At 41.5% G+C, this 144,179-nt stretch overlaps 2 protein-coding genes across 5 annotated transcripts in view; both read left to right on the top strand.

Moving 5' to 3' along the window:
- PTDSS2 (phosphatidylserine synthase 2) overlaps window positions 1-32,763 on the top strand; it is a 38,465-nt gene extending 5,702 nt beyond the window's left edge. For 2 of the 3 annotated variants that reach the window (XM_060262904.1, XM_060262903.1), the window contains exons 3-13: window positions 1,675-1,776; window positions 8,924-9,006; window positions 14,007-14,074; window positions 15,549-15,683; window positions 17,917-17,967; window positions 24,209-24,322; window positions 25,260-25,378; window positions 25,631-25,745; window positions 26,975-27,120; window positions 29,765-29,950; window positions 30,540-32,763. In XM_060262904.1, coding sequence (XP_060118887.1) covers window positions 1,675-1,776; window positions 8,924-9,006; window positions 14,007-14,074; window positions 15,549-15,683; window positions 17,917-17,967; window positions 24,209-24,322; window positions 25,260-25,378; window positions 25,631-25,745; window positions 26,975-27,120; window positions 29,765-29,950; window positions 30,540-30,684 — 1,264 coding nt within the window. In that variant the 3' untranslated portion in view covers window positions 30,685-32,763. The remainder of the gene's footprint in view (window positions 1-1,674; window positions 1,777-8,923; window positions 9,007-14,006; window positions 14,075-15,548; window positions 15,684-17,916; window positions 17,968-24,208; window positions 24,323-25,259; window positions 25,379-25,630; window positions 25,746-26,974; window positions 27,121-29,764; window positions 29,951-30,539) is intronic. The other variant, XM_060262905.1, reaches the window with a different exon arrangement.
- A 25,529-nt stretch (window positions 32,764-58,292) lies between these two features.
- SYT12 (synaptotagmin 12) lies at window positions 58,293-132,520 on the top strand. 2 transcript variants are annotated; one of them, XM_060262906.1, is made up of 8 exons: window positions 58,293-58,932; window positions 76,914-76,975; window positions 78,191-78,384; window positions 82,225-82,614; window positions 115,952-116,167; window positions 118,488-118,608; window positions 120,833-120,966; window positions 130,520-132,520. In XM_060262906.1, exons 2-8 carry the CDS (start codon window positions 76,942-76,944, stop codon window positions 130,691-130,693), a joined length of 1,263 nt encoding a protein of 420 aa, XP_060118889.1. In that variant the 5' UTR covers window positions 58,293-58,932; window positions 76,914-76,941; the 3' UTR covers window positions 130,694-132,520. The 2 variants fall into 2 exon arrangements, with proteins under 2 accessions (XP_060118889.1, XP_060118890.1); XM_060262907.1 differs by having other exon boundaries at window positions 58,841-58,947; window positions 76,927-76,975.
- The last annotated feature ends 11,659 nt before the right edge of the window (window positions 132,521-144,179 follow it).

Genomic DNA, 144,179 nt, shown 5'->3' with positions numbered 1-144,179 from the left:
ATAATGTGCCATTCAGCAACACAATTAATACATTAATAAGCAGTTAAAACAAATTAAAACAGTTACACAAACGTAGAGCTGGTGGCATTGAAACTCCAAAACTTTTTAGTGCTGGTTAGTTTAAAGTTTGCCCCATTAATTGCTGATTATGTTTTTTAGTTTGTAATTGCTTTTCATTATGGCCTGACCAATGCAGTGCACAGCGGGGAATGTGATATCTTGCTATTTGGATGATATGCCTCTGTTAATACATCCCAAGATTGCATTAGTCGTTTTTGTTGCTGCATCACTTTGGTTGTTCATATTTAACTTACAGTCCACCCATACCTCAAAATCTTGTTCACACAGTGTATCCCTCATCCGGTATGTTCCTCATTTTTGTTACCCAGATGTAGAATTTGACACTTATCCTTGTTAAATTGCAACTTGTTCACTTCCACCCACTTTTCTAGCATGTTCGGATTTCGTTGAATTCTGTCTTTTCTTTTCTGGCATGTTTGCTGCGCCCTCCAATTTGGTGTCATCTGCAAATTTAATGAGTAGCGCCTCCACACCCTCATCCAGATAATTAATAAAAATATTGAAAAGTACTGGGACCAAAACCAAGCCCTGTGGCACCCCACTGGACACTTCCCTCCATTCAGATGAAATGCCAGTGACAAGCTACTCATTGAGTGTGGTTCTCCAACCAGTTCCCTTATCCTAGAGTCCAGTCCACTGTTCCCTAGTTTATTCATCAAAACATCATGGGGAACCCTGTCAAAAGCTTTACTGAAATCCTGGTAAACAACATCAACAGCATTCCCTCAATCCAGTAAGCTCATCACTCAAAGAAGGAAATAAGGTTGGTCTGGCACAACCTGTTGGGGACAAATCCATGCTGACTTCCCCAGATCACCAAGTTGTCCTTTAGGTGCTTTCAGATTGATCCCAGAGCCAGTTTGGTGTAGTGGTTAAGTGTGCGGACTCTTATCTGGGAGAACTGGGTTTGATTCCTTGCTCCTCCACTTGCAGCTGCTGGAATGGCCTTGGGTCAGCCATAGCTCTTGCAGAGTTGTCCTTGAAAGGGTGGCTTTCAGCCCCATCCCCCTCACAGGGTGTCTGTTGTGGGAGAGGAAGGTAAATGAAATTGTGAACCACTCTGAGATTCGGAGTGGAGGATGGGATGTAAATCTAATATCTTCTTTAAAATCTGTTCTAGTATCTTCTCTGGGACAGAGGTCTGATTGACTGGCCTGTAGTTTCCTGGGAGATCTGTCCTTCCTTTTTTTGAAAATTGGGATAATATCTGCCCTCTTCCAATCTTGTGATACATCTCCCATCCTCCAAGAGATCTGGAAGATTGATTCCGTTTGTGGTTGGTTATTGGTTCAGCCACGAACCAACATGAATTGCATTTTCCTGGTTTGTGTTCATCCCTAATATGATTTTAAAAACCCAAACCCTGGTAACTATGCTGTGGGTTATTAAGGCTGACGATGGTAGAGAGCTTTGCTCTGAATTTTTATTTTTTTGGCTGATGGTTATAATTATTTTTGTTTGCATTTCTGTGTAAGCCACCTTGAACTTGGGCAGGACAGTATATAATAACTACTTTCGACCTGGAAAAAATACTGAGCCATCTGTTAATAGAACTAAAATATTTTGTTGACTTTCTTTTGTTCTGTCTACCAGGCAAGCGCACACCTTAACAGTCCTGTTTATCCTTACCTGTACCCTGGGATATGTGACCTTACTTGAAGAAACCCCACAGAATACAACCTACAACACAAAAAGGTAAAAAAAAAAAAAAGTTTCTTAACACAGTGCAGTAAAACCTTTGTATTGCCAACTTCTTCATTAGCTGTTAATATTTAGAAGCATCACTTGTCATTTTAGTATTCTTTTGCAGTAATTTCCTGGTCTTATTTCTAAATATATTACAAATCATGTAAAAGTATAGGTTGATTTTAATCACAAGGCAGGAGAGACCAATATAAATCAAAGATTTCTATATATGTGGATACTTACTAACTAAAAATGTATACAGAATTTGCTACTAATATAAAATCAATTTGAAACCAAGGCTTTTTACACTCTGAGAGGGGCTGAATCTGTGCAAAAGAGATGGGCTTCACTTGAACCAAAATGGAACCAGATAGGTGCTCGTTAATATAAAAAAAGTAAAAGCTGGTATAAACCTCTTCAAAGTGTTGATCTCTTAATCTTCAAAGTGCTGATCTGCTTGTTACTAAAATTGGCCTTCCTAACAAGGTATTGGAGGGTAAAACACCAGTGCTGAGTGGATGGTGGGTGGGCCAGGGTATGTGGATTACTTTGGTAAGTAAATAGAACAGGGTCTCCTGAAGAAGAGTCAGCACATCAGTTGCAAAAGGAGGTCTTTCCTTACCTAACTTTGTGGAATCCTAGAAGTAGTTATTTACTTTATTGATAATATATTAACAAGCACATAAATAAGGATCAGAAGATGTAATGTACTTCCAAAAAGCTTTTGAAAATGTTTCACTAAATGTTCCCAAATAGTAGCCATACAGTAAGAGAGTGGGTATTATTAATTAATTAAACAGAATGCAGAGCGTAAAGTACATGAACAGTTTTTGCAGTGGAGGGAAGTAAGCAGTGGGGTCTTAAGGGGGTGAGTAGTGAAGTGGTCACATTTCTGGATAATATCAACTTGTCCATGACATTAAAAGCTGAAATTGACTGGAGAAGAGTTCCAAAGGATCTCTCCAAATTGGGTGAGTAGGGAACAATATGGCAGGCAAAGCAATATAAGTAAGTGTAAAATGATGCACCTTGGGATGACAAAGGAAGTTTTAAAAATATATATTTTTATATATTACACAGTGCATAATTCATATATGGAACTTACTGCCACAAGTTATGGAGATAATGTAGCTTAAATGGCTATAACAAGGTTATTTAGACAAATTCATGGAGGATAGGTCCATCACTGGGTATTAGTTGTGATGGCCAACTTCTTTCCTTGAAATCGGTATGTGTTTGAATGACTAGTTGCTTGGGGTGAGACAGCAGAAGGCATCTGTCCTCTGCTGTGGGTCTTGAGGAGTATATGGTCAGAAACAGTGTAAAACAGAGTGCTGGACTAGATGGACCACTTATCTGATCCAGCATAGATGCGCTTGCATTCTTACATTCTTGCACTGCTTGATTTCAAATGCACTCATGATTGCAAATAGAGTATAATGACCTGCAGCAGGCACAACACGTTTTTAAAGGTGTCAGTTGGAATCAACACTAAAAAGTGTGGCTTCTGTCTAGAGCTACTTTTCTGATCTGTCTCTTCACCTTTGTCATTGAACTGCCAGAAGCAAGAATTGATTCTATTGGCTGGACAGACTATAATTATTATTTTGATTGCAGTGTGTCCTTTCATTTCTTCATGTTAGGAGTAATAGGATTTAAGATTACCACTCTTGAGTAAACAGAATTGTCAGTATATCTCCGGTTAGATTTACAAGTTCTCTAGATATTGACCAAGTCTTGAAACTAGTGGGTTCAGAGGACTGATGTAATTTTGATAGTAGGCATATTAATATTTTATTCCACTTTCAAAATGTATTAGTTGCATCTAAATATGATGTAAACTTTTGAATTTGAAATGTGCACATCTACTTATTGTATTGTGCTGATTGTCTGTATTAGGCCTAGCCTGAGGAAGTCACAACAACATATTGTGCTTTAGGGTAAGGTAGTGCCCTGTGCAAGCACCAGTCGTTTCTGGGGTGGCATTGCTTTCACAACGTTTTCACGGCAGACTTTTCTATGGGGTGGTTTGCCATTGCCTTTCCCAGTCATCTACACTTTCCCCCCAGCAAGCTGGGTACTCATTTTACCGACCTCGGAAGGATGAAAGGCTGAGTTAACCTCGAGTCGGCTACCTGAACCTAGCTTCCACTGGGATCGAACTCAGGTTGTGAGCAGAGCTTAGGATTGCAGTACTCCAGCTTTACCACTCTGCACCATGGGACTTTAGGGACTATTTTGTTGAGAATAAACTGGAACAGGTTCTCTATACTTGTGGGGTGAGGTGAGGGACTAAAACTCAGTTGCAAAATAAATGGACTGCATATATTCATTCCTGGACATTTCAAAAGATTTTCAGCTGCGTTTGTACCCTTCTAGGACCAGTGAAGTCAGTGGATGTAAAAGGGTATAATTTTGCTTTGGATTTGCACTGTTTGGCTATCAAGATCTTAAGCACCATTTCCACTTCAATCATGGGCTCTGTGTGCCATTGATTTAAAGCACTTTCTGCTAGTTGATTGCTGGATCTCATTTTGCTTATCTCACTTGTCATGCATGCATTAACTACTTTTATTCCTAAAACAGAAGATAAAAATAATTGCATCAAACTGAATTCACAATTAGTCTGAGGTTAGATTTAAATTTATCACATTAACGTGTTTCATTCTTAGCTGTAATCCTTCAGTACTGTTGAAGCTGAAGAGCTAAAAATAATCGATTACTCATTCTTCAAATTTCATGTTGGAAAACCTGTTTTCTTATTCATGAAAGAGTGTGGAGAGACAAACTTCAAAGTGTGACCTAAATAAAAATGCCACAGAGATGGCATCTTGAAATATTTAGTGAGCCTCACAAACTCTGCCTATTTGTGGGTGGGGAATGGTTGAGTATTAAGTTTCTGAAAATCAGCATCACTCTTAAGATTACAGGCAAGAGCCTCAGACCCATCATTAGAAGACTTATTAGTGTCCAGATGTAAAGATGGGTGGAGGAGACTCTGTTAATAACCACCCCAGTGCTCATCACTTCCAAGTCCTAACCCCTCAAGGGGGAACTTCTAATGGTAGGGCATTGCTGAGAGTGGAGGGTATGCTTGAAGTGTTCTGTCTCTGTTAAAAGGGTTACAAGTTTGTATTTGTGGTATTTGTACAAGATGTTTTATAGTTCTAAACAAGCTCACACTATTTTGAGCATTTTGTATCTGTGTGACATTTGTTACAAGCTCTACCCCTTATGTGCGCATGGCATCTGAGGCAGCATATTTCAGCTCTTACTATTTTAGCTTATGAAATTTACATATTTCAGTTTATTTCAGCCATGTTAGTCCCAAAGTGGCCTAAAATTCAAATACTGGCAACAGTTGTTGCCCTCAAAATAATTTGACTGTAGCAGAGTTTTGCATTTGGAGAGTATAATATAGTGAGTTCAAAGCATCGAGGAGACGAGGTAAAAGTGATAACAGCTCTTTAGTAGAAGCAGCATGGTGAGGGCCACTCCAACAAGACTGGGGAAAGGGCCTACTGGCCAAACCTATATACGAGGGGTGGCCAGTGGTAGCTCTCCAGATTTTTTTTTGCCTACAACTCCCATCAGCCCCAGCCAGCATGGCCAATGGCTGGGGCTGATGGGAGTTGTAGGCAAAAAACATCTGGAGAGCTACCATTGGCCACCCCTGCTATATACAACTCTCGGTTCTCGCGCAAGCATGCCATTGGTTCCTTCAAACAGGCAGGGAACCTGGGATTGGAGTAGGGCAGCAGGTACTGGGATCCTACTGTCCATTGTTCCCAAGTCCCCAAGCTCTGCTCTCCTGGCTCCAATGAGCCTGGCAGGAATCTATACTTCAATCCTATACATAACAGAGACTTGTTTTGCCTTTGCGGGCTTGTGCCTTCATCCTTGGTCGAAGCATGTTCAGCTCTACCAAACCTCCTGCTGATTTGGCTGCTGCAGGTAATGTGGCTGTTCTTTCTGCTCATCCTAGGAGTTGATATTGGAAGGGAAGCTTCCGTAGGCCAAGCTGTTGACTGCCATTTCTCATCCTTTTAGCTGCTGAAAACAAAAAGACTTTTGGGTGGACAATGATTAAAATTCTCTTAAGTCTCTTGCTGGCCTATACTTTTTGATAGCTACTACTGAAAGTGTTGCAGAAGCCTGCAACATTGGTTTGACAAAAATGAACACAAGTGCCAAGCAGAGGTGGAAAGTTGTTATCTGTACATAGCAATTAATCCTTTATATTAATAAAGCTGTAGGAGTATTGGTCAAAGGGAGCTTTCCCATTGGATGACGCCTGTGCTTCATAAACCACTAGTCTATCATGCATCAGTCACCACCTCTGGGTTCCCATCGGCTGACTCCCCTGTCCCTTGCAGGCCTGGAAACACTGGACAAACTGCCAAAACAGTCTTATCTCAAAGACAGAAACTCTGTGTCTGGCTGCTTGCTCCTGTTCAGCAGACGCCCTCCCCCATGACACCCAGTGTGACTTAGCAGTTGCCAACTCGAGGTTGGCAAACTCTTGGAGATTTGAGGGTGGTGCCTGGAGAGGTAAGGGTTTGAGGAGAGGTGGAACCTCAGACAGGTACAACATGGGCTTCACCATCCAAATCAGCCATTTTTTCCTGGGGGACCAGTTGCCAATCTCCAGGTGAGTGAAGGAGAACCCCAGGTCCCGTGATAAACCAGCCTCCAATAATTACAGAGATGAACAAAATGTAAGCAACTCTAAAATACAATCAACACATATTCTCAACACTATAATTTCACAAATACACCAGACACAATGCTCCGCAAAAAGGACAATTGATGGAACAAAAACCCAATTACAAAAATCTCAAAGTATCTTAAAAGGACTCAGTCCGATATTTTCAAACCAGAAATGTTAAGTCAAAATACTCCAAGAGTGCAGCAAAGCACTAGAAATGTCGAGTCAAGTCCTCCAAAAGTGCTGCAAAGCACTAATATATTCAAAGTGCAGCATTACACATTGTATCCTTAGTGTGATGGGGTAAGTACTAAGTTGTCCCCATTTCACTGACGCGTCTTCCAGCTTAATTTTAAGACTTCAGAACATGGCAAGAAAGCTTGAAAGCACCTAACACTCTCTGGTACAACAAGGATTTAGTTCACAAGGCTTTAGCTGTCGCACCAGAGAGTGCATTGACTCCAGGCTCCCCACATCATGTCAAGGTGCTCTTTCTGTGAGGCTTCTTTGTTCTCTTTTGGTTTGTTCTGTGTGTGGGTAGAAGAGATGTGGCTGTATCAGCATGGGCTGGCTGTTTCCATCTGTCTATCATGGTGTTGGTATTGGTACACTGTGCTGTGATTGGGTTGCTGTGGACACTGGTGCAGTTATTCTTGCCCTTTGAACCCTGGTAATGCTACACTGGTGATGATTTGGGTTCTTAGGATGGAGCTGTGCAACAGCTGTTGCAGGGTGCTTTGATCAGATTAGAATGCCTGTTCTCTCACTTTCACTAGCACTCCTTCACCTCAGGCAATGCCCAAACAGAATTGTTCAGTAGTGTATTTTTATAGAGACTATAAATTAATACAGAATGGTTCCGGGGGGGGTTGCTTTTTAATAAAGGGAATGGGTCTGTGGACTATAGTACTGCATAAAGTGTGTTATCCATTTGCTACTTGTATTACTCTCACTGCATTGTTTTCTACTTACGTAATATATTTTTGTTTCAGATTTCTATAATGCTAGTCCATTTATATTGCTTATTAGATGTTTCCTGTTGATTTCATGACTTACATTAATTGCAAGAACTGTGTAATTTTCCTTGCATCTCAGTGGGAAAGGTGGACTATAAATAAGTTAATAAATCAGCAACAATAGACTGTGTGGCTTCTGTATAGGATGTATTTAGATAACTTGGTTGATTTTCTCCAAGAGTTGATTCAGATGTTCAGAAATAGCACATTTCACTGTATAAGAACTTTAGAGTCCAGATTAGATTACAGTTTTGAATGTTCAGCTATATAGAGAACTCCACATGTGTGGAAAACTGCATTTCTCTATATACATTATACTGTTGCCAAGATTGCCACATATCCTGCCAGGCAGATTACACCGGAAGTTCCTGGGTGAAACTGAGATTCACAGGCTCATTGAGAATTCTTGGAACTAGAGCGTGGTATTGGTCTCAGCCCCTCCCCCCTGCTGTTTTTCCTAATACAAATTGACTTTGTGGAATATCTTTTTCCTGTTAGGGAACTAGATGTCCAACCTTCAGTATACATGTTTCCCTGACAAGATAAACAGTGGCCCCTCAGTTATGCAGGAGCACCATACAATGTAATGGGCTTTGCCCTATTTCGTATTTCTTCATGGTTTGGAAAGGTGAATGGTTGACGAGAGATGTTCTAGGCTATGTAGAGTTCATTTTTACTGATTGCAGATGACCAAGAAAGCAGGTAATTAGAAGTCCACTATTGGTTGACCAGTAATGACCTTTCTAGACATGCAGTTAATGCTTGTTTTCGTCTACAAGCTACCTGAAACAATTTTAGCTTGTATCAAATTCCTACTTATACTCTTCAACCTAACAAGTTAAGGATGCCTGGCAGAATTCTGAGGGAAAGGGGTTCCAATGCCAAATTGACATTCAGGAAACATCTTTTAGTCATACGTTATGGGTCACTTAGAAGTTCTCCCTCTTCTGTGAGGCCACAGGTAGGAGTTATAGGAATTAAATGGTGAATGGGAAGAAACTCTGATCAGTCAGCTTGAGGCCCTTTATTCAACTCAACCTAGGAATAAGCTTGAGGCCCTTTATTCAACTCAACCTAGGAATAAGCTTTTGGTAAGCCTTTCTCTCCCTTCTCCCATCAACCTTTTTAAGAGTCAGTATTGTGTACCTGTATTTCAGAAGGATTTGAATGTTGCTTTGAATGAACACACAGGCAGAGTTCTCTCCCTTACTCTGTATTCTTGTCTTCTGAAACATACCAAACGGATTGTTAATTAATATGAACTAGAGTTATTCATGATACTTTGATATTAAGACAGCTCCTTGAAATTAATAGTCTTTTTAATTTAGATGTTGGATCAACATTCAGAAAGTACATAACAAATACCAAGTGACTTCGTCTTGTGAGGTCAGATGTACACTGAAGAGTGTTTTGTTCTCGATTTTTTTTCCAGAGGTATTGTTGCCAGCATTTTAGTCTTTTTGTGTTTTGGAGTCACTCAGGCTAAAGATGGGCCATTTTCAAGACCTCATCCAGGTAATCCAACATAACAAATATATACGAGACATATCTGCTAACATAATCTTAAGATTTGTATAACTATTAGGATAATTTGTTTAACATCACAGGCCCTTCAAGTACAATGTGATTTTATTAATTTACACTGTTAACTGGGCATAATTTGGAAAGCCCTCACCTGTATGAATGCCTAGATTTCATTTTCCAGACTAGCAGAGCCATGAGCTTTAATGGATTTAGAACAGTATAACTGTTTAGGATGGCTCTGTAAATTTTCTGTCTACCATTTCTTTCCTATATGGTAACTTAGAGGTATTAGCTGATTCCATTGTGTCCAGAGTCTTTCTCTATATAAGGCTGAGTGGCAGTTTAGCCAAACTCTAGCTTAAGTGATATGGAACTGCCCCTCTCAATGAAACATGTTCACAGAATATTGATTATGAGCTCTGGGTTTAGATATACCAACTCCTCAAAAGACTTGTTAGTCTGGAGTGAAAGTGCCAGGCTACCAATATGTATATTGACTATTCTTTTCTTAAGATCTCCATGGCAGGTTTCACAAAATAATTCCCTGCTGTAGACATATTGCTAAATATGTTTTGTGTAGGAAGATGAGAATATGCAACTGTTCACAAAATTCAGCCTACTCACTTTGGTGGGGGGGGGGTTTGTTTTTGTTTCTGGGTTTTGTTTTATTTTTTGCTATTATTAATTTTGCTATTGTTCATTCACTTAGATAATATTCTAGCCAGTCACTAAGCACAAACTTCATTCTGTGAACCATTTGGCAATGGTATACTGAGTGATAAGAGCCCACGTAGGTTTTGAAGACAAAAGCAGGGACAACAGTTTAGAAAATGCAAGTTTATTCTGACCTTTACTTCAGGAATTTGACCTTTTCTGTACATGTCTTCTGGGCAAGAGAACAAAAGAAACTGATTGGGTGGAATGAAGATATTTTGTAACTCCGGATGACTAAACCATCAGAATATGTTGAAAGGAACAAGTAGTCCATTTTTACTTAACCTGAATGACATGATTTTCTATAAATGCAAACATCTTGACAACTGCATAAACATGATTTCCAAGATTACTTGAAAAGTACAAAATAAACTGCTTTTCACAGTTCAGTTGCAAAAGGAATGTTTTAGTAATGCTATGTTCTAGAGAATTTACAGTGCAATCCGAAACAGAGTTACAGCAAGTCAGATGAAGTTAGTGGTCTAACACAGCTATAACTCTGTTTAGGATTGCGCTGTTAAAGTAGTAAAAAAACTTCCATCATGAGAGCAGAATAAGGGAGCCAACTGTCATTGTCAAGAAATAAATTCGTAGGAGAGCCAGTGTGGTGTAGTGGTTAAGAGCAGCAGACTAATCTGGAGAACCGGGTTTGATTCCTCACTCCTCCACATGAAGCCAGTTGGGTAACCTTGAGCCAGTCAGTTCTCTCAGAACTCTCTCAGCCCGACCTACCTCATAGGGTTTCTGTTGTGGGGAGAGGAAGGAGAGACTCCTTTGGTTGTGAAGGATGGGGTATAAAACCAACAATTCTTCTTAGTGAGTAACTAGAGCATATTTATAATGGGAAATCTCTTTATGAGATCATCATAAAATGAGGGGTTTGGAAATATGCAGGATACATAATTAGGTGTGATCTTAATGAAGATAATGTCCTGGTTTGAGAACATCTTGATACATCTTGCAGTGTTCCCTCAAAACTGAGTTAGTATGAGCTAACAGTTTTTTAGCCTCAAGCTCACACATTTTTGTCTTAGTTCAGGAAAAATGTCCCCAGAGCAAACTAATTTATGCAGTAGTTTATGAAGTAGAATTTTTGCTCACAAGACCCCACAGAGGGAGCATTGATTTTACAGCAACCTGAGCTACAATCTTTTTCCTTTTATGAGGAGCTACTGAAACTCTAATCCTACCATCAGAATTAATATGTTGTCAACTTAAAGTGAACTTCCTGACTCTTGGCCAGACTAGAACATATTCCTTAGGGAAAACCAGATCAGCTTGAAATGACTGATTTAGCAGCCTTACTCAAGTTGTTTTTTTTAAAGAAAGTATTTCAAAAAAGTGATAACTACAGCTTCTGTTAGATTAATCTTGTTCTTGCCTAAAAATCTTTTAATAAAAAAAAAGTCTTTGTCTACTGAAAATACTGGCAGAACATGTAGTATTGAGATTTCGAGAAGTCAGGTTTTCTCTATGAAAATGTAGCATTCACTAAAATATTAACCATATCAAAAGATGCTGATCAGTTAATTTCCTGTAAACTTGTCAGTGTTCTTTGAATTCCCTTTTACCAGTAGATTTGCTAATGCTTCCCTCACCTGACCATTTGTTGACTGTAACTCTGTTAATAGTGAACTTAGTTATCTCTTGGCTTCATGTATCATGGAAGAGGTATTCAGTAAATTAAGTAAAAATGAGTCATCTGACTATTTAGTCTATAAAATCCACACATTATTGATTTTATTAATTAAAATATGTACATCCCACCTTTCCTTTTGGCCCAGACTGTCTTTGTGCCAAATGTCCTGCATTTTATCATGCTTATGTGCAGTAGATCATTGTTTCTGATGGATATCTTAAATGTCTTTCTAGGGTAATTTCTGTTTTTGTTTTTTTTTAAAGTGATTGCACTGGAGTCGGTAACTAAATATTGTCTATAAGTTTTGTCATTAAATTTGTACAGGAGACATTACTGCAATATGGAGTCTTCCAGGTGTATTAGTCCTATTGCAGTGGGTTACTTATCTTTTAATTCTTTTTTTAAAAAAACCTATTATGTTGTAGAACATTCCCTTTCCTGTGGTATTTGAAGTTATTTGATCTTGAAGTGTTTAGTTCCTTAATTTATAGACCAGGCTTTATGGAGTACTTAGATATGCCACATGTACCTGTTAGATTGAATTTAGTCCTGGGGTTCTGTATAGTGAACCAGTTGTTCAATTTGTAATATAGGGAAGAAATGAAAAGTATTACGTTCTGTGGGAGGAATCTATCTCCTCCTCCTCCTTCCCCCCCAGTGCAGCTTGGGATTTTGAAAACTGTTTGAGGGTTTGAAGTCAAGGAACCTGGAGAAAAGTATAGCAAGCTGTTCTGTGTGGTCTGGAAAGTGCTGGGGAGGGAAGGAGAGAAATAGCAGCAGTTCAAATATGCAAGACTGCCTGTAGATCTTATGCATTTTGTTCTTTCTGTATGAGAACTATGATCCTAAAAGTGCTTAAATTCCATATATCTTGTATATTTTTATCCCAGCCTTGCAGGGAGGCACTTGCCTGGGCGTAATTTGTTTTTCAAGAATTAAATGTATCTGTGGACCATATATATATAATTCTCAACAGTCCCCTCTGTGTGCGGATACTTACTTCTGCAAACAGTGGGCACACTCTCCCCCAACAGTTTTTCTACAGACTTGGAGAACCCTTTTGAAATGGCCACTGCAAGAATCCAGGGCCCACTGCATTGACAGTGAGAGGTAGACTGGCTGATGATAGCCAGAGACAGAGAGAAGCAAAAACAGGACTGGAGTTAGGATTGGGGAGGATTCCTCCTGCAGTATGAATGGCTAAATAGCAGGATGAATCCTCCCAATCTGAGCTCCAGTTCTGCTTTTGCTTCCTCCCCTCTTCAACCATTTAAAGTCAATCCTGCCTCCTCTACAGCTAGAAGTTTATCCAAACCATTCAAGTAATACAATCAGCCACCTATGCAACATCTTTCTTTTAGGCGCATGTTAGATGGACATCCTGTTATACTCATTCCTCTTCTGCAAGTGGTGAGAAGTTCTCAGTGATAGCACAGATCCAAGTTAGTTCCCCTGGAGGGAGAGGATATGCCTTTGTAGCATTTGCTTTATTTACAGATATACAGGCACATGATAGGTGGGGGCAAAGAGACATTCCTACAGGGCAATTGGTCTGCTATCCCACTTCAAATCCTCAGATAGAGAGAGTTCAGTCTTGGACCCCGAGGCCAGCAAGGGTTCCTGCTTCTCTGTGTGTGTCTCCAATGCTGCATTTTCTTTGCACAGATATCTGCACACCAGTTCAGGGTGGTGCTGTTAAATCTGGGGTGTTTACCTTGGATGGTATTAAAAACACTGTATGTAAATGGATGATACTTTCAGAAGGATGGGGTCTAGAACACATTTGATTTTCATAACAGGGGAAACAACACAGCATTATTTAGTATTGAGATAGCACATTTCAAGTATTTAAAGTTCTCCTGTGTATTATCTCAACAAGCGTTCAACCATTCTTATAAAAAGGCCAGTACTATTTCTTCCACATTGCTGCTGAAATGAGAGGGGGGGAGAGAGGGAGGGAGGGAGATGCACCATCTCAGAATTAGTGTCTGATGTAATTAGTGTCTGATGTCTCACTGCTGACACTCTGTACCGAGAATCTGCCCTGTGTGTGGAGTCAGTTTTTACAAGACCAACCCAGTCAAGTGACAACTGAGAAACATTTACATCAAATGTGGTTTTCAAAGAAATATGTTAATTAAAAGCAACAATAACAGATATTACAAATAGAAGAATACAGAAATAACAAGAATGGTAACATTTAGAATTAACACATACAGAAACACACAAAACCACAAAACCAACAAGGAAACAAAAGGTTAAATGCTTTGCATACACTCTATGTACTGTACTGAGTGGGTCTCATCTCAGGAAGTGTATGTATTTAGTAACTACAAATCCTTCACTGCAGTTTCAAAAAAAATGTAATTACAACTTAAAACAAACTACAACACATTACACAATGTTTTGTTGTGGTTCCCAAACTGTAACATTCTATTTTGCAAGCACAATTCTTAGTGAGAAGTACTAATTGACCAAATAGTCTTGGCAAAGCGCTCACTTCACTCCTAAAAAGTTGTCTATTCTTTCCTCTTGAAGCTACGATCATTTCATAATTTGTATTAAATGGTTTGTTTTTATTTTTAAAAAATATTAGACCAGTTGTGTCTACATGTGCATTCTGATTTTGTTTCTCTAGCCTACTGGAGGTTCTGGCTGTGTGTCAGTGTTGTATATGAGCTTTTCCTCATCTTCATACTCTTTCAGGTAAGAAATTTAAAAACTGTATTTTAACACTGCTTTCTTAGATGTAGAGATCAAATCTGTCTATATTCTCCTTGTTGGTTAGTGCTGTGACCGCATTGCTCTGAGATTAATACATATGTACATTCTTTATTTATGATCCAAAGACCAAACAAGAGATTAATGAACTTCATATGATTTCCTTCTTCTTCGCCTCTGTGTTATCCTGTTGGAGGAGGAGGAGGTCCTCATGGTTCTTTCAGCCATACTGTTTCTCTTGTTCACAAGGCAAGGAGTAGGACTATTGACCTCCCACCCTGTTCTTTCTGGAATTCATGTAAACAGCAGCATTGCGAAGCTTCTGACAGAACCTTTTATTTTCCAGCAAGTTAGAATGGTTCTCCCTTCTCAGTTGATAAAATGTTTGTGATATTCTTGTATTGGGAGTCTCATAAATGGTCCTGTGACTTGTCAAATCTATGTTGGTGTATTATGGTTGAAAGAGAAATCTTTGTAGACTACTGGGAGGGCACTGGAGTCGTCATTTGTGTTTCAGCTATGGAAGCTCTTCTTAGAGAAAATACAGACAACCCAACACTGTGATATGCTGGCTAACGTATTAGTAAAAAAAATTATTAAAAGTATTTTTATCACAAATAAGCTGAAGGCTTATTTACTAATATGTAAATAAGCTTTGGGCAGCCAGATTTTATTCCATTGAAATGCCATCCAATTTTAATATCGTTTCTATGATAATGGACCACAAGATGAACTCCAGAGATCCTGCAGGCCTGGGAAAAATGTGCTGTCATGGTCTGTACCAGACAAAAATGGCTTGCTACCAGAAACTTTGTAATTAGCGATCTATCTCCAGTAAAGCCTTCCTTCTCACCTTATTGAACAGAGCCATGTTGCAAAGATTACATATAAGGCAAAGTTTTCTTCTTTTCCAGCTTGAAGCCTGTAACTGTAAGTATCAAGAAATGCCTTTAGCTCAGATTCTATACTGCTGCTGTCTGTTCATGCTGGGACAGAAAAATGCTTGCTTTTACACTGCACTTTACTAAACCCCTATGGCCCAGTGCTGGTTCATCCTCTTGGAGAAGATTTCACAGAGGGCAGGCCTCTTGTCTTCGAGCAGACCAGCATGTAGTTTGAGTAATGCATCCATGTCCTCTGAGGTAGGAATAGTAGCGAAAAGAAAATATGGTTAGGGTTGGGGTGCTAACCCTATTCTTCAGATCGGGGCATGATCAAACATATGCACAGTTGGATAAAATAACTGTTCTTTAAGAACACTGCATGAACACCTGACCTTTCTCAGTCTTTGAGTCAACAGTTTGAGTGTGTTAGTTCTACCATCTCTGTTAAAGAGAGCTCAAGAGCACAGTTGTCCATCTGCATTGACAGTTTCACACATTGTGTACTTATCCTGTCAAACTTTTGAACCTTCTCAGTGGTTTTTTTTTCCTTTCCCCTAATGCATATGTTTCTGCAGACAGTACAAGATGGAAGACTGTTCATGAAATTTATCGATCCAAATTTAGGAGTTCCCTTGCCAGAAAGAGACTATGGTGGAAATTGCCTTATATATGATCCAGGCAATGAGACTGATCCATTTCATAATATCTGGGTGAGAAACAGAAATAGAAATATTACTCCGTTATTAGCATTTTGTATTTTTATTGTATGTGTTTAGTAGTATTTATTCCACTATCATCCAACTTAATTTAGTCTCATGACCACTGTGGCTATGTACTGTAATTGTGCACGGCTTAGTGACTTCACTTGAAAATAAAGGAAAAGCAGGTTTCCAGCTCTTATATTTTCAGCATGTGGGCCGTGCCTGATTAAATACCTAAAGGTAGCTGAATAAATCTTCCATCAGTCAGACAAGAGGCTTCAGTGCCCTCTATAGCGCTTTACCCTTCTTGACCAGCAAAAGCAGCACATCATGTAAAATAATACAAACTATTTAATTTATTCAGGCTGTTGAATCTGCCTTTCCTTGATGCATAATTTTGATTTTTCTTTAATGCTGATTATATGTGCTGCTTATTCTACTAACTTCTGCACTCACCTTTGCCATTGACCAGATCATATTATCCCGTCCAGTGTAACCAAACTTCCTTCTTTTAGAGTTGGGGTAAATTATTTAATTGCTGTGTGCTTTCAAAATAGTCAAATGTAAATCTACTTGTGTTCTCTGTTTCTGTGAAAGCTTTCTGCAGAGTATTCTAGCTTTCCCGTGGCTTCTGTGGATGCCACTGCAAAACTAGAATACTCTGCCCCCTTTCCCTTGCTGAAGTGCTGGCTATATTTTGCTGTGAAGCAAATGCCCTAGCTCCCAGCTTCTCCCATTACCTGCTCAGGCGGAGGGCCTAAGACGAGTAAGAGAGATGCAGTCCTGCTCAAAAAGTGGGACAGAAGTAATTATTTGGGGGGAAGCTTGCCACCTTCTTCTTTCAGCAGCCAGGAGGCGCTGCCAAGACAGGACAGCATTTATAGCATGAGCCAGAAGCTGTACTTTGTTGGGTTGGAGTATGGGTAGGAGTCAATACATAGCTAGTCAGCTTTATTACTGCAAGCATAGTTGAGTAAAGATAAGGGTGCAGACTAAGGAAAATGAAACATGGAGAGGTTTTTAACCTACTTGAGAGTTATAGTCCTAATCTCCCTTCCTTGCAGGATGGGGGGCGGGGGTGGTGGTGTAAAGAGAATGCTGTCCTTTGTAGTAGGGTTGCCAGCTCCAGCTTGGGGAATTTGCAGAAATTGGGATGCTGCCTGTAGAGGACAGAGTGCAAGAAGGAGCTCAGCAGAGATGTGATACTGTAACTTCTGCTGTCTGAACCTCTGCAGTCTATAATCGGTTGTCATTCCAGGAGAACTCAGGCCCCACCTGAAGGTTGACAAACTAAGTAAAAAGTCCTTAACAAATCCAGACCTTGGCTTCTGGAACACAAAAGCTACTTAGCCAATTGGAAAGTATTAACATATCAAGGAGAGGCCACATTTTCACCCCTGATATACAAATAAGCCTTATCTGGCCAGCTAAAGCTATTACCAGCCTTGGTGTCTCCTCAAATCTGGTGGATCTCCACACAGGTTCTGGCCCATTTGCCCTCGTCTATCACGTTTGTTATCTGAAATTCCAAAGGTGTGCCTGGATTTAATATACAGCTTGAAATAAAAAGGAAAAAAAATCTAAACGTTAGTAGATTAGAACATGGACTCATTGTATCCAGGACTATAACTTTAGAGCACTCTTTAAAAAACAAACATATAATTGCAGAACCAAAATGGCTATTTATTACTTGTTTGTAGGTGAATATATGCTAATAGGTAAAATTCATTTTTAAGCATTTTACTCAGTGTTTAGATGTTGCATTCATAAAGCATGGTGTGATTAGCCAAAGTTGAACATTTCGTAATCTCACTTAACTTGAGTGGGAAGGATATTTAAGCATGTGTGGTTAACCCACATTGAAATTAAAGGGACTTCAAAAAGTTTACTGCTGGTTGGACCATGCCTGTTTTGTGGAAAATAAATTTCAGCATAAACTTTTTAGCATGAGAAAATGATTTATCTGAGGCTATCATTGGCGTAAAAGATCTGAAAGCTTGTCTTGTTTATCATTGCTGACTGTCTTCACATTTAAAGGACTTTTTGGTACATCATACGGTAGCTACACAGTGCAAAAGTTTTATTCTTCAATAATATTGGTTTTATTTGGCAGCTTGTAACTACTACAGATATTCAGCACTTGCAACTGTATTGGTTCCTGTTTCTCCAGCTCTCAAGATTTATTTTACTCAAGGAAATTGGGAATAATCTGTGTAACTTAATTTTTCTGCTTGAATTATAGGACAAACTAGATGGCTTTGTTCCTGCTCATTTTCTTGGCTGGTATCTAAAGGTAAAAATTGGTCCTTTCTGTGTTCAGCTATAGTTGGTTTTGAAAGCCTGACTCTTTTTCAATGTTTCCAGTGTTCAGAATGTAAGGCAGTCATCTGTTAAATAAATAAATGAAATTGTGTTTGTCCAATTTAAACTTTCTCACCATACTTGATCATTTAATTTCTTTCCTAAATAACATTCAGTCAACTTGTCTATTCTCACAGTTAATGTGTTTTCACTTTTGATGCAGAGAACTTAAAATAGTTGAACACCTTAAATCTATTTCCAGTTGCATAGTAAAAATGCTTTAGTATGTTTTCAATCAAATTGTTTTAGACAAGACAAATGCTTCTAAGCTATTATGACACTAACTCAAATGAGCTACACATGGAGTTGGATGCAGGGATTGTGAGTGCCCCTTTTATCACCAGAATTCATAGATATTGACCCATTATAATATTGCCAACGTTGATAAATCTAATGATAGCAGGTGTAATAAACTGCCCTTATTCAGTTGTTATGGGAGACCAACTAAAACGAATAGTGCTGTTTCAGTACTGCAGCAAGCTTCAAATGGGTGAAGAGCAGAAGTTTAGTCAAAAAATAACAATTGTTCCACTACAGCTTGCTCATTCCCCAAAAGAGGAGGTTGCGCAGGGGTTGTTAATTGCTCATATTCTTCTTATCCAGGAATTACTACTTAAGGAGTCTAATCCCAGCGTCTCTCAGCTGTGAATGAGATGCCTCTTGTAAGGGGGACATGTTAATAATCTGCCCCAAAAGAGATACCATTTTCTCCTGGTGTGATTTTTTTTTTTTTGCATTGTGTGTGTGTGCATGTATGAATAGATGTCACGGCCATCTTACTGAGACATGGAGGACATTCAGAAAAGTGGCTTAATGCAGCTTGCCTGTGCCACCTGGTCCTGGTAATCCATGGAGATTTCCCATCCAGGTACTTGCTCCCTAGTTTCCAAGATTTTACAAGCAGTGTTCCCTCTAAGCTGAGTTAGTGTGAGCTAGTTCACAGTTTTTTAGCCTCCAGCTCACACATTTTTGTCTTAGCTCAGGAAAAATGGCCCCAAAGCAAACTAGTTTATGCAGTAGCACATGACTTTACTCTCAGTAGCTCACAAAGTAGAATTTTTGCTCTCCACAGCTTAGAGCAGGGGTGTAAAATTTACAGCCCATAGGCCACACCTGGGGTTTTAATCAGGCCTGAGGATCTTTTCTCACCTGTCCTCCCCCTCCTGTCCATACCTGTTGAAGCTCTGAAGCTTGCTAAAGTTCCGAGTTCCTTCTGTGTTGTCTTTGCCTGCTTCAGCAGGAAGATCTTCGGGGATAGCAAAGCTGCAAAAAAAAATGTGGAGTGGATTTTCTCCCTCAGAGGTTGTCGGACATCTCTGTGGGTTATTCCTACTGTTCCTTCAGGGAGGCAGGAAACACTTTGGGAATAACCCACAGAGTTGTCCTCCGAACCTCTGAGGAGAAGGACCCCTCACGGTAAGTCCAATGGGCCGTTCCACTATGGTCTCTGGGCCCAGATTGACTTTGAGTCTGTCTGGGCCCAGGGGCCTTAATGGAAAATCCATTTTGTGTTTTCCTTGGAACTCCGTGCTACAATGTATTTCAATGGAGTGGAGCTCAAAGTAATTTCACTTTCCAGCGTTTGTATGGCCAGTTGAAGCTTGCTGGAGTGGTCTCCTTGCAAATAAAGGGTTGGTGCTTGAGTCAGCTTGTCTCTGCTGAATGGACCTGAGAACTGGTGCCTAGTTAGTATTCTAACCTGGGAATGCACAGCCAAAGGAGGATTGGCAGCCATTGCCAATCTAAGTACATCCCGGGATGGGGGGAGAAGCTTGCAGAGTTCACCCTTTTCATGTTTTCTTAGGCTCAGAGCATTTTATCTTTTTAGTTTATATTTTTAATTTCTGCTGAGATCCTTGTGCTTTTTTGATGTTTTATTTTTAAAATTGCATTGCCAAATCCCACTATTCCCCTGCCTTTCAATTTTAAATGAAATATCACAAGAGTTTTAATAATGTTTGTATGTTAAGTAAAAAAATAATATCTTTAATTGTGTTTGTATCCTTTGTAAAGTTTATATCTCTGCTACCTGGCATTACATTTTTCTTTTGTTTTTTTAAGTACAAGTTTTTGTTAGTTTTTAAGTATAAGAAAGATAGTAGGGAGATACAGAAGGGGAAAAAAGAGTGGGGTACAACAGAGAAATAGAAAAGCAAAAAATATGTCAGTTACATTTCTACAACAAAAGAAAATACCAAATTTCTTCTACCTGTAAGACTTTGAGTTTTGACCAAATATTACCATCAAATTCTACAGTCCTTTTGTAACTTTTTAAACTATTATACAATTCTAATACCTATGGTATAAATCTAAACTATTTATCTTTGATGCAACAAGGATCAAATCACTTATCAAAAAGAGAAAAACAAAGAGACAAAAGAGAACAAAACTAACTGAATGGTCTTAAAAATAAACATAAAAGTAAACATAAACATTAGGGTTTGTAGAATCTTTCGGGATCAAGTGCCGTGTTCTACTGGAGAAAGTTTTCCTTCCAGACGTTTCGTTCTCAGCTGCGGAGAACATCCTCAGTGGCGTTGCAGCCGGAGCAGGCGCTCAAACCTTCTTGGCTGCTGTCCACTCAATGCACAGCAGCCAAGAAGGTCTGAGCGCCTGCTCCGGCTGCAACGCCACTGAGGATGTTCTCCGCAGCTGAGAGCGAAACGTCTGGAAGGAAAACTTTCTCCAGTAGAACACGGCACTTGATCCCGAACGATTCTACAAACCCTAATGATGTTACCAGCCGTGAAAACCTGAAATCTTTGATAAACATAAACAGATATGAGTATATACTCTTTATGAAACTAACTTATTTGCTTCCAACAGGAGCTGAAAACAAAAGCACATTACTTTATCTGTGTCAGTATAAACAGGTTCCAAAGTTAGAAATCAGGAGTAGATCTTTGATATCATATAATAATTGTATTCTCTTCATTAATGTGAATTGAACATGACCAGCTATTTATCTAAGTTAATGATTAATTAATTCAAGAGTTATTTAGAAGCTTTTGGAGAGTATCTCCAACTATCATATTACTTTAAGAAAACGAGACTTGATAAACCATAATGACCTCATCCCCCACACATATTTATTTTTACCTAGGGAGAAAATAATACAATCTCTACAACACAATCTCTACTGAGTTACTCTGCTTAGATTATAAAGTATAAAACCTCCCGATTATAAAGTTCCAGCTTCCACTTCAAAATAACATATCAATTCCATTACGTTGTACCGTTGGTGACCAAATATAAAAACAGTTTATAATCCCTTCTTTTTAAAGACTTTCCAGGTTTTGATTTTTTTGACGCAATGTATGGCTTTTCCCCTCGGCACGCTCATCTGTTCTGCTGGGAACAATAAGGTCCACGCACAGTCACTTCCGCTTACAACAGTTTTGATAAATAGTGATTTCCACTCTTCATTTAAAACTGCATATGTCATCTCCATCTTGATTTCATCCAGCACATTTCCAGACTGTTGTTTATTCACTTTCCCCGACTCATTTGACAACTCTGGGATCTCTCAACGTTCCTGCTCATGTAGATTTTCAATTTTGCTATACTTCAGAAGAAAAGTTTCCACCCGCTTTTCTATTAACTCCGCTAGTAGACTGATTCCGTGCTTTATAGAAGATATGGTAGCAAGCTTTTCTATTAACTCTGCTAGTAGACTGATTCCGTGCTTTATAGAAGATATGGTAGCAAAAAAATCTTTTTTATCATCCACTTCATTTTGCCAAATCATCTTCCCGCAAGATTACTCTGTCCAATAGCAAAAGCCAATGAATAGCTCAGAATCCCAGTTAGTTTATCCTCCAGTTCTCCTCCTGCCATGTTTTTTTCTTACATTCCCCTTCAAGCTGCAGTGTTCCAATTGCAGTGTTAGTGTTCCAATTGTAGCTTAGGATAGCCAATTTGGTGTAGTGGTTAAGTGTGTATACTCTTGTCTGGGAGAACCGGGTTTGATTCCTCACTCCTCCACTTGCACCTGCTGGAATGGCCTTGGGTCAGCCATAGCTCTGGCAGAGGTTGTCCTTGAAAGGGCATCTGCTGGAAGAGCACTCTCAACCCCACCCACCTCACAGGGTGTCTGTTGTGGGGGAGGAAGATAAAGGAGATTGTGAGCCGCTCTGAGATTCGGAGTGGAGGGCGGGATATAAATCCAATATCTTATTATTATTCACTTATAAACCAAATCAATTTGAATATCTGTATTCCATCCAATTAAAAACGTGAAAGAAAAATATGCCAATTTTCAACAGTTCTTCTTTTAGAAGTCTCTCTTGTGGGGGAGGGGGAAATCCTCCTCCTCCCCCCTCCTTTTGAACAGTCCCGTTTGGTTTACGATAGGAATTCCATTAGTCGGTTAGATTTTAAAGTAAACTTACATGCATGGTAAAATTTCAGCCATTGCAGGAGAAAAGAAGATGCTTAGGAAAGTTGCTAAGACAAAGGAAAAGTCAGGCATTCACCTCTTGTTGCCATCATGGTAATCGTTGCAGTGGAGTATTGGGGCGACAGGAGACTCAGGGGCCACCGCCGTTCCCCCTGGCTCCTAACTGTCAGGGAACCCTTGCCTGGGTCCCCCTGGAGGTACCACAGCTGCGTCCCCCTGGAGGTACCACCCGATTCGGGGGGGGGGGCTGCTGAAGACAAGCTCCGCGGACTCCACCGAGGACGAAGCGCCGAAACCCAGAAGTAGCATTACATTTTGTGACATGCATGGCCCAGCGCCACAAAGTCCCAATTGTGTTAGATTTGGCCCTTGTAACTAATGAGTTTGACACCTGGTTTAGAGGACATATTGCTGACAAGATTAGGCTTGCCTGGGCTATCCAGGCCAGGGCCTCCTGGCATGATTTTAATAGGCAGAATAGCCAAATATCTAGTTTTTGAGATCTTCACAACCCCAAACATTCTGATCAACCTGAAGCAATTCACAGAACTATGACAAAAGCTTGCTAGCATATAGATTAGATTAGATTAGATTAGATTAGATTAGATTAGATAATTTTATTTGTATCCCGCCCTCCCCGCCGAAGCAGGCTCAGGGCGGCTAACAACATCATACAAATTTCAATTATACAAAGAAAGCAAAAAACACAAAATTACATTTAAGCATTAAAATTCTGATTAGGTTTAAAAATTAGTTAATTAAGTTAATAAAAGTGCTAATACTGTTCTTTTAGGATGGCGGTTATCATTAGCAATTTCTTTCTTCGTCAGCGAAAGCCAGTTGGAAGAATATGGGCTCAGTACAGGAACAACTACCCTCAAACGCATCTAAACTGAATCAGATGAGAGACTTTCCAGGCCCTCACACCTCTAAGTGAAACACATTTCCAAATATAGAGTTACATTGTCGCTTCTGTAGTTAAAATGATGCATATAGGTATAGAAAAATGCTTTATCTGTCAGGAATTGAAACCCTACATTCTAGCTTAGTCTTCATTGCAGCTTTGGGGACCCTTTTTGTTTTGTTTTTTTAAATATGGAGGTATTTTTTTAATTTGGAGTTTTGTATTCTCTCACTGACGCTTCATCTGGTAATGTTTAATAGATTCTGGTGCATTGGCACAGTGCACTACTATATTTTAGTCTTGTCAGCATGGATACTTAGCATTTCCCTCCCATAAGATTTGTTCTACTTGATACTTTTTGAAACCGCCTAGTGGTTAGCCTGTGGCTGCTTGCTGAAAGTCAAACCTTCCAGGTGATTTACTTATCAGACCTACTTCTGTGATACAGGGAGAGTGAGTGAGTGAGAGACTGGTCATTTCCTCCCTCCTTTTTGGAACACTGGTTAATGTCGTTTATGCCAATAGAAGAGAAAAACCTGTGTATGAGTTTTGCACTCAGATTTAAATACTTAAGATCTAGTTTTCTGGAAAGAGAAAGGACCTAAATCTGCATCCTGCTTGAAAATAAGTTCACCAGTTTATGGCACTGTCAGGCAGTTTAATGTCTTCTATTCCAGATTCATCTTCTATTCATTCATCTTCAAAGGAACATACGAATTTGGTGTACAGTCCTAATAGTCATGTAATTAACTATTGACTTTTAAGTTCAGTGAGAATTTTCTGTACCTTTTATACATTGTGTGTTGTCTACTTAAAGGGCTTAAATTTTGAGATAATCAGCAGGATTAATTGAGTGCTTTTTGTGTTCAGACACTTATGATTCGTGACTGGTGGATGTGTATGATCATCAGTGTAATGTTTGAATTTCTGGAGTACAGTCTAGAACATCAGCTTCCAAACTTCAGTGAATGTTGGTGGGACCATGTGAGTACTATCTCTGTAAAGAAACAAGAAGTTCAAGATGGCATTGTGGGTTGGGTTCTATGGAGCAGTTCTTCAAATGGAAGGGGTGTGTGTGTGTGTGTGAGGGGGTGATATTTTTGCTAATAACTCCCTTCCAGCTGTACACCTCAAGCTACCATCATTTTTTGGGTAATTCCTTGTTTTGCAGGAACATTTTGCAGATCATTTGGTCTGCAATGGGAAGATGGAGGTAGGGAAGTAGTACTGCAGACAAAAATCTTTTCCATCTGCAGAAATTCCTGCTGGATCCAACCCAGTGACTCTAATTGCTCCATTGGCAACCTGCTACAAGGCATTTAGTTACTAATTGCTGAAGAATTAGAGAGGAGGAAGCATAACTAAAATAGCTGAAGCAAAAGTTGCAAGCCAGGGGAAAGAACAGAGAGTTTATCCAGCAGTGATGGGGGAGGTGGTAGACCCGGTATGAGAAACTGGAACATTTAGAAGGAAGTTTCAGTGAAGTAGTCAGAAGTCCACACCTTAAGATTTTATACAAATACTATAGTGAGTTAATATAGAACATGAGAGACTGACCATAGCATTCCTTTACTGTTATAGCAAAAACTAAACTAATGCTAAAGGATTTAATTGATAAGAAGTGATAGACAAGTTTTGTGGAACGGAATTGGAGGGTTCAGTAATTTCAGTACAGAATCTCAGTGTTCAACATATTCTTTTCTGTATGTGGATGAATATAGAGAATCTTTTCCCGTAATACAAGGACTGACATAAGAGTGATTTTTGAAGTTATTTTTAGTGTTGTATGCACATCCCAGTATTGTGCAGTCTGCTCTAGAATAACTGGATTATAGGAACATATGTAAGTGAATCTACAGTGCTGCTATTGCTGCATCACTGAGGTTATGATAATTAAGCGTATTTCTCTCTTTTCTTTCAGTGGATTATGGATGTACTGTTATGCAATGGACTTGGCATTTACTGTGGAATGAAGACTTTAGGGTGGCTTTCCTTGAAAACATATAAATGGCAAGGGCTTTGGAACATTCCCACTTATAAGTACGTTAAATAATAAAAATCATAAAGTGGAAACATGTAAGAGCTTTGAAGTCCTGGTATGGTAATATATTCCCCCCGTTAGATTTAGGTTCAACCAGTTACTTTTCATGCATACTAGGTAGGTGGGTGACTTGCAATTCCAAATTAGCCAATTTCAGTAGATACTGAAATAAAAATAATTAATTAAAATGTGCTATACATATCAGATCACAAGACTTCATCATAGGCTCTTTGGTTTGTTTCCCCCCACAGAGGTAAAATGAAGAGAATTGCCTTCCAATTCACACCATACAGTTGGGTTAAATTTGAATGGAAGCCAGCATCCAGCCTTCGCAGATGGCTAGCAGTCTGTGGTATTATGTTTGTAGTAAGGATCCTTTACTTTCTTATAGCTGCAACAAATGTAACCACTCCAAAACTACATTTTGCCTTTTTAATAACATAAATATGAGTTTTCAGTGTTCCATAGCAAACAACCTTGGATCATAAGAACAGCTTCTGAGCCTAAATTTAGACATAGGAAAAGACATGGTTTATTGGAACCATTCCTTCATCCCAAAAAGCAAGCTAGTCAATCAAACAAAAAAAGTGGGAAGAGTCTTATGAGTCCATTTCCTTGGAAACAAAAAAGAATCCTGCCTTCCCAAAGTTGTTTGTTTCATGTGTGAGTGGGGCAACCCCAAGGGAACACAAACACAACTTGATATGTAACGAAGTTCTGGGAAAGGTGGATGTTTTGACATTCTGTATCTTATAAATTATAAGCATTTGCATTTGGTAAAAGGATCTAGGAGAAACTTGTGCCTCCTTTGCACTGGGCTCCCCCACTTATTTTGAGAACACTAATCTATAGTGCATCTGTTTAAAATGTTGACAATCACTTGAATGAAGTGGTTTAAGTAGAATATATTATTTTGGAATTCTAAAATTACTTTGGCTATTCAAACAAATATATCTGGCTGTTCCCATGTCTCACTGGCTCCAATAGGACATTGTGGCTTGGATTCCACTTGGACTATCTCTGGATGCAAGGAGGGGTGTATGATTTTTGCTGATTTCCTCTTCCCATAGCAGCTGATCTTTGGGAATGCCGCCCCCCCCCCTTGGAAATATCTTAGGGGTCAGTTTCATGGGGAAGGGGAGGAATACATAAAACTGCCTCTTCTGCACTTGTGAGAATTTTGGGCAGGATCCAAGCCCATTTATTCTTTATGGATTTAAATTAATAAACACTGGTGAACTATGAAAAAGGGACATTTTAATAAAATTTAAGTAGACATTGCTAGGGGTGCCTTTCATTGTTCAGGGGTTCTGTTAAGAAACACTCCAGCCAATAATTTGATAGTGGTAGGGAATGGAAGTTTAGTGCCTTTACACTGGTGAATGCACTTCGAAAGGGTGCTAGGGATGCCAATTATGAAACGGTGAAAATGGCATTTTGCAGAATGCAAAACAATTAAATCAGTGTTTTGCAAGGCATTTTTGTTCATGATGCAAGAATATGCCTAATTTCTATGCTTTCCAAAATTATGGTGTGTTATATTTGAATTATTGAAAGTGTCCTGAAGTGAAATGATTCAGTTCTATGTCTGTCAGTTTTTGTTAGCAGAGTTGAACACTTTTTACTTGAAGTTTGTCCTTTGGATGCCTCCAGAACACTACTTAGTCCTGCTGCGACTTGTCTTTTTTGTGAACGTGGGCGGTGTAGCCATGAGAGAAATCTATGACTTCATGGATGACCCGTAAGTCAGTCCTCTTGTTCAAGTAGAATAATGGCTTTATTTTGAACTGTTTTTGGAACTGCTGGGGGCTGCTGCTGCAACTTTGTGTGTGTATCGAGGGATAACCAGAGCAATGGACAGTGCTGCTGCAGCAAAGTAATTTGTAGCCTTTTTGTTTTCAAACATAGAACAGATTGTGGGGGTAGCTAAACCTTGTGTGTGTCCCCTGCAAATCACTGCACACCATTGCTTGGGTTGTTCTCCTGGACCTGCTGTCTTCTAGTATTGCAGTAGAAATGGATGCAAATACTTCTAGTAATGGAGTAAGATGAAGTAAAGGGTAAGATGGAGGAAAGAGCAGAGTTTACCTCTCCCCTGTACTTAAAACAAAAGCATATTCACCCTCCCTTCAAATGTTAATTACGTGTGGATACTCCCTTGGCATCTGGCTTAGCCATGAGGTTTGCAAAGTTCTGAAAAAGCTGCTTAGTTTATTTTTTCAAGGTATATTTATGGGTGAACAGATCCTTTTTGAAATTGTATACATTACATACATAATAGCGTAATACAAAGGGGGGGGGGAAGCGGTTACAACAGTTTATTAAAAGCAAAAGATATTTTATCTATAACTTTTAAAATTCTGGTATATACTAAAAACCGCCCAATGTTAAACGTATCTGTACATTTTAAATAATTTCTATGTATCTTTTAGTAATGTTAATTTAGCGAATAAGAATACATTCTAAATATGATCAAAGCAATCTTTACAAAAAGTTTCTATACAGATTCTTAAAATCCCGAAGCTGATATTTTGAAGCCAGATCCTAATGCTGTATTCTGTGGTCTAGGAAACAGCCAGATGGGGCTGGCTTGGTTCTCTGTAGATTCCCATTTATTTCTGTAGTCCCTGAAATAAGGGCTCTGTGATCTGAGACACAGTGTGGACTAGATAATATGTAAGTACGTATCAAGGATCACTGGAGACAGCTGGTTGGCTTTTCTCGCACCACAGGGGTGTCTCTTGCTTTTATTCATTGTGAAGGGGAAGAAATACAGTACTGCACTTAGCTTGCCGATGAACCCAGACACTGGCATTGGGATGCTGCCTTTGCCATTCACTCCTGAAAATACCTCCAGTGTTGTAGTAAGAGTATGAGTATTCCTACCAGGATGTGTTAGAAGGGGATCCATGTGTTAGGAGGAGGAAGGAAGGAAGTTCCCCTCTCTCAACCTTAACCGGCCATGGTTGAAAGTAAAGAAAAGATTCCTTTCCTCCTTAAGATACAAAGGCAGTGCTTGGTTTGGAAAACAGACGTGGCTCTGCCTTGAAAGAATGGCAGACATGGAAGTGAAGGTGGCAAATGGATGCATGATAGAAATCTTTATCCCTCTTTGACAAACATTTAGCAAGGGAGTAGAATGAATAAATGTCTGAGATAAAGCTTCCTTCATAAGACTGCTAGTGACCTTTGATTCCAAATGCCCGTTTTTGTAAGTTTTTCCAAGAAATGGTATTTAAAGCAATAAAGATTAAATGTACATATTCCATTGTTATTTAGTTCAAATTTCATTAGCAGTGTTGCACTGATGAGTGATGCAGTTCTGCTTAGCTAATGCTAAGGATAAATTGCGTAGAAATAATGTTTACATATAGATAAGTGAGCCAGTTTGGTGTAGCGGTTAAGTGCGTGGACTCTTATCTGGGAGAACCAGGTTTGATTCCCCACCTGCATTTGCACCTGCTGAAATGGCCTTGGGTCAGCCATAGCTCTTGTAGGAGTTGTCCTTGAAAGGGCAGCTGCTGTAAAAGCTCTCTCAGCCCACCTATCTCACAGGGTGTCTGTTGTGGGAGAGGGGGAAGGTAAAGGAGATTGTGACCACTCTGAGACTCCAATTCAGAGAGAAGGGCGGGGTATAAATCTGTGGTCATCGTCTTCTAAGTTACTCATTTTTTCCCATTTTGTTCGGTAAAGTTGCTAAGGCAGTATGTTGGATGAATCTAGTTCACTAAACTGTCATGCTTGTATGAAATCTAGTCTCATTAATGGAAGTGTGGATGTTATTTCTAACCATTGTTTACACCACATGTGCATATATATCACGAGAGGCTAGGAGTTATATGACATCCATAGAAGGACAAAAATTAAAAAGCAAAGATGCCAAGAACACACCTGAGTGCAATTATACAATGGTGCTTGCCTTATTTTTTTCACAGTTCCTAATCTTGAACTGAAGGATACGAAGAACATCAGACATCAGTGAATCAGACTGTGATCTGTCTAGTCCAGCATGCTGATTCACATAGTAGTCAACCAGTTGCCCTGGACAAACAGGACAAAAAGGCCAAAGCCATCCTCCTGGTGTTGCCATCTGGCACTGGTATTATTAACTCAATTGTAGCATACCTGCCTTCAGGTGCTTCTGAAACTGCACAGATTGAATGCTAGTTCCCTGAAATCTTTTGGATCTCCATCATGGTAAAGGAAAGCATCAGAAACAAGTGTTTTGATAACATGGATAGGGTAATGGTGGAATTTCCCAAATGCACAGTTTAGTTTTACATCCACAGTTTTAGGAATACTGCGTGTTTTGTTCTTGCTTGTAAAGACAGCTTTGAATAAAGAACTTGCTGTGCCTGTATACTAAGGCTGTTGTTTTATTGCAGGAAGTTTCATAAGAAGTTGGGTCAGCAGGCTTGGCTGGTTGCCGCCATCACGGTCACAGAACTCCTTATTGTCATAAAATACGATCCATACACCTTAATGTTGTCACTTCCATTTTACATTACTCAGTGCTGGATCCTTGGAATCATGCTTGTACTCATATGGACAGTATGGCGCTTCTTCATTCGGTAAGCGGGATCAAAAAAAAAAATCTGTGTGCTCATGCGCTAATTTTGTATGTTTCCTTGGTATAACCTTTAAATGGCAACCTAAGAAATCTGCTGGATCAGACCTAGTGTTCAGTTCTTTACAAAGGCCCATCTTGCCCAACATGCTGATTCAAATAGTGGCCAGCCAGATGCTTCTAGAAAACCCAGGGTACAGTGGGAGTGGCTGTCTTTAGGACCATACTTAGGAGAAACAGTGCAGAGCTAATAGATGGCAGCTGCTCTCAGCTCCTTTGATATCTCTGATAGAGGGGGTATGTGTAATAGCTCTTTCCCTGTGTTCTTGGGTGGGGGAGACTCAGGAAGTAAGTTGTCTGCCACCCCTAGATTATTTTCAGTAACTATGTTATCTTTAGAATTAGGAAATGTTTAATGTTTGTGTATGGAATCAGTGTATATTGCCTTATTCAGGGAAATATACAGCAACAAAGGACAGGATTCTTTCCTCTTTGTACTTAAAAGTGCAGTAGATACCTGTAGTTCTTCTTTGTAAACTTAAAGTAGCATGATTTGAAGCTTCTTCCGCTAAAATGTTTTGTTTGCTTTCTAGTGATATCACCTTGCGGTACAAAGAGATAAGAAGGCAAAAGCAAGAACACAAATACAGGAAGGACAAGTGTCTGAGCAACGGTGATGGACTTTCTGCTTTGGCAGATGAGCACAATGGGAATAAGTTGAGAGAGAAAAAACTTTGAACTTGAGTAACAAATTAAGGGCTAAGTGGATTATCTTACTGGAGTCAGTATAACTTGATTTGCAAGTTTAACCCTATCTAATTTTGTAAGTTTCAATGTTTTCTCATGTGTGAGAATCCAGTTGGGAAAGATGTCATCTGATCTTGTTTGCAGAAGATGTTTACAGATAATATTAGAAGCAACGTTTCCCCCCAACAAAGGGGGTCTCCATCTGAGTGTGTTTTTAAATATTTGTGTCATCTTGCAAAAAGGAAGTTTGGGAAGGCTTGGACAGGTGCAAAGGGAATCCAGTAGCCTCATTTTTGGAACACTGTTACTGCTTGGGGCATCAGGGACACATTTTATGGAATTATGTGCACGGTGAAGAACAGTTGAGCATTTCCCACTGAAACAACTGCCGTGAAGTGTGGTGTAATAACTCATATCCTTTTGATTCATTCACTTATTAAGGGCACTGTTAGCAAGATAAATGGAAGGATGTGGTTGAAGCAAGAAAACAAACTGCATAACTTGCACAGCCTACTATTATGACTTTCCCAGAGGTTTCCTGATTCTGGCTGCCTATTTCTTAAAGCAGAGCATTACCTTGAAGCAGCAGCCTGCTAATAAATACCTCTTAGTCCATCTCTATCCTGATCATCTCTTTAGGTCAGCAAATTTAACTTTGCTGTCTGTTAGCGAAATAGAGCAAGTGAAAGCTAGTAGAAGAGTTAGTCCACCAAAGTTGTGTGTTCTTTGCCTTATTCCTCCACCGAATCATTTTCTGCTCTTTCCGAGACTGTGGTTGCTTCAGTCATGGCTCCCCATTTTGCAAGACAGAGAGTGTCATTTGATCCTCCAGAGTAGCTTAAGTGCACTAAATACTGTGCGGATGGGGATAAGCAACCGCAGTGTACACAGTCATCCTTTGAACGATTGGAGGCTACAGCTGACATTACCTCAGAGCCTCCAGTCCAAGGGTGTTGTGTTTATCTTGCCTCCTGGAACAAAGCTTGGGCACGTGGTGTCCTTGTTTATAAACACCTTTTCTATGATGACAGTTGTTATCATAGGAACTTGTTGCACATTCCTAAAACAGCTATGCGGGTTTTCCATATAACACTGAATTAAATTTTATCAGTCCTGAATCTGTTGAAACTTTTTAGACGTTTATTTTGAAGTGAGTATAAGCTAAGCATTCTAAGCCTCATCTTGCCTCCTTCGTCCACCGAAAATCTCTAAACATGCTGCTGGTTAAAGCACAATGCACAGACCTTGGCTCACTTTCAGTTGATACTTGAATGGTAAAAGTCTGCCTTCCCTTGTTTCTACAATGACACTACTATAGTTCTCTTGTAAACAATGGACACTTTCAGCAGGGCAAAATAAAAACATTTCCATTAAAATGTTTTTCAAAGTTTTAGCAAGTGAAGCAGTCTTTAGCATATTACATGAGTGAAGGAACTCATCTTCATGACTGGTATGAGGAAGATCACTTGAAGGTTATTGATTGTGCATAATATAATGTTAAGGCTTTGAATGACTGGTATTTAAAATTTAGAATTTCTCTACTGTTCAGTAATATACTGTGGACTGTAACTAGACATTGACAGACTATTCTTAAGGGCATATGCTGAGTTGAACTAATGTGTATAAGAAGCCGTTCCTCCATATGGACACAGTGCATTTTTGAATCTGCGGGTTCATTTTGTACCTGCCTTGTGAACTGACTAGTGGTAGTGCTTGTGCTGGAGTGACCCCAGTTTTACAAGGTTTGCATAGGCAATATAGTCTGTCCTTGTACTAGTGAACTCTGCCCTTCTTGTAATTTTTGTGTTGTAATGTCCTCCGTGTAATTCTGGTGATAACAAGTGCAATGGGGCACACTTGATAGGTTGTTTTATTTTTTAAAGAAATCTCTTGTTAGGAACCAATTACATAAAATTTGAAGCATAAGAGGCAGGGAAACTGTTTCCCATGTTGGAGTTGACCTACTTTCAGACTTAATTTTATACTGATATTTGTTCACAATGAAATACTGAGTTTTACAGTTAGTCTGTATAATTGAACAAGTGTAATAAAAGGATGTTTGCTGATGTACCCCAGCATTGCAAACTCTTGTCTGTGCTGGGGGGGGGACGGGGCGGGTAGGGTGTCATGTTTCATTGGATAGCATGGTTGTAGTTAAGAGCAATGGAGAATCCTGGGTGCACAATCAAGAGTTTTGACTGGGGAGGTACTGAAGTCTTGTGTGGCTCTAAAATGCTCCAAATTGATCTGAGTTTGATACCTAATACCGGAGGATAGTGGGATGCTGTCCGGAAGAAGTTAGGCACAACTTTTCCTGTTGGTTTTAGAAGTAGCTGGACAGTCTGAGCAGAATTGTGCCCAGATCTGTCATCTTAAATTCCCTAGTTTTCTGCAGTAATAAAATAAAGCAGTATCCTCAAACCAGTGAGCAATGTATAGTTCTCAACATATCCAAAACCTATTGATGTTGGAATTGTTCTGCATGAAGACCTTTCAGACAAGACATTATTCTCCTGCTTGGGCTGACAGCTCTGAGGTTTTCATGGCCCTTCCCTCCGTTTATAGTTTGTAGTTTGCTGCTGGTGGGTCTGTTGCAAAACCTACAACCCAAGCTGCTAGCCTGCTTGCAAGAATCCTCCCTCAAGTAAAAAACTGGGCAGGATAACTTTCTAATCTTTTACTTCCTGTTTTATGATGATAAAAATACATAAACATGACAGAAGATGGGAAACATTTCTCAAAACGTAAGCTGTTCAGACTTCATGCTCAGTTTCATTTTCCTTTAATTTGGTAGTCAAGGATAAGCAGCAACTGGGGATTGTTTAGTTAGTGGGTGGGATGGTTGCTGATCTGAAGGATATCCTCTGAGCTGACATATGAACAACTTAGTTGTGCTAACAATAACAAGATGGAGTGCCACCACTATCTGGTTGCTTGTTCATAGAACTGGGACTAATATGCTGGAGAGACCCAGTCGTGCAGACTTGTACTAAGCTGGCTCTGAGGTTTTTCTTGCATCTAAATTTAGTTCCATTTGCAAGATCCTGACCCTAGAGAGAGGACATAAGACTGGCATGACCTAAAATGCTGGAAGCTGTCATTCTCATGGCTGGAATATCAGTTCCCTAGTCTGTGTTTAAGAGTACTAGAGCTCTTGACTCCTCTTTTGGGTTGCGTAATTTGACCTTCTGCCATAGTAGAACTGTGATTCCCAGAGTTAAGGTTCAGCCGGAGATTGTGTTGCAATATTTTAATAGATGTCATGGGGTACAAAATGAGCTGCAGCTGTGTTATGAATTACTGACATGGATATTAGTTTAGACATTGCTGTAAGCAAAAAGTGTTAGCTCCATATCTTGTAGTCATATATCTTCCATTTCCTCATCTAGCTGCTTAGCTTAGGAAGTAATTTTAATGTACCTTACAGTGGTTACTTGTATAGTGGCTGCTGATTTAGACCCCCTAAGATTTGTTCATAATGGACCACCGTGGAAGAAGTTATTGAAGAGGGGTTAGAGCATAGTAGGGCAGGAGGATTATAAATCATAATGAGCAGAATTCAGTCTGCTGGAGCCTTGCCTTTTTGGAATTCTCCTTTGGTTTATCAGTCATCAGCAGTATGCCAATAGTGTCTGCTGCGTCGCTGTGGAAGAGTGGATAAGTGGAGACAGCCATACGTGGTGCCAGAGCAGAGGTGCTGCACTTGCTGTGTGGCTAGAAATCCAAGACCACATTTCAAGATGCTTGATCATGATCCCTTCTGAACTGGCACTTCTCTTCTAGTTAACTCAGAAATGTTTGGTTAGAATTGCTACTTATTTTTTCATTTACTGTGTATCTGGATTTCAACTGCCTTCCTCACAAAGGAGCATATAAGAACAAGATGTGTGAGAGACTATGAGCAGATATAGAGTTGCGGGTGCTGGCTTCAAAATGAACCTTTGGTGGGGCCATTTCGGAAAGAGATCACTTGGCAGTTTCTTTCAGTCATTCACTTTGCTGCATCTTTTCAGTCACTGTTGGATCTTCTGGCCCCAAAACCAGTCAGAAGTCTTTTGTTGTAACAGTCATTTGGATCAGTTGAGCTGCTTCTTTCAGCACGATATCATGTCTTCCAGCATGAGAGTTCTGTACCAAAGCTAACTAAGCTTGCTTTTAGATACATGTATAGTGGGTTGAATTCAGATTAAGGAAGTTGTAATTTCCGCCAATCACCTGTACCTTCTGCAGACTCTTGATTTTTAAAATATATTAAACTATTGAGAATTATAATCAGATACAATCCCAAATAGTCAGACAGAGGAACACAAAAGAAATATCACATTGGTTTAATAAACAGCATAATCCAAGGCATGGTGTAAACAAATAAGGAGGAGTTAATACATATCATAGCTATTGTCTGCAGGAAAAGGGGGATGAGAAAACACAGCTAGTAATACAGAAGAAAATTTTGATATTTGCTAGGTAATGGGCACTTGCATATGTTTCATTCATCTGTTGAAAACTCAAGCCATGGACGCTATTTCTCCATGGAAATAACCACTGTTAAATAGTTGTCAGCTTGGGAAAGTTGAACTGAAATTTTATCTAAAATAAAATAATCCCAAACCTTTGTAAACCACTGATGCACCATTTGGGAGTGATCATTTCCCCATTGTGTAGACCCTTGATTTGTCATTCCTGTGGGTTACCTGTCTCCCATGAGTGGCATTTCAGGGAGACCAGTGGGCTGCTGCAGGAGGAGGGAGGCAGGAAAGTTGTGTATCACTGACAGATGTCTTCCATCAGCAGAATAGTTACTCTGGAATCAGCCTGTTCTCTCATAGGCAGAGAAGCAGCTGTGTATGCAATTATATTCCTCTATGCAGTAATGTACTTAATATTACTGCATGAAGCTGAAAAAAATGACTCTCTACTGCTTTATGATCACTTAAACCCATGAGTTAAGACAAGCCTTGTCATAGTCCGTGCTGGTTTAAGCATGTTGCTAGTGGGAGAGAAGACCTTGCTTGTATGATGTTGCAGGTACCCAGCCACCAGGCATGCAGTGTTTTACATGGCAGAGGGTTGTAGTCTCCATAGCCGTTTCACAAGTATAGGGGGATTGCTTGTGAAGTGCCCCAGTATAAACAAGTTACTTAGCATGTGCAGACTTAAATGGGATAAGTTCTGTCTGCTGAGGTCTCTAAACCAAGCTTGAGACTGGAGTGGTGATGTGTAAAGCATCTGAGCAATGTACCAGAGGGGAAAGATCAGCCCTTGCTTGAAGGAAAGGAACAAAGAAGGCTGTTAGCTTTGGATTTTTTTTACAAGTTTATGGAAAAACAAATTGGACAAACAAGCTTTGAGCAGAAATCCTTTCTTAGTCATGTAAGCTCTTTGAGCAAGTTCTGGATGTTGATAGAATTAATGAAGTAAAGGTGAAATACAGTTGTAAGCTAGGTAACATGAAGAGAACCAGCTCTTTCCATGTGTACAAAATACTCGGGAATTGGTAATATTTGATATGCTAAGTGCTGGGGAGAATGCATGCCTGTCATGGTACCCAAATTAAAATTATAGGAAACAGTATATTAGCACTAGCACAGACATTAACAGTTTGAAAATGATTAGGCAGGACTGCCTGCAAGTAGAATCTAAATGTTCTTTTCATTTGCTAGCACTTTTACAAGCTACTCTGCTCAAAGCAACGTAGAGAGACCTTGGTCTCAAACACTGCAGAAGATACATAAGGTGCCACTGGACTCCTTTTTTTATTGTGGGAAAGATACAATGCTCAGAACCTCAAATTTGTAGCCTGTCCTATCTCATGCGTTGAGAATGCACTAATCTCAAATTTTAGTTTGAAACTAACTGAAATGGCTAAAAATGTTAACAGCCCTGTAAAGGTAGATCACTATTAGTATCTTCAGATTGCAGATGTACATGTTCATGATGAGAAGAACAGCATGTATAAACCTGCCTGGTGAATTCATACTCGAAATGAAATTCTGTCCTGGAAGTATCGGATTCATTGCTCAGACTCTCATCCTCCAGTGACAGCAGTATGCATCTTAAATAATCAAGTGCTAAGTTATAAAATATTTCTATTATGCTGCCCCGATAGGGTTTTTTTATTTAAGGAACTGTATCCTTCTGGTTCTGGTGGGCTTGGAGGCCAAATTGTATCATGGGGAACTACTGAATCTGTGCAACTAATTTCATGCAATCAGCTAACAGACTCAGATTGCCCAAACTGCATCAAATGCTGGTTTGTTTTCCAGCTGACCTAGAACCACAGCAGTTCTGTTCCCAGCTGGCTAAAAACTCTTCTGTGTCTGAACATGAGTACAACTGACACTTATTTTGTAGCAAATGTTAACTCGAAAACTGCAGCACTTCTTAAAACCCACTATCCACAGTGTAATTTATTCCATAAAGAAAATGTACTGCGTTTGTTAGTGTTATACGGGGAGAAGTGTTCATTTTGTTACAGCAAACTGACTTGATAAAGGCTTCCACATCACCAGTTTTCAAAAGCTTTCGAATTCCTAAATCTGGACATTTAAGATGATTGAATAACCCTTTTATGCTATGTTCATAACCTAGTTCTTGAAGTGTCATAAAATGTCCATTCTCCACATGTCCGTATTCCACACTCCCTTCAGGCTGCTTTCATTGCCAAATTGAAGCTACACGGAAGCTGTGGCCAGTGGATAGGATGTCAGGGGTGATGTATCTACAGTACTGGTTATGATGATGATAAACATTCCAGCTGGGGAGCATGTGTGAACTTGATTCTTTATGGCCACAATTAGTTATCAAGAAAACGAGCATCAGAATCAGGTTAGCTACTAAAAGAACAATGTTGCATGAAAATGAAAATGTTCTGATGCAATGAGAAGAAAGGAGAGGGATTGCAAGTGTAACCCCATTTGAAATCTTAAAAAGTTGTAAGTATACTCATCTGCCATAAGGGGGTGCTGGTGTACAAGTATCCAAGAAGTCCAAGTAAGTTCAAAACAAAAAAAAAAGTAAACAGAGGAGTGACATGAGGACAATCTAATTTTACAGACCAAGTGTGGTGAAAGTAATACAGGCAGTGAGTTGCCTTATGGCTTCTGAACATGTAATTTCTGTCAACAGAGCTGATAAATGTAGAGATTGAGCTATGAATTAAGATGGAACTGGTTTCAATTATGACTTTATTGTGAATTAGTTAAGCAGCCTTTGGTAAGCCACTCTCAGCCCCCTCCATCTGCAATATGGTCTACCATTCAGGGTTGATTTGCATGTCTGGCCCTCTAAAATACTGCTGTAAAATATTTATTAAGGCATACAGAACAATAAAAAACCTTTTATGTTTCCCAGACAACCTTAAACGATGTCCCCTACCTTTTCTAGTAGATGTTCGTGCTGACCTGTTGTTCTGCTGTGCCAATAAAACGCCAACAGGCTGCAATGCAAGCCCTGACCTGGATAGCCCAGGCAAGCCTAATCTTGTCAGATCTCAGAAGCTAAGCAAGGTTGACTCTGGCAAGTACTTGGATGGGAAATCTCCTTGGAATACCAGGAGTGGGAGGACAAGGCAGGCTTTATTCAGCCACCTCCCTGAATATCCTCCAGGCCCCCAGTAGGGTTCAGTCACCAGAGGTCGACATGACTTCCAGGTGCACACACATACAAAAAAAAGATGCTGTGCAAGAATGTCAAAATGGGGCTACACCCAGCCTTCCTGCAGTGTTATGAAGCTGCCCCTATGATGTACACAGTGCTAAGTCTGAGCTGAACTTATCTTCAACGTGACTACTTTGTTGTGGATTATGACTGAGATGGGTACTTGTAGCAGAACAACAGACTAAACCATCTGCTCTAGGCTCAGGCTCACGTTCCCTGGCACCACCATAGGCTCAGCCTTTGTTGCCAGTTCATCCTAGCCACCCCTAGTTTCTGTATGCCATTTTTGGCAGTTTCTGTTTTGATTAAGTCTCCGGGGCGAGGCTGCTCTACATTACATACATAATTTTACAAAGTCACCACCCCGCTGCAAACCTGGAGTTTACAGAACGCTAAATCACAGTTGCGGCTGATAGCATTGCGTAGATATGGCTCTTCGTGTGTATTGACCTGAGATTTCTCCAAACCTTTTTATAAGGGGGGGTGCCTTGCAAGAGTTCTCCTGTTTTTTTAAAAGGTACTTGTAGAGTAAAGAAAACCTTAACGGTCTTCTAGTTCAGGTCATCTTCCCAAAGGTGGAATCAGCCACCACTGGTCTACCTTATCCAGATGACTCTGCCATGCATGGAAAGTCGGTCTCTGAAGGGCCAGTAGCTCAGCAATGATTTGAGTCTGATGTGGAGAAAAATGCTCCCCCGGACCATCCTATGGTGATCTACAGAACCTTGAATATAAATGTGAGGGACAGTCAGAGTCAGCGGGTAAAAAAGGGACTACTTTGAATTTTGTCACCTTTACCCAGTACCTCAGGAGAACCAAAATTAAACCTTGTCAGAAATAATGAAGACACTGATAGCATTTTAAAAATTCAACCAAATAATAGATGTATTATGTACAGAAAGGCTAGGAAGGGAGGAAACAATATCTGATTGATGTTTAAAAAATCAGTTGGAAGGCAGAAAATCCAAGTAATAAACTCTAGAATGCTCTATACTGGCAGGCTGATATTGTAATACAAAAACAGACAGTGTTTCCCTCAGGGCCAGCATGTGGGAGTAGGTGACCTAGGCAATTGCCCAGGGCACCAGCTCCCAACAGGGGCAGGAGGCCCCTCCCCGCTTGTGCCATCCCTGAGCCTCTGACTGGACGCTGAGGGGTTGGAGGAGCTCCCCTGGTCCCTCAGCGCTCAGAAACAATGGCCCTTCCAATTCTCAGTGCCCAGTAACAACAGTTCTTTCAGTCCTCAGCATTCTCTGAACTCAGAGCACCAAGGACTGAAAGCGCCGCATGTTCTTTCTGGGCCCTGAGGGGTCGGAGAAACTCCCCTGGCCCCTCAATGCCCAGAAATGGCGCTTCAGTGACCAATGTGATGATGTCAGTTCTGGGTGACGTCATGCCATGTGTGCACTTTGCGCATGCAAACCTTTCCCCGGTGGGAGGAGGGTGGGCGTGCAGAACCCCACGTGCTGGCCCTGGTTTCCCTCACACTGGATAACACTCATTCACTCTAGAAAGACTTTTATAGTTGGTGTTGGCTTTTCATATATAATTCCACAGACTATCTCACTAACACAAAGGACTAACTGCACTTGTGACAAATCTTCTCTTCACAGACCCTTCCCCTTGCAAATTAGGTATCCTGTAGGCTGTAGAGCTATACCTGGGACACTAACACCCTTGAGGGCTCTTCACATTAGCACCTCATTAACTTGTGTTAAATCCCCTTACACAGCTAAGATCTCTGTCTGACTTCTGGGATTTCCACACAGCTACAAGAACCTTTTGTCCCTCTCACTGTGTGTGTGTTGGTGTTTCTCCTTAGAACCTGGAGTCTGCCCTTTGGTCTGACAGAATTTCTCAGCAGAGTCTTAAAGTCTCACTCTGTCTTGTGACACTCTGTGCCACAGCCTTGAGAGTTTTCTCCAGAAAGAGCTTTCATTAGCCCCTTCTCACAAATCAACTCTCACAGAGACAAGAGCTCTAAAACACAACCAGCTCCATCTCAGGAACTGAACTGAACACCCGCTCAGTCTGCTCTCAGCTCCAATCTCCAACTGAAAACTGAAGAGATTTCTCCCCCTGGCTGCCTCCTTCCACTTGATACATTTGTTACCATGGAAGTGGTTCAGCCAGTCAGTGAGCTTCTCAACTCTCACTCAGTCAGACTGCTTTCAGTTCATCACATTGAGTCAGGTCACCCGTAATATATATGCAAATGCTGTTTCATGTAAGTACCCACCATCTTCCATCAGGCTCTCTCACATACCCGTTTGTTGGCAGGGTGATGTCTCTGCTTTTTATTATACTGCCCAAGTTCGCCATAGCTGTCCTCCCAAGGAACAAATGTCTTTTAATTTCATGGCTACAGTCACCATCTGCAGTGATCTTGGATCCCAGAAATGTGAAGTCTGTCATTGCTTCCACATCTTCCCCTTCTCTTCGCCAAGGGGTGATGGGATTGGATGCCATGATCTTAGGTTTTTTGATGTTGAGTTTCAAACCTACTTTTGTGTTCTCTTTCACTCTCAACAAGAGGTTCTTTAGGTCCTCTTCACTTTCTGCCATTAGAGTGGTGTCATCTGCATATCTGAGGTTGTTGATGTTTTTCCCGGCAATCTTAATTCCGGCTTCTGCTTCATCCAGTCCAGCATTCCACATGATGTACTCTGCATATCAGTTGTTCCATATCCTGTTCTGACAGTTGCTTCTTGACCCTTATACAGGTTTCTCAGGAGACATGTGAGAAGGTGCCACATAATTCATTGTTCCAAAGAACTAAAGTCAAACCAGTAGAAACTGAAGGGGGGGAATGCTGGGTATTGGGAGACATAGGTATTCAATGAGGCCGTAGAATAACAGTTCAGGGAAGGGAACTGGGAGCTCTTGTTCTCTCGGCAGGTAGTTCTTACAAAGGCCAGGTTGTGGCAGTGGTTGTACCAAAAAAGGAAGAGAAAAGCCCCTCTGAGGGTTGGGGAAGCCAGATGAGTGGCATTCCAGGCAGAGACTTTGAACATCTGCTGGTGCCCAGATGCCTCTGAGAGCAAGACAGAACAGGACCTGCAGATCAGTGGGGCTGTTCCACTACATGACAATGGAGGGGTGGGTGGGACCTTTTCTAGGGCTGGTTTGGCCTCCTAGTCACTGCTGCTTCCCATCCAGCCTTTGCTTTACAGAAACCAGAGCCTGAAAGGCTTGGCAATATTGTTATGGTTGCCTAGGAACCCCTAACAGAAGTAGATTCTAATTTGCTTCTCAGAATTATGTTATGAGATTGCATAGAAATATTTTAAGTACGTTTAAATAAATAGAGAAGCAGGCCCCACCAGAGGTTCACAGGCTAGCAGGCTTAGTTGGTTAAATTAGGACATTTCTGTTTTGAAGCACCAGGGTAGTATGAGGTACAGTTTTAGTATTTTGCCTGTGGTGCTGAAATGCCCTGGATTCTGTTCAAGCCAGTCACTGAAAATAATTTAGTTGGAGCCAGCTTGGAAGACATGAGCAAAAGATGAAATAGAACCAATGATAGAGATGTTAGAGTCACTGAGCTACTGAGCCATAAACAAAGATTGGATGGTGGGGTTAGATCCAAATCAATCATGTAGCTAGCACTTGGAAGGCCTCTCTCCTCATGCCCAGTTCTTTCCCTCATTTTACCTTGCTTAGGAGCAATTGAAAGTGACAATTTAAAACCACAGCAGCCAACATCACGTTTCCTTTTATTTAAAATAAAAGCTTGCGGTGAGAAAGTAGAGGAAATTGTTTGTCAGGTGCTGGTGTCTTTTCAGGAGCAAACTTTGCTTGTTAGGTGGTCCCCCTTGGTCAGTGTCCTTCCTCTCATTCTGCTCCAACAGTTTTACTCTTCTAGAAAAATCATGGTACAGAGTTCATAAAAATGTGAAGTTTTCGGATGTGTTGTGTAGAATGATGGCAGAAGAAACTGTTCAAGCCTTGGACTTTTGATAGGAAGATTTTAAGGCTCCTTAAAGTGCCTAATTTTGCACATTTTTGTATCAGAACTAGCTTGATACAAGTGGAGGACCCACAAAAACTTGTAAAGAGTATTTTATTTTCCTTCCTCTTTAGCTTCCCTAAAAGTTCTCATAACCCTTTCCTTCTTTCTTCTCACCCATCAAACTATTTGCCCCCTTGTCTTCAGTTTTCCTTCCTTCCCTCTGCCTGGGAAACCTATGGATCTGTTGTATCATGCCAGCCACCAGATTAAGCCCAACTGCATGATGCGGAACCCCTAAGAACTTGCAGGTGGTACCTCCTTGTCCTGCTTCTTTCTCTACCACCACCCACCTATCTGCCTTTTATCTGCCCCCCATCTTCACCTACATTTACTATTTAATTACTTCATTTATACCCCACCTTTTTCCATAACGTGGACCTAAAACAGCTTACATCTTTCTTGTTCCTTTTTATCCTTGCAGCAATCTGGTGAGGGGTGAGGGAGGTTAGACTGACCGGCCCGAAGTCACCCAGTGGGGATTTGGTCCTGCATTTCTCAGATCCTAGTCTAAAACTCAAACTACCACAACACACTGTCTTTTGTGGAGTGGCTGATGTTGAATAGTAGCAAACAGCCAGTCCAGGATGAGTCATGCAAGTTGCCTAGCAGTTGCTGGCAAGTGTGGCCCCAATGAGTCCTCCCTCAAAGGCAAAAACACTTTGGAAAGGGCCCTTCCCCCAGCTTTTTACTGAAAGCAGGCTTGAAAGCTGGCAATAGTTATGGTTGCCTAACAACTGCCACTGAGAAGACATTTTCCCCTAAAGCTATAGGTGCTGTTTCTATTATTTGGAGTAGTTAATCTTCCATTGTATTATTTTTAAATTTCAGATTTTTATTTTTTTTTCCAAAACAATTTTTATTTATTTAAATATAATGTTTGTATACAGAGAATAACATTGATACAGTAATGCCTTAATTTTCATTACACGTACATACTGTTATATAAAATAAAGTTGTACAGCTATAGAGTGATCACGAAAAAAGAATACTCTTGTGGATAACCCGTTGGTTAAGTGAAGAAGAAAGAGTGGTGTTAACCTCTATCTTATCCAGAATTGGATACCACTTTGCATAGAAATCATTAGCTGCCTTTATCGGGTCTATGATGTCAATATCAGCTGTGATTTTCTCCATCGTGATGAAATCCCAAATTTTAAGGATCCAATTATCTATGGACAAATTGAGCTTAGATTTCCAGTTCAGGGCTGTTATATTCTTGGCTGCTGTTATAAGCAAGATAATAAGGGATAGTTTAGATCTTGTAGCCTTTACAGAATGCCAAATTTAGAATAATGATCTCTACTTGTCTTGGGATAGTAGTTCCGGATATGTTTTCTACTTGGGTAATAATCTTTTGCCAAAAAGAGTTGACAATCGGGCAGTCCCACCAACAGTGTAGTGATGAAGCTTTCATGCCACAGTTTCGCCAACAAAGTGGGGAATAACTAGTATCGATGCTGGCGAAGTGAGAGGGAGTGCGGTACCATCTTGACATAATTTTGTAGTTCTGTTGAAAAATTGCTATTGATTTGGTCTTGCAGACTTCTGATTCCCATATGGCTTCCCATTGTGTGTTAGTAAGTGTGGGTTTGCATTCTTTGTGCCATTTTTCACAGTAGGATGGTAGACAGTTACAGACCTGCTGTAGTAGAATACGATAGATTTTAGAAATAAGGCCCTTGAAATTTAAAGAAGAATGAGAAATCAAATATTTAAAATCCATTTTGGGCCTGGTAGTAGCCATTTTTGAGAAAGCTGTTAAGGAAGTGGCAGATTTGTAAGTATTCAAACCAGGGGATCTTAATAACATGGACTTTTAAAGTTTTGTAGAAAGTTATAGCTGCTTTTTATGTTATTTGGAGTAGTTATATTATTTTTAAATTTCAGGTTTTTCTACAAACAGGGACTTTAAAAGTTTTGCAGAAACTTGTAGAAAGGTCTGTCTTGGCTATTTATACTCCAATCTCTGGATTTAAGTGTCCAATAACTACTTCAATGGGAAACGAACTGCCAGATATAACTATCCTTAATCTGCATCAGGATGACTTTCTTAGAAATTGTATCCTTCATCCTTGGCAGGGATGTCAAATGTCCAGCCCAAAGGCCTGATCTGAACTTCAGCCCCCAAGGAACTGCCTGTGGACTGCTTCCTTCACCCTCTCTCCTGCTTCTGTCATCACTGTTTTTCTCCATGGGATTGAGGCAGCCAAGCAAAACAACCTCTCCCCATTCTTTTCCACTTCCCCTAGGGAGGAGGAAGGAGGAGGAAGCTCAGCCAATGGAGGAGCTTAGCTCTGCTGTGTGACTGAAAGAGCCTGCCACAGCTAGAGCTCTTGCAATCAAATTAGAGCTGTGCTAGGCTCTCTCAATCACATACAGAGCTACAGAGCCAAGATCCTCCATTGGCTGAGGTTCGTCCCCCTTCCTTGGGGAAGAGCAAGATGCTGCTTTGCTTGGCTGCCTCAATTCCATGGGAGAAATACAAAATGCACCTGTAAGACCAACAGTTTTATTCAAGGTAAGTAAGAGCTTTTTGCCCTTTTTCTCTCTTTTCCTCTTCAACGGACACCCCCCCACACACTATACTTGCAGTCTCTCTATTCTTACACTGCCTCATAGGAGTTGACATTATTTTTCCAGGGAAGACTATAGCTTTGTAGATAAACTCATAGCCCTCAGTCTATGTCATGGTGCCTTCACATGTTCTTGACCAGCAAATAAAGCAACTTATCTACAAAAGCTCATATGCCCTGCCATTTCATGTTTTCCCCTGGGTCCAGGGCACAGAGCATTGACCATGATATTTCTGTAATGAATGGCAATAAATCAAAAGTATGTTTGTAACTTATAGATACACACCTGAACAACATACTCAAGATTGTTACAGCACAGATATTATCTCCAGATTTTGATGCAATAATTCAGAGCAAGAAGTGTCAGTTATCTGAGACTGCTAAAATAAATACAATATTGCAAGAGTGTTAATGTTTTAAGCATGTTTTACATTTTTAAAACAATCTTTTGTGATTGTCTGTTCCCTTTATAAAGTCTACATCTCCGCTACCTGGCATTACATTTTATAACACACATAGCCCAGCCCAACAAGCTCTCATTTATGTCAGATCCAGCCCTCATAACAAATGTGTTTGACACCCCGGATCTGATCACAGAAGCACTCATTAAGCTCTAGGACTCATGTTTATATAGAACCAGAAAGCTTTCTCACAGCTAGTGTCAAATGGTGTAATGTTTGGGGTACATGGATGGGATGATCCTGTTTGGCAAGAAGACTGGCTACCTATATGACAGGAAGACTAGAGGTTCTCCTTGTCAGGCATGCATCAGCTGAGTCACTCTTTCTTCTTGTTTCTGTTCCCACCTCCCTCTGTCCATGATAATGAAACTAGACAGGAAGAATGCCAGAATAACTACCAAACTGGAAGGCTTCCAAGTGTTCCATGGTTCAGGTTGGATTTTCCGCAAACATGGACTTTTAAAGTTTTGCAGAAAAGTCTGTCCTGGCCTGTTCATGCTCCAGTCTCTGGATTTAAGTGTCCAATAACTGCTTCAATGGGAAAGAAATTTCCAGATATAACTATCCTTCTACCTTAGAACTATAAGACATGAAGATGCCTCCCCACCTCTCACAAACATGCAGATCTACCCTATAAGGAGCAGATGTTCTTGTTCAGTATGTGGATAGTCAAAGTTCTGATATCTTGCAAGGCTTATGGCTGGGTAACCTGGAACGGAAGTACTGTTAGCAAGGATGCAAAGCAGAAAGAAATGTGGTCTATTTGAATGTTAGGGAATGGACCATAAAGTACTAGGGAAAGGCTGGGACCTTGCTCCTGAGGTTGAGCTCTATTTTCTTCCTAATCAGCTTTTATTAAGAAGGATCAGTCCATTAGTTCTGCATAGCAGGAAGTGCTAACAAATTATTTTTCCTTCTGACAATTAAAAGCCTCATATTCAAGCTACCCTCTTCAAGGAGGGAGACACCAGGAACAGGCTGCTGGAAGCAGACCAAATAAATAAGAGTTGTTCAACAGTGGAATCAGCTACCTAGGAAGGTGGTAGAGTCCACCTTGCTGGCAATCTTTAAGCAGAGCTGGACAAACACTGGCCAAGGATGCTCAAGGCCAGGGGTATCAAACATGTGGCCTGGGGGCCAAATCAGGCCCTCAGAGGGCTCCTATCAGGCCCCCAAGCAACTAGCTGTCGTCTACTTCCTTCTCCCTCTCTCTTGCTTCTTTCTGCATCACATTTTGCTTTGCAAGGCTTGTACAATCACACAGCAGCTACAGAGCAAAACCTCTATTTTCTCCATTGTCTGAGGTAAGGTTCATCCCTTGGAGAGGAAGGGGGGAAGGCAGAGCTTGCTTTGTCAGGCTCCTTCAATTGCACAGCAGAGCTACTGGGCCAAACCTCTCTTCCTTCTATTGGCTGAGGCTTCTCCCCTCCCTCCCCCCAGGTCCTCTGGGGAAGGCAGGAAAGAGCCAGAGCTTCCTTTGCCCAGTTCCCTGGATCCCATGGGAGAAATACAAAGAAAGCACTTGTAAGACCAACGCATGCTAATGTCTTAAGCATATTTTAATTTTTTAAAAAATATATAATTTGTGTTTATCTGTGTCCTTTAGGTAGCAGAGATATAAACTTTATAATCTTAAATAGGTAAACACATGGCCTAGCCTGACATGGCCCAGCCCAACCCAACATGGACTGGCCCGAGGTCTCATTTATGTCAGATCTGGCCCTCATAACAGCATGCATTATCTCAGGAATCCTTACAACAAGTGTAAGACAGTGTTAAGGACGTGATCTGCTGTTTAACTGCTGGTAGTAGCCCCACTCTGATAATTTTCTCATGTGGGGGAAATACAACAAGAAGAAGAGACTGCATTTATATCCCTTCCCTCCGCCACAACACCCTTTGTACATGGGGCTGAGAAAGCTCTCCCAGAACTGCTGTTGAGCAGAACAGTTCTAAAAGAACAAGGTCACACAGCAGGTGCATGTGAAGGAGTGGGGAATCAAACCAGGTTCTCTCAGATAAGAATCTGTGTACTTAACCACTACACCAAAAAAGCCACAGAGCAGCAACTGGAGTTTACAAAAACAACCCTGGGAGGCCCTGCCCTACTGCCCCTTCCCCCCAGCTGCTACTCACCCTTCAGGAAGCCAGAGCAAAGATCCATGAATAAATCTATCACTCCTTGGCTTTTGTACAGCAGGCAGGGCCGGATCTAGGTGTGGACATAGGGGGTGTTTTGCCCCTGGCACTGCCAGAGCGGGGGGCACCAAATTGGGTGCCTCCCCCCCCCAGGAAGGAGGGGGAGAAAGATCGGCTTCTTTTGCACCCCCACCCGGCCCACTGGAATCCCTTCACTTGCCTCACCCGCAGCCATCAGGAATGCAATAATTGCTCCCTCTCGGCTTTTCTTCTCCCCCCCAACCCCAGCCCCTTCCCATTGGCGCCTGGTCCTACACACCTCCCCAAATGTGTAACCGGTTGTGTGTGTTGGGGTGGGAGGGATGGAAGGAAGAATCTTGTGGGCTATCTCCTCCCCCCCTTCAGAAGTGCTTTCATCTCGCCCCCCCCCCCAAAAAAACCCCAGCCTTTGCTCTGCATGAAAAAGCCCTTTGCCAGCAGTTTGTCAATTGCAGTTCATTCCTGCAGCTCATCAAAGTAAAGCAGGTGAGAAAAAAATCCAGGCTGACCATTTGCTGCTACCAAAACCGAGAATAAAAAGAAGAGTCGCTTTCTCTATTCCACCTCTGGGATTTTTCCATAAACAAGACCCACTCGCTCTCTCCAAGACCACCACCCCCTGTCCCTCCACCCTCTCCAGACTTAGAACCAACAAGCCTGAAAGGAAGATCATGGACATGCTGGTAGGAGAGTCTCAAAGAAGTCAGTGATTGACTTGCATTGGAGTAAGTTTTAGGGGAAAAAGTAAGTCGGAGCTACACGGATCTTCATGAATTCATATGATTTTTACATTGAAATGAAATCAAACCACTGTTATTTTGTAAATCCTGTCTTAGACTATAGGCAGGACCACAAAAATCATGCTTCCACAGACTTTTGGAGTTGGAAAATGCCGAGTTGAATTGCTTCTCAGAAGGGGAGCAGGCTGGGGCTTCTGTTCGGGGTAGTGGAGGGCAATTTAATGCCTACTGCCTACTTTTCTCAGTCAGAGATCAGTCCAAGATATGCACAGGAAACTCTGAGGAGATTTACCTTGACTAAAAGGGAGTCCCGGGGGGGGGGCTCCTTTGAGGCTTTGAGGGGTCTCCGGAGATGAGTTGCATATTTGTCATCTGCAGAAGTTTCCAGAGTCATTTATTTGACATAAGCTCGACAGGATCCTAACCTTCTTTGAGACTGCTAAACATTTAAAGCTATACAAGACCGGTGTTGGATCTGGATAACTGCAGAAAAAGGTACTGATGACTATCTTCATTCCGGGACTATTTAAAGTTAAACAAAATAAAATCAGAAGGTGGGAAATAGAGATTCAGAACGCTTGGAAGAAGGGGAGAGGGGGCAAAATTTGAATTTTGTAAATTTAAAGAACAGTGCTAAAAAGTGGAAAGGAATTTATTGTTTTGTCTACTTGCAGTTTTGGTGAAAAAGCCCCATCGTCACAGATTTGCAGCTCTCACAGTCAACACAGGAAATACGTCAAACATCGCGAGATCTTTTTACCAGTGAAAACAGGATTTGGTGGCAAGAAAAGTGGAAAGTGTCGGATGGAAAAGGGAAATCATTGAAGCAGCTAGCCTACTCTAGGACTATAATATCATAGAAAAACATTGGTGGCCATTGCTAGGAGGTCAAAATTTAAACAACGTTTTAAAGTGTTCGGGACATTAAAAATTGGTGAAGCTGACAGTGGTGACAATTATAAGGTAAATACTATTGGACATTATCGCTGATAATTATTTTAGAAGCCTTTTGAAGGAAATTTTTTTAAAGGGAAGTAGAAAGTCATGACCGCCATTTTGGAAGAAATAAAAACTTCAAAAATTAATATCTGAGCCCAGGAGGCTCTTAGGACAGTGAAATTAGGCTTATTGAAAAGAGCAAGCCTTACTCTATCAAATCTGATAGTTTAAATTTAATTTGGAGAGGTCAAAATTTTCGGTGTTTTTTTAAATGTCAGAGCATAAGTTAACCCGTGCAAGGTCTACCTCAATGTAGAAAATGCAAGAGTAATTAGAAGCAATGGAAGCCAGGATGATGAAAGGGGTGAGAGACATAACTGCTTATAAAAAAAGAAATTTAAAAAGACATTAAAGAGCTAAGGAAAGATATAGAAGATCCCAGAAATGAGACCTTGCTAACATCAAAGAAAGTGCAAGAGGTGAAAGAGAGAGTGAAAGTACATGATTCCACCTTGCTAAAAATGCAAGAAAAGGTGGCAATTCATGACTGCAAATTGATGGAAACCCAGATACCTCTGAGAGGAGTACCTGAGGATTAAGAGACTGATTTGAAAGGATATATAATAAGAATAATTGCAGAATTTTTGGAGGAAGATCCTGAAGGAACTAGAAGCATGTATGACTATATGTATAGAGTGAACTCACTATATGCCAAGAAAAATAATCTACCAAGAGATGTGGTTATAAGATATATGACAAAAATGGTGGGAAAAATCTTGAATAAAAATTTTGAAAAGACATTGATAGTGGGAGGCAGCAGAGTAAGAATCATGAAAGAATTGCCAAGACAAGTGATAAATGACAGAAAAGAATACAAAACATTGACAGAAAAACTACGTGTTAATGAAATGAGGTATAGATGGATAATACCTGAAGGTCTGAGCTTTGAGCTGCAAGGAAAAAGGATTACAATTACAAGCACACAGGAACTGCGGAGGTTTTATGAAGAACATAAAGAATTTGCACCATGATGGATTACAAATTATTATCTTGGAATGAAAATGGACTAAATTCACCACAAAAAAAGGCAACGTTTCATTGGATTAAAAAGCAAAATTGTAATATAGTTTGTTTACAAGTGCATATCAAACAAAAGGATTACAAATTTTTATGGAATAAACAACTGGGACTAGAATTTTCTTCATTGGCTGAACAGAAGAAAAGGGGAGTGATTTTCTATATTAAACAAGAATTGGAGCCAAAATTGGTATTTAAAGATAATGATGGAAGATTTGTAGCAGTAGAAATAATACTAAATGCAAAAAAACCCCATTGTTGTTGGGACTGTATGCACCAAATGGTGCAAAGGATGCTTTTTTAAAAGACATTATACAACAATTTGATGAACTGACTTATGACCAAGTTTTGATAATGGGGGACTTTAATGGAATAATTAAGAACACACTGGATAGGTCTGGGGGAAAAAAAATAATAAGGAAGGAAAATTGCCAAAGTCTTTTTTTGAATTGGTCAAACAAGAAAATTTGGAGGATATATGGAGGAAATTTAATTCTGAAGTGCGGGACTATACCTTTTTTTCAGCAAGACATAAAACTTTTTCCAGAATTGACATGTTGTGGGGCAGTAAAGACTTAGGCCTTATAACAAAGAAAATAGAGATTTTACCTAAAATTGGGGCTGACCATAACCCAATAATGTGGATTACAAAATTGTCTAAGAAGTTGAGAAGATGGAGATTGAATGAAGATTTACTACAGAATAAAGAAATAGTGACATCTCTAGAAAATGAAACTAAAGCTTTCTTCCAAATAAACGATAAGAGGATATAGAATTTCAGACAGTCTGGGATGCTTATAAAGCAGTAATGAGAGGAATATTGATTACATTGAATAACAAAGATAAGAGGGCAAAAGAAAAACAGATGTTGGACATTCAAAATGAAATAAAGAAAAAAGAAGGGGAACTGAGAAAAAGGCTAGGGAAAAAGAAAATTATAAGGGAGATTACAATATTAAAAACACAAATGAGACATTTCTTAAATAAAGAACTGGAATGGAATCTGAAAAGATTGCAGCAGAAATCTTTCGAGGGAGCAAACAAACCCAGAAAATATTTGGCCTGGCAACTGAAGAAAAAGAGAGAAAGTAAAATTATTAATAAAATTGTGGTGGATGGAAGAGAGGTGGTAGATCAAGAAGGAATAAAAAGAGAATTCTTTAAGTATTATGCCAAGTTATTTAAAGGTGTTAAAATAAGGAAAGAAAAGATGGATGAGTACTTACAAAAGATAAAAATAGCACCCTTAGCAGAAAATATGCGAAAAGTTTTGAACGATCCAATTGAAAAAATAGAAATTGAAGCAGCAATTAATGCAATGAAAAATGGAAAAGCACCTGGGCCAGATGGATATACAGCTAAATTTTTTAAAAACCTCAAAGAGGAGTTAATCCCGAAACTTCAGAAATTGATGAATATGATAAGAACGAAAGGGAAAATGCCAAATACGTGGAAGGAAGCTGTTATTTCGTTGATTCCAAAGGAAGACAGAGATGTTACGAACGTAAAAAATTATAGACCAATTTCATTATTAAATAATGACTATAAAATATATACAAGAATCTTGGCAGAATGGTTTAAACAATTTTTGATAAATTTTATAAAGGAAGCTCAAGCAGGGTTTCTTCCCAAAAGGCAAATAAGAGACAATATTAGAACTGTTGTAAATATTGTAGAATATTATGAAAGACATCCAGAAAAGGAAGTAGCATTATTCTTTGCGGATGCAGAGAAAGCATTTGACAATTTAAATTGGGATTTTATGTTTGCAGTAATGGAGAAAATGAAGCTGGGAGAAAGCTTTATAAGAATGATTAAAGCAATATATACTGAACAATGTGCAAGGCTATGTACAAATGCTGATCTTACAGAACACATGATAATTAGTAAAGGTACAAGACAAGGTTGTCCACTTTCCCCACTGTTGTTTATAATGACTCTTGAAATATTATTGATGCAAATTCAAGAAGATAAAGAAATAGAAGGATTAAAAGTAAAAGGATTTACTTACAAATACAGAGCATTTGCAGATGATATAATGTTTATAAATGAAAACCCCATGCAAGTCACACCTTTGTTGTTAGCCAAAATACAAGAATATGGGGAGTTAGCGGGACTTTATTAATAAAGAAAAATCAAAACTTCTATGTAAAAATATGCAAATAAATAAGCAACAAGAATTGCAGAGACTAACAGGCTGTGAAGTTACCTCCAAGGTAAAATATTTGGGTGTGGAGATAACAATGAAGAATATTGATTTGTTCAAAAATAATTATGAGAAGCTATGGCGTAAAATGGATGAAGATATGTTAAAGTGGAATAAACTTAATTTGTAACTGTTGGGTAGAATAGCCGCAATTAAAATGAATATTCTACCAAGAATAATGTATTTGTTTCAAACTATTCCGACTGTGAAAGACAGTAAACAATTTAATAGATGGCAAAGAAAAATTTCAGAGTTTGTGTGGGCAGGGAAGAAACCAAAAATTAAAATGAAAATTTTAACAGATGCAAAAGAGAGAGGCGGATTTCAATTACCAGACTTAAAATTATATCATGGAGCAGTTTGCTTAGTATGGATAAAAGAATGGATAATGTTGTTAAACAAAAAACTCTTAGTGTTGGAAGGTCATGGAAATAAATTTGGCTGGCACGCTTATATGTATTATGGGGGGGGGGGAAAATAGACGGCTTTTTCTCTCACCATTATATAAAAAACAGCTTGCTAAATACATGGATGAAATATAAGAAATATGGAGATGAGAGAAAACCGTTATGGATAGTGCTAGCCGAAGTGATAAAAATAACAGCTGAGACAGGTGAAGAAAAGTGGTTGTCATATAATCAACTATTAAAAATACAAAGTGGCAAAATAGAATTGAAAACTGCTGAAGAGCTGAACAATAAATATGATTGGTTTCAAATGCAACAAATAAAGAGCTTGGTGGAGAATGACATTAAAACTGAAGGAATAAGAAAAGAGCAAACAAATGGAAAAAGTTCTGCTTGGAGACAATGAAAAATTAATTTCAAAATTATATAAATTACTTTTAAAATGGTCTACGGAAGATGAAGTAGTGAAATCACAAATGATTAAGTGGGCAATTAATGTAAATAAAGAAATACAAATGGAAATTTGGGAATATTTCTAGAAGAACTCTATGAAGCTTTCAACGTGTCATAGTATTAAAGAGAACTGTTTAAAAATGATGTATAGATGGTATATGACTCCTAAGAAATTGGCAAAGATGAATAATAAGATGCCAGACAGATGTTGGAAATGTAAAAAACATGTTCTTTCTACCATATGTGGTGGACTTGTGAAAGAGCAAAAAAGTATTGGCAGATGATTCAACAAGAAATTTCTAGGATCTTGGGATACGAATTTAAGAAAGTTGCAGAGACTTTTCTGTTGGGATTACAAAAAATTTCCAAAAGAAGATAGAACTATAATTTGGTACTTGCTTTCAGCTGCTAGGACATTATATGCGCAGTTGTGGAAGCAAGAAAAAATACCAGAGAAATGGGATTGGATTGTAAAAGTTATGGCATGGAGTGAAATGGACAAATTAACAAGAATATTAAGAGACTATGATTTAGAAGTTTTTCAGATGGGGTGGGAAAAGTTCAGAAGATATGTAGAAAAAGAGTGGAAAATAAAAGGACATTGGACAATTTTTGATAATGATTAAGTCTTAGAAAAAAGAAGAATATTAATTTTTGTTTTTATTAGTTAAGGGTACCTTTAAACATTAGTACTTTAAGTAAATAACACCGGCGGGGGTCAAGTAATGGGGGGAGGGGTGGGTAGAAAGTAATATATGGGATAGATAAAAGAAGTTATTAATGATGCAAGAAATATAATTTGTTACCATATGTTACGAAATAAAATTGTTTTAACCAAAAATCATGCTTCCACGGATTCGTGGCGCCTCACCAGTGCAAAAACAGGGTTCCAAAGCACGGATCCTCATGAATTCATATGATTTTTATGGTGAAATGAAATCAAACCACCATCATGCTATAGATCCTGTCGTAGACTATAGGCAACACCAGAAAAATCATGCCTCCATGAATCTGTGGCGCCACAACAGTGGAAAAACATGTTTCCAAACCACCGATCCTCATGAATCCCCATGATTTTTGCTTCGGATCCTCCCAAGCTCACCATCAATTCTTATATCATCTTCATGGGCAGAGTTTGCATCCCAGAAATTGTAGATCCACAGCTTCATGGCAGCACTATGGACCAAAAACTTGGTTTTGAACCACGGATCCTCATGATTTTTGCTTTAGGCCACCCCAAGTTCACCATCCAATCACATATCATGTCCATGGGCAGAGTTTGCACCACAGAAATGATATATCTATGGCTTTGTGGCAGTGCCATGGACCAAAAACTTAATTTTGAATCACAGATCCTCATGGACCCTCATGATCTTTGCTTTTGATCCCCCCAAGCTCACTATCCAATCACATATCCTATCCAAGGGCAGAGTTTGCACCACAGAAACCATGGATCCACAGCTTCGTGGAGCACCATGGACCAAAAACTTGGTTTTGAACCACGGATCCTCATGATTTTTTGCTTTGGATCCCCCGAAGCTCACCATCAGTTCTTATATCATGTCCATCGGCAGAGTTTGCACCCCAGACACCGTGGATCCACGATTTCTGTGGTGCAAACAATGCCCATGGACATGATATAAGAATTGATGGTGAGCTTCGGGGGATCCAAAGCAAAAATGAGGATCTGTAGTTCAAAACCAAGTTTTTGGTCCATGGTGCTGCCATAAAGTTGTGGAGCCATGATTTCTGTGGTGCAAACTCTGCCCATGGACATGATATATGATTGGATTGTAAGGAAAGCCCCCTATTTTTCATACATCTGGACATCGTGATCACGAGTATGGTTGCCAGGGTGCCTGGAGTTTTGACTCTCACACATCTGCTCTAAGAAGTGGACTTTGCTTACAGCTTCTAAGGCTTATGTGGATACTATAAGCCTCAGCTTTGCAGCTGCATTATCTCTGGATGGTGTTAGCCAGAACTACAAATGAACTGCCAGCTACTCCTTGTGTGCCCAGTCTTGGCCGCTGCAGTAAAGGAAGCCATGCCACCATGAACTGTACAAGCAAACAGTTTTCAGCCTGTTTCCATGAACCAAGGGCTAACACCACCAGAATCCATCTTGTTTTCCTGACTTCATATCCAACCGCTGCTTCAACTTTTGCATAAGGCAATCAAGTTTATCCAGGCATGGATCCTGCCAGACCACTCAAGCCTTTGTCTAACGAAACCCAGGACAAAGACTGGTGCCAGGAAGAAGATAGAAAAAGAGGAAGACCATCTCCTGCCAGAGCCAAGTCTTTTGTCTAATCTGGGGGATACCTAGGTCAATATTTGATTCTCTATTGTCACCTTTTCAGATAAGTCCATCTAATCTTAAGTGTTCCCCACCCAGTAATCACTTCTATTCTGTCACTTTGGAGCCTGCCCCACGGCCCGTTTCAATCTGAAAGTTCTTTCAGGTACACAGGACCCAAGCAAGTTCATTGGTCGAGAGCAGGTATCCAATTGGGTGCCACCAAGGGACTTGCCCTCCTGGTCATTGCAGAGCCTCCCCTTTCTCCTCTCCTCCCTCCTACCTCCCAGCCCCCGAAAGTCTAAGGTAGCCTATTTAACCTCTGACCCAACTCCACTCATGTGTGCTTCTAGCAGTATCCCAGTTCCGCTGTCTAGATCCATCCCCAATTCTGGCCACAGTTTTGGGTCCATTTCCCCCGTCCTCTTTTGTCGCCATTGGAGCCTTCCTTGAAGACTACGATAGGTAATATTACCCTGTGTGTCTACCCTTTATGTTCCCCTATCGATCTATCTATATTTCTAGGACTGTATGTGTGATTGGATGTGTATTTTTATCTTGTATGGAAGACTATATTTTTCTTAATAAATTATAATTGGTTTTACTAAATTAGAGTCCCTAATATTTTAAGCATCACTCTCTGGTTGGTTGAGTCTTGTATACATTGGTAAAAGATCCCTAGTGAGCCAGGTGCCCACCTAACTAATTCCCCAACCTCCTTTTGAGGGCATTTCAGCTTACAGGATGGTGAGCTTGGGGGGATCCAAAGCAAAAATCATGAGGATCTGTGGTTCAAAATCAAGTTTTTGGTCCATGGTGCTGTCATGAAACTGTGGATCTACAATTTCTGGGGTGCAAACTCTGCCCATGAAGATGATATAAGAATTGATGGTGAGCTTGGGGGGATCCAAAGCAAATATCATGAGGATCCGTGGTTTGGAAACATGTTTTTCCACTGTTGTGACACCACAGATTTTTGGAGGCATGATTTTTCTGGTGCTGCCTATAGTCTAAGACAGGATTTACAAAATAACAGTGGTTTGATTTCATTTCAATGTAAAAATCATATGAATTCATGAAGATCCATGTAGATCCGACTTTTACCCAGACTCAGTTTTTAGAGTATCCAGTTGCAAACATTTTGCATTTTCACTTACTTGTCCCTTGCAATCCTTAGCTCGTCCCTCTTTGCCAAAATGCAAGCTATAACCTCCTTGGTTGGGGCAGAGACTTGCCGTATGTTAGTGTGTACAGTACCCTATACAGGAACAAAACTATGATTATTATTACCAGTTCTCCTTTTTCAAGGTGAGAAGCTCTCTAAATTTTATACTGGCTTGTAAGAAAGTCCCACTGAATTTAATGAGACTAGAGGAGAGGGGACCTAAAATTGCAACTGAGAGTCCTGAACCTTTACTCAGAAGTAAGTTCCATATAGCTCAGCATTTAGTATCAAGTATGTATGCTTGGGACTGTGGCCGCCTTTGCTGCAGATCTGTTTATGCACTTAAAGCAGTGCAAACAGCTGTCAGATCCCTGGAAAGAAATGCATGCCATATTGAGAAGGGAAAACCAACCTGGGTTTTTCTCTTACTGTTCAGGTGAAGATTCTGTGAAGTTAGGGGGAAATATTTGTGAGTTTCCTGCATTGTGCAGGGAGTTGGACTAGATGACGCTGGAGGTCCCTTCCAACTCTATGATTCTAGGTTTCTATCCTTTCACCACTGCTGCACAACTCTAGAGAAGGGAATTTAAACTTTAAACCCCCTCTCTGGTGTGGTGCTGCAGAGGGGCGCACAAAGTTTTGGCTAGGGCTCAAAATACTCTAGGGCCAGTCTTGCTGCTTCCCCTCCCCATACAAACACCCGATGGGGTGTTTAAATGGAGTGTGTGTGTCAGATTGCCCACGGGTCCCTTCATTTTTTGTGTGGGAGTGCCATTTTTTTGGGTTAGCCCCCCCTCGAAAAATATGTAGATCCGGCCCTGACAGCAGCCAGGCTGTGAGATGGTGACTGGCTCCTGGAAGGTCACTTACTCTGTTCATGGCTCAGACAAAATATGTGCTGGGGCCTTCCCAGCCCCTAACACTGTGAAACATTTGAAACTATCTGGGAAGTCCACAGTTGGAATTTGATTTGTGTCTGTGTGGAAATGGCTCCAGTTAGGAGGCAGCTCAGTTTTTAGCATCGGTAGGGAAACAGGCTAGAACGGGCAGGAGCGGAGGCCTGCTGCTGAACATGGAAGGCCGAGTTCTTCCGATGCGTTCCTCTTTGATTCTCACGTGCAAGGTGCAACGGCATCCCTACTGTGGGCGGGGCAGATTTTGCTGTTCCCTTAAAAGGGCTTTCTCAAGTCTGGCGCCAGGGGAGTTTGTTTTTGTGTCAGGCCCCCAGCGAGGCAATAAAATCCCAAAGCAGAGGAAAGGCTTCGTACATTCCCTAGCTCTGCAGGAGAAGCCATGTCACCCCAGATTTCCCCCTTTCACACAAATGCACCGTAGAGGAGCCCCGCCCGCCGTTGTTTCCAATCCGCGCTAATTTCGAGGAGTGACCTTGGAATTGAGCACTGCTGAAAGTCCGCTTGGGACGCGGCGGGGGCGGGGGGAGGTGAGTGAGGCGCTGCGCTGCCCTGCCCACCTCTCCCTTAGCCACGGGTTTGTCTCCAGGCGAAGCAGGAGCCCGAGCCCCGAAGCACAGGCAGCCCGCCCCCGCGCCGACCAATTCCCGCCGGGTTGTTGTTTGCTGCAAGGGAGAGGGTGGTCCCCCGCCCCCCGGTGACCTCGTGTCTCTCGCCCAGGAGCCCCTCGGGAGGGCGAAGGAGCGTGCGCGCGCGCTGGGTGCTTCCTCCAGGCATTGCAGGGATACATGGCGCTCCCGCAGTCAGCCAAAGAAGGGGTGGGCTTGCCTGAACACCGCCGTTGGCTTTAGCGCCACATCTCGGAGCTGCGCGGAGAGGGCGAGGAGGAGGAGGAGAAGCGGAGGGAGTCCGCTCCACTTCCCCGGCTGAGTCGCCAGTGCTCGCCTCGGCCTTTTGGAAAGGAGCCGGCAGCTTCCTTTCCAGCTGGAAGAGAGCGGGGGTGACTCAGGCTGCTGCTCCGCCGGGGGAGGAGCTCCACGCGAAGACTCCCTTCCCTCGCAGCTTCTCAGGCTGCTGGAGCAAAAAGCACGCTGCCGCTGAGGAGCCCCGACCGGGCTGCAGAGTTTGCGGGTCATTAGTGCTGCACCAAACTCCCCGAGAGGTAAGTGGCGCCGCGGTGGCGGCGGCGGCTGCACACAAAGCGTTCGGCGGCAATGGTCTGCTCGGGAGAAGAAGAGAAGCGGTCGGCGGTTCTCCGGGAGGCGCTGGGGCTTGCAGTGGGCTGTGCAGCGCGACGCTGCAGGTTTTATTTCTTTATTTCTGATTGCACTTGGGGAGCTCCTTTGCGTTCTGCTTTGCTCCCTGGAAAAGGTGCCCTCTCTCGCTCTCCGCGCTCAGTGCCATGCTGCATGCTGGCTTCTACCCGACTGGCCCAGGTACCGGCGCGGTGTGATCCCGAAGCCGATAAGCATGAAAGTCGTTCACCGAGCAGCAAACGCTCCTTGCAAAGTTTGCGCCTCTGTTGGTGGCGGTGGTGGGGTGGCTGCCGTGGGAACCTTCCCCGGCATCGCCTTGCAAAGTCCAGCTTGCCGATCCCTAGGTCGTTTGCCGGCGGGGCATCAAGCTTAGGTAGGCTACGGAGGCGAGTCGGTTTTAAGCAGAAGGCATAGAGAAAAGCCGGAATGACGGCAGAGGAGACCGGATGGCCCAATGAGCTCAGGATGCGATTGCAATGTGCGTCCCCGGAGGGCTGAGCTCTTAAGGTGCCACCCGAGCGAGCGTGGGTAGAAAATGCATCCAAAGGCAAAGAGCGAGCCCCTTTGAAAACAATTCAACTAGGATTAAAAGAATAGCCGGGGAGGGGGATCCTCTTAAGGCACCCGGGATGGGCCGCAGCCGTGCTAGTCCGTCCAGCTCCTTTGGTAGAGGGGGCGGGGGGACCGGGGCGTTCAGTGCCCCGCTGAAGGATGCAAGTGAGCCACGCTCGCGGAAGGCGGGCCAGGCTTTCTGTCTTCTGCTCAGGGCCCCCCGGAGCGGTGCGGGAGCAAGTAGCGACACGGATGGATCCCTGGCTGCAAAAGCTTTCCGGGAAGTTTTCTTCTTCTGTCCAGGACCGCCATGGTAAAACCTTGCGAGGGTTGGTTGCTTTCTAGGCCAGGATGACCTGACGGTGTTTCAGATAGGGCTTTCCTGCCAGTGCCTGCTCTGACCAAGGCAGTAAAAGCGGGGGGCGTGGATCTGACGGTCTGCCTGGCCGAGGGGCGAAGAAGGCGAGGCTGGGGGCAAATGGAACGCCGGGGGAGGAGGGCGGGGCCTGAGGTGGTTGGAACTCTCTCCTAGCTGCTGCTGCTGGCCGGCCAGCCCGCTGGCGTTGCTTCCTCTCTGTAGATAACTGGGATGCTTCCGTTTCATCTTTCCCTTCTCGAGGAAACTCGCGGCCCTGGGGGAACAAGATGTGTAATATTGCATGAATAATGAATCACCTTGTGCAGGGAGTACATTTCTCACGTGAAAATCAAGATTCAGTCTTGGCTAGTGGCAGTTTCAGAAGAGCTGTTAAGAAACAAGAGAAAAACATTCTCTTTGAACAAAATCCATTGGAAGAACAAATTCTCGATTTGGATTGTCATTAATTCATCTGCTTTTTTACAACTGAAGACCCCTTCATTGCTATCTTAGACAAGCATTCCATTGCTTATTTTTTTCCCTTGATCCCTGTTACTGAACTGCATATGTAGGTTTTCCCTGTTTCATTTCCACAACAGTACTAGCCTCTGTTTAAAAACCTCCAAGGAAGAAGAGCCCACCACCTCTCGAGGAAGCCTGTTCCACTGAAGAATTGCTCTAATGGTCAGGAAGTTCTTCCTAATGTTGAGCCAGAAACGCTTTTGATTTAATTTCAAACCACTGGTTCTGGTCCTACCTTCTGGGATCACAGAAAACAATTTCACACCATCTTCTAGATCACAGCCCTTCAAGTACTTGAAGATGGTGATCATATCATCTCTCAGCTGCCTCATCTCCAGGCTAAACATGCCCAGCTCCTTCAAACTTTCTTCATAGGACTTTGTCTCCAGACCCCTCGCCATCTTCGTTGCCCTCCTTTGGACCCGTTCCAGCTTGTCTGTATTCTTCTTAAAATGTGGTGCCCAAAACTGAACACAATACTCCAGGTGAGGTCTTACCAGAGCAGAGTAAAGCGATACCATCACATCACGTGACCTGGACATTATACTTTTATTGATACAGCCCAAAATTGCATTTGCCTTTTTAGCTACCGCATCACACTGTTGACTCATGTTCAGCGTATGATCCACTAAAACCCCTAGATCCTTTTCGCACATACTACTGCTAAGACAAGTCTCCCCCATCCTATAACCATGCATTGGGTTTTTCCTACCTAAAAGCAGAACTTTACATTTATCCCTGTTAAAATTCATTTTATTGGTTTTAGCCCAGTTTTCCAGCCTGTCAAGGTCATCCTGTATCCTGTTTCTGTCTTCTGTGTTTACAACCCCTCCCAATTTAGTATCATCTGCAAATTTAATAAGCATTCCCTCTATTCCTTCATCCAAATCATTGATAAAGATGTTGAACAAAACAGGTCCCAGGACAGATCTTCGAGGCACTCCACTTGTCACTCCTCTCCAAGAGGATGAGGAACCATTCACAAGCACTCTTTGGGTGCAATCTGTCAACCAGTTACAGATCCACCTAACGGTAACAGGATCCAAACCACATTTTATCAACTTGTCAATAAGGATAGTATGTGGAACCTTATCAAAAGCCTTACTGAAATCAAGATAAACTATGTCTGCAGCATTCCCCTGATCCAGCAAGGTAGTCACTTTCTCAAAAAAAGAGATCAGGTTAGTCTGACATGGCTTGTTCTTGAGAAACCATGCTGGCTCTTAGTAATCACAGCCATCCTTCCTAAATGTTCCAGGACTGACTGTTTGATAATTTGTTCTAAAACTTTTCCAGGTATAGACATCAAGCTGACGGGTTGGTAGTTACCTGGATCCTTTTTCCCCTTCTTGAAGATGGGGACAACATTTGCCCGCCTCCAATCTTCCGGCACTTCTCCTGTTCTCCAAGGATTCTCAAAAATAATAACCAGAGGCTCAGAAATTACATCTGCAAGCTCTTTTAGAACCCTTGGATGCAGTTCATCTGGCCCTGATAAACACCTAGTTTCTTAAAATGAAACTAAGTTATGTACTACCCCTATGCTGATCCTAGATTGGAATTTCATACCCTCATTATATGTTCTGCTTTTGCCATGTTGAGCATTTTTCCCTCAGAAGACTGAGGAAAAGTAGGAACTGAGCAGTTCTGCCCTCTCTTCATTACCTGTTACAATTTCACTTTCCTGCCCTGGCAATGGGTCTACCAGCCCTCTGTATATTACACCTAATCCAATCAATCCTACTATTGTCATTAACCTGCTATTGCCATTCAGCATCTGAAAGCATCATTTGGAAGTTTTTTGGCTTCTTCTGGGCATAGAACAGGGATCATTGGGGGAAGGGGGTGGGGGTGGGATGAAAGTGGTTATGAATTTCCTGCACTGGTTGGTTGATCACTGAAGGTACCATGCCTGAATAAACATTCCTTTTCAAATGTGGCATTTTCAGAGCGGAAACAGGGATTAAGGTATAAACATTATCTTATTAATATCTCAGAAATAGTTTATAATACACAATAGATGGCTTTAGAGGCAACAAACTAGATATGTGAGTAAACAAAATCATAGATTTAACATTACTGAAATCCACCCTTGCTCTGCTTCTTGTATGATTTTGGGCAGCGGGTGGCTTGCTGGCCTTTTGATTGGGGGGGGGCAGCCCAGGAGAGCACCAGGTGAGCAAGGCCTGCTTGGGCTGACTGGATCTCTAGCCAGCCCAAGCAGGCCTCGTTCACCCAAGGCTCTTCTTTCTTGCATCGGGTTGCTTTTGGCTGGTGGGGGTGTAGTGGTATATGCTAATGTGTTATGCTAATGAGCACCACCCATTTTTTTTACAAATGACCTCTGTTTCCACTGATTAAAAATGTGCTGCCATTGATACATTGACTAATCTCCTGATAAGTCAGTGAAGGTTGTAATTCCCATTCTGGGGGTGGATGTTTAACAGTGCTCCAGAAAGTCTTTAGGAACTTTTTTTGCTCTCCCATCAGTTTCCAGATATTTATTATTTCTCTTCTGCCAGTGGAGTTGATTTCTCTACCTTTAGTTAGTTTTTCCTGTCACCACTCTGCAGCCTATAGCAGCTCATAAAGAAGACAAATGAGAATCTGCCTCCAGCCACCTTTGTTTTCATTAGATTTTTATCTGCCACCACAGACTCTGCCAGTGTTTAATTGAAACTACTGGTGACACAGATTTTCAAAATTAGATAACGTTGCTTTAGGATATGAATTTAGAATTTCAGCAGTCGCCCTACCATCTCTGCAAGCAACCCAAAGATAATATAGTTTGGAATGATGAACTGGGGTGGGGGGTTGGATCCTTTTTAGGGGAAATAATACTGTGTTGCATTAGTAGCTACCCCATTGGTCATATAGCTCAGCCCTGCCTGCTTTTACTGGCAAAGGGTCTCTAGAATCATAGAGAGAAGTTTTTCATATTCCTTGTATTCCTTTATTGAGAGATGCTAGGACTTGCATGCAAACTATGCGAGCTACCACTGAGCTGTGGTCCATCATTATGTAGAATAATGTTGATTTAAATTAAAAAGTTGTAAATAGGTAAATAAGTTACCATTACCTAAGCTATGCTGGGATTCTTCAGCAGATTTGTCCTAGTTTTTAGCATAACACAAATTCATTGTTTGTTTTTGGCAGTTTTAAATTAAAAACCCATCAGACTGCATACCAAAGAGCTTGAATGACCAATTTGGAGAGATAACTCAATAGAGAGGGAAAATACTAACAATTTTGCAAGTTCTCCCTTTGGGGAAAATCCAATGCATTGTTGTATTGTTTATATCATACAAAATGCATGGCACTTTACAGTGTAGCAAGGAAAAAAACAGATCCCTGCCTGGAAAAGAAGGGGAGCAAAGAAAGTGTATCAGAAAAGGAAGTTTCATGCTGTGAATTTCAATTTGGGGTGATTTAAAGAGTTCAGCTTCATGGAAAGACCTACACCCTAATGATAAATCAGCTTGTTGAAGTGAATTCTAGCAGCCTTCCCCTTCCCATGGCAGCCCCTTGTGACAAACCCATAAGTTGATTCATGAATTTCAGGAGCCTTGTAGATAATGGAAGCTGTAGGCGTGGCAGGTATTGGTTGAAATTGCCTGACCTCTGTTCTGCAAGCAAGACTCTGGAAGCTGCATGAAGCAAGTGGGAAGGATCCAACCCCATTTCAGTAACCTGGTGGATGAGATCAAGTTAGGTTATGCTGTCTCTGTTTTCTACTTTGAATAGTTTGTCCAGCATAGTGTTATTTAATAACAAGGATAGCTTTGGGAACTGACTCTGATATTGTAGTGATGCATCATAAAATAATTTGAACGCCTGGCTTCATCATCAACTCATGGCAAAGTGAGATATGTATTTAATTTTTATGCTACTCTAGAATTAATGTTGTTAGTATGTTTTAGAGGGCCCCCCAGCCTATTTAAACCTGAGGGTACCTTTGGAATTCTGATACAGGATGGTGGGCACAACCAAAAACGGCTACCAAGAGAGGTAGTGCCACGATAAAGAATGGCTGCCACAAGAGGTGGAGCCACTCATAAAACATCAGGGAGTGAGACTATGGGTAACTATAAAAGTAACTCTTCAGCATTTTAGGCAGAAATTCCACTGAACAGGATACTTTTTAAAATGAACAAATTGTTTTAAGGTATTTCGTTGCATGCACACAGCTTACTTTCAGTCATGCAAGGAAGATCCGTGTGCTGTGGAGGCAGCTGCCGCTGAAGCAGTGTTTTTTGAATCTGCACAGCCTGGTGGGCAAGAGTCCCACTGACCTCCCCACTTTCTAAAAATACCAAGGACAAAGGGAGTTGTGCTGCCCAGAGACCTACAATGGGAGCCCCTATGTTAGAAATATTTAAACATATTTATTTATTTATTTTATTTACATTAGACATATAAATTCCAAATAAATGTGTATAAGAGTGATGCTCAAGAAATCATTCCTGGGATGCTGATATATGTGCAGAATGTCTACTTTAACCATATTTGGATTCACCAAGAACTCCCTCCTGAAGCTGAGAATCATGAATGTAATTGTAGGTAAGCTGTTCTTCAAAAAAATGTCTTTCTGTTAAATGAAGCGCAGCACTGGATGTCTAGGACTCTTACATCTTAGTTGCTTTGTGTTATTCTGTAAGTTCTTCAGCATAATTCTTTTCATCTTTGGTTCCCCCCCTGCTTTTCTATTCCCAATAACAGTTACTGGCAGTTGACATTACCCAAAACAGAACCAAAACAACCCTCTTCATGTTGCTTGTTCATGCGTTTTAATTGAATTATTATTGGTTTTAAATTGTTCGAATGTTTTAGTATTTTTTGATTGCTGCCTTGTGGACCCTGATTAGGGGGAAAGATGGGATAAAATGTTTAAAATAAACTGAAAAATAGAATGACTGCTTCCTAAGCAGGAAATCTGAAGAAATTGCTTCAAATGAGAAAGCTGCTACTTCTGGACCTAAACCGCAGTGCCAACAGCTCACATCCCCAAAGTATGTAGTAGGAGGTCTGGAAGACCTGCCCCACTCAAATGCTTCCAAAGCATTTAAAAACTCAATATGTCTCTAGCACTTTCTGGAGTTGTCCAGTATTCTGCAGCTTGCTTTCTGCCATGTCTGACTCCTGACCATTCTTTCCCTTTATGTCCTGTGAGCACCCAGCCAAAACTGGACAATGCCCAACTACCATTGGGCAAAAGGGAAGTGTGTACATTTGTCAACTGACATGTACATGACAGAGTATACCTACGATAAACAGTCAGATTTGATGAAAAAAATATGGCTAAAAGTTCCTTTAGGTTGTGGTAGTTTCTCAGATTTATTTCCTGATTATTTCTCCCAGCATTTTTGTGCTTAAAAAGTGGAGTCCTGAGCACAGTTACACCCTTCTAAATCCTTTGAAGCCAGTGGTCTTACAAGAAGAAGACGACAATGACATTGGATTTATATTCCGCCCTCCACTCAGAGTGGCTCACAATCTCCTTTATCTTCCTCCCCCACAACAGACACCCTTTGAGGTGGGTGGGGCTGAGAGGGCTCTCACAGCAGCTGCCTTTCAAGGCCAACCAATGCCAGAGTTATGGCTGACCCAACGCCATGCCAGCAGCTGCAAGTGGAGGAGTGGGGAATCACACTCGTGACAGTGCCATCTACTTTATCTCAATTTTGTTCACAAATTGTCATCAGAATAGGCCAGTTCTTGATATACTGCTCTAAACAGTCCACCACAGAGTTCCATCTAACATCTTGTGAGAGCGATAGCTTAGTTCCACCCATTATTTTCAGAGCTGCAGCAGCAAAATAATTGTTATGGAAGTATTTAGCAATATCAACGATATTACAGCCCAGTCCTGAGAACCGCCGTGTAGCTGCGCTTGAGCATAGAACTAGCATAGACGGCCGCAGTCGGCTCCCAAAGGGGAGATGTTACACCAGGCAGGGAGGGGGAGTGCGGGCAGACAAGCGAGAGAGAAGCCATCACCATGGTGATTCCACCCATGTCACGCCATTGGTCCGCTGCCAAGGCGGGGGTGGGGAAAGGACAGGGTCGTGCGGGACCACGGGATTGGCCAGCCCGTTGCATGTGACTGGGAGAGGGGGTGGAAAGCCTGCATCTGAGAGGCTGTCAATCCCCTCACACCCTCCCACTGTCAGAGACACTGCCAATGGCAGGCAGACGGGCAGAGGCATATATATACATACAGGAAGCACAAAGTGCAGGAGTTTGCTGCCATAGACAGCAGCTGGAATGTGTGTCTGGGAGTGAGCAGATCACCAAGTCCAACAGACCCCCCCCCCGAGACCCCCCCCATGTTGCCCTGATGCCCCCTGCCATGTGTACGGAACACCTCCCCCAGGGGCCACAGAATTCAGAGCGCGAGCCGCTGGGCATGCACTCACTTCATCAGCCCCCCCCCCCTTTGTGTCCTGAGCATAACTGCCCTGTGGGGTCAGGTAGGCTGTCAGCCCAGCCAGGCTGAGGGGAGACAACCCCCCTTCCCTGTCCAGCCATGCAGGGGCAGTGAGGCTGCTCAAAGCCCTCTCCCCACGCATCCCCAAGAACCAAGTGTGCCTACCCACCCAGGCATTCCCTTGGAGAGGCCACTGACGGAGTGGTGGTGGGGAGGTGCCCAGGGAACATGAAGCAGATGCCAAGCAGGAGAGACAACAGAGGGCACAGCTCCGGAACAGAGTGCAACAGTTTCCCTGGTGCACATTGGGCAGTCTCGCTGGGCGGGGCTCCATTCAGAGTGGTGGGCAGGAACAGCTGAGGGAGTGGAGGGGGGGGGTGGGGAAGCACACACGGAAACCTCTGTCTTGGATTCCTACCTCCAAAGCAGAGACAGAGATAAAGAGCACCTGCAGGGGTGGCAGCTGGAGGAGCAGGCTGCATTTCAGCTGGGCACTCTCTTAAAGGGACAGTCTATGACCCACCTCCCCGCATCGGGACAGCTGCCAGACCCCCCCCCTGCTCTGCCAGGAATAGAGACCAAGGAAGGGGAGCGGGGCCAGCAAATGTCCCCTACCTGAACCCAATGCCTGGTTCAAGTGCTGGAGTGAGGGGAGGGGGAGGACAGTGGGGGTGCACAGTTGCACTTTCCCAGCCATGGGCGACAGTCCTTGCACGCTGGTCTTGAGTGAGGGGAGGGGGAGGACAGTGGGGGTGCACAGTTGCACTTTCCCAGCCATGGGTGACAGTCCTTGCACGCTGAGCCTCCGGGAGCAGGAAACCTGTGGAGCCCTGGAAACAAGAGCAGTTAGCCCAGGGGAGAGACCTCACTCTCCCCCTTGCAAGTCAAAAGATACTGTCAAAGCAGTCCTGCAGTGAAGAGCCTGTCACCAACATGCTTGTCCCTTGCTCTAAGTCCGCATGGCAGGGAGCTCCCTAGCAGAGCCCCTCACCAGGCACAGCTGTCCCTAACAACTGAGTTGTGTGAGTGGAAGTATTTCTAGGAGGGGGGATGGCGATTTGCTGCTGGGAAAGGGGGCTCATCAACCCGGGGCGCGAGGGAATTGGTGAGGCAATTACACTGCTCCCTAAGGGATTTGTGAGCTCCCGCGGCAGTGGAGGCAACCTTCATTTTCAGTTTCAATGAGTGCCTATAGGATACGCCACTGTTTTCGCAGATGTAATTTTACACCTCGGGGGGGCGTGTCATGGCCTGAACTCCTGAGGGAGCTGCCTAAGCCTGGCCACGCCCCTGACTCCTCCCCTTCTTGCACTGAAGCACCTTGCTCCACCGCACTTCCGCCACTGCTCGGGCACAGCCCTCAGGCACCACTGCTCTCGGGCGGGGTGGCGCTACAGCAGCCCCATGCCGACGTAAGTCCCCTCTGCCATGGTGGAGCTGAACTTGCGCCAACGTGGTGGAGTGTCTCCTCCCAAAACACTTTCCACTCCCACCCCCTTCGGATTGTGCTCTGAGTCTTATACAAGCACATACAACTGGATCATTGTGGATATTACTCCACCCATCAAGACTTAGGTTCACAATTTTACCCTCCAGAGCTGTTGCACATTGCTCCATTTCTGTATCATACACTTTATCTAGCAGTTTCCCTGCAACATCTGCTTTGCTGGGTGGACTATATCCTGGTCTTGGTGATTGAACCATATTAATGAAGTGTGGGTTCTCAGTCAGACGGAAATAAGAGTTTGTTGTATAAATAAACTGGGCATTTTTTCATCAGTTAACCAACCTATCTATGGTGGTTCCAAGAGGGAAGGTTTTTTTCTTTCTTTTAGGTGATATACTGCGGGTGTCTGATGATAATGTATATGGTGCAACTGAAACGCTATCATGGATAGATAACTCTGGAACTGTAGAACAGGAGGATGGTGATCTTGAACGTGGATAATTTCCAGAATCCTTAGTGTTGATGATGAATTCCCCTGAACAAAAAACCCAACAATGCTGTTATTTTATTATTTATACAATTTCTGCTTATTGTATTCAGTGTAGGCTTCCCAATCCCCAGGTCCCAGAGGGAGATCCCCCGGTTTTACAGGCTTCCCCCCTCCCCCAGCCAGTTGGCCGGCGGGGGAGGCCCCGCCCACAGAGCCATCATGCACCTCTATGAATGATTCCCATACAGAATGATGGGGAATTGATCCGCGGGTATCGGGGGCTCTGGGGGGGGGCTGTTTTTTGAGATAGAGGCACCAAATTTTCAGTATAGCATCTAGTGCCTCTCCCCAAAATACCTCCCAAGTTTCAAAAAGATTGGACCAGGGGGTCCAATTCTATGAGCCCCAAAAGAAGGTGCCCCTATCCTTCATTATTTCCTATGGAAGGAAGGGGTTTAAAAATTTGTGCAGTCCCTTTAAATGTGATGGCCAGAACTCCCTTGAAGTTCAATTATGCTTGTCACACCCTTTCTCTCGGCTCCGCCCCCAATGTCTCCTGGCTGCACCCCCAAAGACTCCTGGCTCCACCCCCAAAGTCCCCAGATATTTCTTGAATTGGACTTGGCAACCCTAATTCAGTGCCATTCAGCACTGCCCAAAAAGGAATATTTGTTTTTCTTCATAACTGTATCATAATGACAGTAACATGCAGTAATAATAAGAAATATAATTTTGCTCAAACATGACAATTCAAGGCACTCTTTAAGAAATATGATTAAATAAAAATGTTTACCAACCTGAAGATCCTGCCTGTTCAAACATTTTTCTGTTGTCATCTTCATCATAGCATTTCTCATGATGTTGCCTCATTCGGGCCACCAGGCCTTGCATTTCTTTGTTGCAGTGTTTGTATTTTGCTCGCATGCCTGCCTTACCAATAGGTGGAAGAACTTCATTAAAATATTCCCAAACTGGGTCTCTTTTACGGCCTGCTGCCATTATAGGTTTTTTCCAGGGAAAGAATAATGTGATAAACCTCAGGTTATACACACAAAAGATCCAAAGTCTTGTGGAGTATTCTGCTCAAAAGTTTCATTTTCATTTTTACTGCTTGCCGCTCCCTCCTCACATCTCATACAAGAAGTTTCTTCTTGTGCAGATCTATTCCACTCCAAGCAGTCTTTTTCTATTAATTGAACTTTTTGAAACTTAGCACTTAAAGGGTTGATTCTGTGTACATAGATAGGTTTGTAGAACAATGAGATTAAGGTCTTTTTCTCAACTCTGTTCATTTTAAAACATTTTTGCTGTGTAGAAGAGGCATGTGATCTCTGCAGACACAAATTACAATTTTGAGAACTTCAAAACCAAGCATCGTGTGTTCTGTGAAAATATCTTGTAGACAGAGAAAGTGCCCAGTAATCTTACAGAAACCTCTGGAAGAGCATGACATTGTGAATGGATTAATAGAATGTAGTACCAAATAATTTAAACATTGCTGGAATATACAGCTTTATGCGTCAGAATTAAAAACTAATCCTTATTTCACAATGAAATAACCTTTGGATGATAATATTTTTCCTCAAAAAGCATTTTATTTAAAAAACCTGATTTAAATAAAAAATCCAATTTAAATTTAAAAAATCTGATGTGGAAAAAAATCAAATTAAATTTAACAAATCTGATTTCTTTTTATTTTTTTAAAAACATTGATTTTTATCCACCCTGATTTCTGAGATTTCTATCCTGCCCATCTCACTGAGACAGGCTCAGGGCAGGTTACAACATGGTGGGTATTCCTGGCAATGGAAGATGATAGCAAGTGATGACTAGCTCTGTGTAGGGATGAGGAGTTTGTAGCATTGTCTGAGGGCTGTGCTCAGCCAACATAGAGCTGCACAACCCCCCCCCCCCAATCACTTCAGCCTCCTTTCCCCTTTGCATCCCCCCCCCCCCCAATTTTAAAATTGGAGTCCATTACAGTATGCCCTTTGGGTTGCTATCTCTGACCTTCAGTCTTTCCCCTAAAAATTCTTAAGGGTGGTGGAAGGAAGAACTCTCTGTTCCTTCCTTGTGTGAGGTGCTGTATGAAGAACTGGGCTGAGCGCCTGTTGCCACACACTCTGTGAGCCTGCATCCCTCCCTCAAATCCTGGTGAAGGATGACTGTGTTCTCTCCCTGAAGTAGTCATGGGTAGAAATTTCCCCTACACTTAATCTCCCTGTGATTTTTACAGTGTCCCCTCTGCCTATAATTACATACTGCACTGAAATAAATTCATAGCTGAACATAGCAGAATTTGTATACAATGGGAGAACTTTCTTTCAGGCTATAACAATAATAAGCAGTTTTCATTGTAGATATCTATTTCCTAGTTGTGGCATAATCCATCTGTTTTGCAGTGACCTCTGTCAATGCAGTGTTAAAGGATCAGGATGTCTATTACCCAAAACAGAACCATTTGTACACAGAAAATGAGACAAGAGATGGGAAAATAATAACAGCATGTAAAAGAACAAAACTGTTATAGAATTTGAATCAGTGGGGGAAAGGAGCCCAATCTAAAGAGGTGTTAAAATCAAGTTTCCTATGGGCGGGGAGGGGGATGATTGACTGCGAATTATGTAAGAAGAGATCTGCCATGCTAAAAGTGTCCTCTAACTAGTGTATATTTTTCTTCCAGAAGCTCAGATTACAGTTTATTAAAACCAGAGGCATAAAACTTAATTCTAAAAATGCTGCTTACTTGGGAAATGTGTTTCCTCCCATTAGTGCATATTATATTATCCTGTTCTCCAAAGACCAAAATTAATCCACTGGGGAGGTTTGCTGTCATGAACACAGTAGCCTAGCAGAAGATTCTCTGAAGTTGCACCCGGGTGTGTAGGCTGCGAATACGTAGTTGCTGCTCTGAAAATCTCCCAGCCTAAACATTCACAATGTCTGAGCGGTGTGCCCTTCCACTGCACCTGCACGATAGACACAGCCTCTTCATTCTCATTATGCAGAGCAGGTTGCTGATGTGTCTGTGTTGTAGAATTCACTTGTCAGCTCTGTAATATCTCTGGCTGGCTCTGCGTTTTCCATCTTACTAACAGGATCCTGGTGTGTAATGTCATTTGAATGTATGAAAACATTGGGGAATGAAATGTTCAGTGACAAAAATATAGACAAGTTATGATTTCTAAATATAGATATGTGTTCATTTTGCAGCTAATATTTCAAAAGTTGTGGGCAAAGGCATATCACTAACTGCCCCTCAGGTGTCTTGACTTCCTTACCTGTGGTTCCCATGATTCATTTGAAACCAGTGTGCTTATTTGCATATAATACAGAATTTATAAGTAAAACAGCCTTTTAAGATGAGGTCACTTTATTTTTGCTTCCAGAACTTTACTGTTTCTCTTTCATTCTTCTAATGCTGCTTGGTCTCTTGTCAGTCCTCATGAAAATCTCAGGAGGATTCTGTAGGAACAGATCCAAGAAAATAGGTTTGTTTCACGCCATTAAGGCATAAAGATAGACCTGGCCAGGAAAAACTGTAACACATGATGTGGAATATTTATTCATGTTCTTCATTCATCCTTCGTGTACAATGTATCTCATGGAATACTAGTGATTTTAGGAACGTCTTCACAACAGAAAAGATTTTTAAAAACCCCAAACATTGATGTTTTATGACTGCAAAACATCACACTTGCTTTCTCACTATGCCCTGAAATATCTTGTCTCTCTCTGCTGTACCAGTTTTGTGCTGAATGTTGAGTCCCAGGAAGAGTTCTGGAGCATTTGAAAACTAGTTCAATACTGATTTTTTTTTTTTTGCTTGTTCCTGAAAGGTAGGTGTTTGGGTAATATAATAGAAGAAATACGGTTGCATTTGATGCAGTTCACTAAATGTAATCATTTTGAAATCACTTTAATTTTAATTGGAGAGGTTTTAGCACATGCTTCCATCCTTGGGATTTAAAAATGTTTAATTCTAGCTGGATTATGCACCTTCTATTTAGCCACTTTGGTGTAGTGGTTAAGAGTGGTAGACTCTAATCTGGAGAACCAGGTTTGATTCCCCACTCTTCCACATGCAGCCAGCTGATGTGACCTTGGGTCAGTCACAGTTCTTGAAAGAACTGGTCTCTCAAGAGTAGTTCTGTTTTATATAAGAGTTAATGCTGTATCAATGATGTTCCTGCCTGGCTCATTGGAGCCTGAAGGACTGAGCTTGGGGACTTGGGAACAATGGGCAGTAGGATCCAAATCCAAACTGCCCTGCTCCAATCACAGGTCCCCTGCTGGTTTGAATGACCCAATAACGTGCTAGTGTGGGAACCCATTGTTATATATAGTTGGCCCAGTGGGCCCCGTTCCCCAGTCTTGTTAGGCAGCCACCTACCATGCTGCTGTACTTAATAAAGAGCTGTTTATTACCACTACCTTGTCTTGTCGATGCATAGAACCCACTATATTATAAGTTCTCAAAAGAGCTCTCTCAACCCCACCTACCTCACAGGGCGTCTGTTGTGGGGAGAGAAAGGAGAATATAAGTGCTCTCAGACTCTTGATTGAAGGGTGGGATATAAATCCAACTCTTCTTTGGAAGATGTTCCAATTCCAAGTTTATGTCTTGGAAAAGAAAATTAAGAAACAAGAATTAACTGATTATCCATATTTGTGATAACTTTGAGGAGGCACAAGAGTTGTTCATTTCTTTGGGTCTGTGTAGAGCAGATGTGTTGAACTCATTTGTTACTAGGGCTGGATCTGACATAAATGTCACTTCGTTTGGCCAGGCCATGCATTCCATAAATTGTAACATGAGGTACCGGAGATGTAAACTTTATAAAGGGGATTTCAGATGTCAAATGGCAGTAGCAGATGAATAAAATAAAAAAATGACAATAGCAGGCTTGACTGGATTAGGTGTGATATACAGAGGGGTAGTAGGTGTCTCAATTCCATCCAGGAGGATACAAAGAATAAATGGATATATGTCTGACACTAGAAACGACAAATTCAGTTGCTGACTTAGGAGTAGCAGTGCTCTTACAAAGGAATTTGGGAGGTTTGAAAGAGAGACTGCTGAATTGCAATTGATAATGAAGCTCATCATCCTGGACTGAACTGAGACCTAGTTTTCCTGTCTCATTACCAATGTGTGCTATTATTATCTGAAATCACTCTACTTTCCAAGATATAAGGACCAATCTTTGTGTTCTAATTCCTAATCAGAGTCTTTTTTGAAATAAAATAAACCCAGATAAGAACAGATAAATTCAATATTTTTACAACAACTTTTCAGAATAAGCCAAAATAATTTCCCCAATGTACATTGTGCTTATCAGAAGAATCCATCCACCCTCCCTCCATCTGAAGAAAAGTGTGCTTTCACACAAAAGTTTATACCTGGAATAAAATGTTGGTCTTAATCTGCCGTGGGACTCCAACTTTGTTTTCTCTCTCTTTCCTCCCCCTCCCTTCCTCACCAAAAGAGGAGGAACAGCCCCAGAGAAGGAAGCAGAAGCTCAGTGTGTGTGTGTGTGAGAGGGGGAGGGCTTGTCTTTGTATTTTTCCCACACAAAGCAGAAAGCAGCCATGGAGCTCTTGGGCGGGGTGGGGAGGGGGGTGGCAGGAAGCGGGAAACATGAAGCAATGAGCCACTGAGGGAGCAAGGGGGAAAGCAAGCTACAGTTTGGCTGCAATAGCAGCCCTGGAAAAGGAAGCAGGAGAAGGAAGTTACTTATGGGCCAGCTCTGACCCCTGCGTGGGATAGACCAGCCTCTGGGCCACATGTTTTACACCCATGGTGTAGAGATACGAATTCCTGGACATTTTCCCACCAAATTTTCCACCATTTTCCCACCAAATACTTTTAAAAAATTTTCCAGAGGAAAAGCTAAATAATTGGGGGGAGCAGTGAAAAAAATCCTCCTCCAATGACATTTTTTTTCTTTTTGAATCAATGAAATGCTTTTGAAGATTAGGTTTCATTCACACAGATTGTGCAGCATGTAGATTTTATCAGGGCTTTTTTTTGTTGAAAAAGCCCAACAGGAATTCATTTGCATATTAGGTCGCACCTCCTGGTGCCAAGCCAGCCAGAACTGTGTTCTTGTGCATTCCTGCTAAAAAAAAAGCCCTGGATTTTATGTAAGACAGTCTGCTACATTAGAGAATAATTGCTGTGCACATGGTACATTTATTGTTGAAGCATGACAAATTTCATCCATGAAAAATTGCTATAATGTATATGCATAATACACACTATGGAAGAGTTCATTGCTTACAATGTCATGGTTAACTTTATCCAAATATGCAGCTATCATTTTGTAAATATAAGAGACTTTCTGTCCAAATAATGCACTGTCTTTTGTTTGCTACAATATACGTGTATTCTTTTTTAACTTTTATTTTGTCCTGCTTCTCAGGAGACAAAAAATGAGTTTGCAGTTTGCAGCTCTGTCTCTGTCTCTGTCTGTCTGTCTCTCTCTCTCTCTCTCTGTGACTCTTTTCCCCACCCCTCTTCATACAACCCCGTGAGGCAGACTAGGGTGAAAGTAACTGGCCCAGTGTTACCCAGTGAAGTTCATGGCTGAGTGGGAATTTGAACCTCAGACTTTCCAGGCCTTGGATAAACATGAGGCCACATTGGCTCTCATTGTGAACCATCCTCTTCTGTCCAATAGACTTCATTATAGAAGAAACTGTATGAAGCTGAGACGGGGAGTCCTTGGTCTTTAGAATAGCCTGGTGATGAGAAATTCTGATGGGAATTCTTGATGAAAGCCTGGAGTCGTCAAATGCTGTGAAGGATGGGGGCTAAGCAACAAAGTCTTGGGCAAATCCTCACAGAGTCACCTTAACCAAGAAATGGAATGATGTAGTAATTCTTTTCCAACAAGCCCAAAAAACAGATTCAGAAATGAAAGATAAATCAGGCCTCCTCCCAATCGTAGAGCTTTTGCACTGTTCTAAGCAATCAGTGACCTCTAATCCTAGACACCATACCCGAGAAGCAAGTTTCAATAAAGCATTTCCGCAAAACACCCTGCACTGGTGAGTCATGCAGTGCCAAAGATAGGGATATTCCCAAAACAGTAGCTGAGCACTTCTATGTCTTTCCTCTGTCGTCTCAGCAGTAAGCTGCAAGTTACAGGGGAAAGGTTTTTAAATGCAGACTCTCAATTTACTTACATGATTCACAATTGCCCCTCTGTGTGGTTTTTGCAGCTGATGCCCCTCATATCAGTGATGATCCAGGACATGCCCCAGCTCCATCCATCAAAGCATTAACAAATAAAGTTGAAAATATATATATATATATACAGAAACATACATAAAAGTCTTCCTGTCTTTTTTCTGTTTAAAAATAAAAACTGGCATACACGAGCCCAGTAGGGAAAGCTAGTATTCTCATTCCCATGTTGCAGATCTGATTCTATTCCCTGTAACCTTGTTCCCCGTACTGAGAGGTTTCAGTGGTGTGAGAATCAGCATGAACCGTGTTGGCACTACTTTACCTGGGGCTAACGAGAGAGTAGATATATGTGTGTATTCCCAAATGAGTGAAGAACCAAAATAATCCCATTTTGTTTACCTTATCTGAGTAATGTAACTAAATTGGAAAAGCATCATATTGTTGCTTGTTGAAGCATTGTGTTGCTTTGGAATGTCCCTTCCTCCACCTCTGCCGCCTTGGCTGCTTCTCCCCTCCCCTGTCTGCCACCTGGCTACAGCAGCATGGCAATCAGCAGCAGCCTGAGATGTGGAGTGAACAATATAGAGGAAGAGGCTTTATCAGCTCCAGTGGGCATCCAAATAAATGAATGCAATAATAAATGAAGTGGCAAAAAACAAAATCTTTGAAACAAATGTTGAAAATGTGTATGTGGAATGAAATGTCTCTGCATTTGTGGGAACAGATGTAAGGGATTGCTAATCTTTATTGATGAGCTCAGAATACAAGCATGTTGTCTTGAAGGATCCTGTGAGTTGGTCTTGTGTCCCTGGTGTACCAGGGACCAGCATTGTCCCATCACCATCCAATTATTTCACTATCACTGTTTTGTCACTCTTTCTCTTTCACTCTTTTAGGCCATCGCTCTAGCCCAGGATAGCAGCCATGGACAGTAACACTGCTGAACACCAAGTCAGTGGTGAGTAATTTGAAACACTGATGAAATTTTTAGGACATAATTTGTGTGGATTCGGACTCTGTATAAGTCAGCTGTATCTGCTCATGCACTCTCCCCCTCTTAATGCAGACCTTTCCTCATGGCTCACTGGGTTGGTACATGTCCTAGTTAACTTCTAGCCTCTCTTGAATTAAAAGCCATTGAGGAATGTTCTCTTACATCTGAGAAGACCAGCATCAATGATGTGGGCAGCTCTCAGTAAATCCTTTTCTTAAAAAAAATGCTGCCTGGGGGCCACTGCTAAGATTTTTTTTAAAGAATACATCCCGTCTAAGTGTGCAGAGATAGCGAGGGTCATAGAGCCATCCATTTTCCAGTAAAGGGCTATATTCTTCCAACCGGTATTTAAAGGATTTTCAAATTGGTATCTCTGAAAAGTGAACAGAATGCCGTGTAAACCTAACTGCACAGGAAAGTGTCACAGGAAGAAATCCTGAACCCTCCCCCTCCCCTGTATACAAAAATATTTAAAAAATTTGTTCAAGCACATGTCATTTTTGTCCTTTTGTGAGTCATTGTAGCTATAGATTATATTGTATTTACTTCAGAGATGTTTATCATTAGTAAGCAGGAACAGTTTCCTGTGCAGGTACAAAATTCATGTAGCGTGAAGTTGAAATCTTGGCCATAAATCTTTGTTGAAAAGATGATTGCTTTGTAAAGACTGGTGAAAAGAATGACTTGGATAAATATGGAAACACATTGTGTGCAAAGTAGATTGTCAAAATGTGAAAGATTATTTTGCAAAACCATAAACAAAAGAAATATATATTGATAATCATCAAGATAAAAAATAGATGCATTCTGAAAGCCATGGAAATCCAAGGTGAAAGATGCAAAAAAGTCCCATAGTAACACCTAATGTGGAACAGGAACTGAGTAACATAATTTTTTTTAACAAAAGTTTGTGTCAAAAATATACATTGAGTATAAGAATAAAAACCTGCATTTCCCTTTTTTTGAAGTTACTGCTGTCTTTCTTATAAAAATCTATGCCAGGTATTTTAACTTCTTTCTCAAATTGGCATTACCGACTCATATTAGAAAGATACCATATAGAAATCCATTCATTATGTAGTCCAGAAATGTTTCTATGAGGTTTAAATATGCTGTACATGTGTTTATATTGGGATAGGTCTGGTTACATGCTTCTCTCATATGACTGTTTTCTTTCAGTCATAAAGAGTCCACCTGGATGGGAAATAGGCATCTATATTACTGGTGCTGTTGCTCTGCTGGGAATAATTGGAGTAAACCTGTGGAAACTGTGGAAATCTGGCAGCTACCCTGCACCATCCCCATTTCCAAATTATGACTACAGATACCTGGAGCAAAAGTATGGGACTACATATTCTCAGATTAAGCAAAAGGTAAAAAGCAGTTGACTGTGAAGTTGTTGATAAATCCATAAGTTACCATCCATAAGTTTTTTACTTACCATCCATCCACCCACCTATCAATCCATCATCCCTGCTGTGATAGCCACATTTGACCAGGAGCTCTCTCTTGAGTTTAGGATCTGCATTTCAGGTTGATGCAATGTGAACATTCTGCATTTGTGAGGAAGGCATAAAGATGGAAACATTTTTTTGCGGATGCCTCACAAGTACAGACTCTTTCTTCCTGAGACTTGCAAACGCCTGAACCAGAGCATTTTTGTCATAATTATTTAATCTACTGTTCCCAGCAAAATGACCAAATCAGAGGATTCAGTCTTTGAAAACAGCACGTTTTCTATATGGATAATGCAGTCAGTTTTGTTGTCCAACAAGAATGTTGAAGTACCATGATTGCTATGTCACTGGTAATTGTGGAGGATATATATGGTGTTCTGGCTCAGATTTCAATGGAAGTTCTAGTTCAGTTTGGATTCCAGACACATAAGGCATGAAGCATGAAGTTTGGTCTCCATGATCAGTTACAGTAGCTGTATTGTCATTAATATGAAATATTACAGTCGAGAAAAAAGTGAAGGATAAGCATTAGATTTGCCTGATATCAAAGACTGATACTGGTCATTCTGATTCAGGTCATTTATCTGGTTCTTAAAGGCTATATACTCGACACCAGTGTCAGGATTGAATATAAAGACATTTCAACATTAAATCGGACATGCAGGGAGCAATTCTCCCTCTGCCTCTCACCTCTTGCTTAATTCATATTTTCCATCCCTCCTCTCGCTCTGCTGGGGCTATGGTGATTGCTGTCTGTGGTTGCCTAGGCTACAAGATCATAATCTCTCAAGATTTTGGTTGTTATAAAGATTTTAATATTATTTTGTTCCCCCCTTTTTAAAGTTTAAATTTGCACGCCCTGGGGATTACTTTTGGTTTGCAAAAATATTTCAACCCTTGTGGATATTTTGATCCTCATTTGATGTTTGTGAGGAGGTATACTTGGCTGTAAGATATATTTAAAATAGAGTCTGGAAAGTCCCTTAACGGACTTCATTGGAAACTGGTGATAATCCTTCTATTGACTTCAGTCATGTATAACCTGTTTATCTTCTGTGGATAGATTGTATACATCTTTTGGAAATCAATATAGAAGAATGTTAATACTTCTTCTTCAAAACAAGTTGGTATAAATCTTGGCAATTAATGACCTTGGTGAAATTTGCTGCAGATCAAAACCATCACAAAAACGTGTGGAAATTAAATGAACTTTGATGTCCTCTGATAGTGTACATAACAAATGAATCACCTCTTAGCTGAATTTGGTGTAAAAAATGAGATGTATTTTATTCTTCTAATAATTATTCCATTTAATATATATATATCCAACTGTAGTAACGGATGAACAGCTTAGTGTTTACATGCCTGGTTGGTCTAACTACAGTTACAAACTATGGTGCTATCCTATTTATTATCACCATCATTTGTTTTGGGCCAAAAACTGCTATATCCTGTGAAATGCGCCCTTCCTATTTGATGTACCAATTTGTTTTATTGTTCTGTTGTTTGATTTACTAATTTTATTGCAGTTTTAAATTTAAATGATAGGTTTTTATTGTTGTTCGGTTTATGTTGTGATCCGCCCTGAGCCCATTAGGGGAAAGGGCAGAATATAAGCCTACTAAATAAATAAATAAAACTGTGTTTTAATATTCTATACTTGATTAAAAATAAACATGTTTCAGACTTCCTTTGAACTGAATATAGCGTTAAGCTTTTCCCCCACAGTCTGGCTATATGCCTCATAAACAGGAATAACTGGCATGTTTTGACTCCTGTAGCCCCTCCAGAGACAGACAGAACACTGGCAGGAGAAGATGGGCTGGGGAACAGAATTGGATGCAGTTCTAAAGCCTTCAGTAGGGCTATTAACACCAGCAAACACAGGAAAACTCCAGGCTGCATAAATTGAGTTATTGATTCTCAGTCAGAGCTCATATATTCCAATAGAGGATGAGGACTTAATGGCTTGAAGCCATAGTTATAGTCACCTTGTTAGAAACAGTCTAGAGTACTAGCGTAAAAAACTGTCATGTTCATTATTGTTTACTATATAAAACCTGTTGAAGTCAATGGCAGACTTTCTTATGATTTTGGAGGATCAAGCTTTCTGATTAATAAACATCAAGAAATCCAGGGTATCAGTTCTTCATTTCATCCAGAGTTAATAAAGAATTGCACGCAGGTTATTTTCAGTTCAAGCTGATATTCTGGAGACACTTCCATTATAATTTTCAGTTCAAGCTGATATTCTGGAGACACTTCCATTATAAATCACCTGAGTCCTGTTCATGCTTGTCCCCTTTCCCCCAGTTCACTGTACTATGTAAATTCAGGACTTTTTCCTGGGAATATTATTATTACTCTAATAATTATTAGATTTAATAATAATATTCAGATGGGTTAGCCATTAACTGAATTTTGTAGAACAACAGAAGGAAAAGAAATAAAGCCAGGTGCCTAAATCTTAAAGTAGGAAAGACATGAAGGCCACTTGAAAATGTTAAATATATTAATGACAAAAACAGAAAGTAATGTTTAAAAACACAGTTCTAAAAAAGTAGCAATTTTAGTCTTGTACCACATGCGTGATTCTAAATTGAACTTCTCTTTTTGTGAATACATTATTCATTCATTCATTCCCTGCCCTATCCCACAAATGGGCTCAGGGTGGCTTACAACAAAAACCAATAAAAACAATAAAAAGCAGTAAAATAATGGATGGCAGAATAAAACAGCAAAGGGAAATCCATGCCTCATGTCAGACAGAAGTGGATGCACTCAGAAATGCTAAAGGCAGAACAATTGTTGAGAAAAACTGCACTTTTTGAGAGTTGACTCAAAAATTTACAATAGGTCTATTTATGAGAAGTCAACCTCAGTTTGGAATACTATAAACCTGCCTTACCCTCCCCTTGTATAAATGGGTTTATGTTTAAAAGGTATGCAAGTATGTTCTCTTTGAGTATAAACCTCTGACGAAGGCACTTTTAGCTGAAACGTGTTTGGCCTGCTGTTTTTATGTATACAATCCTTTTGGTCTGTAGTGAAGTTTTGACATATTGATAGTACTATTCAATGATTGTATTTTATTTTTTAAGTATTTTTCACATTTTAACTGTTATAGAGTGGAATAAATGTATGTAGCTTGTTATAATTGTTAAATTAAATTTTTGAGTACCCATCTGCTTAAGTGGTTGGGTTTCTTTCTCCTGTGGTTTGTTTGGCTTACCCCATGAAGTTCCAGTGCCCAATTCATCTCCAGCGGGGCACTGGGGAAGGGGACAGGAGTCTTCTTTTCCTGAAAGAACTCTCATAAGACCACTAAGAATTTTGTGCCTCCTTAAAAATGAACAAATTATGGCAGAAGTTTTCATGAGCCAGAGTTACTTTGTTATGTGCATGAAGAGTTTATTTAGTTTTTCAATGTAGCAGAACTTGGCTGAATTTGATATGCTTTGAGTTCTGTTAAAAATGTATATTCATAAAAAAGATGAATCGGATTATAATAGCAAATAGTTTTAAAAAAAAATTCAAACTAAAGAGTTTCCCATAAGAAGTTTGCTGATCAAGTTATGGGTAACTTTTATGGAACATAAAAACATTTTTTCATTCACTCTGCTTTGTTTATATTTCCATAGTGCTGGTTGTGTAAGCTTTGGGCTCATACACAGTATTTATACATACACACTAGTAAACCATTCAAAGGCAGTTATCAGTAAACTCTCACTTGTGCTGTTCTCTTCTGGCCTGTAGAGAGGTATGAACAACTTCCGAAAAGCTGGAGAACGGACATCTCCTCTTCGCAAGCCAAGTTTGAAAATGGATGATACCTTTGAAAACATTAACGAGTTGGGCACTTTGGAGCTGATGAACAGAGACCTTGAATTAGCACCATATGGACCCCTGAAAAAATCCATCTCAACTGACTCTCTCAGTTCCATCTCCTCCATTGGGAACAATTTTGGTCAAGAATTCACTGTGGGACAAGTGGAAGTCAATATGGAATATGATGTAAACTCTAACACCTTACATGTCACCCTGCTGCAAGGAAAAGATCTCATGGAGAAGGAAGATGTTAACTTTGAGTCCTGCTTTGTGCGCATCAGTTTGCTTCCAGATGAACAAATTGTTGGCATTTCTAGGGTAAGTTTTTTTCATCATCCTCTCTTGTACATTATAAAGACTACTAATAGCTTAGGTCCTGCCCATGACTATGATCATGTGAGTAAGTATCGCTCAAGTGAACATATTTGGCGGCATTATGCTATATTGTTATTTAGCTGTCAAGTTGTTTTGAGCAGTGGGATTTTGTGCTCAGGTTCTGTATCAATTTGGCCTCTGATTATAATTGATTCTACGGTTTGGGCTAATCTCTGGCATTGATGTTGGTCTAAGATTGTTTGCAGCAGAGATCGGCTGTCTTTTGTGTTATGTGTTGAGGAGTGTTGCTGTATAACACAAACCATCATACTTTCAGGCTTGTTCTTCCTCTACTTAAGTTCTGTTTGCTTCTATGATTATCTTCAGCAGATCCTTTAGGTGAACTGAAACATTTGCTATGACAAAGGGCTCATCTACAATTGTTTCATCTTATTACTACTTATAGACAGGCCTCAGATTCAGTGGGAGCTCACAGGAGCGCAGCTTCTGAATTTTTCTGAGAGTTCCACCTCCTTGTCCATTGAATAGTATGTGCAGCTGCATAACAATCCCTGGATGAGCTCCACCACCTATTTTTCTACAAAGTAACCCCTGCTTACAGAGAACATTCTGACAACAGTTTTCAAGCTGGCAAGTAATGTAGCACTTTTCCCATACCTCTTTCTGTGGCCTTTTTCTAGTTTGGAACCTAGTATCAATGACCACTAAATGTACTTTATTGCAGGTCCCAAATGCAGACAATGATGAGTTTGTTTTTAGTCATGCTGTGATTTTGCTGGATTTCTGCTTTTTTGTATTAAATAGTTGAACTCACTCCTCATACTGGCAAACTGTGTTGTGAACAGAAGACTTTAGAAAATTACCAAACTTTCATAAATGGTTATGGGAAAATTATAAAACCAATTATATCTAATATTGTTTGTATCTGTGGTATTTTTGTATCCCAAGAAATAACTCTGTGGTGAGGTAATATATTATCAGAAGAGGGAGGTATTTCTCCAACGCACTTGTGTTTTCTTGGGCAGGTATTTTCCATAAGCATCCCTCCTCCAAGTTGGATAGAAATGCACCCAAAGTCAGTCAGGGGATTTCTGGGGCTGCCCCAGATGGTTTTATCTTTACAGAAAGAAAACTGTAAGTAAACAGTGCCTCTTTACTAATGTGTAGGTGACGATGTCAGTAGCAGGGGGGATGGAATTTATTGTACAAAGCCTTAGGTGTACTTCAAACAGAGAAGCAACTAATGTTTTATAATAATAAAAAGAATGAATCCTTAGAATCAATAAAATGCAGGCCTCAGATTCAGCAGGAGCTCACAGGAGTGCAGCTCCTGAACCTTTCTGTGGGTTCCCCCTCCTCCTCCCCACCTACCTTGTCCGTTGAATAGTAGGTGCAGCTGCATAGAAGAGTGGGCAGCCAGCCAGTCCTCAGCAGCCCTCATTAACCTCTGGAGAGGCCTATGCCATCCTTTTTCCACTTCATATGCGATTTTTGGGTGGCAGGTAGCCTGCTAACCTTTTGACTCGGGTGGGGGGTGACCCAGGAGAGCCCCAGGTGATCGTGACCTGATTGGGCCAATCAGGCCTTGCTTGCCCGGGGCTCTCCTTTCTTGCATCAGGTTGCTTTTGGTTGGGTGGTGGTGGCATATGCTAATGAATTATGCTAATGAGCTCCACCACGTATTTTTCTACCCCTGATAAAATGTGATTACAAATGTTGGCCTTCTAGTATAGAATGAATATTTCTATGTTTATTTTAAGTTAGCTGAGACTTCTGGCTGCCATTGGCTTAGCTGCCCTGTTATCACAAATCATGGCATTTGCCATTTAGATTTATGAATCTTCATACTGGCTATCTTGAGGCAGTGAGGAAGCCTTTGATTTTACATTTCATGGGCTACTATTGCTAAGCTAAGCAACTAATGTTATACAGTTGCATCCGTGGCTTGTGAGTTTATCCTGTTGATGCAGGTCAGTTGTGGGCATGGTAACTTCCTTTTTGGAAAGGGACAGGTTTCCTTAATTACTTACGAGACAGGCTAGAGCAAATTATACACCATCACCTTTCCCTTCCCCTCCTTGAGATAACTCCGGTCATCTCCTGTAGTTCAACAGAAGTATAGTGAGGGTGTTCTTTGCACAATATAGCAGTGATGAATTTGCTGAGTAGGCAAAGGTTGTCAGAAGCAGTGTGTTCACAGAATTAGAGAAATGTCAAGCTGGCCTTGACCTAATTCTCACCTAGTCGGTCTCTTTACTCTTCTCCTAGGCAGATCCATCACATTGTGCTGTCAAATATTCATGTACTATGTTGCTTGCAGTTGCGATCAAACACTACACAAAAGCAGTACAGCCTGTGGTGAAGGTGAATTACGGTATATCACAAGCAGAAATCTGGAAGGGCAGATATGTACTAATGCATGTTGTCTATTTGCATTTGTAGAGTAGTGGCTGAAGATGAATTTTCTGATATTGTTGTCATTTATCGACAAGATAACAGGCTTGAGAAAGAGTGGAGGGATAATGTGCTGAGGAGGATAGTTGTACAAATCAGTCTAGTCTGTTGGAGATGAAGATCCGGGAGTTTTTATTGGCAGTGGGAATGTTGGTTTGTCATGTATCAGTAGCTTAGCAGGTACTGCAGCCAGATACTTGAGATGTGCGTGGTGATTTACTGTATAAATTGAAAAGCATATGGGTTATACAGTCTCATTCAAACCTGTAGGTAGAGCAGCCACTGTAGAGGTACAGGGAAATAATTATTAAGAAAAATTATTGCATTCTGAATAAGTAAGAGAAATGCCCGTGTGCAAGGAGCTTATGCATGTGGCTTCTCTTCTTGAGTCAGGAAACCTGTGTGCTCACAGGATGCAAATGCCCATGTACATTGTAGCATGTAGCATCTGTTGCCGCTCCAGTTTACATCGCAGTATTAAGGTCAGGGTGATGTGATACAATACATATTTCCATCTGTATTTGCAAGGCTAATGAAAATGTGTACTCCCAGTGTATTCTGCAGAACATTAGAAAAGAGTGATCCTGACTAGAAATGGGCATGAAGTGATCAACAAATTGGGCTGATTCATGGTTTATTTTCCCAGAAAGCCTGGTGTGATTTGTTTGCTCACACCATGCCCAAACTGGAAAACAAACTGCCTTTTTTCCCTTGGTGAGTTGTTTGGTTCATTTTTTAGGTTTATTTTCCCAGAAAGCCTGGTGCTGATTCAGTCAATTCCTAAGGAATGCTGAGGGTGGACTTCTGGGAGTTCTAGAAACACCTGTAGTAGTTGTCCATAGCTTGATTAGCAATTCTGGGAGCCAATAACGGAGCTCCCATTCTGCTTTATGGGAGCAGACACCCTGACTCTGCTGCTTCCACTTTGCAGCATGAAGAGAGAATAGTTGTCCTCAGAGCTGAAGCTGAGCTTTCCTGGGGGCACCTGCTTTGGGGGGCTATAACTTGGACCAGGGCTTGAATTCAGCAGAAACTCACAGGAGTACAGCTCCTGAGCCTCCAACCAGGGTCTGCAAGTAGTGGGGAGTTCTCTCTCCGCTGCACACAGATCCTGGGGCATATGCAAATGAGATATGCTACTGAGCTCCTGAACCTTTTTTTCTACAAAACAACCCCTGACTTGGACATTCCAAATCCAACCTTTGCCAAACTTAGAGGGCAGGTGGAGGAGAGCCTGCTGAAGACTTCCTGTGAGTTTTGCACCTCCTGAACCAAATGAACCATGAACTGGTTTGGGCAATCAAATGAACCATGAACCAACAGGAACCACCATTTTCGTGTTCCATGCCTTTCCCTAATCCTGACACTGGTTAACACTTAGGAGTCCTTTAAATATTACAACAATGATATGGAAGTGTAATAGCCATAAGCTCAGGTTGGGCCATCAGAAATTCAGATTTTCGAACAAGAAAAGCACAGTGTCTGCTTCCACACGGGGATTTCTCTCTGCACGGTCAGTAAGAAGCTACTGCAGTAAAGGAGGAGTATCTATATGACACTGTACATTTATGCATGACTCACCTGACTCCAGTTTCCCCCCTTTTCTTGGGGAAAAAAACCTCATTTCCTCCAGTTTAGTGGAAAACTATGGGAGGCTTCAGGAGGAATGTCCATCTGGATATTCTCCATAGCCGTGATGGGTGTGGGATAGATCAAAAGTACTGCCTTCAGAATGACAGTGCTAAGCTCTGCCTTTATCACTACCACCTTACAAAGGGCTTTTCCCATTTTCTTTGTGATGCTGTAATGCTGCAGGATGGCTGGGAAAAATAAAGGAAAGGCACTTTCAAGGGCCTTAAATGGAGTGTTGCAGGCTGTGATGGGTCACCAATGCAGGTGTGTCATGGAGGAGCTGGTCTAGCAGCAGAGCAAATGTGGGGCAAATGAATGCTGCCCCCATCTGTTTTCACTCTGCTTGTTGCTGTTGCTGTCATGGCCATGGCATGATCTTGCACCACCATTCAAAAGGAAACAGTGTTGCAATGACTGCAGTTAGTGTTTAATTACTTCATTTATAGCCTACTTTTCTTGCTGAGACAGTGGATTAAAAAAAACATAAAACAACAATTCAATCAGATGTCATAAGACAGCCAACAAGCAATGCAACTGGAGTAGGGTTACAGAACTGGAAAACAGTGCAGCTCTTTTGTTTCCTATAGAAGATAACATCGCTCTGCTCAGTCCTACATTTTGAGAATATAGTCTGCAAGACAGTAGTATTGTTGGAGAAAGACACTACAAATAGCTTCCAAAACTGTTGAATTCTTTATTGTATGATCTCAAGAGACAATAAGAGCAGAATCTCAGGGCTCTTACCTCTCCCAAGTGCATTTATAGTCCCCCAGATAAGCATGTATGTGAATTTTCCAGTGAAGCTGACTTCTTAGTGTGTTTTTTTTCACTCAGCTGGCATGGGTTGATCCAGACCAGTTACTTCTAGTTTCGAGGTCACTTACTCTACTTTATTTTTGCAGTCACAGCACATCCCACCTAGCCTACATGACTTCATCATTCTAATTAATTAATCAATTTACAGTCTCTCTAAGTGTTCTGGCAAGTGTACAAAGGGTGGGAGGGGGAGAGAGAGAGATAACAGTTGAAATCCATGCTTCGGAATAAACATAGGTTTCTGTTCTGCATGTATAATTGACATGGGAGACAAAATTATTAATATATGAAACTGCCTTATTCTGAATCTGACCCTTGGTCTGTTATAGTCAGTATTGTCTACTCAAAACAGCAGCAGCTCTCCAAGGTCTCAGGCAGAGGTCTTTCCCATCACCTACTGCCAGATCTTTTAACTGGAGATACCATGCAGATGCTCTAGCACTGAGCCACAGCTCCTCCCAAACATAGATAATATATCATTTACCATTTTCTGAAATAATGAAATCTTTTTAAAAAGATAGCTAAAACAAATAAATAGCATAAAGGTTTTTTTCCTGCTTTCTGAATCAAGTTCAGCATACAGCTGTTGTAACAGTAATGCCCCTTTGCTTAAGAAGCACCTAAAGGGCATGTGGAAAGCTTGATTTAAATCAGTCATTTAAATTTTGAGTTCTTTTCCCTTTGGTGATTTCATTATGATTGAAATTGCCTATAATATCTAAAAGGTGCTTCACTCACTGGAGATTTTAGATGAAATATGGAATCCATGATTTAGTCATTTATAAGGGTCTATTTGGTTTTCAGGTAATTAATCCCATCTAATTCTCAGTCTCAATATGTGGCTTAAAAATCAAGGTTTTATTCATCTCTGCATTTCCAGTATCTTTTTCATCTTATAGAAGATGACTGACTTCTTCCCATTTACTTCTTCCCATTAAAGTTAGCATACTGACAGATGACATCCCAAGCAAAGAGGATGTTTAGGATTTTTCAATAGAAATCCAAAAGAGCTCCAGTTCTCCAGGAAATGCTTCTGTGTTAAGATATGCATCTTTATAAATATACCTGAGGATTAAGTGGGAATCTAAATAAACCTACACTATACATATAAGGTTGTCTTTCTGTTGCTTCTATCTAGTGTGGCGTGCTGACTTATGTAAAGATGATGATGATGATGATATTGGATTTATATCCCGCCCTCCACTCCGAAGAGTCTCAGAGCGGCTCACAATCTCCTTTATCTTCCTCCCCCACAACAGTCACCCTGTGAGGTGGGTGGGGCTGGAGAGGGCTCTCACAGCAGCTGCCCTTTCAAGGACAACCTCTGCCAGAGCTATGGCGGACCCAAGGCCATGATAGCAGGTGCAAGTGGAGGAGTGGGGAATCAAACCCGGTTCTCCCAGATAAGAGTCCACACTCTTAACCACTACACCAAACCAGCTCTCTAAAGAGACATTCACATCATTTAGTAGAGAGAAAGTGTGTGCGTTGGTTTGTTCGTTAGTTAGTCACGTTGCGTTAGCTCACACAAGCATCTGACCAAGGAAAAGCAAGAACATGCAAAGAACTCATGCAAAAGGAATAATTCATAGTGTGTTTGAAGGCTCTTTCACTGTGTTATGTATGCAGACCAAAGTGAAGACTGATATGGGTGTTCCAGCCAGGCTCATTGGAGCCAGAAGGACTGAGCTTGGGGACTTGGGAACAATGGGCAGCAGGATCCAAAGCCCTGCCACCTTGCTTCAACCACGGGTCCCCTGCTGGTTTGAATGATCCAGTGTGCTTGCGCGGGAACCCAGAGTTGTATATAGTTGACCGCATTGGCCCTGTTCGCCAGTCTTTTTAGTGCAGCCCTATGCTATTCCGTATCTAATAAAGAGCTGATTATCACTACAACCTCGCCTCCTCAATGCATTGAACCCACTAGATTATACACTGAAACAAAGAGAATATGGGAAAGGAAGTTCTATCTTACCACTCTAGCAGAGGAACCTTCTTGCAGTGAAGGAAAGTTGGCACTGTTAACTGAACGGAGTGGTAAACTACAACCCAAAGTTATAGGGCATAAACCCATATGAGGAAAATGTGAATTCACCATAAAATCATAGGAATGAGAAAGATGATCAATAAGTAGTTCAGCTGATTCTCCGCTTTCTTCTGACCCATCATCTGCTGGTGGTTTCAGACATCATTTACAGCATTCTAGAGCCTGAGGCTTATTGAAAGTCTGCAAGCAGATGTGCAGTTCCAAGTTCATCAGAGGCAGGGCTAAGTTCTCCAGTTCAATTTGGAGTAGTACTGCACAGAAAGACCTGGCACCCTGATGCACCTGCATATTGCTCGAGGTGGGGGGCACATTGGAGTGTCCACACATTGCAGCGCGCCATCCATTTACAAAGGTTTGGGGTTTTTTTTAAAGCACCTGCCTGAAACGGATTGGTGGGTTCACATTGCCAATCCACTTTATTTGCAATCCCCTGCAGTCAGACTCCAGATACACGGGAGGAGTAGCCTTTGCCACCAGATTTCACCTGGTGGCTATTTATCCCATCTTTGACTTGTCTTCCACTGGGGTGAGTGTGAGGGGATGATTACAGACTGAAACATTTGTGTAAATGTCATGTGTGAACAAGCTGATGCAAACTAGACAAAAGAAGGGAATGTTTGGGATTCTGGATATGAAAAACAGAAAGTATAATATAGTGTGTTCTTATGCATTGAAGAGGTGAGGTGGTAGTGATAACGAGCTGTTTATTGAGTACAGCATGGGAGGTGGCTGCGCTAACAAGACTGGAGAGCAGGGCCCGCTGGGTCAACTATATACAACACTGAGTTCCCATGCTAGCACGTTATTGGGTAATTCTCCTGGGTTACAGGAGGCGACCTTTCTTTCTGTACAGTTGAGAGATGTATTACAAATCATATTTTACATTTGTTCTTCCCCATAGGCAATCAGCCTCAGCGTCTTGTTATTTATTTAGCCATAGTGACAAAGTGGTTAACCTACAAATCAATGAGCAAGCTATTAAAAACAGCCTTGCCTATTCAATGCAAACTGCTGTATTCAAATGATTATGAAGGCTGCACATCTTGGGTCTCATGCACTGGTCCTGTGAAAGTTGGTTTCTGCCACTAGGAGGTGGTTTCTGCTCTGGGCTCTGCTGCCCAACCATATCCCCTCTCTGAACCTCAGGCATGGCTCTTCACTTTCAGTACAAATAAGAGGACTGAAACTGATATAAAAATATCCAAGAAAAGTAGGTAACAAGGCTGCTTCCTTCAGTCATTTGCTTAAGGCCAAACTACACTGGAATTATTTGATTAGAACTGCATATGTTCTTTTGTTTCTGAAAAGCAATGGGTGGGGAGCGTGATTGGAGTCACATCACTGGGGAAAGAGAGTTTACTATTTCTCCAGTCAGTAATTCCCACCCACTCACTGGCTGATTTTGTACTCAGTTGTGTGGAAAAGACAGTTTCCAATATTGTGCTGTCTTTTGTTCCTCTACTGGGGATTTAAGTGGCCTGATGGGAGGCATTTTTTAATAAGGGGAACAATGCAAGTTAGAAGAGTTAAGCCCTTCTAACTTTGCCAGCACTGTAGTCCTGACTACAGCTGCTTTTGAAGACACACTTAAACATCTGGAGTAGCAATAGTAGAATTCTAGCATCATGTGTTTGCATCAAATGCTGAGTGCTTAGAGGTATCAGAGAACACCTTTGTTTTATGTATGCTTATAGGCTGTAAGTTTTTTGAGAGTTGACAGTAATATGGTAGACCCTCATTGCTTGTGGGGCATATTTTTTTTTCCTGTTCCACTGATACTGATGCTGATATTTTTCTTTTTTAAAAGGCAAAAAGTTGGTATTATCCCTTCTTGTACCACCATCTTGTACCACTTTTACATCTTGGCTCCCCAGTTTCCAAATTAATAATAGCAAAAATAAAATAAAGCTGCAAAATGCAAAAGAGGGAGAGTCAGAGATTTCCCCCCTCCCCAACTCATGTAGACAAGGAAGCCAGTAGAGTTACAAGGGCTGTGGATGGGGAAGCTGTTCTATCAGCAGCTTTCAACTCTCTTATTTCTCTCTCTCTCTCTTTCCCCTGCCCTACAGGATTTCCCAATACCTCACCACTCAGAATTTTCTGACTACATCCATGATCTCCATCCTTTAGGTCAGGCGTCCTCAACAGGGTGCCCATTAAAATAATTGTGCCTGCCAACACTTTTCTTGGTGCTCACCAAGTGTTTTTAGAAAGTGGGTGGGGCCCGATAAGGCTTTTCCCTGTTTGTTTGTGATGGTTGTGAACCACAAACAGGGCAAATCAATCATGAATTTTGCTTCATGGTTCAGTTCATGCCCATCCCTAGTTAGAATTTCAAAGGTACCCACAAACTCAAAAAGGTAGCCAGTTCTATCAGACCTTTATTGGTACATGTGCATTACCTGCAGAAAATTAGACAAAAAATAGTACCTTCGCTAAGCCAGAGTCTCCAGCCTGGTTTTTCAGGAGGCCCCCATAAGTACAAAATATTGTCTGAGAAAAATCTTGGCATTAGCTTTGGTTAAAAAAATATCCTCAGCAAATAAGGACCGATTTATATTTATGCCCCACTGTTATTTATTATTTATCCTGCTATTTACAATTCACTTCTGCTGTTTATTGTCTCTTCAGTGTCCTGAGACTAGTAATAAAGACACAATAGTTTATTTAATGTTCTCTAGTCATTTTAAAAAATTAGTAACATTTGTAGAGTACCTTTCATCTACAGACTGCACAGCTTTATGCAGAGAGCAGCTCACCCGCAACTGATAAAAGCCACAGAAGGAGAGATTCTAAGGAGATGCTTGGAATAAAGGCACCTCATTCTCTTTTGCACTGACTTAACCTAGTGTAGTCCCAGAGCATATAGAGCAGTAATGGGTAGCACATTTATTTATTTACTTAAAAAATTTCTGTGCTCCTTTCCACCCGAATAGAGTTTGTAAGGAGGCAAACATCAAAACATTTAAAACAGCATCTAAAACATGGTACATATAAAACCTTTAAACACTGCAGTTAAAACATCCGAAAACAAACAACAGTATACTGGGGAGGAGGGCCAATACGAATTTCTGGGGATCACCAGACACAACAAAAAAGTCTGCATCCACTGGCAGGATTCAGACAGATCTCCCTGGGGATGGAGTTCCAAAGTTTTGGCACCACAACTGAGAAGGCCCTCCTTCGAGTTGCCACCTGTCTAGCCTCAGATGGTGGGAGAACCCAAAGCAGGGTCTCAAAAGATGACTGGACCCATGGTGACTCGTGGAAGACATCTCTTCCTATTCTGTGCTTCATGAAGGCCTAATAATCTAAATTCACAACATATAAAGTAGCTCACAACAATTTCATGTGGTCCATACATCTTTCTTTTGTCAATATTAACCATGGTGTAGTGGTACATGTGAACTAGTCCTAATCAGAGTTGCCTTGAACCAAGCTTTACAAACTAAATTGAAACCTTGGTTTCAAACTTTGGCTAAAAAGCTAACTTAGTTAGCATTATGTAATTCGTTTAGATATATATACCACTCTTTCTCTATAGTGGGGACCCAAAGTGCCTTACAACATCATTTTGTCCTCACAACAACACCCTGTGTGCTACATTGGGGTGTGGGAGATTGACTGGCCAAAACGGCAGAAAGGGGATTCAAACTTGAGTCTCCCAGATCCTAGTCCAACACTTTAACTACTATACTTTGGATGGTGTTCATGCAGAAGTGAGCAACAGTCACACACATTTCGATAATTTGTGGGCATTTACTAGTTTTCCAAATAGCTTTTACTTAATCTGTCTTCCCATAGCTAATATGACAGCTACTTGCATGGTCTTTTAAGATAACAGTAAAAAATGCATGCCCTTTCATTTTCTAGTAAGTTGTTCTGTCAGCCCCCCAACCAGATTAAACAAACTCAGTTCTTTTCACTTTTGGATAAAAAACTAAAATTCTGGTTGTTCACATTGTTGGTCTTCCTAGTGCATGTTTAATGATAGGAAATAACGGTTTATGCTTCACTTTCTTAAATGGGCTTTCAATGGACAGCTCCATCATAGACCCTTTGAAACAACATTTAGCACATGATGCTTAATAGAGGTTATACCAAGATGGGTGACAAAGATCTGGTGTCTGTTCCACAGCTGGCAGTTCTTCCCTTTCGGTGTCCTCTACCTGCATTCTACTAAACATGAAAAAATGGCAGTATTTTAATAATTAGAAGGAAGTGGTGGCGGCCACTAGTATAGCCACCTTCAAGAGGGGTTTAGATAAAAATATGGAGCACAGGTCCATCAGTGGCTATTAGCCACAGTGTATGTGTGTATATAAAATTTTTTGCCACTGTGTGACACAGAGTGTTAGACTGGATGGGCCGTTGGCCTGATCCAACATGGCTTCTCTTATGTTCTTATGTATTACGGACTTGGATAGTTCAATTAATGTTGCTTCCACTGTGAACGTGGTTGCTGTCTGAAGAGTCAGTTGCTTTGCTGTTTTAAGTGGTATCTGATCTAAGTGCCCTTGGGTATGGCATGCTGTGTCAGCATCGAGAATTTCAGTGCCATGGTTCTCTTCCCTTGCGTGCCTCTAATCTAAGTCTCCTGCTGCAATGCAGCCTGCCTGTTTGACAAAGTCCAGTATAGCTGACATCTTGGGAAACCTGTCAAGGATTTCAGAGAGAACAGAAACTGTGTGACCTGCGGCAAGTTTGTTTAGTACCACAGCTGAGCAACATTAACATTCATCTAGAGATGGAACAGCCATCTAACCATCCCCTTGCTGTGCTGCAGAATATAAAGTGGAAGGCTAATCCTGTGACACAGTTGAGGATTTACACAAATCCTGGTTGCTGGGAAAACTAGAGGTTTCATGTTTCTGAATGATATGTATGAGAGCTCAGTTTCAAAGGTTGATTTACTGTTGTTTGGAATAGAAGATATCGGATTTATATCCCACCCTATACTCTGAATCTCAAGAGTCTCAGAGAGGTCACAATCTCCTTTACCTTTCCGCCCCACACAGCAGACACCCTGTGAGGTAGGTGGGGCTAAGAGAGCTCTTACAGCAGCTGCCCTTTCAAGGACAACTCCTATGAAAGCTATGGCTGACCCAAGACCATTCCAGCAGGTGCAAGTGGAGGATTGGGGAATCAAACCCGGATCTCCCAAGTAAGAGCCCACGCACTTAACCACTATACCAAACTGGCTCTCAATTGTACACCATAGTTGGGAGAGGCTCCAAAATGGTCAATTTCTGTTGCTCCTTTTCCTTCTTTTTTGCAAAATTATATTTATCTCAAATAGTTTAAGAAATTATGCTTCATGGATTATATCCTGTTTTAAACAGCCCTTTTAAAAATGGATAGGGAATCAGAGAACCTCTTTGCCATGCCACCTTTCTTACTGGGCCCCTTACGTCACTCTGTTCTTCTGCTGAATATGAAACCCCAGCCTTTTCTTCCTGCTGGGAATAATGACTATCTTATTCTTTATGGAGAGCCACTTACCATTAAAGAACTTCATGGTGCAGAGTGGTAAAGCTGCAGTACTGCAGTCGGAGCCCTCTGCTCACGACCTGAGTTCGATCCCAGCGGGAGCTGGTTCAGGTAGCCAGCTCCAGTTTGACTCAGCCTTCCATCCTTCCAAGGTCGGTAAAATAAGGACCCAGCTTGCTGGGGGGAAAGTGTAGATGACTGGGGAAGGCAATGGCAAACCACCCCGTAAAAAGTCTGCTGTGAAAACATGAAAGCAGCATTATCCCAGAGTCGAAAACGACTGGTGCTTGCACAGGGGACTACCTGTTTTTTACCTACCATTAATTAAAATCAAGTTTATATTTTTGTTGCATTTTCTTAGATTGCCAGTACAATCTGAAGCGGAATCAAAGCTTTCTAAATTCAAGTCAGTAGGGTTAGAAGGTCTTAACTGTGCTTAGGAGTACTTCTGCTTTATGTTCTGTATGTGCTGAAACAAGGCCCATCAGAAGTTCCAGTGTGGGCATATTCATAGGGTCAGTTCACACATGCATTGTTTGGTGTAAGATGTGACTGAATGATCCACTTGTTCTCTTTTACCTCCAGCATAGTGACATCATTGGAATCAGTTCACGGTTCCAGCTGCAAGCTGACAAGGAATCTAGTTGTGAACATGTTTGTGAACCAGTCTTTAGAATCCTTAAAGCCCATTGAAAATGGGAGCTCTGTCTTTCGGGTTATGTCGCCTTGAGCTCAGTGGGGGTCCGTGGATCGTCTCTCCAGCGGCCCCTATGAATCAGGTGGTTGGAGGGGTGCCACATTTGTGGCACCCCCAAGGAGACCCTGAAGGGGTTTTCTTTCGGCATGGGACTTTTGCAAGAAGCCAGGGGTATAGCAGCGGCTGCTCCTGTCCTTCTTGTATGCCCCGAAGCTCCACCGCCATGATAGCTAACACAGCAGTAAGAGGTGAACGCCCGACCGCTTGCTTTCTTTTCTATCAATAAGCTTCTGATGTATCGCTTCCCTACCTCAAGAATGGCAATTCTACTTGGCAAGTAAGTGTGCTTTCAATACCACTGGCTAATGGGTCATTTTACATAACAATAAGCGGGTCAGTTCAAAGGAAGGAAAAGAGGTGGATTCCATTCCCACTTTCCCTGTGAATGAGAGTTCAAAAAGTTAAAGAACAGCTTTGAGCATTGGCAACAATATGAATTAGACTGAATACAGATACCTAAATCGACCCGGATTATAATTGGATATGTGTTAAAGAGGCTATTTTCTGGCTGCAATATGGTCTGAACAAAAACGAGATACATTCTAGAGAGATCTGTCTTTGTTGTCTGATTGCAACTGAAATGGTAACATCCAAAATCACAGCTGGAGGAGATTTGAAGAGGCAGACTAACTGGGTCTCTGAGCTACTTTTCAACTTGGATTAATAGACTGAATTTGTTGACAGAGAAAAATGGCATTACCAAGCAAAGTGTTTTATAAAAAAGACATATTACGTCTATATTACATAGAGAGCCAGTTTGGTGTAGTGGTTAAGTGTGAGGACTCTTATCTGGGAGAACCGGGTTTGATTCCCCACTCCTCCACTTGCACCTGCTAGTATGGCCTTGGGTCAGCCATAGCTCTGGCAGAGGTTGTCCTTGAAAGGGCAGCTGCTGTGAGAGCCCTCTCCAGCCCCACCCACCTCACAGGGTGTCTGTTGTGGGGGAGGAAGGTAAAGGAGATTGTGAGCCGCTCTGAGACTCTTCGGAGTGGAGGGCGGGATATAAATCCAATACCTTCTTCTTCATCTTCAATATTACGTAGCATAATTTCTCTGAAGCAGGATCTTGGTTCATTAACAGACTTGATTGAAAAACAAATGGGAGCTTTTATGCTGAAAGCTAGCGAAATCTCAAATCTACATGAGCAGAGTGTTAAATTGATCCTGGTGATGTGTGTGGAATTGGAAATGGAGACTGATCCGCTGGGAAACGAACAAAAGAAAACCAAAATGGAACCTTATGGTGCAGTTAAAAAGAAGGGCCGGAAATTGAGACTGAAGTTTTTTCGAGAGGAACAAATGACGGGAATCCTTACCAAGAGGGATGACTGCATTAAGAAGAGAGAAGGTGCACCTCAACCAAAAAATCAAGATGTGGAAATTTTTCAGGAAGAAGGGTTTTTGAATTGTCTCTCTCTGTGGGTAGTCGGATATGGAACTCTCAGTAAGAACTGATATGCGATCTCAAAAGGCTAAGTGAGATTTTTGGGTTATATTAAGTTGTTTCTTCTAAAGTAATATGAATATAAGAGCTAAAGGACTGAAAAGTTTTGAAAAGAATTTTATGTAAATAAATAGTTAACTTGGATTAACTTTTAAGAAGGTAGACAACATAACTATCTTGTAATTTGGTAGATTTGCTCTTAACAGATAAAGATTTTTGTTTCTTATGCTCATTTTAATGACGATATTGTTAAACTAATAAGCTAGTCTGTATTTTCAATATGGTTGAGTTAAGCAGCAAAAATCAAGACGTGGAAATCTTTCAGGAAGAAGGGTCTTTGAACTGTTGTTTCCTCTGTGGGTAATTAGATATGGAATTTTTAATAAGAACTAATATGCGATTTTAAAAGCTCAAGTGAGATCTTAAGTATTGAGTAGTTTTGCAAAAAATGTTATATAAATAAATAGTTAATTTGGATCAATTGTTAAGAAGGCAGACAGCACAATTATTTAGTAATCTGGTAGATCTGCTCTTAGTATGTTTGTTTGGAGAAACTGTCTATACTGAGACGGATAAACTACTATGTTTTATCTTTAGCTTGTCACTTTTTTTTCTCCGTATGCTCTATGACATTTTAAATCTGCTTTTTTTCTTTCTTTCTGCTTGAATTAAGTAAGTTAGGATAAGGATATTTGTTTCATATGATTATTTTAATGACAATATTGTTAAACTAACAAGTTAGTCTGTGCTTTCAATATGGTTAAGCTTAGCCAGCCAGTTTTGTGTTGAGACTGCTCTGACTCTTTTATACTTATATGTGCAGAAGAATAATTGTTTAGACTTGTATTTTAAGTAATAGTTTAGTAAAAAAAATCTATAATGAAAGATAAAGATGGTAAAATATATGGGGAGCACCTCATACTTGCAGGTAGAAAGAATTGGGTATTTCATTTGGAGGTAGAATTGTAACTGGCATATTTGCATTTTTCTTTGTTTCTGTTTTTCCCACTTTGTATCCGCCCCTTCCCCTCTTTAATGTATCTATGCTTGTGCCTCTTCTCTTTGTAGTTAAAATCAATAAAAATTATAAAACATGAAAATGGGAGCCCATAATATTTACTAGGGTTGTATCAAAATTGTATTATAATGCATAGTGATATGGCATTAATGCCAGTGCTTTCGCAGTTTTAAAACTGTTATTTTCCCCACATATTTTAAAGCCAGGTCTGTGAAAGATAGCAGGGTTTTTGCCAAGATAGGAAATCTTTGCTAAGCAATCTGATTCCACTTAATGCTGTAATGAATGGCTGAAGCTCAGTGATTCATGTGTTGCATGGAGGACTGAATTAATTTGAAAGGGATGTTGTTCATAATCATTAAAATTCCAACCAGTTTACTGAGCAAACTAAATAGGAGAATTCTGGAGAGACAGGATGTCTCCCAGAGGAAGGGAGCCATGTTGAGAGGTTAGGCCAAACATACCTCTGGTTTTGGGAAGGGACTGTGGCTCAGCAACAGATGCCATATTCAGTTCCTGGCTTCTCCAGTTAAAGATCTCGAAAGGAAAGACCTTTTGCTCCCTGGAGAGCCTCTGCCAATTGGACTAGGCAATATTAAACTATGGAGCAGTAGTCTGATTTCATATAAAGCAACTTCATACACCCATATGTGTTTCTTCAGAATATTAAGAGAATGGCAGGGGCAAGGGGGGGGGGGAGAAATTGCTTGTTTTTATAATTGTAAACTGCCCTATTTTCAAAAAGTTCAATTTTCAGCTCACCTGAACCCTGTGAGATTGTTTCAGCTGAGAGCAAGATTGCATCAATATGTCACTGGATATTGTGCTGTTGTTGGATTACAAGTAGCACTCACCTCCTAGATTGTCTTGTCCACACAAAAACATCCAGCTGTGAATGACTGCAGTATCCAACAATGTCTGCATGCAGTTTAAGTGATTTACAATCCAGGATGCAATGGCTCAGTGCCAGTCAGTGCTCAATCTTCATATATTTTGTACATAGCAAGGGAGACATATGAAGTTATGACTTAGAGGCATGAATAAAAGGCTAATTCACAGAAAGCCTGCTGTTGCCTCTCCAGTCTGTAGAACTGGCAGGTAAATAAACATCTGGGTTTATGCACAGCTTTTCTGCAAATGATCATTAGCTGAAAAGCGGTGTGGTTGGGTCATTATAGACTCTGAAGGTCAATTTCTCTGTTCTGCAAATTATTCTCCAGCCTATTTTTTAAGATCCTGAAATATTCTTTCTGTATTTTAAGAGTCCATGTCTGTCTCAGAAGGATTAACATAGCTTTGCTATTTGATTTAGATACTGTTGAGAGTAAATCAGAACCAGTTCATAGGTTCATTGTGGTAGTATGGAGGCTGCTAGTAACATCTGTACAGTAATCACATGGCTCAGGAGGTTCACACGATGGATCAGGACAAGTTTGCCTAGGAAGGAAGTGACTGACTCCTGTATACAAAAGTTACTGGTGCAATACGAGACCTGACAGTTCACTTCCTGGGATATAGCAGAAAAGGCAGTGAGATTTTAAAATGCAAAGTGACTATCTACTGTGTGCCGAATATACAAGCTCTGAGCTCTAGCTGTATTTCAAATGTTTGCAAACGTTTATCTCAAATGGCCTTTAAAAATTTGCAAAAATGAGTTATATCCCTAGAGTACAGATTTGGCAGACAAACTGTAAACACTGCTACTGGGCTGGCTATGAATTGCACACATAAGTAGTCTATGCTAAAGCTGTCTCTTCCTTTCCTCACTCTCATCCTTTCTCCCTGGTTTGGCTCACTTGTTTGTTTTATCCACTTACCTGCCTGTATGAACTTCATAAAGACAGGTGCTTTATGAATTGCAGGGGGGCAGTTATTCAGTTCCCTAGAATGGCATTTGCTCAAACAACCACTTGCATCTTAAGGGATGTTTGCGCACACATATTCCTTCAATTCTGTAGATTCCAGGATTCCTTGGAATGTTTTCACTGGGATGATCAGGGGCTTAACACTGGGAAGATCAGCAGGATTCGACAGGCTTCCCTGATGCTTGCCTACTGCTACCAGTCTTTCCTTCAGTGTGCAGCTACTGGAAAGGGTGTGCCTCCAGTGAGGCACCAGGTGCCTGGCCAGTGCCCTGAGATGTGACTCCATGGTAGAGCACATGCCTTGCATGCAGAAAATCCCAGGCCAAACCTTTCTGTAGCACTTCCAGTTTAAAGAGATTTAGGCAGCATAGGTAGGAAAAGCTCAAGACTCTGGGAAGCTGCCACCTGAATAGCTAGTACTGGAATAGGTCAACCAGTGATCTCTCTTCATATAAGGCCCCAGTAGCACTGGTGGACAAATCCATTTGGAAAGTGTAACCTGAAGGTTGAACATTTGAAGACCTCTGGGAGAGGTTACAAGATTGTTATTCCAGTCTTTTTGTCTTTCTCTTCTTTGGGCATATTTTTACAAAATCCAATTAAGTCAAAGTTCTTTGATTAGAAACCATTGTGATCTTAGCTTCCTTAGCTGCAAATCCACCACTGCCTATTCAGGCTCCACCCTCCACCCCAGCCAAGCACTCTGTATCACCATATTATAGTCAAAAGTTTCTTTAGCCTTCTCAGCTTCATTGCTTTCTTGTGGTTGACTTGGGGCAGGTCATGCTTCCAGCACTTGGAAATTTAGAAGTATGGCTTTTCAAAATGTTTTGGGACATTTTTTAAGATTTTACTTATGCTTATTCATACTTTTGTGCATTTTTGTCAAATAATAAGATTTGTTTAACATCCATTTAAAATCAACACAAACGTTGTGGTTTTTAAAAACTACATGACTCCAAGAGCTGGTGACTTTGGGAAAGCAATTAAGCAGTTGCCATCCGTTTAATCTTGCCATTGGGATAGCCGTCCGCTTAGCATTGAAGTTGCTCCTATGTCTGCAGTGACCTCTTTTTATATTAGACTTTTAGACATTTGCACAATCTTATCTTAAAGCAGAGGTAATCATCATGGTAACTAGTCAACATTATCGTTGCAAGTAGGATGAGCCAGTTTGGTGTAGTGATTAAGTGCATGGATTCTAATCCGGGAGAACCCAGTTTGATTCTCCGCTCCTCCACTTGCATTTGCTGGGTGACCTTGGGTCAGTCACAGTTCTTGAAAGAGCTGCTTTCTCATGAACAGTTCTCAAAAGTTCTCTCAGCCCTACCTACCTCACAGGGTATCTGTGGTGGGGGAGGAAGGTAAAAGAGATTGTAAGCCACTCTGAGCTTCAGAATGAAAGGTGGGGTATAAATCCAATTTCTTCTTCTTCTTCCCTGCTGAGGAAATATATATTGGTATTTCTAAATTATAATCCAAAAGAAAATTGTGTCTTTAGTATCAAAAGTTTGGGAAACAGTGAGTGAAAAAATATAACTACATCCTAGCTGCTGCTTTTTGCTTGAGGATGTTCTCATCCCAGAAGTTATTTTACATTATCAGGTAATTAACACCTACAGGGCTGATAAATACTGTGCCAGAAAACTCTATCATTAGGATGCTGTTGAGAGGTTCTTTCAGTACAAAGTACCATAATGGACAAAACAAGAGAATGTTATAGAGAAAAGGTATGTTTCACTATTAGGATGCACTGCACAGAAGGGGGGTATATGGCTTCTAGTAGGATGGAAAGAGAACCAGAATGTTGGTGTTTAAGTTGAAAAGCACTGAAGTAAAATATTCATGAAAGATTAATGGCTGTGAAAAAGAAATGATTTGGGCCAAGGCATTCTTTAGGGATGACATTCACATCTGCAGATTCCAAAACCCTTCAAAGAATATTAATATCTTCCTTTACTAATATGCATGCTATTCTGTTTTAAAACCTACCATTTTCTTTGAAGGCATTTAGAATTTCAGAGCAGAAATTAACGACATCTTTGAAACTTGATGGAGTAATTGCAATGGGTGAGATACTGTTCAGCCAAGATATAAAGCAAAAGTTAACATGGGTTGACATTCTTGGATCTCTGTGGAGCCTCCATTCAGTCATAGTGAATAAAATTTCAAATATCTCTATGCTTTTGGATGATTACAGATGACTGATAGCACTTGATAAGTGGTAGAATTCTCCATAACATACCACTTGGCATGATAATGACCAATAATGGAGTGAGATAGCTCTCCCTCCATTAGTTTGGTCATATGTGTAAGTTTTCAGACTCAGCTGGACCTGACTCTACTTATTCCTTCAGATTTTATTTATTCCTTCCGAACATCTTTTTTCTTCTTCTTCTAAGGCATCAGTGAAGGCCAGAGCTGCCTCACCAAAAATGGCATGTTTGGACATGCTGAAAATTTGGGAATGGGGGCTTACTGGACAGTTTTTCCTTTCAAGTTTAAAGTAATCTAGTTTTTGGACTGGAGGGGGGGAAATTTTCCCTCATATTTAATTGTGATAGTGCATATCCTGGAGAGCTTATTCACAAGTAGTGTTTTTTAAATATGGTCCTGCATTCTGTAGCACCCCCCTCCTGTTTCTAGTCTATTCCAGGTGCGTGATACAAAACATCAGTTTTTAAAGCCTCCAAACACAGAGAACTATTAAAATGCCCTGTTTGTTTTTCAAATAAAAAAAATTGGGAGTTCATTGGCTTGGTTTGTAGTTTTCCATTCCAAATAATATGTCAGTGTTTGAGGACACCTGTCTGGCATATCATTTTGTTGTTGAATGTGGAGGTGTTTGGTAATTTTGAGAAAGGGTAATATGTACCATTACAACATGGCTGCCCTGGGGATGGGGCAGATAACAAAGTGACTTCTGTGAGGCAATGCTTATTGCAAAATGGGAAGGTTCACAAGCAAAGTGTCCTACAATGGAGGCCTATGCTACTGAATGGACAGAGGTAAAAACAATGAACTGTTGGCTGTGATAAAGCACCTCTTGTATCAGGAATGTAGAGTAAAGCCTGGATCAGCTGTTTGCATTGGAGAAAAGACACTGTTCAGTTTCAGTTTCCAAAGAGAGCTTGGTCCCTGCATGGCCACAGGGTAGGGTTGCCATATCCCCTTGCTGTTGTGGAATTGCCATGTGACATCCTCGGTGCGATGACATCACCTGGAAGTGATGTTATCATGTTGGAGACATTGTGCCGTGATGGCTGATGACCCAATTTGTGGGGTGGGGTTTTCCCTGATCAAAGCCCTTAAAAGGGACCTGGGGGCTGGCAACCCTACCATAGATTTCAATCCCAGAAATCTAAGGTTTAAATGTGAGACCTACCTAAGGACACATGGCTGTCCACAAGGAGTTCAGCACTTATCTGTTCATTCAGCTAGTAGAGAGGGACCTGAAACTCCCTGGGTTTTTTATTGTTAAAAATAAAACAATCTTGAAAATCTAGACATTAGTATGCGGGGGGGGGGGGGGTTCTGCTCAGTCGCCCAGAGATGGTCCTGCTTATTTATTGCATGGCAGTGTTACATGCAGGAAGCATGTAATAATATACAATACGTAACCAAGTTGATAGAATGGGTTGCACAGCACCCACAGTTGCATTTGGGTCCTGGTATTTTGCCTCATTTAAACAACAGGTCTACACAACTAGCGAAGCCTGTTCATAGTCAATTAGCTGTCTTCCATACCTTACATGGCAAATCAAATCCTGCAGACTTCTTGTTGGTGTTGTTATGGATATCAGGTGTAACTGATCACATCCATGTTCAGAACCATTCATTCCCTAGATCGAAATTTTGTGATTACTGGATTTGTGCAGATCTTACTGCTGGACATCGGGATCTTAATCTGGATAGACCTGCATCAGCCATGTTATTGTGGATGGGCAGCTCTCTATTTTTAATGATCTTTCTATATTCATGAAGAAGAGCATCTTGTCTTTGGAGATGCAGGGGAGCCATGTGACACAATGTGGGTTGCCAATAGGTCAGAGTGGATTTAATACATCTGCTGATGGTTCTCATTGTTGTATTGAGTTGGACATCAGATTTATGGACATAGGGGCTGTTGAGCCACACTGAAGCACCATATTCCACTGTACTATACACCAATCTCAGAGCTGAGCAGCTAAGTGTTGTAGCAGATGCACCCCAAGTTGTACCATGTAATTTTTGGAGAATGATGTTCATGTGTGTATTTTTGCTGCTACAATGGTAAAATGGTGTTTATAACTAAAGGTCCTGTCCAGGGTCATGCAAAAGTATTTAGGTGTATGGTTATGTGTAAGTTGGGTGCTATTAAGGTAGGCGTTCAGTTCATGGTTGGCAAGATTGTTATTGAGATGGAAACAGGAGCATTCTGTTTTTCCAGGACTTGGGAAGTAGTAGTCAGCCAAAATTTCAAGATCCCTAGTCAGTATTTCCTCAGTCCTTTCAATTGATTCGTGCCGTACTGCAATCACCATGTCATCGGCATAAGCAAACTTCCCAGACATCGTCTTAGGAACATCAGAGATATATACTGCAGGGTAGGCCATTATTCCGTTTCTTTTGCTTGCTGATTAACTAACACATAATTACTTGGGAAGTTCTATTGCTCATCATGTTCTTTAGGAGTCGAAATAACGTTCTGCAGGGGAAAACTTGTACAGCAGACCATCTCTCCTGACTGTGTCATAAGTGGCAGTCAGATCAATGAAAACAGCTGATGTTTTAAGACACTTCTGGTACCCTGCCTTAGTGAAAGTTGTTAAGCTGAGAACCTGGTCTTCAAAAACTACAACAGGGTCTAAATCCTGCTTGCTCTATAGGGTCATGTTTAATTCTGTCATTGATTCTGTTCAGGATTAGCCTCTCAAGGTGTTTATAACAGGAGCTCAGAAGGGAAATAGACATAACTTTATTCCAGATGTTTTGGTTTTCCAGGTTTCAGAATAGCAACTATCTTTGCATTCTTGAATTCCCCTGGGAGTCTTCATGTTCTCAAGATGTCAGTGAGAAACTTTGCCAGCCACTCTTAGTGAACATATCACTGTTGATCAGGAACTCATTTTGGATACAGTCAAAGCCTGGTGCCTTTCCTCTCTTGATGTCCTTTAGTGCCTTGGAAATCTCATCAGCACTGAAATCCCCTGACAGCTCACAGTCTTCAGGGCAGGTGCATTTCAAAATCTGGAGTTCCTTTTTTTTATCCTGATTGTAAAATTTTGATCCTGTGGAGCTCTGGATAGCAATACCAGTTGAGCAGCTACGGAATGCCTGAAATCCAAATTCACAGTTACTTTGTCCATTTTTATCTATGTACAGTGTCAAGTTAATGGAGTAGTTCATCTGCTACTTCTGGGTCTTTGTTATAGAGGAAATTTTGACACAGCCTGTCACATAGCAGGGGACCAGGAATGCCTTATACTGCTGCCATCACTCTGGTAAGGGTCTGTATGGGAGGACCCGGAGCACCCAACAACCCCTCTGTCTCTTCCTTTTTAGCAAAACCTTTTAACTGTGACCGAAGAGACATGACGACCCAAGTAGCTTAACAATAACACAAGAAATTTATTATAAGTACTCAAAACAATATGGGTTGCAAAAACTTCTTAAGTTCACAATGAATATAAACAGTAAAGGTTGGTATTAAAAAAATAAACAACCCTAACATGACTAAATAAATGTTCCCTTCCTCTGATACCAAAGACTCACCTTCCTTGAGTGAGGGAACCCTTCTGCTGCTTTCTCTCCTGCAGCCTTTCTCAGAGAGAACACACCCTGTCTGTGGCTTGGCCTTTTATGCTTTCCTCCCAGGTCCCACCCCTCCTTGGCCAATTTTCCCTCCAAAATATCTGCTACCCTATCAGAGGGACAGAAGGGATCTTGGGAGATGTAGGCCCATCAGCAACTCCAATGTAGGCTTTGCCAGGTCTGTAGGTTGCACACTAGGCCTAGGATCATGACAAAGCCTCTCTCTCTGATTGCTCCAGCCTGGAATATAATCTTTCCAGTATCCTTAAAGAATGTGCCTTTCAGCTGTAGATATAACAGTTCCAACAAATCAGCAGTAGTTACGATGTGTTGGAGGGACCCATTCAAGACATCTATCCAGATCTTCACTGAAACCTTCCAGTTCGCCTTCTTAAAGTTCCATCATGAACTTAGAAAATACTGGTATTTATATGTTTTTCAGCCCAGTCAATAAGTGCCTCACCGTTATTATCTTTAACGATGCATCTCCAGTTTCCATGGTGGCTGTTAAAGTTAGCAGCATATACAGAAGAATGAAGGTAGGTTGATAGGAGATATGGTGGTTATAAACTGCAGGAGGTTTGTAAACACTGCAACATGTACTTCCTCAACTTTTACTATGATGTATGGATGTCATTGTAGCTGTTGATCCATACCAGCTTCACTTTTTCAGACTTATGCTTTGGGTGTCTGATGCCAACAACATATCCCGCAATTTTCACTGTGAGAGGTTTGATTTTCGTTATCAATATAAGTTTCTTGAAAAGAGCTAAATCTATTTTATTAGCCAGTAAGATTTGCAACAAGTATTGGCATTTAGACTTGTTATACCCTCAGTATTAATTTGGCAGATTCTGATGCAGTCTCCTATACTCCTTGTCAAAAGATGGTTCTTATTCTATAGGAGAGTGGCTACTTTTCATTCTGGAGACTGGCCTTTTTTAGCAGGTGTTACTCAAGGTTGACTCAGCCTTCCATCCTTCCGAGGTCAGTAAAATGAGTATCCAGCTTGCTGGGGGTAAAGTGTAGATGATTGGTAAGGTGATGGCAGACTTCCCCGTAAAAAGTCTGCCAAGAAAATGTCATGATGTGATGTCACCCCATAGGTTGGTGATGACTCTGTGCTTCCACAGGGGACTACCTTTACCTTTCACCAATAGAGATTCATTAATTTCTCTTGAATTCTGAATGTCCTTATAAATCTCTCAAGTTCACTGTTGGTTTGTGGGCAATGTGGTGTAAGCTTGGTTTGCTTGAATCCAAGATGGTCTGCAAATGATGTAGACACTAAAAGGGGGGGGGGGGGGTGATGTCATTTTTACTTTTCCTTTCACTGCTGTATCCTTTTTAATGGGAATATTTAAAAATGTTATACAGTGAGGGCATGATGCTTAGAGGCCAAAACAAACTGCATTGCTTGAGTATATCCAGGCCCATACCTGTGTACTTCCTCTGCGGCTGTGAGAGCCCTCTCCAGCCCCACCCACCTCACAGAGTGTCTGTTGTGGGGGAGGAAGGTAAAGGAGATTGTGAGCCGCTCTGAGACTCTTCAAAGTGGAGGGCGGGATATAAATCCAATTTCTTCTTCTTCTGCCTGTCTTACTACAGTTTTTTCCCTCTGCAGCTCAAGTTTGATTTACCTTACCCCATTAATTTACAACCTATTAGAAAGATACAAGCGAGGGCCCTATGAAACTCATGGGGGAAATCCCATTCCCCATCTCTGTCCAGCATGACTCCCTTGGAGGAGCCATAGCAGGATGTTGTCTGGGAACTGCTCTGAGCCTCTGCTGCAAAAAGGAAGAAGACGTTTATTTTGAGTTTAGTCTTAGAGAGGAAAGACTGACCAAAATGCAGTATTTCCACAGCAGGCTTGCTGCTTAAATCACTCTAGAGTGCTAACTGTGATCAGGAAGGGTTCCACAATAAAAGCTGTGATACATCTATCTACAGAAACCCTGTTATATCAGAGTCTGCGTGAGCAACATACACATTACGAACACTCTCCCAAATACAATATCTTATCGTGACCAATATAGAAAGCAATTATGCAAGATGAAACAGTCTCTTGAAGTATTCTTTGTGACGATTGATGGAACCAGTGCAAACATTTTCTGGTTGCTTCTACTCCCAACCAAATGTCCTTTTCTTAACACCTCCCCCCTCTTTATACTCAGTACCAGGAGTTTTGATAATGATTATGTAGGATGTCTCTTGCATTGGAACTGCTGTCCAGTGCAGATCAAGTTGGTCTAGTTCATCTACTTGCCAGTGATGAAAACAGACTCAGCAAGTGATGTAATCCACATTCCTGCAGGTGATGCATACACAGCCTCCCTTTTTAATGGACTGAGAAAATTAGGCGTTGTCCAAGGACTCTTAAGGTAGATGAGATGGCAGTGCAAGGTCCAAGCAGAAACCTATAAGTACAGTTTTCTAAAGTGCTATATTTGGGTATCACTGTTAGGAAGACTTCTCCGCATTCAGTGCATCACAGTCTAAAATGTAGCCCACCAAACCCTCTAGCATCAGAAAAACTGTATAAGCATTTTAGAAGAAGGTGCCAGCACTTCCTCTAGAGAACGTCCCCAGTATCTCTTCTCTGCTGATGCTCTTGTCTAAACCTGGGGTGATTTCTTCTATGTTTCATGCTGTCCTTTCCCTGGCACTTCTAGCCTCCTGCCATCTGCCTCTTTGCAGGCATGCAAAAGTGCCAGAAAGCATGTCTCTTCTTCTTTAACTTTGAATCTCTGCCTCTTAGTTATTTAGGTAATTATTCATTTGATATCTGCATATCCCAAGGCAGGTTGTTAATTAAAGAACCACTTGAAAAGTAAAACAAGGAACATAAAATCAACACAAGTGGCAATAAAGCAATAAAAATTGCAAAGAAAAATGAAATTATAGAAGAAGCAGCACTCACCTTTAAAATAATATTTTCCACACATCCCTTCTTTGTAATTATTTTGCATATTGTTGTTTTATTGTGAGCTTGTGGGCAGGGTTTTTACTAAGCCAAAAATGAAAGCAATGTCATCCCAGAGTTGAAAATGACTGGTGCTTGCACAGGGGACTACCTTTACCTTTACCTTTTTATCATGACTTAAACACCCATAAGAGCAAGCAAATTGTCTCCATATCCAAAACCTAGCAAAAGGTTGCTTGTAAGTGCTAATGACTGAATACGAAATCTCTACTGAATGCACTGTAGCTTTGTACCAAATAAGTTCATTCAGTGCTCTGATTAGTCATATGCTACAGAGCCAAGTGATGGATCAATAGAGCTCAGCTGGGGAAAAATGGTGGCTTGGCTTTGCCTTCCAGCAGTCTGATGCACAAGTCTTGTTTCCTGCTGTTCCCAAGAATAACAAAAAGTGTCAAGGAAGGCAAAATGTTGCTGGAGTGTTCAGGAAAACAGTGCCTAACAAAAGGAGAACTGAATATAGAAGCAAGACGGCTGCACTCTTCAGGTGTTCCATCCCTGAAAAGTGGGAACCCCTCTGACAGCAGGTATCAGGAGCTTGGTCCCTGTAATGCGCCTGATAATGTTCAGTTATCATTTTATGTTAATCGGATAATGCATTGATTTTCCATATGCACACAGCTTCTATACATGCATAGTAAAATAAAGGTGAAGGTAGTCTCCTATGTAAGCACCAGTCATTTCCGACTATGGGGTGACATTGCATCACGACGTTTTGACAGCAGACTTTTTACAGGGTGGTTTGCCATTGCCTTCCCCAGTCATCTACACTCCCCCCCTCCCCCCCCCTGGCAAGCTGGGTACTCATTTTACCGACCTTGGAAGGATGGAAGGCTGAGTCAATCTCAAACCAGCTACCTGAACCCAGCTTCCGCTGGGATCGAACTCAGGTCGTGAGCAGAGTTTGGGCTGCAGTACTGCAGCTTACCACTCTGTGTCACGGGGCTCCTCATTACATGCATAGTACGGTACTGATTTTTCTAGTTTTCTGCAGCTAGATTTGAGTCCTGTAGCACCTTGGTGGTGAAAAGTGCTGGCACATCACAGCTGACTTACAGCGACCCTGTGAGGATTTCAAGGCAAGAGACATTCAGAGGTGGTTTGTCACACTCAATGTTACCATAACTGCCCTCCTCACTTAAGATGGGGGAATTTAGCTCTGAGGCAGGCAAGGGTAGACAGGCAGGATCTTTTCACCAAAGTTTACATGGGACGGTTTCAAGAGGGTTAACTTCTTAAATAACCAAGACCAAATGAAGGAGAGTTGATTTTATTGAGAGTTAAGCTTAATATTAATCGCACACACAGAGTGCTCAAACGGATTCAATTATATAAGCAAAACTACAGAGAAACGGAGGAAATTATAGACAAAATAAAGAGGCTTGCAGGGGATAATTACCAGATCCAGATGAGGAGTCCTGGAGCAAGTTTGCTAACAACCAGCACAGCACGATCCCTGGACCCAAAGCAGTGCTTGGGAATGGCACTCATTATTACCCTGTTTAGCTTCAGAGATCTGACAAGATCAGGTAAGGCTAGGCTATCCAGGTCAGGGCAATAGCACCTTAGAAACCAATAAGATTTTTAGGGTATAAGCTTTCAAGAGTCAAAGCTCCCTTCATCAGATTTGACTCTCCAAAGCTTATATCCCAGAAATCTTGTAGGTCTTTAAAGTGTTACTGGACCCAAATCTAGATGCTGTTGCAAACCAACATGGCATGGCACCCTGTGAAACTATCTTCTAGGGTTCTGGTTTGTGTGGATGAAAGCTGTACATGCATGGAAAATCCAATTTGTGCAAAACAGTGACTGCATTTATCAAGTGCGTCCCAGGGAGTTCATGCTCTCTACCCACAGTTCCAGTTTTCATGGACATAGCATCTGAAGAGACCTACACTGTGTCAAGGAAATGAGGTTATAGGTTAGTAGGAGAGCTTGAGTTTTGTGTGCAGAAGTCCTCAAGGGCAGTCCTGGAATATTCAACTAAACTGGTCCTCAAGAAAGCTAAGAAGCATAAAGCTTTTTTGAGAGAGACAGAAACCCTGTCCTGCTTTGCAGTTGGTAGATGCGCTTTCCACAAGAGATTGGGGACTGGGACTTCGATGCACTAATTTTGTTTGTGCCAGATCCACAAAAGTCCATTGGAGCTTGTTGCAGAAACCCTATGTCTCGTCATAGCTTTTTCCTAAAACAGGTTTCTGTATTTTCTGACTGTGATTTAAAGCAGGAGCATGGAGTTGCCAGGAGTTGCCAGATGCATAACAAGAACCAGTGTAGTATATTGGTTTGGAGATTGTTAGGGAGGGACCATGTCTCCGTGGTCAAGTATCTGCTTCATATGCAAAAGTTTGGAAATAAGATCCCTGATATCACTAGATTTAAAGGAGCAAGTGATGTGGAAGACCTCTGCCTCAGATCCTGGAGAGCCCCTCCCAATCACAGTAGACAAAACTGACATTGATAGGCAAATGGTCAGTCTCAATATATAAGATCCATGTTCTGCCCTGAGATCAGATCTCCACTCTGCTATGACATTCAGAGGCATCCTTGTCCCACCTTTTCTCTTTCCTAACCTATTTTACAGGGCTTTAAGGACAAGGTGGTGGGGTGCAGGAACAATGTATTCCTCCCTAAAATAAATGAAGGATTTCACTAACTAATAAAAGTATATTACTCTTGCACCTTTTAGTGGGTTTAGACTGGAGAGCCAGTTTGGTGTAGTGGTTAAGTGTGCGGACTCTTATCTGGGAGAACCGGGTTTGATTCCCCACTCCTCCACTTGCACCTGCTGAGATGGCCTTGGGTCAGCCATAGCTCTGGCAGAGGTTGTCCTTGAAAGGGCAGCTGCTGTGAGAGCCCTCTCCAGCCCCACCCACCTCACAGGGTGTCTGTTGTGGGGGAGGAAGGTAAAGGAGATTGTGAGCCGCTCTGAGACTCTTCGGAGTGGAGGGCGGGATATAAATCCAATATCATCTTCTTCTGTATAAAATGTCAGCAGTGTGTTTGAGAGCACTAAAGGGTATAACTTTGCAAGAAGACTCACGAAGCTTCCTTATACTGAATCAGACCATTAGTCCATCACTGTTAGTATTATCTACTCAAACTGACAGTGGCTCTCCAGGCTCTCACACAGAGGTCTTTCTCATTTCCTGCAACCTGGTCCTTTTAACTGAAGATTTCATGGATTGAACCTGGGACCTTCTATGTGCCAAGCAGATGCTCTGCCACTGAGCCAAGGCCCCTCTCCATGGGAAAAATGGACCTCTGTACCAAGAACTGGGGGTGATGATGGCATGAATGTGTAGTCCAAAACAGGATTTTGCCCAGTATTGCCCACCAAGTGTAAGGCTGGGAACATGTTGGTACAAAATATGGAGCCCAAGGGAGTCCTGCAGCTGTCAAACATTCCTGTCACACCAACAACCCTGCTGTAAAACAGCTACACAGAACATTGTCAGTCAGATTTCTTGCCAGACATTGGAGCTTTTCCTTCAACAAAGTGGAATCTGATGAAATAAGCAACCCATAGCAGATGAAGGGGGAAGATGAAGAAGGAGGTGTAGGGGGAGGGTTATGTTGGGAACAGACCTTGTTAAAATATTTTCTTCTATATACCAAAGCCTTGGCCTCTTTGACTTTGCAGGGTTTGTAGGCTTGATCATTTATTTAGCAAACCTCCCACGCACCCTGGGAATGGGAGACAGAAGCAGGCAAGGAGGGGAGGCGAGGCGGTTCACTTCATAAATTTACATTCTCAGAGGCAGGCCAAGAAATATCCTCTAATTTGTATCTAAATGCTTCCCTGTGTGATGCGTCTCTTCATGCTAATTGCAGTCTGCAGTGAGTAATAGGAAGAAAGTGTTCCTTTTCTGCTGCCAATCAGCATGTGAACCCAAAAAACATGAGGGGGCAGAGAGGGAGAGAGCTGCTTCCCAGACATGGGGCCCTTCCCCGGAGATATATGACAATGTTACGTAGTTGGGGCAATAGATTTCATGTACCAGACACATTTTATAGGGCATACCTCTGCACAGCTTTGAGATTGTGTGTCCTCCAACAATCATCCATGCTGCTTATTCTCCTTTTGCACATTTCATATTCCTTAACATTTGCACTATCTAAAGAGTAATGTGGGACGCAGCCCTGAAAGACAGTCACCACTTCAAGAATACACAATAGATTTGCTGGTGTGGACTGATGTCTAGGGAAACTCTCTCCCAGGCAGCCTCAGCCTCCTGTAGGGCTGGTTTATGTAAAAGGGGATGAGCCAGCTACAAGAAGAAGATGATATTGGATTTATATCCCGCCCTCCACTCCGAAGAGTCTCAGAGCGGCTCACAATCTCCTTTACCTTCCTCCCCCACAACAGACACCCTGTGAGGTGGGTGGGGCTAAGAGAGCTCTTACAGCAGCTGCCCTTTCAAGGACAACCTCTGCCAGGGCTATGGCTAACCCAAGGCCATTCCAGCAGGTACAAGTGGAGGAGTGGGGAATCAAACTCGGTTCTCCCAGATAAGAGTCCGCACACTTAACCACTACACCAAACTGGCACCAAGCTACAAGGGGAGGACTACAGCTATGTGGGACCATAAAAATGGCTGCCCTCATATAAGTAACAGCTTTAGACTAAAGTGCACTTGTGACCCAAGTGCCCACTTGTGTAAACACTTGTTTTTTTTAACTGGTTGTAAGACTTACTATGTAAAGAGGTCTTTCCAAGGAGTCTCAGTCCTAATGCAAGTTGATTAGCGTGTCTTCATTTCTGATTAAGGTGCTCTCTGAGTGGCACTCTCTGTTTCATGGTCCTCCCTGACACCCAAATGGCAGCCTTCAAATGGGAACAGAAGGTGAGGGCTTTGTGCTACTTTTCATTCCCCCCCTTTTTTGTTTTTTTCTGCTCCCTTCACCTCCTTTGGGGGGGGGGGATCTGGCTTAAATTGTTGCAGTGTCTGGAGACAGAGAATTGCCCCCATCCTGTGCCTTCAACGACATAGTGCCTTTTAAGGCACCTGATGGGAAGACAGAGGGGATAAGCAAACATTCTGCATCCTTTGCACATTGTGATGGTTGCAGGTGGGGTAAAGGAATGCATTTAATCAGTTCCCACCAGCCTTGGGAGACTTGAAGTACAACAGTCCAAAGTGTGGTTGGGAGGTGGCAGCGCTAGGAGGGAAGTAAATCCACTGAGCTGGTCCAAGACATTGTCTGGATTGTGACAGCTGTAACGGCTTCCTGTAGTGTATAACTGCCTGTAGATGGTCACTGGGTATGCTTCAGGGATGGGCATAAATGCACTGATTTTGGAAGCTGTTGTTATTTAAGAAGCTAAATCATGAATTGGTCTAATCAGCAAAGTGCACCAAGAGCATTATTCCTAGGAAAACCATAGATAGGAGGAAAGGTTATAGATTTTGCACAGAGAGTTAATCTGGTGAATATAGCAGTGGTGTTTCTGGCAGTAGGTTGAAAAAAGCAAGTCTTGAACATGGTAAAAGGGGACATGTATCCCCAGAGATCAGGAGACTTGTAACCGGTTAAAAGTTAAATAAAAGGTTTAGGAAACTTTGAGAGACAGAAATGCAGAAGATACCATCGGTATTGCTGAAGGGTTCAGGACTTTAGTTGGCATAAATTGACATGGCACAAAACTGCTGCTTGCTTCTTTTCTTTTTTTAGCTCACCTTCTGGGATATATTCATGAATGATTATTTTTTTTCCAAAGTGGAGGGAGGGGGGAGGGAACCAAACTCTGTAAGGGATAAATTAAGAACAATTGCATATTATTGCTTTCATTTGTAGTATTTATTCTGCTTTCATTAAATGTGGAAAAAATGTGCATCTGGCTTCTGAGATTACACTGAGCCCTGCCAAAGCTAACCCATAAGGACTAGAAACAAGTTGGTTTATTTGGTTTATTAATTCTGAGTCAGATACCAAAGTTGATCCTGTTCTTGCATGGTGCAATCACAGCTTTGTTTAATGCATGAATTCTTGGTTGCTGTGTCCTCTGTTTGCTGAAACCTGAACCAATGAGCCATCACATGAGCCTGTTCAAGTGCAGCAGTGTTTCTGGCTGTTGCTGGCCTCCCTGTGATGGCTATATAATCTCGCACATATAGCAGCAGCTGGCTCCAAGCCTGAGTGCAGGTCACGTGCTTTAGTTTCACCCCTTTGCAAGAGGGCTAGCTCAGCATTCTCTGCCCTCCACTCCTGTTTAACCGCTCCCTTGAGCATTATCCTTGAGCTGCGCTTCAAAGCATCAGAACAACTGCAACTTTAGCATTTGCTGTGAAACAGCGTTGTGATTTCCTTCTGTCCCTGTTTAATCTTCTTACATTCCAGGGATTTTCCAAAGACTACTGTGAGGATAGAACCTCCTCATTAGCTGAAAAAAGGCAAGAAGAGTGTTCGCTGATAGATTCACAACGCTCTTGGCAACAGGGGATCTCAACCATTGCCAGAAGGATCAAGGAGAACTGGATAGGATTTCTCCAAAGAGCTATTTGGCTCATTTTCATAATTATATCTTTTGTTGCATTAGATATATCATATGTAGGCCAAAGTTACAGAGATACTAGAGGAAAAGTTAGAAACCCACTTTCCCCTTGCTGGTGCACATGGCTGCTGAGAATTTCAGCCTTTAGTTGTTATTAATAACCCATTTGGGAGATTCTCTTGTTTAAATGAAGGGAAGAGAGGCAAAGAATACTTCAGGAATTCAAAGGTGTGGTTTACTGGCTTGAATCTGACTTACATTGAATTAGGCCATTGTCCATTTAGCTGAGTACTTCCTGGTATCACTGGATAGCAGCTCTCCAAAGCCTTGATCAGAAGAGGATCTTTCCCAACACCTGATATGTAAGGTCCTTTTAATTAGATTAACTCTTTTTGCCTAGACCTTCTAATTTACCAAGTTGTTGCCTTTTTGGTATGAATGTTTTTCAGATTTTTTCTTTTTCTTTTTGTTGTCTCACCTGAAATTTTGTGCTTTTACTGTCCTTCCTTTTCCTCTCTGTGTAGATCCAAAGAAGTGCCTACTCAGTCTTCTTCGATGAGAAGTTTTCAATCCCTTTGGATCCTGCTGCCCTGGAGGAAAACCGCTTGAGATTTTCTGTCTTTGGCATTGATGAGGATGAGAGAAACATCAGCACTGGTGTAGCTGAACTAAAGTTGTCAGACTTGGATCTCTCTATCCGGCCTTTCAATGCATGGCTGTATCTGCAGGATATGAACAAGGTAAAATGTCTGTCTTGCTGCATCCTTCCTAAAACAATCAGCTTTGTGCCTGACAGTTAGTTTAACGGGCTACAAAAGAGATGGATAATAATATCATTGATGTTAAAGAGTCACTGAATGTTCTCTCCACCCACACATCTCCATGTTGTCACAACAGATCCTGGGAAGACTGTTAACTTGGTTATGTTGCAGCATGGGTTGGGCGGGAATAGAGCACTAAAGAATGGACATGATTAGGGGTTCAGAAAGGCATCTACATCTCCCTGGTGCTGATGAAACCCTTGGCAGCTCCCCTAAACCTCTGAATGCTGATATAGCCTTGAGATGTTACAGTAATTACCTTGATGGTTTTCCAATGACCATGATTGCTAGGAGACAAAATAGTGGTTTCTGACATTATGTCTTCTTCCAAAGTGATTTCTCATTAATCAGCAGATCTACTTGAGCAGAAAAAGTGCAGCAGGTTTGGTGTCCGTTAGTTCATGAATCTTTGAGCTTGCTGGATTGTCCTAGCAGAAATACCACTTAAATGAAACATTTCTGTTGTAATGGACACTGACACAAAGATTTGGGCCTTTAAAGATTTTGATTCCTTTGAATTGTTACCCTCCTTCTGAAATCATCAACATCTGTTGGTGACATCAGTGGAACAACACCAGGATATGCCAGTGGAGGAGACCTAATGAGGGTGGAATGTTTAGCATAGGAGAGAGGAGACCTGGGTTCAAATATGCCCATGCCATGACCATGGACCAGTCACTCTCAGTCTAATTGCCTTCACAGGTCTAAAGTAGAAAAGGTGAGAATCATAAGCACTGCCCTGAGTTCCTTGAGGCCCAACATAAGCACATGCCCCATCACTCATGGCCCACACCCCATAACTCCCGCTGCCCCTGCCCTTACCTGCCAGCTGCATTCGTTCTTCTCAGCTGCTATAGGAGGAGGGCCAACCAGCCAGCCTGTGTGATTAATACTTCATGAGTCTGCGTTCTGAGCTACAGTAGCAAGCAGGCAAAGCCACTACTGTAGCATGGAGCACATACTCACCAAGTATTAATCACACCAGTCCTTTGGCTCTCCCTGTCCCAGACCGAGTGTGTGGATGAGGCAACTTGGGTCACATGACTGCAGCGAGGCCTCTTTGCCTCAACTGCTCACTTACTGCCCTGTTGACTGGCTGGGGAGAAGGACAGCCAGCTGGCCAGTGCAATTAATACTTAACAAGTATGCCTCACCCACCCACTACTGTAGCACACAGGGCATACTCACTAATTGCACCAGCAGGCCAGCTGGCTCTCCTTCTCCTGTAATAGTTGAGGTGAACGAGTGCAGCCAGCAGGTAATGAAAGACCACCAGGACTTCTGCAAATTTTTTAAAAATTGGCTCTAGATAGAATATAATTAATAGTGATATACCACTGTAGCAATAAATGTAACAGGTTCTTCCCAGAATTCCCAGATTTCTTTTTTTAAACAGATTAATTCTCTAGCCCTTCTGCTGTGAAGTCTGCAAGGCTTCAATGGCTATATACTTGCTCTTTTTAGCAAAGCTGAGAATTTGGGGGACCTGTTGCACATATCGCTACAATGATATAGCAATATAATGACATTTTAGTACTCATTGGTGGTGGGAGGAGATGGTTGCTATGGGGAAAGGTCAAGGAAACTGGCTGCCATGTGGGTGGGGAAACCTGGATTTACCCACCACACATCAAGGCTAACTGCAGTATTTCCTAAAACTTTGGAGCAAAGCAAGTTTGAGAAAGATTAAGGAAAAGCCAGAGAACTTTACAGAGATGCATGAATGCACCAATATGCTACAGGGATGGAGAGGGGGAAAAGCCTGCTCCTCAAGAGCACTGACCTTGGAGCAGATAACTCATGTGGAAGTGGCATTTCAGGCCCAAGGATGTATTGGGCTTCAGTTTCTTTCACTGTTACGCATTTCTCTATTTATTTCCCATTTTCCCTTTTCTGTAAAAGTGAAGTACATGGTACTAGGATGGTAGTAATCATTGCATTGGAAAACTTAGGGAAATGAGGACCCTGCTGCAGAAGGTTTTGTTAACTCAGGACACAGCACAAGAGCTGACTTTGGGCTATCATTTTTGTTGGACAAAAACTAGCAGCCATGGCTCAGAGGTATCAATGATTACTAGACTTAGAAGACTGTAGTTCAGTTTAGAATTGCACTGTATGACTTAGACTGTTGCTTATAAATAGCAATTCTAATACTGGATAAAGTAAATTCATAACAATATACCTACTGCAAGAGTAGTGCAGTAATGAGAAATGAATGGTTCCTTCTGTTTCCCTGTAGGCAACTGATTCAGTGGGTGAAATCTTGCTTTCGCTTAGCTATCTCCCAACAGCAGAGCGATTAACGGTTGTTGTGGTTAAGGCCAAGAATCTGGTGTGGACCAATGGTAAAGTGACAGCAGGTCAGTAATAAATCTTGAAATGTACCAGTGCACCCCAAACCCTGCAATGTGTCTATGGCAGTTAGATATTGAGAATGTCTCCTTTAATCTTAGTGGATAGATTAGAAGTGCTGGTTTTATAATTTACATGCGTTGTTGTGCACACTCATCATGTGCATCTGAAGAGATGTAATGAGCATCCCTGCATTTCATTTCCCAAGCCAGAGCTTCATCCAGTCTGAGCTAAATGGCATTTAACGCAGTTTGTACAAAGTAGCATTTTGCCTGGGCATTTTATCTTTTTACTATCTGCTGGTCTGTAGCCTAATGGTTGAGCCCTGAGGTTGTTTTGCCAGCAGCGGTGGGCTATTTTTGCTAATTCATTTCTCCTACTGCAAGCCCTCAGGTCCCCTGTGCTTGTCTCTGTCTTCCCAGGAACAGCATTTTGGAGACTCTAGTAGGCTGCAATAGGAAGCGGGAAACTGGCAGAAATCGCACTTTTCACTGGTGGAAGTGACTCTTGTTGGCAGAATGACCTTTGGATCCAGCCTCTAATCTTTTGTAAAATATTGATTTGTCTGTCTTTGTACACTGCTAGGAGACATTGGCACTGGATTTAGTTACCCCTTTAGTATACACACTTGTACCAAAGCTAGCACGTTTTGAAAAATTATAATCAAAATTGTATCCAAAATATTTGTTGTACAAATTGTTATTAGACCCATTGGTATGCTTGTTAAAGCATATGGTACCAGAAAGAATACAATAATTCAGTTGGAATTTAGTAGAAGTTGCTAGACTGACCTTTGCTAGACAGTGAAAAGTTTGAAACCTCCATAAAAATAAGAATGGTTACAGTAAGTATAGGAAATAATGCATCTTGTTAAGCTGATGTCTTATCAACGGTTTCTAGCAGAACATACATTAAGAGAATGTAGTCCAATGACAGTACTTGTAAATTGCTGGACTTTATTTCATAGCTGAGAATTCAGAAAAATCATGCAGTTCATTTATGTGCAAATGATTATTTATAACCAAGTCATTCTCAGTAAATCACTGGAATATTCTTACATTTATTCTACTGCACTACAATGATTTAATAAATGTTTAAAATGTGAAGAAAGCTATTGATTTGGAATTGATTGCAGCTGAAGTAACACATGCATCAGCAGCGCTGAAATGAGGGGTGCTTTGTCTTTTTTCTTCCCTATTGTAGCCTAGACAAGGAGTAGTCATTAAGGGAGAGTTTCTCATGGTTTAATTCCTGGCTAGCCATATATGCTTCTAGTGAGATATTAGAACAGCACAATTACCTCTCAGACAGAGGGTGCAATAAACTAATCATGCCCACAGCCTAATTTCTAAATCATAAACAATAAAATACTTATTTTTTAAAAGTGTGATAAAGAGAAACACATTGGGAAACATTAGTGGGTGAGACATTAACAATAGTAAATTGTACAGCTACTGGTTTTTCCACTGGCTTTACATCTTCTTATGCTGGTAGAGTAAGTTGCATATGGAAAAGAGGAAAACCATTTCACCTCCTGTTTTAGTTCTGGCTTCTCTGAGCCTTTCCCGAGAGTCATCACAGCAAGGAGAGTCATTAAATATTCTAGGTGTCCAGGGGTCATTTTATAGAAAATAGGTGGTGGAGCTCATCCAGGGATTGTTATGCAGCTGCACCTACTATTCAATGGACAAGGTGGGAAGGAGGAGGTGGAACTCTCAGAAAGGTTCAGCAGCTATGCTCCTGTGAGCTTCCACTGAATCCGAGGCCTGAAGGTGTCGGCCATCCTGTTTGGGCTACTTTAATTACCATCAACAGGAACTGAAATACTGCAGGAAGTTTTATTTGAAGAATCTAAGAAGTGATCTGTTAGCTTTCCATTCTAATTTACTGGATTTCTCTTGGTTGTTGTAAGAGAGTGCATCTAGTTTGTATTTATTTATGTAGATTTGTTATCCCACTCTACCCCAAGGGGTGTAGGTGGAATAGCAGCTTAAAGCAGACAGTTAAAAAGAAGTCTTAAAATATCATTTTACCAGTTCGTCCTAAAGTGTACCCACACCCCTGTTTATATAGTCCAAACTGGCAGGAGGTGTGCAGCTTCTAAATGTGTGGTAATATGGTAGCCATATCCTAATTGAGGTTTTTTAGAGCTTCAAAAAGTCTGCATACAGAAAGCAGTTTTCCTGAAACATTGACCTAGTTAAGATGATCTCCTTCTTACCATCTAATCAGATCCTTTTGTGAAAGTGTACTTGCTGCAAGATGGGAGGAAGATCAGCAAAAAGAAGACTGCAACAAAAAGAGATGACACAAACCCTGTATTTAATGAAGCCATGATTTTCTCAGTGCCAGCCATCGTCCTACAGGTAAGAGTCCTACAGGTAAGAGTCCCCTGGTCCAAAGTGAGGACTATTTGATATATCTGTGCTGAGGCAGCAGCCTATAGCATCAAGCATACAGGTCAAAGCAGTAGCACAAATCCTAATGATGTAGAGATCCAGCTCCAGCAGAATTTGCCACTGCTGTACCCATATCTTCCCCATGAGTAACATAATGGATAAAGATACCATGAACTTTGCCATGAATGAGCTTGTCAGCTTAACATACTCACTGAGAATAATAATGGTGAGTCAATTCCAGAATTAGTTTGCTGGCATAGCAAGCACCCCAAACTCCTTGTGAATTGGCTGCTCATTTATTTTGTTGTTTTTTGTTGTTGCTATGTGTGCTGTTAAGTTGATCTCTTAACATTAATAGCAGAAGGACCCTGTGAATTGGTGAACCAGGTCATTCTGGATCTGGAAGGCAGAGTATGTGGAGTGGAGCACTGAAGTACCATAAATATCCAGGAGTGCACCAAGCCAGTAGAAAATTGGCTGTTTCCAGTGGTACTGGCAAGGCAGCATGGTGGGCTATTTCTGTTCTATTCCTTTCCAGCTGTCCATTGTCAAAAGGATGAAATGGTCATTGTCACCTTAGAGTTACATGCTAAAGCCCTGTGTACTTGGACTAGATTCTTGGCCCACTGCTACAAGTCATTCTGTATGTTGGCATGTTGTTGGCCAAGGTAGGCTAGCACTGGGTCTGTGATCAGCATCCTAAGGGCGGTTGGTTGGCTTTAGAGCTAGGAACAATGGCAAATTGAGAAGACCAGGGCATCTCTGCCTCATTTGATTAGAATGCACTTTCATAACTTAAAATATTGTCTGCTCTGCAGCAGCCAAAAACCAGGATCAGGCTGCCCAACTGAGCTTTTAAAATATACCAGCAGTGCTGAGGTAGTTTGTGAAACTCAGTCTGTTTCTTGGTTTTAAAGCAAAATGTTAATTGAAAAGTCTGCTTTGGGGGTGGGTTTAGAAGTGGTTTTATCTTGAAGCCATTACACTTGGCCATTTTTGTGCATGATAGCTGCATTCCAAAACTGGCACATGCTGATTTTCAGCTATCATTGCCCATTCCAAGCCAGTTGTATTTAACCACTTCTACTGGCTGAATCCCTTTTTTGCCATGCCTTCTCAAACCATCACTGCATGTAGGTTGTGAAATTACTTGGTGAATTTGTCCTTCAGATGAATCAGTTCAAAAACATTAGTAGACAACAAGGAAAGGAAAAGTCCCCTGTGCAAGCACCAGTCATTTCCGACTCTGGGGTGACGTTGCTCTCACAACGTTTTCACAGCAGACTTTTTTATGGGGTGGTTTGCCATTACCTTCCCCAGTCATCTACACTTTCCCCTCAGCAAGCTGGGTACCCATTTTACCGACCTCGGAAGGATGGAAGGCTGAGTCAACCTCGAGCTGGCTACCTGAAAACCCAGCTTCCGCCAGGGATCGAACTCAGATCGTGAGCAGAGCTTAGGACTGCAGTACTGCAGCTTTAACACTCTGCGTCACGGGGCTCTTCCTAGTCGATAACAACATCCAGCTAAATTAGTATAGGAATACAATATTCATTTTTCTTTAGTACTTCTGACATTTGTAGTTTTTAATCTGGAAAAGGAGAGAACCCTTACAGGATTTGGGGTGGGGGACAAAATCCCTACATCACCTTGCAAGACCCAAATATAAATTCATTTGCTTTTCAGTCATTCATAGTCTTCTATGCTGGAAGCTAATACATCTAAAAGAGTAATCTTCAAAGGAACAATGATAAGGAGAACTCTTTATTCTGCAACAGCATGGGGATAAGAAATTTGATGAGTTACCATAACGACCAAGCAAAGGTCTACTATTGTGGCTTTTCCCTTTCTTTCTCAGGGGAACTGTAGAGGTTAAAACAATGGTTCAGAAAATATGACAGTAGTGAAGAGGTGGGAGAACTAAAGTGCATGAATTTGCAGGGGGCTTTCTTTGCAAGCACACTTTAAATAAGGATACAGTTGTGGATGGCTAGTAACATATTAATGGCTTGACACTGCAATCCTGACAGGTTTACACCCTTCTAAACCCACTGACTTCAGTGGATTTAAAAGGATGCAGCTTTCAGGATTCCATGGAGGATTAAGGAGTTAAAGTTCCACAAATGATTGACCTGGAAGAAAAAATTTGTCACCCTAGCAGGTCAGTCAGAGATATTTAGCAGATTAAGAGGTTACAAAATGGGGGTATTGATGCATAACTTTTCTGTCGTTCTTCCTGAAGTCTTCGAGCCCACCATAGCCTGGCTGTATATCTGTTTCTAATACTCTTCCCCACATGTGGTTTTGTTCCTTCCATTCCCCTCCTTTCCCTAGTAGGACGATTTATTTATCCTTGGATTTATGTCCCACCTTCCTGCAAGTGGGTTTAGGGTCACAGCAAAAGAGCAACCATAAATGCAATTAATAACATTAAAATGTAAAACATTGGCCAGCACATAACCATCTCTGGTGCTGACCAATATCTCCTGCTGGGCAGGGCATAAAAAACCAATACTGTAGCAGTGCACAGTTCAAAAGATTGTTCTTGAGGACCATTCATCTGGACAGTGTAGGCAGGGGAAGCCAAGATTTTCAAATGTCAAATGTCAAAATTGCACTATATCCCACAGGTCTTGAGTTTGGTTGTGATTTCCTTGAAATCAGAGGTTCTGGAGTGGGCAGGCACCACTCACCTTCCGCAGTGAAGACAGAGGCAGAAAATGCATTTAGCATCTCTGCCATTTCCCGACAATCCTTTAGTAATCCATTCACCCCTTTAGTAATCCTTTCACCCCTTGGTCTCTATAATACAGTGGATTCAATGCCAGGAGGAGACATGGTTGTAGAAATCATAGCTCTCTTTATTAGTTACAGCATGGAAACGGCTGAACTAGAAGACTACTCAACTGGGCCAATGGGGCCAACTATATACAGTTCAGGGTTCCCGCACTAGGACACCATTGGATCATTCAAACCAGCCGGGGGACTGTGATTGCAGCAGGGCAGCAGGGATTTGGATCCTACTGCCCATTGTTCCTGAGTCCCCAAGCTCAGTCCTAAAGGCTCCAATGAGCCAGGCAGGAACACTAGTAATACACCACTTTAGTTCACATACACAACATCCCTCACCCCCTAGTTCGCAAGCCTTAGCATACATAGTCCTGGAGGTGGGCAGGCTTGTGGTGCTCCCACATGGACCGCCTGAGCACCGGAGTGGGCAGAGGAGCAGTCGCTACTTCAGGCGTAGTGAGCGGAGGGGCCAGCGATGCTGGAGTTTTGGCTGGTGACTCAGAGTCCTCAGTGGCCACTGGCTCGGCCCCAGGGGCAGAAGTTGGGGCCTCGGATTCGGGTGGTGATCCCGCAGAAGCTGAGCAGCAGTACCTTCTTCCTGGTTCCTCCAATTTCATGAAACTTGATATAGTACTGCAGTCGTTCCAGCCATAGCTCTGGGCAGGCCGTGTCAAACTTGGACAGCATTCCTGGTGTGGCAGCCATGTTGACGGCGATGCAATGCGCGGAGCTGGATGTGGAAGCCATTTCCAAAGGCACTCTTGACACTTTTGAATTGTGGTGCTGGCGAAGACTCTTGAGAGTCCCTTGGACTGCAAGAAGATCAAATCAGTCAGTCCTAAGGGAAATCAACCCTGACTGTTCGCTGGAAGGTCAGATGTTGAAGCTCAAATAGTTTGGCCACCAAATGAGAAGGGAGCACTCACTGGAGAAGACCCTGATGCTGGGAAAGATAGAAGACAAAAGAAGAAGGGAATGGCAAAAGATGAGATGACTGGACAGCATTACTGATGTAACAAACATGAATTTGAACAGACTTCGGAGGATGGTGCAAGACAGGAGGGCCTGGCATGACTTGGTCCATGGGATCACAAAGGCCGTTTTCGCACTAGCGTTTGCTCCGGCGTAGCGCCCCATTTACCTCCGGATCTTCTCTTGGATTTCGCACATGTTGCTCCGGCGCTGCGCTTTGCTCCGGCGCTTCAGGGATTTTACGCCGGAGTATGTTTTTCAGCAAGTTGCCGGAGTTTCCGAAAACCTCCGGATCCACTCAGCGGAGTTTGCTGTGCGAAATCCATCCACGCCGGATCGACTGCTTTGTGGGCGTCACCCTCTCCCTTTCCGTCCTCCCACCCCATCCACCCGCTTGGCCAATCATCAGCCTTTCGCGGCGCTTCCCCAAAGTGCCGGCACGGCCATTTTTTTTTTAAACTTCACAGTTTTGCGTAATAGCGATATTTCGAAATTAACAAATAGAAAAAAAAAACCCCTCCTGGAATAGCCTCAATTGCCACTTCAATTGGTTTCGTTAGAATTTTTTTTATTATTATTGACTTTAGTTGCGTTATTTCGCTGTTGCGTTATCTCGATAATGCGAAAACGACCATTGTTGGGGGGGGAATCTAGTGCCGGTGCGGGCCAAAGCGTTCATGTGTGTGTGTTTTAAAAAGGGAATGCCTCCCTCAGCTGTGCCACCAGATTTCTGGACCTGCACAAAATCGCCATGTATAAAATGGGAAGTTGGAGTCCTGCATTCTTCTCCCTGGCTACATTCCGCTCGGTTAGAAAATAGACGCGACCTCGCTCTTCACACGCGCCACAGAAGGGGAAGGAGAGAATGGAGCGGGGGGGGGGGAGCTCTGGCAGCAGGAATCAGTCAGGTCCCCGTTGCAAGCGCCAGCCGGGGAGGGGAAAGAGAGCGGAGGAAATTTGGGGGGGGGGGATCTAGTGCTTCAGAATTTGGGGGGGGGGAATCTAGTGCTAGGATTCTCCACTGTGAATGCTTCCGTTAATACATAAAGGGCTGTGGAGGATTCTACAGCTGCAGCCAATCCATAAGCAGCAGCAGCGCACGTGATGCGGTTTGTCCAAGAAAAGAAGGGGAGGGAACAGCTCGATGTTACGTTAGTACGTTAGTACGTCATTACGCAACCAGACTTGCGCTTAAAAAAAAATGATTGACAGGGCATCGGACTCAAGCCGATGCCAGTGGGAAAACGATTTGAGCCGGGGCTTCAGGGAAGGTGACTCCGCAAAGAGTCACTAGTGGGAAAACGAGAAAAATGATCCGGACATAATTGCGCCGCGGAAAAAGGGGAGCAAACGCTAAGTGCGAAAACGGCCAAAGAGTCAAACTTGACTGTGCAACTGAACAACAACAAAAGTCCATTTTTGCCTGTGGGATCACTGACTTCGGGGGTTTTTTTTGCCAAAGCTTGTGTTCTCTTTTATTTACCTCACTTGGACTAGCCTTTCACGACTTAAAGGAATCCTTCGTACTTTTTATTTGTTTGTCTGTTAGCCATACAGACCTTTTTAAAATACTTATTTCTGTGTTTCCTAACCTGCAATATACATTTTATCTGAGCTTCTGGTGTTCTCATTTTAAATAGTTTCCAAGCTTCCGAAAGAGTTTTTATCCTCCTTACCTTTCCTTTCATTCTTCTCCACAAGCCCCCTCATTTGAGAGAAGTTGCCCCTTCTAAAGTTAAATGTGGTTCTGTTGGTCTTTTGAGGCAACTTCTTATTTACATAAATGCTAAACTTAATAGCATTATGGTCACTGTTCCCAACTGGTGCTGTCACATTTATATCTTTCATCAGGTCTTGAGCGTAACTTAGGACCAAATCCAGAATCACCACCTCCCTGGTAGGTTCTGTGACCATCTCCTCCATGGCTATGGAATTGCTATGGCATTTGCTTATCATTGTTTATTGACACAGTAGCAGCTCTTGAAACATGGCTGACCAGAGCAATCACAGAGGTGGAACAGACTCCTTTAACAGGAGCTAAAAAGGTAAAGGTAGTCCCCTATACAAGCACCAGTCATTTCCAACATTGCATCACAATGTTTTCATGGCATACTTTTTACGGGGTGGTTTGCCATTGCTTTCCCCAGTCATCAACACTTTTCCCCCAGCAAGCTGGGTACTCATTTGACTGACCTCAGAAGGATGGAAGGCTGAGTCAACCATGAGCTGGGTACCTGAACCCAGCTTCTGCCGGGATCGAACTCAGGTCGGGAGCAGAGAGCTTGGACTGCAGTACTACAGCTTTACCACTCTGCACCACAAGGCTCCTTTAACAGGAGCTAAGAAGGGGGATTTTGGAAGGATGGACCAATTTTTGTTACTGTGTCCCCCGCATGAATATATATGGAATTTATTATATTCATCCTCACACATGCTATATTAAATGACAGCAGTTGTCCCATTTCCTATGAAGGAACCTATAATATAAAGCTAAGAGGAGTGAAGATAAACCCCCTCTAATGATGGGTGTACCATTTAAAAATCTATGCAGGGATAAAGTCGGTGTTGAACTTTACCAGTTAACTGCAGGCACTATACAGTTTGCCTGCTTAGGGCACCAGATCTCACCATGTTGCTGGAGAATACTGAATTTTGAAATTCTGGGGAAAGGAATATTTTTTGAGACTGACATTTATGGTACATTAAGCTGAACATTCCAAGTGTAAAACTGCCTTCTGGATAGTAGGGAAATATATATTGTGACTGTTTCAGTGCTTCTTAGATGAAGTACATCTGGAGATCTTGTTAGAAGTGACTCATTCATTTGCTTTGCTCTGTAATGTTTCGTTTACTTGGTCCTCAATTCAGAAATAGTTTCCTGCTGCAAAGTATTGTTTAAGGCAGGTAAAATGTGGCTATATGGGTAAATAATAAATCACCTCAGATAGAAGGATGTGTATTTCTGCCTGTATCACAGAATGCATCAGATGGCACATCCCATCCATTTAATGTGTTGATAAATGCAATATCAGATACTCACCCACACTTCATCAGAGGACTGTAGTTTCTAATCTAACAGATTAGATTGCACATCTAGCCATAGTTAAGATATGTAGATATCCAACCAAGGGATGATATTCCCATTCAGAGAGCCTATTCAATACAGAAATTTTGATCCAGTAAGGGGGATGCACGTGTGGATGGCTGCTTCCAGGTATACCATCTAAGTATGTCCCTTGCTGAATTTGGGTTGCTCAGTTATTTTTAATTTTGCTACTTTTGGATACAAAATGAATCTTAAAGGAGTGTACAGTGATCAATTTTTTAAAAAAAAATGTATCACCATCTAATATTACAGGCCCTGCTTAGGCATCATGGGCCATGTCAGCAAAAAAATCTGAGTTTGAATTGTACCCCCATTGCCTCCCTGGCATGCATGGTGATGTCCCTTTCAGAATACTGTGTAGCAACATTGCTGTCTCTGCGTTGTGTTGTTTTCTGGCAGAATGCTGGCCATGGATCTTCCTCTCAGTGCTTAATAGATTAATGGGATGCAAGATCATGTATGGTATGCTTGCCTTTGCAATTCGTTTTGCATTGCTTGCTTGTTTGCCTTTCAAAATAATTTAGATCAAGGAAGCAAGACTGGGTCCTCTCAGCATACTGAAATAACCTCCATTGTTTATCCAGCTTTGCACAGAGCTTGCTATATTCTTCAGCTCAGGCAGGAAAGAAATCTCTCTCTGTATAATGGTTAATATAACTGATCCTTGATTTATACCCTTCACTGCTATTATTCATGCAAATATTGACTTTAATGAGCAACAAAATAACTTTTTTGTTAGTTCTGCAAATAATCTGAACAGAGCCAGAAATCTAGGATTAGCTACTATTGTAACTCAGATCAGATGCCTGGATTGTTTAATTTATTCCTGGTGCAGGCCAGGATGTTGAAATTTATCATGTTTCATGTGTTCAGGGGCTTTGCAGAGTTTAAGATGTTGACACTCATGACTGAGCACTCAGTGTTATAAATAAACAGCATACCTGAAAAGGTAGATGTGATGACCCACTGAAACCACTAAGGAGATCAAGGAAATATTTCCCGGTATTTCTTAGCTATTGTATTGTTAATTTTTCATCATATGGGGGACACAACGTTTTGTAATTGAACCTTTATGAGTAACATCACTCCTTTGCTCTATAGTTTTGTGCTTTGCTTCATAGAGATGTATTAGAATTGCACTTAATTGAACTGAACTCAATTCAAGCAGACACATTTTATGGTATAGCCTAGTATAATATTTGTAATGATTTAAAGTGTTAAATGTGTGTTTAAATGTTGGTAAATTGCATAAGAGCAAGAGGGTGAAAGAGATGGATGAGTAAGTGAGGTGGTGAGAGTGTATGGGCGGAGCTAAACTGTTTGTGTGGAGAGAAAGAAAGCAGAAGTCAGTCAGTCAGCTGTTAACAGTCAGTTGTAGTCAGTCAATAATCTGTGGAGTCTGAGAAAGCAGTCTTCTGTTTAGAATCCCATATTTGTGCTATAAAAGTCTTTAAAGATTCTAGGGAAGAAAATAATAATACTTAATAGAGCACATATTAGGGACTAGAGAGAGTCAAATCTTAATATTGTCAAAAGTATTATAAGAGTGTGAGAGAAAGAAGCTGACAGAAACCTGAGTTAAAGGGAAAGAATAAACTTGAGCAAAATAGGATAAAGACTAGTCAAAGTATATTCTGAAGGGAAAGGAGAATTTGAGAGAGGACTGTTTGTGTACTGAAAGAGCGTGATGCCTCAGTCAGGTTAACATACACTGTTTTATTCAGTGAAAAGTTAAGCTACAAAACCTCTTGAAACCAATATATTCTTTGTACAAATAAAGTTTTATTTTGTTTTTTGTTAACCTGGAGTAATATGCTATTTAAACACTAGAGTCTCATCCTCAGGACTAGAGTCCAATGAAGAAGCTTTAGAGCTTGGGCACAATGCCATGGGAAAAGTTAATTAATATTATTAGATTAAATTCTTGGTGGCACTGTTACATACCTTGAGTGAGAGAAAGAAACAGGTTGTTTTTTTCTGGGGGAACATGGCGGAACAGAGTTCCAGAACCTGGTTGTGGAAACAACATTCTTTACAAAAATGTTTAAGAGTTCATGAGAGGCACCCAGATGTTTCTCCTTAATTTCCCTTTTGAGAATTCCAGCACCTCTTTTTCCAGAAAAAAAAGGCCCTGGAAAGAAATAACAAGAAATTTAAGTACAAATCATTTCTAACCACACAAATTGAGAGAGAAGTCATGACAATGTTATTCTGAGGTAACAGCTCACAGGATGTATCATAAGGATCCTGGTGCCAGTCATGCAGCTGTGTTTGGTACCGCTGTCCTGGTGCTCCCCCCATTTTGCCCCACAACAGTCTTTTTACAAGATAGCCATGGAGCACAGAGTGCTTTATGAATGCACAATATCACTTGTGTATCACTTAACATTTCATTTTGGCTGCAGGAAGAACTATAGATTCCCTGCATAACTGTGTCAGCCAAAACTAATATAAGATTGTTAGGATGTGAAGTAGATATCTGCAGGGTCATCTTGTATCCCGAGCATAAGAATGAACTTTGCTTCAGGTTACTAAGTGCTCCACTCCACCATGTACTGATAGAAATAATTTGGATGTTGGTAAAAATCAAAGTAGCAGAGTTCTAGGATTTGTATATTGGAATGTTATTAATACCCACTTATCTCCTCACAGGAGTTATCTCTGCGGGTGACTGTGGCAGAATGTTGTGAAGATGGGAGAGCTGAAAACATTGGCCATGTTGTCATAGGTCCAGCAGCAGGTGGCATGGGCATCACACATTGGAACCAGATGTTGGCCACATTGAGGAAGCCAGTGTCCATGTGGCACCCACTTCGACAAAGCTAAAGACATATCTGCACTTTGGTGTGAATAATCTGGCATGGTGCCTAAACTCTTCCAGTAGACAGAAGCTGTTGGCAAATGGAGTTTACAGCACTTAGGAGTAAAACTATTTTCCCAGTTATTCACAAAAATAAATAACAACAGAAGAAAAGATTGATTGCCGAATGGGACTACAGGAAACTTGAGAAAGCTTTGGAGAGTTCAAGCTTAGACAAAGAAGCTACTGGAACAAACAATAGCTTGTTGCTGAGATAGCTTGTTGACAAATTGGGTGGACTGTGGCTCCACCATTCTAAACATCACCAGCTTGGGCAAACCCACTAGGGTTCCCAGACACAGATAAATTAATTTTATACCGAATATTTAAGTCCCATGCAAGTCTTTTCACCAACTAGGTGTGGGTATGGGGGAGTGTATACCCACTTGGCTTCACCCACTGGGTTCAATGGATTCCAAACAGGTATAGTTGGGATCCTAGCTGTATAACACAGTCTTTGTCACATTGATAGGAAGGCAAAACACATTCACTGCAAAGGAACTTGATTTTAAGAGAACAGGCTTCCAAGTAAATGTATTTACAGTACAATCCTAAAGAGACTTACTCCAGGCTAAGCCCATTAAAATGAATAGGTTTAGACTGGTGTAACTCTCTTTAGGATTGCACTGTTAATTTCACAGTCTCATGGTACCACAATCACATGCATCTTCAACTGGTGCATACTCCAGAAGAGTAGCCATATCAGTTCATTGCAGGAAAGACCAAGAGGCTGACTTAAGAACTCTGCTCTAGTGTGAGCTTTTGTAGGAAAAGACTTTCAGAGCCATGAAATATATATACTTCATGCAAATGAGGAAATAGACTTCCCTGGAAAAGCTCATGCTATAAAAAATTGGTTCTGAGGGTGGCACTGGCTTCTCTCCCCCTACCTTCTTTGCAGCAATAGTATTTACCCACAAGGTGTTTTGCATGATCACAAAGACCTCACATGACCATCCAAGTACTCTCTAGACTAAAATGTAATTGTGATTAAACATGGTATTTCAGTGATAGCATTACCATCACTTAGAAAGCTCCTTGATGCCCACAGAAGGTGCTTGGTTAGTGTTGGATTGCCAACTTTGTGTTGTGAAATGTCTGGAGATTTGGGGGTAGAATGTGGGGAACACAAGTTTGGGACCTCATCAGTGTATAATGCTATAGAGTCCACTGTCCAAAGCAGCCATTTTCTCCAGGGGAACTGATCTCTGTAATCTGGAGGTCAGTTGTACTTCGGTGAGGTCTCCAGGTCCTACCTGGAGGCAAACAACCCTGAGTTGTGGTCACATTGAAACTGTAGATAGTGGATGCTTTTCTTGGCCAAGTTTGTGCCTGCTTTGAGGGCAAAAGAGCTAGTATGTGATGTGGATGATAGTGCATGACGGCAGGATTCCTCTTGACAGGGATGAATTGGGTGACTTTCATGTCCTCCCCAATCACAGAATTCTAAGTATCCAAAGGAGTGGCTTTCTAAAGAGAAAAGAGAGGTTTCCCAGTTCAAAGATCTTATGTACAATTACATGCGTTGTTTCTCTTGGCTTACTCTGTGCACAGTGTTCAAGTACTCTGTCATGAGCAAAACTAATAAGAAAACTGAACATCACATATGAACTTTTGCATAGCTAGTAGAAAGGGTCACCATTTTGATACATGGCAAAACAGATTTTTTTAAAATGACCCAAAAATTGTGAAAACCAAATTTAGCCTGTTATTAAACTGGTTAAAATTATGTGAATATGTGATTTCAATGGAATTGCAAGAGAAAGAATGTCAATAAAATGGATATCCCAGCATATTTTTCTCCCAGCCAGTTCTACCAGTCATCTTGAACCATATGAGCTTGGCTTTAAAAGGTCTTTTGGACTTGGAGCATGTGTTACTTTGACTGAAATGAATAGAAGCCATGAACAGATGTGGGGATAAAACCATACCTTGGTGTTCTGAAAAAACAACACTGGTCACTTTAACAAAAGTTAACACTTTCAAGTGTTAACTTTTGTCCCAAGTAATTCTCTTAATGTGTTGAAATTGATTGACATCAGCAATGCAAGAGCAGAACCATGGCTGCTAAAGTATATATGGAATGAGAGGCAGTTTGGTGTAGTGGTTAAGTGCATGGACTCTTATCTGGGAGAACTGGGTTTGATTCCCCACTCCTCCACTTGCAGCTGTTGGAATGGCCTTGGGTCAGCCATAGCAATCTCAGAGCTGTCTTTGAAAGGGCAGCTTCTGGGAGAGCTCTTTCAGCCCCACCTGAGGGGTGGGAAGGTGAGCCACTCTGAGATTCAGAGTGTAAAACGGGGTATAAATCCTATATCATCATCATCATTCTCCTCCTCTCTCCTCCCCCCTCTTCCATCCTTCTTATATCTATATGATTTGGGGAATTCATCAAGAAAGCCCTTTACTTTTCAGACTTTTGAACCTTGGACTTGTTCCCTCATGTCAATACCCTCAAACCAATATGTATTACTTCACTAAGATCCAAGCAAGTGTGTGCTGGTAAGACAGATTTTGCATAGATTGGAGAAGAAAGTATTCCCCACCACACTTAATAAAGCTAACCAGCTGTTTAATTCTCCTGTGCAAGTAAAGACCTCAGTAAGGCTAGCTTTAGCATCTGAACAAAATTATCATATGGAAGGACATCTAGATTAACTGATCCGCAGGATGCTCCCAAGGATGATTTATTTGGGAAAAACAGTTTTTGCATTGCATAAGTGTGTTCTGATCAAGCAGACACTGTGCTATATTTGGTGTGTGGTGAGGTACACCACCTTATGGGCGTATGTTAATTTCCCAGCGTCTTGTAGCCAAGTATCAAAAGCAAAGCTGTTAGTCTCCATGCCTTACTCCAGTTCATTGTATTCTGGGTGGAATTCTGTGACCTGAAATCATCCATGTGAATCCCATAAAGTTTTTCCTTGTTTCTACAAAAGGATTTTGTCATCACACATTCAGATAGCTTCAGTTGCTGAAAGACCTATTTGCTTATCCTTTCTTTCTAGGTTGGAGACTTCATTTTCCTCTAATGACATATTGGTGCGAGGAGCTAACTTGTAACAATACCACTAGCAAAAGTGGTAGATTTTCTGGTTCCCGGAGCTTGGAAGATGGTTATAGTAGAGACAAAATAGTGAGAAGCCAAGGACAAACTGGCTAATTGCCAGTACCACCATCTGATGAGTCATACTGAGATCTTTTAAGTGCCCAACGTGGCTCCAAACCCCAGTGGACTACAGTCTTGGTGAGTTACTTGTCTGGATACATGAAAGCATTGGAGCCTGTTAGCATGGGAAGCAGCTGATCACAAGTTTAACAGTAAAACAGACAAGCAATTTGAATTCCTCTCTGCCCACAGAGTTGACTATTTGTAAGATGTAGCAAGCAAACTAAAAGATGTGACAGCCCTTTGAAGAAGAGGTACCATAGATGAGTTTTATTTATTCCGTTTATATCCCTCTCTCCCCACCAAAGCGGGCTCAGAGCGGCTTACGGATCATTGAAGATAATAAAAACAGGAAATGAGGAAAATAGGCATAGGTTTGGAATATTGTGAAGTAAACCACTCATATTGAAAGGAACAACATGGAGAAGAAGTTCATTGCCACAGAGACTATCAGAGCCAGGGGTAAGCCACTGTAAGAATGCTTAGTGGCAGCAGGCTTGCCCAGCCTGAATCCTCTCATCCAGTTATCCACTGAATCTGTGGTCCACTCGGCCTTCTTTCAACCCACAAGCGCAAGGAATGCCAGCTCCCTCAAACATCCCTATGAAAAACTCACTGTTTCACTCTGGGAATAACATCAAAGAAGACAAGCATGGAAGAGATTGGGGTGTATTGGGTGTGTGGTGGGGTAGACTTATGGACATATATTAATTTCCCAGTGTTTTGTAGCCAAGTATCAAAAGCAAATCTTTTAGTCTCCATGCCTTATTCCAGTTCATTGTGCCTCCACCATGCAGGACTGGCTATTCAAAGAATGCAGCATCAGATTGAAAGTGATCTCAAAGCTTACCTGATCTTGGCATGTGTCCATAATTGTGATCCCTGTACTAGCAAATTTGTCAATGAATGTTTATTCTACTGGGCTCTGGGAGAGCACTTTCTGTTATTTGATCCTACTTGACACAGTCAATGGTGCCAGTCCTCCAGACAATCTCCATTTTCTATGTTCACGAGCACATGTTCGACTTCCCAAGCATCTGGATGAAGACAGTCCCTAGAGTGGATGCAAATAAGGAAGTGTCTCTGAAGAAGGTTAACAAGCTACACACCTGGTGTGAGGGATGAATACCTCTTGATTTTTGAAAGATACAATTGCAGAAGGAAAATAGCAATCTGTTGCCTATTGTACTGAGTAGTACCTACACATCGCCCTAGTGCTATTTGTCATGTGGGCAATCCCCCATTGGAGAATGACTTAGGTGGTGAAATATGTAAGTACAAGCTATGACTAGTGAACAACCTGCAATTCTCGGCAAGTTGTGCCCAGGATAAAATGTTGGAATGGCTGCAAAAGAAGTATTGTTGAATGGAACTGCTGATTAAAAATGAAATAGTAGACTTTGTGGGTAACTAGTGTTCCTCTTCTAGTTTGAGGAAGATTAACAGGTATGAGAGTGTATAATGTGGGGCATCTAGAATAGGGAACAAATTTGTTAGTTCTTCATCTGCTGTTCTGTAGGATGTGTGACTTTAGCTTAGCAGAACCTTAAGAATACAATGATGTGTGGGGAAAAAAATTGGCCCTTGATATTCCATAATATTAAGTAGGGCATAATATCTCTGCTTCACCTGCTGGAAAAATCAGGGTCTGCCCAAATCCCTTTTCCATGTTCCAGATTAGGGTGTAATTTGAATGAATCACTGGGGACTTCATGGAGCTGTTTCCAAGGACTATACTATGCAGTATTCTGAAGCATAATTTAAAGAACATACAGTCATTGTGGGTGTTTGCAGTCAGGGCATCCTAACAAGCAGAAGAACACCAGTCACCAAAATGGAGACAACTAGGAATTGCTTAATGTACCTGCCTGCTTTTGTCACAGAGTTTAGGGCTTTCACCAGATCCTGAAAGAGGATTGTTGCCTATTCCACTGAGTAGCTCCTATACATTGGCTGGGGACTGTTCACTACGAGAAGCAGAACTCCTGCAATCATCCACAAGATTTGCACTCTTCAAGCTGCTGTATAGCCCAAGGCTTTGAGGAATACTGGTCCTTCTAGAAGTTTGGTAGACGATGCCTGAATCAAGATCCAGACAATCTCATATACATGAATCAGTATTGGGCCTGGACCAAGGTGGCATTCACATTATGCCCAAGAGAAACCCAGTATGGTTATGCCGTTTGAGAATATTTACAAGACAGAGTGAAGATCCTGGTATGCAAGTCAGTTTCCCACCCCCCCCCCCCCCACCCATGTTGGGACTTTCCTGCCATGGCAACTGTTAGGAACCCTGAAATACAACATTTACTGTGGCTGCTTTCTGTCCAGAAATGGGCCTCATGCTCCACCTCACCCAACTGTCAGGCAAGAAAGGTGGCAGCAACCTTTCTAGCCTCCCTGTGGTCCAGTGGGGGGGGGGTTGAGGGGATGAACAGTGTGGGTGTTATCTTGTTGCTTTCTCGTGGTCTCCCCCATCCTAGGACACACAAAATCCTTGGGCCATGCCTGCAAATCGTATCACAAGGGGTGGAGCCCTATGTCTGGTTTCAAAACAGCAGCATCAAATTTTGTATCAGTTTTAGGATCAAGAAGCAGGTAGTTAAATTTGACACACACTTTATGCTAGAAAAGAGATAGTAGTCAGCTGAGGGGAAGCTTGGTAATTCAGTGCTAGATCTTGCTAAGGGGTAACAGCAAATTCTGCTGTGCCCCCAAATAAGGAGAAGACAGCACTGATCATCCCAAAGCATATATTTCAATCTTGATAATGCCATTTGGATTGCATGGTGTTGCAGCCATATTCTAAAGGTTCATGGGCAAGATTCTTAGTCTGAACCAAAGTTTTGATTAATGGTGTAATTATCTGTACGGTGCAGCCAAATGTAAGATGAACAGGTCTGACCAAGAGCCCCAGCCAGTAGTGGCCACTTGTAAGAACCACTCTGCAACTGTTTGCTTAGCCAGTGGAACATGCCAAAAAGCTAAAAGCTGTGTTGAACATTGACAGGGAAAATGGTGCTAGTTTCCATAGTCACCAGTGGTGATTCAGGGCCAGAGAGGCTCATCTCAGTTGTCATGGTGACAGACAGTTCCAGATGCATTTGGGAAAGGGGTCTGATTAAAGCCATGTGAAGCTGCCAGCCAGAAATGTCGAAAAAGCAGGCTAGGGCCAGGAAGAACTCTTTCTTAGTTCAGACATGCAGAGCCTAAGGAGGAAGAAACAGAAACAGTGATTTTGATTCTTCACATCATTTGAGGCCCTGGCAACTGGCGAGTAGGGTGGTCACTCCTTTAGACGGCAGAAGATCTGGGTAGAAAACCCAGTCAATGCACATTTCCCATTATGATGACAAAGGCAGTATTGAGCAATTGATTTGTATCCTAATTCTGGTGACATGTTAGATTTTTTAAAAAGAAGAATAATTATTGGTGTCTAAACACTCTTGCTGGATCAAACCAATGGACTACGTAGTCCAGCATCCTGTCTCACGCAGTTGCCAATCAGTTCCTCTGGATATCCAACAATGGCATACAAGCTGAGGCACTGGTATTCAGAGGTTTATTGCCTCTGGATGTAGTAGTTCCTTTGAGTCACCATGGCTTGTAGCCCTTGATGAATTTGTCTGATCCCCTTTCAAAACCATCTATGCTTGTAGCCATCATTACATCCTCCTGTTCTGTATTTTATTCATGTCGTGTAAAGAAATTTTCCCTTTTTATTTTATCTGTATTGAAATTACTACCCTTTGGCTTCATTGGATGACCTCAACTTCTACTATTTTGAAGGAGAGAGAAAAAGTTATCTGTGGCAGCTCTCTCCACTCCCATAAACCTCTATCATGCCCCCCTCCCAGTTGCCTCTCAGACCCTTCAGCCTTTCCTCATAGGAAGGGTGTTCCAACCCCCTAATTACCTTGATGGCAACTCATCAATGTTCTTTTTGAAATATTGTGACCAGAACTGCATACAGTATTCCAAATGAGGCTGCAGAACAGATCCATAAAGCAGCATTACGATATTGGCTGCTTTATTTACAATCCTGTTCCTAATAATTCCAAGCACAGAGTTTGCTTTGTTCATTGCTATGGCGCACTGGGTTGATGTTTTCATTGAGCTACCCCAAGGTATCTTTCCCTCTCAGCAAGTTAAGAGCCCATCAGCAAATACTTGAATTTGGGGCTTCTTTTTGTCCCAGTATGCATCACCTTACACTTGGGCATTGAACCTGGCACCTTTTGCATGCAAAGCATGCGCTCTACCACTAATCCACAGGCCCATGAGCTTTTTTTCTGTATGTGTGAAGGTGTGTAGTAAAGCAGCACTGATTACTGAACACTGTCATGGTATCAGGCTGAAGCCCCAGAAAAAATTAACTAATTTAAATTTATATTCTACCACCATCCCACCCCTGATAAGCAGAAGCAGGGTGAAGAATGCAAAAACATTTCAAAGTATCAACACATAATGTAATATAAAAGTAAAACAATTTAAAAGTATAAATTAACAGAACGCAGGGATATCAGATATCCCATATGATTAAGACTCTTGAGATATATGTAGGGCCTGAGAAAATGCTGCTCCATTTCCCTTCTAGTCCCCAACTCATCCTCAGCTTCTCACCCTGTTCTCAACCCCATGCCACTCTAATTTTTTTTTACTTGCAGTACTTGTTTGACAGGAAGGAAAAATTAGAAAGCTGACAGAGAACCCTCTTTGTAAAGTCAGACCCCAAAGACAGGGCAAAGTGGGCCTACTGGAAGAAGAGGCCTTGGGCATTTTGCTGCCTTCTTTCTCTCTGAATGGGATCATTTCTGACAACACAGAGTTCACTTTCCAAACATTGTACATGTGAGCAAGCTTTCTAGTATAAACTCCAAAGCTACACACAAAATAAGGAATTTTTCTTTTACCCTTGGAGAAATTTGACATTGCTGGGTGAATCATGATTAATATAAATAATAATAATAATAAACTTTTATTTATATCCCGCCCTCTCCGCCAAGCACACTAGGTGAAGCCTGAAGATCTAGAATTACAACTGATCTCCAGATGACAGAGAAGGGAAATGGAGCAGCGCAAAGCAGCTGCTTTGGATGGTGGTATCTGTGGCATCACATCTCCTCTGAGCTCACTTTCTTCCTCCAACATTGATCTTCATTTGCCACAGCGCTGACCAGTCACTGAATTTGTGGAGATCCTCCTGGAGCTCTTCACAGTCAGCCTTGTTTTCACCACCCTGAATAACTTTGTGTCATCTGTAAACTCGGCCACTATGCTACTCACCCCCTAGTTTCAGATCATTTATAAACAAATAGTAAAGGTAAAGGTAGTCCCCTGTGCAAGCACCAGTTGTTTCTGACTCTGGGGTGACGTCGCATCACGACGTTTTCACAGGAGACTTTTTATAGGATGGTTTACCATTGCCTTTCCCAGTCATCTACACTTTCCCGCCAGCAAGCTGGGTACTCATTTTACTGACCTCGGAAGGGTGGAAGGCTGAGTCAACCTTGAACTGGCTACCTGAAGCCAGCTTCCACTGGGATCAAATTTAGTTCATGAGCAGAGACCTTGGATTGCAGTACTTCAGGTTTACCACTCTGCGCCATGGGGCTCTTACAAACAAATATTACCGGTCCCAATATCCAGCCTTGTGAGACCCCATAGCTTACTTCCATTGAGAGAACTGTGCATTTATTCTACTTTATTATTCCTGTCATTTAACCAATTTTCAATCCATAAGAGATTAAAACCTCTCCTGTTATCCTATGACTGCTAAACTTACTCAGGAGTTCTTGATAAGGTACCTTACCAAAAGCCATTTGCAAATCCAAGTATATATATATACTTGCAAATCCAAGTATATAGTCTTCACTTTCTCAAATAACTCCAAAAGGATGTTGAGGCAGAACTTCCCTTTGCAAAAACCATGCTGATTTTCTCTCAGCAAGCTTGTCCCTCTCTGTGCTAAATAATTCTGTCTTTGATTACAGTTTCTATTCATTTGCCTTAGGCAGACTTTAGACTAAGTGGTCTGTAATTTCCTGGTTCTCCTCAAACTCCTTCTGTCAAACTAGTGTAATATTTGCTGCTCTTGAATTTAGTGATAAGTTATATATACCATCAGAAAATTAACAGTCTTACATTTGCCTCTGCCTATGTGTGTTGTTTCAGAGCTGCTAAAATGACTAAGAAAAGAAATAGAAACGATTCAAACTCTGGCTCTCCAGTAATATCTTATACTAAATCTCCAAAGCAGCTTTGCATAGACGACTTTCTGAACAACGGAGCTCTGTGGGAGGGGATTCCTCCTTCAAAAAATAGGTTTAGTGTATTGGCGTCTTCAGAAAACCTGAATCCCTCTAGCTCTCTGCAAGTTCCATTCTTAAATATCTACTGAAAGTGTGGGAGTGACTGTTTTTCCCCACCGGGAACCTACTCTGAACTCAAGTCCTTTAAATTCTACAGCTTTAAGAAATAATGGAGAAACTACAAAAGCAGACTTAATTAAACTGATTGGGGATCAGTGTCTTCTTATGGCTGAGACAGTCATAGCCATCTTCCAGCAACTAAATACGATATCAGCCAACCTGGCTAGCCTGGAGAATTTGCTTAAGATAAATTTAGAGGGAGGCATTATTCACCTGAAGGAAAGACTGGTTCTCAACTACTGCAAATGAGAGACTCTAGTGCTGCTTCCTGCCATCCTTCATCTCCAAATGAAGATGTAGACCAGCCCCTTTCTAAGGACTTTCTGATATGGAAAAGTTCTCAGGTTGCCCTGGAAATTGCTCAAATTGCAGTAAATGCAGGCCATTGGAACAGTAGACAAGAAGTGATTTTCTCCTTATGCCATCTATTGAGGTTGGAGGCCAATGAGGTTGAAAGACTTCCTAATCGCCCTTCAAACAGAAGATTGGTTCTTCTTTTTCGGCAATCCACTATCTCACGGATGCTGCTAAAAATGAGAGGCTTCTTAGGCACTTCTGGCATTTGCCCAATTAGAGTTTTTCAGGACACAAGAAAGAGCCCTCTCTTCTTAAATGGTGGTGGTTGTGCTCCATCCGATAGGGGCTCTCAGGAAGATCAGAAACCACAGCATATGGACAAAGCTATGATATCTCCTATGGATAGCAGTGGAAAATCAACATTGTGCTCCAAATCTTTCACCAATCTGATTAGTAAGACGAAACAAACCTTTTTTGAAACATCAAAAAGTGCTGAACCGCTAAAGGATTTAATCGACCTAATAGAAACGTCATCTCTTCCACAATTATCCAAGATAGTGCTATCCAACAGGCTGAGACCTCTAACCTTATGAACAACCCTTCTATTACTTTGGACATTTCCTTATCATCTAAGGTTATCCAACAAGTGCTTGATATGCAGCTGCCCCCAAAGATTTATAAGATCTCAGAACGAGGAGCTCTTATTGACCTAACTTCATCTAATTTGGAAGACATGGCTCCTGGGTCAACTGAGCAGGTAACTAAATAAATTTTCTTGAGAGCAGTTCCTCAAGCATGATGGTATAAATCTAAAGGGACTCAGAAGGAGACTGCTGCCCTTGAATTTTTATCCTGGAATGTGGCTGGATGGACATGATATATCTCTCTCAGATATTCCTTTTTTTCGTTGGAACTATATTATTCTTGTACAAGAGACTTGGTCAGATAGTGATTTAGTTTTAGAAGGTTTTAATTCTTTTAGAGTTAATGCAGTGCCAGGGTGGGGGTCGGGGCAATTGAAAGTGGGGTTAGGTATTTTAATATCGACCTCCTTAAAAGTAAAATGTGTAGTAAAACATCTCTTGGGGCAATTAGTAATGGCCGTGAATCTATCTTGGGGAAGGAAAAACTTGATGATTATGAACAGTTTGCATCATGGTTTCTACCATGTCCTGTTAGCCGCCCTGAGCCTGCCTAGGCGGGGAGGGCGGGGTATAAATAAAAGTTTATTATTATTATTATTACCCCCTTTAAGTAAAAAATCTGAGATAGAGGACAACTGGATGTCCTTTCAAAGTTATGTCAGGGCCCTAATACTGGAGCACCCTGAGGCTATGCTACTTTTAGGTGGTGATTTGAATGCCAGTTTGGGCCCAGATGATGCTTTCTTGATAGCTAAATTTAAGCAGCAGATCAGCACGTCAGGGGTATCTTTGGGTTTCTGAGCCAAGATGGAGTGTTTAAAGACCAAGAAGCAAACTATGTGGGGGCTTGTATTTTTTAAATTTGCTTTTAGGTTAGGACTCTGCAATCTAAATGTGTCCACTGATAATGATTCCCCCAGTGAACTCACATTTATGGCAGGTGCCAAAGCAAGTACAATTGACTACATTCTGACCTGTAGAACCTTAGTTTCTAAGTTTGAGAAATTTCAAGTACTCCGATAGCTAGAGGGTGATTATTTTCCATTGTCTTTGCAGGCCCTCTTAGACTTTGAGGACCCTCATTTGACCTCCAGATATTCCATCATGGTTCATCCTACAGAAAGGTCCAGCTGCTGAGTGAGATGGTCCCCTACTTTAGCTCAATGTTTAAAAGAACTTCTGAATTCAGGAAGCCTACTGAACTCCTGTCAAGCACCAGGGTATCCAATGATAGCTCAAGACCCTATAGAAGTGTATGAAAATCTCATACAAAACATACATCCCTTTCTCTTCCATTCCTCCTCAGACAAGCATGTTAAACCCTTTAATCTATCTAAACCATGGTTCAATCAAGAATGCATAGCAGCCAAAACTGCTTTGAGTAGGGTCTGTCACCAATACTGAAGTGCTGTTGAGGGAGTTAAGCAAGAAACTCTTTCCCAACTGTTGTCCCATAAAACTATTGATAAAACATTGAAAGAAAGAGTATTCCAAAGAACTGTGGGAAGAGCTTATCAACACAGCCAAAGGAAAAAAATACATCCCTTTTTTGGAAATTAGTGACTTGTAGAGTGACAAGTGCTAAATCTCCAATAACTGACTGTATCCCTGCAGATAGATGGGTCTCCTTTTTCAGAGAATTGTACAATGATGTTGTTCATTCTTCATCAGTGATTACATTAGAAAATATCCCAAATTGGTCCCCTGTAACAACTGGTGAGATTGAATCCCTCATTGGTCAGCTGACAAATGCAAAAGCCCCAGGATCAGATGGCATTCCACCAGAACTTCTGAAAGAGAATAAGGATGGGTGGGCCTCCTTTTTAGCTCCCCTCTTCACACACATTGATAATGTGGGTCATATCCCCAAGTCTTGGGGTTTGGCTATAGTTGTCCGGCTTTATAAAAAGGGTAAGAGGGAGGACCCATCTAATTATAGACCTATTAGTCTGTTAAACATTATATGTAAACTCTATGCAGGACATTTATTGAATAAATTTTTAGATTGGCTAGAACAAGACAATATCCTGGTTGCTGAACAGGCAGGCTTCAGACCAGGCAGGTCTACACTCAATCACTGTCTTACACTACAGCATCTTATTGAGAAATATTCAGCCAGGGGAGTAACACCATTATATGCTGCTTTTGTCAATCTTAAATCTGCCTTTGACTCTGTCTCTAGACCACGGCTCTGGAATAAGCTCTTAAATTCAAATATTGATAAAAGACTTCTGTTTCTATTACAGGCCCTACATGATCAAACTTTTTAAAGATGCAGTAGATTTCGCCATTTTACTGACCCTATAAAAACCTTCATTGGTGTTAAGCAAGGATGTCTGTTAGCCTCTGCTTTGTTTATTTTTTATATCAATAATGTAGTAAGCTGGCTCAACACATCTGATCTTCATCCCTCTAAACCGGCATATATCTGTCTTACTGTATGCTGATGATGCTGTAATAATATCTCAAACCCCAGTTGGTCTTTGGCGAGCCCTAAGGAAGTTCAGCAGCATGTTCTGTGAAGATGACCTTCTCACAATAAACTATCAAAAAACCAAAGTTGTAACCTTTGGGAGTAGATCAAAACCCAGGAATTGGGCAATAAATGGACAGCAGTTAAAACAAGTTGACAGTTTTAAATACTTGGGTGTAGTTTTACAGGCCTCTGGGTGTAGTTTTACAGGCCTCTGGCTCTAGCACAGCAAATACATCGCCGATCTAGGGGAAGAATCTGCAAATGTCATACTGAAATTTTTTCGAACTCATGGTGGATACTTTGTCCCTGCAGCCCTGAAGTTATATAAGGCCAAATCATTAGCACAACTGCTCTATGGAACGTTTCTAGGACCACCCTCCTCGTGCTTTGCCCCACAAGAAAAAGTTCAGTCCAGATTTCTAAGAGCTGTTCTGC

The sequence above is a fragment of the Heteronotia binoei genome, chromosome 21, assembly GCF_032191835.1.
Source record: "Heteronotia binoei isolate CCM8104 ecotype False Entrance Well chromosome 21, APGP_CSIRO_Hbin_v1, whole genome shotgun sequence".
NCBI classification, from domain to species: Eukaryota; Metazoa; Chordata; class Lepidosauria; order Squamata; family Gekkonidae; genus Heteronotia; species Heteronotia binoei.
This window is presented reverse-complemented; position numbering and strand designations above follow the sequence as displayed.

Excerpts from the sequence above, each read along its gene's own strand:
- SYT12 (XM_060262906.1), top strand. The coding sequence starts at position 76,942 with ATGGACAGTAACACTGCTGAACACCAAGTCAGTG. Across the intron at positions 78,385-82,224 it reads ATTCTCAGATTAAGCAAAAG|AGAGGTATGAACAACTTCCG; the intron begins GTAAAAAGCAGT and ends TCTGGCCTGTAG. Across the intron at positions 82,615-115,951 it reads AAATTGTTGGCATTTCTAGG|ATCCAAAGAAGTGCCTACTC; the intron begins GTAAGTTTTTTT and ends CTCTCTGTGTAG.